This window comes from Eucalyptus grandis, chromosome 9 (genome assembly GCF_016545825.1).
Source record: "Eucalyptus grandis isolate ANBG69807.140 chromosome 9, ASM1654582v1, whole genome shotgun sequence".
NCBI classification, from domain to species: Eukaryota; Viridiplantae; Streptophyta; class Magnoliopsida; order Myrtales; family Myrtaceae; genus Eucalyptus; species Eucalyptus grandis.
In genome coordinates this window covers 39919410-40058638 of record NC_052620.1, presented here as the reverse complement: position 1 = coordinate 40058638, position 139229 = coordinate 39919410, and the positions used below count along the sequence as shown (strand labels likewise).

Sequence of the window (139229 nt, the reverse complement as noted above, 5' to 3'; positions counted from 1 at the left end):
GTACTGCTAAAGTATTGTTTTATAGGATATAAGTCTTTAAATATGCAGGAAAGCTTTGTCACCATCAAAAAGGGGGAGACTGTTGTAGAAAACTCCTATGATGTTTTGAAGCTGACAAAACTTATCTAAATTTTATTCTGAAGATTGCCAGACTTTTATGTCAAAGTTTATCTTACAATAGAAGTCTGTCCACTCTAACAAATTCTAGACTAAACGCAGGTAAAGAATGAAGACTTAACCAGACTTAGGATTATCTTTCTTTCTTCAAATATTCGGTTCGTACAGGATATATATGGCATTCTGGTTGGAAATATCACCTACAAGATTGGTTATCTTTATTAAAATCAATTTAGATACATCAAATCATTTTGAAAGACAAGTTATTTTGGAAAGAATCTACTTATGGAAATCAAGATCCTAATTGTATGGGCGAACAAGATTGACGAGATTTCATCACAATCTTCAAATGGCTCGAGATCTCCTTGATTGATTTTGTCCAACGAGTTGATTGGAATAATTCATTTGGAAAGTGCCAACGGTCGAGAATGCGTGAAGGAGTATTTAATGAGGCCTCTCCAGTCAATCGACAGAGTGCGTGAAAAAGAAGAATTCCAAAGTCTGAAGCTTCCATTTACTTGTTATTCCTTACACTGTGCCCAAATTTGTACTCCAAAGAGAGAAAGACTTATATTGTGACTTCGTGAGAACAGTAGAGACTCTTCACTGAGAAGTTGAAATTGCAAGATTATAAATTCTCTTTTGATTCATAGTGGAAACCAGCCAGAAGGCTTTCACGTGGGAGAGTGGACGTTGGCTTAATCTAAGCCGAACCACCATAAAATCTATGTTCATTTTCTCTTTCCTTAACTCCTTTACTTTATTCGTATTTCATTTTAATAGTTAAAGTCTAAACTCTTTCAAAGTCTGTTGTTTATCAAACTCGTTTCAAAAGCAAATATTCTTACTGATTTTCGTGAAAATTGTCTTCACACCTATTCACCATCCTCTAGGTGTTCATACTAGCGCTTTCAAGCGTATCATGTTGTGTCACGTTTTGTGCGTCACATGTTGGTGTTGATGCTACTTAAATGATACCTTGTGACTTTGGCAAGTGTTGATTCAATATTCAAGGAAGATAAAAGGGGACAGTATTCATCCTACCAGTCAGCAAAAGCATCAATAATCCCAAGATTTTATGGAAGGGAAAGAAGTTGAAACGGGTGAGAATAGCGCTAACAACCTCATTATGATAAGTGATGGCAGTTTCTCCTCAATGTTTTTCTGGAAAGTTTTTCCCCAATGTTTAGTATGAGGAGTACAAGGAAATTCCATCGAATATATAGCTAGCATGGAGATTTTTTGAGTAAGTCCGAATTGGCAAGCACAAAGTTTAAGATTATAAACCTTGAAGTCCAGGTAAAATTTTCCTTTGTATGAGAAATCTAGGTCTAAGTCCACTAAAGTTAGGATGCATTTCCAAAATATATCGATTTTGATGGCGTTAAATGTAGGGCACTTCTCTACGTCATTAATGCTGATTGAGTAGAAATTGAAATTCGTCAAAGATAGTAAATGTCTCATGAAGCACTCGAAAGTAGAAAAACTAGCAGATTTAAGCGGGTGGCAATAATTAGTAGCCACTCTTCCCACTTGAGAAGGGGAGATGAACAATTAGCACAAGGACGATTTAGTTTCAGACGTGGGCTTTAACTCCCATACTCTATAAAAAGGCAGGGAAAATGTCACGCCCTAATCCTCGAACGAGTGCCCATCCCTCACCTGGTTGATTAATAGCGACATCCCAGGACGCATCGCCGACCCACTTATTTTAATACGCATGCGGAAGCATAAGATAAACCCTAGACAATAAAACAGTGGGATAGAAAAGTATGGCCATATTTTCACATCTGAAAACCATAACCACATTTTTATACAAGGCAAACCATATAGTATATAATACAATACTATTCGCTAAAGGCTAAACTATCACACATCAGTTCTCAGCCTAGGGTTTGCAAACATGATGGGATCTCAATCCTCATCCGGGTCATACTCAGGATCCTCCTCAAGATCATCCTCTTCTTCTAATCCTTCTTCCTCTTCTGCTTCGTCCTCGAGCTCCTCTTCTTCAAAATTCACCTTAGCTTCGTCCTCAGGTTCCTCTTCTGCAGGTTCCACCTCTGGCCATTCTCACTCCTAATCATCCTCATGTCCCTCCTCTTGCTCAACCATCTCCCCTTCTTCGGGCATGCTCCAATTGGATCCTGCTGCTAAGTATATGGGTGACTCAAGATTGCTCCCGAGCTTCGGGTCCTTTGCATCCACTACTGACCCATCCTTATGGTCAGTTGTCCCCTTCTCGAATGCTTCCTCCAGGACGAACATGGGCACCTCGATTTCTAGCATGGGACCCACTCTTTGCCCATCATAGTACTCACGATACCATGATCGATACTTGTGGGGCCTCAAGGCATCTTTTACTACGTCAACCCAGACGGTTGACTGAACCAGGACGTACTTCAATCCTTCAAGGTGGGGATGTTTCAGGAAGTGAGTCTCTATCTCTGTGACTTCCTCTAGAATACCAAATTGCATAAGAGGACAAGGAGGTGGAGGTGCTGCCATCTAGGGACCTAAAATGGTTATACAATAACCATTGAGACCACGTCTCAGTGAGTTCTAACCCCTAAGACTCGATTAGTAAACCAATACGCTAACCAGGCTGCCTAAGCACACACGGGTCAGAGGACTTACCTTGGCCTCAGATTCCACTTGCAAATCAGCACAGTTTAATAAGCACCCAAGTAATCACAGATCGATATCTCGATCAATCAACCTAGTCGATTATATGTCAATCGAACCATTCACCAGTCATTTCCATCCATACTATACAATTCCCAGTATAATAGACCTAGTCACCAAGCCACGTGCACTCTCTAAGGTGACATATTCACCAAGGCAACATACTTTAGTCACCGAGTCACGTGCATTCTCTAAGGTGCCATAATCACCAAGGCGACGTACTAATCACCGAGCCTCGTGCATTCTCTAAGGCGACTTATACGCCAATGTGATGTACTAATTACTCAACCACGTGCATTCTCTAAGGTGATATACCAAATCACCGAGCCACATGCATTCTCTAAGGCGACCTTTTCACTAAGGTAACGTACTAACAACCGAGCCACATGCTTTTCTAAGTGATATATATTCAACAATTTACGTGCATTCTCTAAGGCATCCTATACGCCAAAGCGATGTAATAATTGTTGAGCCATGTCACACAGCATTTCTTCTCATCTTTCATCATACCTGATAAAATATCGTGCGTGGGCACACAGTTGGCCTTAGCCAAAATATAATATTTTTCTTTCCATAACTCCCACATTTTCTGTAGTCCACTAAAATATTTTTGGCATTATCAATTGATGCCCGGTTATATTTTCTTTTTAATTAATAACCAACATTATTTAATTTAGGAATAATTCTCAAATTCACAGATAATTCAATTCAGCACAAAATAAAGCTCAATTAAATAAACAGACTACACCACAATAATCAGCATAAAATTTCGATCATCGACTATCCCCGCCTAATTTCCGAAAAATAAATAACTAAATAATTAATTTTGAAAATTAATAAATAAATACTAAAAATTCAATTTATGCCTATAATGCCTAATTGGACACCAGAACGGATCGGGAAAAATCCCAAGATACATTCAATAAATAGGAGTACGTCTCTACTTGCTAATTACACTAATCAATCGCCTAACATGCATTATTAAGCCACTAATTTAATTACTCTAAATTAATCTAACCACATAATCATGATTAATTAACACTAATTAACCCTTAAGCACCATTAGCAAACTAAGCAAGGATTAGTGAGCTAAACTCACCCGTTTAACAATCCGCTCGAATTGAAACGTCGGGAACGTCGCAGGAGACGTTTAACTCCAAGGTGGGCCTAGGAACCGAGGCCCACAAACACCTCAAAATGGGCTCAGAATGTGGCTGAAAACCCACTTCCTAGCTTGCTGATTTGGTTGCAAAAATAGAAGAAAACACAGCTGAGATGGACGGCAAGGTTCAAGGAAGCTTCGACGGCTGAGGTGGTGCCATATAGTGGTTGGAGATGGCTGAACCACAGCCTGAGATGGCCGAACAGCCTCCTAGAGGCGAGGACGACGACGTGAGGGCAGCTGGACGCTGGGGCTACATGGTGGAGGCAACGCGGTGCACGGTGGTGCGCACGAGGGACAAAGGTGGCATGGCTTCGGCGATAGTGATGGTCTGGCGGCAACGAGCTGCTCTGATTCTTCTCCTCAGTTGCTGTGGGCGAGAATGGAGGGAAGAATGAGGGTTTGGCCAACCAAGGGAGGAGATGAGGTAGAGAGAGAGGTGGAGGGCCCATTTGCGTCACTTTTCCACACCATTGTTCCCTCCTTTGCTTGTCCATAAAGCCAGCATCTCTTGGCTATAATTGAGCCACACATGCACTCCATACAACCTTGAAAATGGTGCATTTGGCTAGAGGGAATGGGGAGCTACGAATTTGGCACATGAGGTTTCAACTGGACACTTTATCTCTTTTGATTTAATCTCATATGGCTTCAATTAATTCAATTGATAATCTATCTTTCATCTCAAATTTGCAACTAAAAATAATCCTCGGCCTTGATTGAACAAAAACGGTCCTAAACCAACTTTTTCCCAAAAAGTCTCAGTTGTTAGAAAAATCTTCTGAGACTGAGTCATGGATCCTAGAATTTATTATGACATGACAGAATCTTCAATTTCTAAAATCGGACCTGAATTGGTGGTTAATTTCCATTCGGCGCATTTTTAGCGTGACGTAGACTACTGGATAGTTTTCAAATATTTTTAGGGTAAACAACCCGTGATCGATTTTCTTCGAGCCATAATGAACCCACTTGACACATTGACGACTCTCGGTTGTCGTGAAAATCTCGAGGATTCAAATACGAACATAGAGTACCAAAATGACAGTAAAAATCAAACTAGTGCCGATCGACGAGAATTTTCCAATTTAGTGGAGTCATCCACGATTGGCCAACATCTCAGTCAAACTGACCTATCTCTGATCTCACATCAATTTTTAACTATACCGCAATGGCCTCTAAAGATGAGCATGGTCAAGAAGCCGATTTTTGGTCGAATTCTCAGATCTATTTGCTTTAAAGTCCTTAATAACTTCCCCATATAGTCTAGTTATCTCAAAAGTGATTAGCTCTGAGAACAGTCCTATAGGCGTGTCAATGAAATGCCCGATTAATTCAGTAGAAAACAGGGTTAGAAATCTAGGATGTCACAGAAAAAGTTTGAAAGTAAGTGTTAGAGTAGGAGCAGAGTAGGACAGACAAAAATGGGTGGTAACATTTCCAAAGCTCGTAATTGGACTCAGCGGATCGAGAGTTAACTACTGACCAATGAGGTAGGGGAACCCATTCATTGGAGAAGAGCACACGGAAATATAATAGAATCCATCCTTGATAATCCAAATAGGACAAAAGAAAAGATAAAAATGCAAATTGAAAAGGAAGTTTGTGCGGACAAAGCCCTATAAAGCACTGCATAGAGCATAGCTATATCCATGAATCTTTTGAGGCAATCGAACAAGGATGACATATATATATATATATATATATAATATGCTCTTCCAAAGTGATCCTTCCATCAGGTTTATTGAACTTGTCAAGAAAAGCATCATATGGAAGATCAAGATAGGATGAACGATGGAAATGTGGGCAAAGATTCATATCTAATTTGGAATGCTTGCCAAAAGGCGATGACCAGTGAGAGTCCACGCATCCAACAAGAAAACAGTCACTGGTAAATTGGTAGGATCGAAAGACAGGCAATAGAACTCCAAGGCTAATTCAATTTTATCTTGTCGCTAAATTAGCCACATTTCAGGTTTCAATCTCAAGTACCATTGGAAGTACCGTTCACTAAACGAAAGAAAATAGCTGAACCGATAGTGAGGAGCAGACCAAACATGGTCATAAATTAAATCATGAGTGATTGGAAGAACCTGTGTACTGCCGAGAAAAACATTCGATAAATCCAGAGGGAGAGGGAAGTGATTTGAAATAATGATTAACTGACTTTCTTCATAGTCATTATCCATGAACGATAACGATGGACCACCATTGCGTTCATAGAGCCATAGAGCTAAAGACCATTGAGACATCCTTGGAATGTTACCGGTGTTAGGACTAGAACTATCATCTAGAGGGAAGTGAATAGGTGAATATATAGCATTTAAAAACAATTGAAACTAATATTGCAACGGGACAACGTTCGGTGACAAAACGTGCAATGTTCAAATATTAGCAGTGTGCAATAATCTGTCTCAAGAAATAAATAAGAGTTTAGGGAATAAAAAAACACACACAACATTTATAATGGTTCGGTTTTGACAAACACATGTTCACTCTCCTACACTGACAGCCTATCAGCTGGATTCTATTAAATGAATCAATCAAAAGTTACAAGAACTAAGTATTCACCACTCAAACACGTGAGAACAGATCTTCTGATCTCACACTCACAACCTTTAAAAGATTACAAAGTTATGCTCATGAAGACTTATGTATTAGGACGAAGCTTTTTTTGAACTTTGGAATTTTGGACTTCGAAAACTCTCTTAGCTCTTTCAGCATCGCAACTTCCTTGAATACCACTCAATGTCCCAGCTCACTATCAACACAAGCTCTGAGGACCATTCATCCAATCAACCTGTTGGATTTGAATGTTGTTGAAAGATTTGATTGCTTCAAGATTGCTGAGAAAGAAGTTTCCCTATGATTTTGCCACATAGATCGGGTTTTCATAAGTTAAGTTCTTTGTTTGGAAAGAATATTTTGTCTCCAATTGAATGTTCCAATGATTACGATACTCCAACTTTGAGATTGTATTCAACATACTTTCCTTCTAGACAATTGATATATATGGCAAGGAATCCATGCCAATCTACTAGCCATTGCACGAGTGTTCAACGTTTGATCAATATCCTTATTCCATTGATTATACTATTAAGGATATGATCTTCATCATGACTTTGAATCTGATAAATAACATCTGATTATACATCCCAGAATTTCCACATGGAAAAACTTATCATTAGAAAAAAAAAAAGTCACTCAAGAAAAATTATGTCAATTTGCAAAATCATCTAGGAGTGTTAAAGTGCTCGGAAACCGCCGCGAGATAGAGGAAGTTGAAAAGGTATGATCTTTTAGATGCAATTTTCCCGTTTTGAAAGTAATGATAGCCTGCAGATATTTGGAAAAATACGAAATGTTTCATTGGGTACAGCATACCACCATTTTATTTTTATGGGTCAAAAGAAGCCGAATGCACTGAAGCAGAGAATTGACAAAGTAACTCCTTAGCTAACAAATTGACATTTCTGCAAGAGACATTCTCTCACTCATCTGAATACCAAACATCCGTTCTAAACTCTGTCAAATTTGATTGAGAAATATTAATGTATCTTGAATTTTTTAGAAACACAAAAGGTAGTTGATAGAATAACTAAAGATAATTTTGTAATCATATTGGTATATCTAGGAATGCCTGTATTAGTAGCCAATGCGGCAGGCATAGTTCTATCTTCCTAGTGTCACGGGTCGATCAATTTCGGTCGATCAAACACCGCGCGGCCTTAGGATCGGTGATCCCAAGTCAGCCTTACACACACACACGCTCGAACACAAGAACCAAATGGGCAAAGAGAGTGTATATTGCTTGTGAACGAACTGCTTACAAGGTGGGAGAGGGATCCCTATTTATACAAGAGTGGGTCACATCTCGGCCGTGGATTGTCCCTCCGATCCAACGGTCCATTTTGAATACGTATAATCATTACAAGCTATACAACAGACTACTCGAAGGCTACTCGACTGGTGCACCGGCAGCCCTTGGGAAGTCCATGGGTCGCGCGTCGGGCCTTGGGCGGTTCATGGGCGTGCGTCGGAAGCAAGATCGTGGTTGCAGGTCGGTCGACACGCAACCAGCTGAACCGTTACGGGCTTCTCGAGTATCGCTCAGGGGTCGCCCACGGGCCGCGCATGGGCCTTCCGCTTGCCCCGCTCATCGGTCGTTCGTGGGCTACTTCCGGGCAGCCCTTTGTACGTGACACGGTCCCTCACGGACGATCTTGGATCATGCTTGTCTCAGGCCGTGTCATTCTCCCCCACCTAATCGGGCGACGCCTCGTCGCGTCCGTGGCATGGAAGGCTTCGATGTGCCCCTTGAATTCCCACAGAGCCTCGGAGGGTTCCCAGCTTGCTTCACTCTCAGGAAGGCCTCTCCACTGGACGAGGTATTCCTTCCTTGGTGCCCGATATTTCTTCCGTATGATCCGATCCGCCATGATACACTCAACATCCCGATCATAGGAGGTCTTCACCCCAAGGGGCGCTCGCTGCGATGTGCCCCGATCCGGATCATCCTCATCCACATGAAACGGTTTTAACATGCTCACATGGAACACGGGGTGGAGCCTGAACTTGGATGGTAAGTCCAGCTTGTACGCCACCTTTCCGATCCGTTGTATCACTCAAAAAGGGCCTTCATAGCGACGGATCAGCCCTTTGTTCACGTTTCATGCCGAAGGACGAGGTGCAACTTGACTAGCACCAAGTCCCCGACCTGAAACTCCACATGCCGTCGCTTTCGTCAGCCCATTTCTTCGTGCGTTTCGCGGCCCTATCCGACACGCCGGGCCAAGTCCACGTGCTCACCCCATTCCTTAGCGAGTTTGTATGCGGCCGAGCTACTTCCTCGATATCCCGAAGCGATTGCGCTTGGCGTGAGTGGCTGCTGCCCGGTCACGATTTCGAATGGGCTTTGACTCGTGGACTCGCTCCGCTGCAAGTTGTAAGAGAATTGGGCCACGTCAATCGCCGTGCCCGGTTCGCTTGCGTATTGTTCACATAGTGCCGAAGGTAGATCTCCAAGCAATCCATTCACTCGCTCGGTTTGTCCGTCGGTGCATGGATGCATGCTGGTGGAAAGATTGAGACTCGTCCCCAAGAACTTGAAGAGTTCGGTCCAAAGCCGTCCGGTGAACCGAGGGTCGGGATCGCTCACGATCGTGCGTGGAACGCCCCAATATTTGACTACGTGCTTGAGGAACAGCTTGGCAGCTTCCTCGGCTGGGCATTCCATTGTGGTTGGCACGAACGTCGCATATTTGGAGAGGCGATCTACCACAACCATGAGAGCCCAACACCCTTCGAACTTGGGCAAATTCACTATGAAGTCCATGGAGACGCTCTCCCATGGACGTTCGGGATGGGCAACGGTTCAAGGAGCCCCGCGGGAGGCCGTTGCTCTATCTTGTCTTGTTGGCAGACAAGGCACGTCCGCACGTATGTCTCCACATCATCCCGCATATGCGGCCAGAAGTATTGATCTTCCACAAGCGCCATGGTGCGGTGGATTCCCGGATGTCCCGCCCATTTGGAGTCGTGGCACTCTTTTAGGACTTCCTTTCGAAGCTTCCCGTGGAGCGGCACATAGAGTCGCCGTCCTTTGGTGTAGAGGAGGTCATCCTCATGCCAAAATATCCTCGTCAAGCCCTCTTTGGCGTATCGCAGAGGACTTGGGCTTTTTGATCATGCTTGACCCTCCTTGATACGATCAACCCACGGGCAGTCGGGCCTACTCACCACGTTGGCCAGTTCGAACTTCCTACTTAAGGCGTCGGCCACGGAATTGGACTTTCCGGGCTTATACTCCAGCACATAATCAAACTCGGCTAGGAAGTCTTACCACCGAGCTTGTTTCGGGCTGAGCTTCTTCTGGGTTTGGAAATAGCTCGTGGCCACATTGTCGGTCCTCACGACGAACCGAGACCCCAAGATATAGTGCCTCCATGTTCGAAGGCAGTGCACCACCGCGGTCATCTCCTTCTCTTAGACCGTGTATCGTCGCTCGGCATCATTCAACTTTCGAGATTCAAAGGCTACCGGATGACCTTCTTGCATCAAGACACCACCGATGGCAAAATCAGAAGCATCGATCTCCACCTCGTATGGCTTGGTGTAGTCGGGCAGCATAAGCACCGGCTCTTTGGTCATGGTCCGCTTCAACCACTCGAACGTCTCTTGACACCGATTCGTCCACTCCCACGGCCTTTCTTTCTTCAGCATATCCGTGAGTGGCACGGTGAGACGCAAATACTCCCGGATGAAGCGCCGGTAGTAGTTCGTGAGACCAAGAAAGGATCTCAACTCAGTCACCTTGGTTGGTGGCTCCCAATCAACAATGGCACGGATCTTGGCCGTGTCCATCCGCACACGTCCGCCCCCAACGATGTGCCCAAGGAACGGAATCTCTTTTTGTGCAAAGGCACATTTCTCACGTTTCACATACAAGTCGTTTTCTCGAAGGGTCCGAAAAACTCGACTCAAATGTTCAACATGCTCCTCTAGCGTCCGGCTATATATCACTATATCATCAAGATAAACTACAACGAACCTATCAAGGAACGGATGCAGTACCTTGTTCATGAGTGTGCAAAACGTAGCCGGCGCATTGGTCAAGCCGAATGGCATGACAAGAAACTCGTATGATCCATAGCGGGTCACACATGCTGTCTTCGGCTCATCCCCCTCAGCGATCCGCACTTGATAATACCCTGATCGAAGGTCGAGTTTGGAGAACCAACGGGCTTCTCCGAGCTGATCAAACAAGTCAGCATTAAGGGGAATCGGGTACTTATTCTTGACGGTCAGCTTGTTCAATGCCCGGTAATCAATACACATACGGAGGGATCCGTCATGCTTCTTTTGGAACAAGACCGGGGCACCGAACGGGCCTTGATGGCCGAACATACCTAAGCATCCAACAGCTCTTTGAGCTGTTTCCTCGCTTCCTCCAACTCGGGCGGAGCCATGCGATAGGGAGCCATGGCCGGTGGTCGAGCATCGGGCACCAGTTCAATCCGATGGTCGACCTCTCTTCGAGGAGGCAGCTTCTTGGGCAGCTCGGGCGGCATCACATCTTGGAAGGCATCGAAGACTCGGGATGCCTCTTCCGGTACCGAGCTTTCCTCCGTGCCCTCCTCCTTCAATGCCGCCAAGAAGGTCACCTCGCCTTTCTTCAGCCCTTTAGCAAGCTGCATGGCCGATAGCATCTTCCTATCGCGTCCCGATTCACGATAGATCGGGACCATGCATTGGCACCGCTTGTCCAGAATGCATATGCAATCCGCGAAGGGCATGACACCCGCATTGATCCAGTCGAGAAATCCCAAACCGAGTATGAAATCGTAGTCATCAAGGGGGATTACCTCGATATCTTCTTTGCTGGTCCAAGGACCTAGGTGAAACTCCACGCCCCGGCCATGCCGCTGGTCAGACTTCTCCGAATTCACCGTCTTGAGCCAACCGGACTCATTTGCCTCGACCGAAAGATGCAGCTTCTTCGCGGCCTCTTTGGATATGAACAGATCGGACGCCCCGGTATCCACGAGTGCGCTCATCGTGGTACCCCCGATCTTCACGTCTACGAACATCATTCCTTTCGGTTCTTTGGCCTTCTTGGAGGCCTTGATCGTTCCAAGGATCCGCAACGATCCCAACCGCGCCTCCTCTCGCGGCTTGTCCTCCTTGGGCATGGGCCGCCAACTTTCCCCTCTTCGGGCAATCCTGAGCCATATGGGGACCGTCACAAAAGAAGCACTTGTATGTGCGTACCTTGTGTTGGTACCTTGCGTTGCTCGACTCGGGTTGATTCCTATGAGGAGTCGACGGTGGTCTGCCAGCATTTGGTTGAGGGAACCGGCCTCGATCTCCCCCACCAGTGACCTTTTCTCTCGGTCGAAAGTCGGGCTTGGTGGTGGTTGCCAGCCTATATTCAACAAGGGACTCGGCCACAGAAGTGGCTGTGGTGAGGTCCGTTGCACTGCACCATTTGAGCTCCTGCTTGACCCAAGGTTTGAGTCCGCCCATGAACTGGTGGAACGCCTCCGTCTCGGTCATGGATGGGATTTGGAGCAAAGAGCTCGAGAACCGCTTCACATATTCACGAACTCCGCCCTTCTGCTCTAGGCGCTTGAGTTCCCCTCGGGCTTCCTCCTCCGCATAAGCGGAATAGTAGGTTCGCCGAAACTCTTCGACGAACCAAGCCCATGTCACGATAGGATCGCCATTCCTACCATCCGACCGACGTCTCCACCATAGCAGCGCATCATCAGATAAATACATGGCTGCGGTGTTTACCCGGATCACGTCGTCGGTTGTCCCCATGGTCTGGAAGTATCGTTCCATGTACCATAGGAAGTTGTCCACGTCCTTTGCCACCCGGGAGCCCTTGAACTCCTTTGGTTTGGGTGCATCAGCACGGACCGCACGGTGATCACCCCGTTCACGCGTCTTCAAGCTCCACAAGCTTGCCCTTCATCTCCGTCATTTCCGCCCGCATGGCCGCCATCGCGGCTTCCCAAGTCTCATCCCGCTGCTGCAGCTCGTGCATGAAGGATTCTTGCACCTCGACACGGAGCTCTCCCATGCCGGCTTGGAGCTCTTGCACTTCGGCCAAGAACTCCTCCCTACCGGCTTCCGCTCCTTCTTGATGCCAGTGCGGTGTCGTCCATGAACGCTCGGACGTACGTGACGGTCTCCTCTATGGCCGTCGGACGGTTTCCGGATCCTCGCACACGAGGCAGCACGGGCCTTTCTCGACCGGTTAGCCCTCCTGGCTGAACGCCCACGATCTTCACGCTCATTGTCTTAAACGATCGGAACATCAGGGCGAGGATTAGCCATTTCGTTTGGAAATGATGGCTCTGATACCACTTGTCACGGGTCGATCAATTTCGATCGATGAAACACCGCACGGCCTTAGGATCGGTGATCCCAAGTCAGCCTTACACACACACACGCTCGAACACAAGAACCGAATGGGCAAAGAGAGTGTATATTGCTTGTGAACGAACTGCTTACAAGGTGGGAGAGGGATCCCTATTTATACAAGAGTGGGTCACATCTCGGCCGTGGATCGTCCCTCCGATCCAACGGTCCATTTTGAATACGTATAATCATTACAAGCTATACAACAGACTACTCGAAGGCTACTCGACTGCTGCACCCGGCAGGCCCTTGGGAAGTCCATGGGTCGCGCGCGTCAGGCCTTGGGCAGTTCATGGGCGTGCGTCAGAAGCAAGATCAGGGTTGCAGGTCGGTCTGACACGCGACCAGCTGAACCGTCACGGGCTTCTCGAGCATCGCTCAGGGGTCGCCCACGGGCTGCGCATGGGCCTTCCGCTCGTTCTGCTCATTGGTCGTTCGTGGGCTGCTTCCGGGCAGCCCTTTGTACGTGACACGGTCCCTCGCGGACGATCTTGGATCATGCTTGTCCGTGGGCCATGTCACTAGCCTGAAATCTCTCTCTCTCTCTCTCTCTCTCTCTCTCTCTCTCTCTCTCTCTCTCTCTCTCTCTCTCTCTCTCTCTCTCCGCACTTGTATTGCTGTCATTTTTCCACTCGTACCTAGGATAAACCCATATCGCTCACAAGTGGTATATTGGACAAATATCTACCGCAATCAGTGGTTCCAGAAATCAAATCCTTGGATGATCAAACTTAAGGTGATTGGGGGTGCCGGTCATACTCCACAAGAAGACTCGGAGGCTTCTCTGAGTACCTACGGCGCATGTAATTTTAGCTTTTCGTTTTTCTAAGTTTAGTTTTGACAGTTGCCATGTTTCTCAGGCCTGAAAAGTCGTGGAAGCTTTGAGGATGTTGTTACTATGAAGATATTCAGTTTCGATTGTCTTCCATGTTAAAGTTTTTGCTCTTCCTAAAGGTAAGATGCTATTGTCCAAGACCTACGCCGGAAATTGTATCCTTGAATCTCTGAGAAATGCTTTTGTCATTACCGAAAGGAACCTTCTCAAATGCCCGTAACACAGACAGATTCTATAACGGGACAAAAACTGCATGGAAATTTGTATTTTTTAGTGGAACCAGTATAGTTCTTAACTTTTACTTGACAAGTGGTCAACATATTCTCTTTTTTTTTTTTTTTGGTCAAACAAAAATTTATTGAATATAAAAGTACTTGAGACACCAAAACCCACAACCCGGGCATCAAAACAAAGAAGATCCTGAAGGGATTGAGAGGGATGGATTACCCAATTAGAAGGTAGGGTTTTTAGTTGATATGCCTTACAGATTTAGTCCGTCACTCTATTGGACTCTCTTCTACAATAGGCTAAGTAGATATGCTTGAACTGGCCCATGATCTCGCGAGCTTCCACAATAAGAGCACGTGCTTCCCAGTTACACTGACCTGAGCTATTAACCATGTGAACTAAAGACTTGCAGTCAGACTCCAGTACGATGGTTTCTTCCTTTTTTGCTTCGAGGAGAGAGAGAGAGCTGTGAGCAAACCTAGGGTCACGACTTGAATCACAGATGACGCTGGTACCGATCTTGCTATTCCGTCCACCAAAGCTCCCGACGCATCTAGAACAACACAAGCGACTGCTCCCATGTTCAATCCATCTATATAAGAACCGTCGAAATTGGACTTTAAAGTTCGCTCCTTTGGAGCCTTCCAGCGTAGAGGTGGGTCTTCTTCTTCTGACGTTGTTTCTTGTTCTTTATGATTCCACTTGCACCACTTACGAAGCATGTTGCGTGCCTCTTCAACTAGAATTTCTGGTTTTGGGCATCTCTTCCGAAAGATGAAGTCGTTTCTCACCCTCCAAATAAACCACAGGACTCTCGCAATAACCTCAAAAGACGGCAGACCCATTGATTTTTCCTCGAATTTCAGCAACCATTCTTCGATTTTCGATAGCCTACTCGTGAAATCATCCTTTGCAATGCAGGATTCACCCAGATCAGCGAAGTCTAAGGGGACAACAAGAAGCCTACTCGTGAAATCATCCTTTGCAATGCAGGATTCACCCAGATCAGCGAAGTCTAAGGGGACAACAAGAACGAGTGCTCAATCATCCCAGGTTCTGAGCTGCAAATGGGACCCGAGGCTTCAGATAGTATGTTTCTTCTGCATAAGTTGACCTTGGTAGGGATAGCATTCTGACATAGACTCCAAATAAAAATTCTGATTGCGGGGTTCATATGCCAATTATGTTCCATAACTGACGGGGTGGCTGATATGATGCTGACGTTTTGCTCTCCAGTGTTCGGCAAAACCGCTTTTCGATCTATATTCTAAGCATCTTAATGTTGAAATGACCTGATTCAGTCCCTATCCACACTAACCTATCTCGAGCATTCTAAGTTTTCAGATGAATCATTAGTATTTCATTAATGATCTACTCATCGAACATTCTATGTAGCGTTTGTCCATCCTAGTTATTCTCCTCCTTAAGAATCAATTTAGCAACTCGAGTAGGTTCACCATAGTTCATAGGTCCACCAATGATACCTCTCTTAAGCCATCTATCTTCTCTTATATTAATATCATCTCTGTTTCCTATTGACCACATCAACATACTTTGCTAGCCCCAAGAGGGTCGGGAATGTGACATCCTGAATTTTCGACCCCGTCTCGATAATATGAAATGGGATTTTCGCCAACACGCCTATGGTCTTTTTTCTCTGAGTTGGCTACTCACAAGTTAACCAATCTATCGGGTGAAGCCGTTAAGGGATATAAACGTAGCAAACTTGAGAATTCAATCAGAAATCGATTGCTCGACCGTGATAATTGGTAAGGGTCAATACGGCACCGTTATAATCAATTAGTGGTCAGATATAAGTCGATTCGATGGAATGGCGTAATTAAATTATGGGTGATTACACATGATTGCAAAATTCACATCGAACGGCACTAACCCAATTTTCTGTCAATTTTATACTCGATAGCCGTAATTGAAACCTTGCAATTTTTACAACAACCGAGAGTCAACTACGAGTCGAAGATGCACAAACGTGAATCGAAAATTGTCAACCACGGGTCAAACATAATAAAATCCATAAAAGCTACTCGATAGGTTAGATTGTACTAAAATCATCTTTGATCGATTTTAATCACAAAATTTAATTTGGTTTCAAGAATTGGATGTTTGAGCATGTCACAATTCATTTTTAGGACATCGTCTCATCTTTCGGAGAAATTCCGTTGAGCCCGGAATTTTACGGAAAAATCAAAATCGACAAAAAGAAATGTGAAAAAAGTCGTATGGGCTGCTGAATTTCTGCATTTGGCCACCAAAAAGGCCTTAAATGGTGAAGAAAGGAGGAAAATTGCAATTGGATGGAGCCTTGACTTTGGGGGCACGACACTCGAGTATTTAGGATATTTCCCCTTGACTTCTTGGCCTCCTCTCTCTCTCAATTTTCCCTTCCCTTTTCATGCGTACACACCCTCCGCCGCCCACCTCCCTTCTCTCCTTCCTCTCTTCTTCTTCTTTTTATTCATTTCTTCGTTGCTGCATCTTCATCTCATCTTCACCGCCGCTACCCCTCTTCCATTATCCACCACCATTTCATTAACCACCAGCCCTTCTCCATTTCCCTTTGTTCTCGCTGCCACCACCACACCCCACCACCTCATGCTTCACCAGCCCACCGAACAGCCCCTCTCGTCCAGCGATCTCACCTCACGGCCACAGCAGCTCACCGCCTCAATTGCAGTCAACTCGATCCAGCCCTCCAAGCCAAACCGACCAGCCACCTCAGCCCTCAGTCCAGAGCAGAAGCAGAACCATTTTTTCCAGCAAGCTGTGAGCTTGCAAGGCTTTTTCAGTCTTTTTCCGGGCCTCCATTGGAGTCACTGTAGTCACGGGATCTCACCGCCGTCACACCACCGTCGCCGTGGACCCGTCGGCTCGCTAATCCGGTGAGTTAACTCCATAATCCTTGATTAGATTGTTAATTGCACTTAGGAGGTTAGATTAGTGCTAATTAGCTCAATTAGATTAGTGTTGAGTTAGATTAGCCTTAATTTAGATTAGTGTTAATCTAGTTTGGTTAGATTAGCACTAATGAGGATGGATTAACCTAAAAATTCGAATCAAGTTTACTGAACCCTTGCCGTTTGCCATTTTCATGGATTAAAATGTGTTGCGATTTTAAAGTTGTTTCCTTCTTGAAAAATGTTCTAGACATCTTCAACTATGACCTATATTTTACTCAAGATTTTACAGATTTAAAAGAATGAGATTTCAACTTCGTTTTATCCAAAACATAATCTCGGATTGTGCTGGAAACAGTGACATTTTGGTGTTCCAAGGATTTTTATTAACTCTTAGGGTTTTATTTTCAAAAGAGTTCCTTAATAAAAAAAATTTCATCACATCTTCTAGTTTAACATAGTCCAATTTTAGATCAAAAGGACAAGTTTTGAATGTCTAACCAAACTGATTTCGGAAAACAGACTTTCTAGACATGCACACAGTTTTTATAACGATTTGGGCAATTTACTGCTCTCAATCTAGAAAGATCTGGGTTAAAGTGCCTCATGAAAAATTTTCTTTTAGGTGTCATTTACAACATATTCAAATTTGCGAATTTTCTGAGCTTGTTTGGTTAGGTTTCTGGATTTAAACCTGGAGATGCGCGAGTGGACCGGTTTCTGCCGGTTAGGACCAATTGAAATTTTGTAGTTGTTCTTGGTGTCGTGCTTGCTGAACAATGTGTATTTGGTGATGTGGTTAACTTGTGGCATGCTGATAATTTACGTGTGAGATCATGAGGTTGAAGTGCTCTTTGTTGGTTGTTTATTGTTATTGCAAAACATGACCTTGTGGACTATTAAATAGAAAATAAATGAGGTTTCGAGTCCAGACACCAAAACTTATTTGCTCAACAAAACAATGAGGTTTTAAACTAGGTACGTGCAAAGTTTGACGGATTAATTTTGAGTACGTGAGCACCTACAAATTTATTTCTAAACGTTTTGAACAAAAAAAAATGGTTACTAAAGTTTAGTTCCAAAAAGGGGTGATTGGAAAAAAAAAATAGAAAATAAATGAAGTGTAGGGTTTGGATGCCAAGTTTTATGTGCTCATTAAAATGAGGAGATTTATACTAGATGCATGCAAAGTTTGGCAGGTTAATTTCAAATACGTGACCCGTACAAATTTATTTTGGAAGGCTTTGAACATTAAAAAAAAAACAAGAGAATGGACGCCGGTTTCGCGGAGGAGGAAGACGACAATGGCGCCGACATCGGGTCCCGTCGTCAATGCGAAATCAAGAGTTCCGATACCCAAACGTGGTGGTGGACGAACTCTGTTGTTGTCCTTGCGAGGCAAGTGGACGAGAGAGAGAATGAGGAAAGCGCGAGCAGAGGGAAGAGGAAGAAGAAATGAAGGAAAGAAGAGCAGTGGGAAGAGAGAGACGAGAGGAGAGAGGGTGTGTCAGAGGGCTTTGCATGGTGGGGTTCGTGGGACACGTGTCGCGTGATGAGTGGACTAGTATGATGACACGGTGGAATAAGAGCTGCAGCCAATATTTTCTCGAGAGTATCGCCCTGACAAGCCTACAAAGTTCTTATTTTCTCTTCTTCTAATTTCCATGTCACTCGACACGTATCACAATTTTAATGGATCATGTTGGTAATTTTTTATAAAACAAATGAAGAGGTGCCTTGTCCCACATCGAAAAGATGTGAGTGCGCACGTGGACGAGATTTGGCACTAACCGACGATCATTAATTTTATTTATTGAAAAAAATTCGGATTTATTTTTATTAAAATTTACTATAGTCTTGTTGAAATAGTACGACTGTTCATGAAAAGTTTCGATTATTTTTTATTTATTTAATTCCGAATTTTTTATGTCTTTTCAACGTAACCTTTGAGACGTACTTGTTCACAAAAGGTTGTCTTTGTTCTTTTACAACCTTTTGAAGGGTTGCCTCTATTCGAAAGCCAAAGATAAGTACGTTTGTTTTGAGATCAAACAAATATCTTCTTCCATTTTTTCGTTTTCTTTCAAGAGAAACTACAGCCATTATTTCTAATTGTTTCCCATGAGAGACCCTGAAGAAATACTATAATTACTATCTAGTATTCTCACTTGAGACTTTGTTGTATCCTGGAGGAAATTTGCCGATGACCATTAGCAACATAGTGGGGCAAATAAAAATCCTTAAAGAAAGTGATATCACGCCTCAAAGTCCGACTTGAGTACTCTAAAGATCCAACTTCATTGTTCTACCCAATTTGAAGCCACATATTTCCAACAACTTTAAGGATTTATCTGCGTAACAATGGAGTCAGAGTCGATCAAAGTCATAAGTCTAGATGTGGTGAAACAAGATCGCACGAGCAAGAGAGGTGAAGTTGCTGGGAAGCCATTTACAATGTAGAGTGCGCTGACCAAGATGTGGGACTTCATTGCCAGGGAAATACGGATCCTTTTTTCGCTGCCTCCTTCGCTCTAATTGTTGCCGCGCTTTTATAGATCCCAATATTATATTATTTGATGGCATCAATATTCTTAGCACTGAATGGGAACACTGCAATGTTTCTTCGGATTGCGTCTCTTAGTTATCTTATAGTGCAGGATATCTTCTTTGATGGGGAAACGGTGGTTCATCAGGGAATGGGTCATTTATCATGCCTGAATTGGAATGTAGCGCTGGTTCATCCACGACAACAATAGCGAGGATGACATAGACGACATAATCGTGTCCCTTGGCAACGTCGATTACAACATTTCAAAGCACGTGTAGCCGTAGATTAAGAGGCAAGAAGCCAAGTTTGCCCATTGAGCGATGCAGGCACCAAAAACAAGCGAGTGGGTTGGGTTCATCGACGTGGACAAGTTCTTTCACTTGCCAACGGGTCTGCTCCTGGATGGCTTCCGTTCTCGTCGGTGTCAGCCATAGTTTCAAAAGAGCTCAAAGCATTCTGCTTCATGGCTGAGAACCTAAAGAGACTGGATTTCGATCGAGACCTTTCTGTTGGCCACGACTCCGATCGTCAATGATAACCGAAGCGTTTGTCATCAATCCAATTGCCAATCTATTAACAAGGTCAGTTCACGGACTCGGCGACTTCCGACAAGGCCCTTCGGTGCCTTGTCCGTTTTAGTCCAATTTCGCCGGTGCCGCTCTAGTCGCTCACCAACAATCATGATGGTTTTGTTTTCGAATTCTCCCTGTTTCCACCTTGTTCAAAGATTCGAGCAGTTTTCGGATCCGCCAGTGAACCAATCTTGGCGATTCCTTGCTCTGCATGAGGGTTTTGTGATGGTTTAAGCGGTTTTCTTTCTCCTCTCCTCGTACCTTTCCCCAAACTGGGAATTACTCGTAATTCCGCTTTTCCATTCTTGAGTTTCAAGTCTTGACATTTTCTGACTGTCCATCGATATTTTCTTTGATGTTACCTTACGCGAGGTCTCTGTGCCGCTCTACGGACTTGGTCGAGCAGGGGCTCGATGTGGTCGGTTCATACAGAGTACAACAATGAGATGGCTATTGGAGAGGATATCCGGCCCTTTAATGCTCCCCTGCACGGAGGATCAGGCGAAGTGGGAGCCTCCGCTTCGCAAAGGTCACCCATCGTGGCCAGAAATTTTGGATCCCAATTTGAAGCGTGGAAATAAGATGCTTCAATTGCGTGTGTGAAAAGTGAGCGAAACTGAATCATATGTGGAGGACAGGGAAATCAGGATATCATCCAAGAACCGAGTGGTTTCAGCCACCACTATTTTTAAGTCTTCCTATGGCTCCATCTACAATGTCACCGAATGATAGTCTGGTGGATGTGTTTTGAACTCCTCTATCTCATTGGATCCGGTACATGGATCTGATCTTCCTGTGGTTGATCAATCTATATCTCTCAGTGCATCTGGATGCAAGGCCCAGGCATTGCATCAGGAGCAAAGTGAGGCTGGTGATCAAGATGACAGTATGGTCGAGGATGGAGAATTTGTTCACGAGAGGACCATCTCGAAGTCACTATGGGCATTTGATAGTGATTCACCGAGTCTTATCTGTGCATCCGATGATGAAGAAATGATACTGGAGAATAGAGCATTGGTCACAAAGAGGTCAAAGAGAGTGGGGAGTTTCTTCCAAAAGGCAAATGTTGGGTCATTCATGGATGTTTTGGAGGATTACTTGAGAATGTACTGAGGTAATGCTTTTTGCTTATCGGCTTATATGCTAAGGTATGCGATATTTTTATCTCCATGTTTAGCACGTAAACTTCTACACTATTTTTCATTGAGGGTTTCATACTCGCTCTTAGTCTTTAGTCATCTTTTGGCGTGTGTGTTCAATTCCATGTGTGGGATAATTATAGAATTGAAGAGATTCGATATGCCCCTATTTAAGACTTCAGTAATAAGAAAATGGTACGCATGTGTATGCTTGAGCTATTGATCGTGGTAGGCGGTTGACCAAGAAAGGTGAGTTCAATCACAATGCATTACGAGATTGACACGAGCGTGTGAATTTTGAACTAGAACTGGAAGGTGTCTATAGAATTTTGGTATCGTGTGATTGAGCTAGACTTTCGGTTTTGATTCGTTTCATGCTTTAGTATTTTTGAGCCATGCATTCAAGCACAAGATTAATTGGAATCGACTTGATTGCTTGATGTCCTGGATTAATATGTGCACGAATGTTTATGTTATTGTGGGCTTATGCAAGCACATAAGCAGTGGCATGAAAATTCGATTCAATCATATTATCTAATGGTTTCAAGCATAAGAATGTTAAATTTATGGTTTTTCCCTTGAGTGCAATTTGATGAAGAAATGAGGTATGGCTCTGATTATACCTTTTAGAAGGATTCAGATTATACGATGTTGTTGATTCCATTCCTAAAATTGCCAGTATCTTCTTTTCGCCTCTCTCAATTCCAGTTTATGCACTTTTGATACCTCGATACTCAATTCACTCGCATTTACTGAATTTTTAGAAAATGTTCTTACATGCATGGGATGATATGTAGTGCTCTATTTATGGAGGCATTCTGGAGATACTGAATGGGTTTTTTGGGTGTCCCTTGTTTGGTTCTAATGTGTTCTATTTGCTGTCCTTGCCCCTCATAGCATAAATGAGCCAAGAGAGTACAATTGCATTGGTTTTCTATTTTGATGTATGTATTTCATTGAGCATGAAATTTGACAATGCATAGTTTTGATTGGATGCCTCATGAAATATTCTTGTGGTGGGGGTATCCGAAGGGGACTTGAAGTCATTGAGACTAAAAAGTATCTAGCTTTCATTGTCAAAATGAAATATTTAGGAGAAGCGGATACTATCTTAAGTATTAAAATTAAAAAAATAGTGGGGGTTATTCTTTGAACTAAAGTGATTACGCGGAGAAGATGTTGCATAGATTTAAACATCTTGTTTTCAAATATATGAGTACTCCATTTGATTCCTGGTGGAGAGTTTTTAATGTGAGTGCTATGGGTTTTTAATGTATGCGATACATTATACTATACCTGATATTATTGTTTGTATATGCAAATTGAGTAAATACTAGTAATCCAATATAGAACATTAGAGGGTTTTCTTATTGTTCTATAATAACCCGACTATATTAGAAGGATATGCTGATGCTACTTGGATTACAAGTATGAGAGATAAACAATCCGCTACTGGATGAAGTTTCACATTAGGGGAATGTGTTGTTTCTTGGACAAGCAAGAAATAAATGTGCATAATTCACTCAACTATGAAACTTGAATCGTTGCTTTAGCAGAATTTGAGAAAGAGGCTAAATGGACTATGAATTTGTTGTTAAAAATCAAATTATGACCTAGTCCTATGCCTCCTATTTCTATCTATTGTGATAGTCAGGCTACTTTAGCAAGAGCCTATAGTAGCACCTATAACTGTAAGTCTAGACATATTAGTCTAAGACATGAATATGTGAGACAATTGATTAAAGATGGCACCATAATAATTGTCTATGTAAGGTTAAGTAATAATCTTGCCGATCCTTTGACGAAGTCTTTACCGAGAGACATGGTAATAATGACCTCACAAGAAATGAGGCTGAAACCCTTTAATTAAAATCACCAATAATGATAACCCGACCTTTTTTCTAGAACATCACTAGTTACAAGGTTTAATGGGTAAGAACAAATTATTGAATGTGATTGTTTGATACTGACGTAGCCCTGATATGAGAAGTCAATATCGTCTGTTACGTTTTATAGGTTGAATTGAATTCTTAATGAAGTATGATACAAATTTGTAATGTGTTGATAATAACAGAAACACATGATAGATACTTCACCTATATGAGCTTAGAAGTGGTGCCGCTTCTTACGAAAGTTAGGGTTGCTTTCTAGAGAGCTCATGAAACAGGATCAAGCACAAGGCCATAATAGTGCGGAGTAATATAGAACTTCTCGCTGAAACAAGAGGTTAATGTATGTGCGGTATGTCCGGTTCTATCATATAAAAGTACAAGTTTGAAGCCGAGCTACTTGTCACTTTGATAGAGCTTTGAGATACTTACACTAAGTAAAAGTTTAACTCGAAAGAGACCTTTATGTATGTATATTAATCTCACGAAAACTTTGGCTGTATATTTCTAACGTTTTATTTTATTTTTTGTTTTTGTTTTATAAACAAAAGTAGGGGATTGTTGGTAATTTGTTTATAAAACAAATGAAGAGGTGCCTTGTCCCACATTGAAAAGATGTGAGTGCGCACGTGGACGAGATTTGGCACTAACCAACGATCATTAATTTTATTTATTGAAAAAAAAAAATTCGGATTTATTTTTATTTAAATTTACTATAGAGTCTTGTTGAAACAGACATTTGCTCATGAAAAGTTTCGATTATTTTTATTTATTTAATTCCAAATTTTTTATGTCTTTTCAACGTAACCTTTGAGACGTACGAAAGGTTGTCTTTGTTCTTTTGCAACCTTTTGAAGGGTTGCCTCTATTCGAAAGACAAAGATAAGTACGTTTATTTTGTGATCAAACAAATATCTTCTTCCATTTTTTCGTTTTCTTTCAAGAGAAACTACAGCCATTATTTCTAATTGTTTCCCATGAGAGTGTTGGAGAAATCTTCTTGAAGTGTTTTGAAGTTGACAAAACATTTCCATCGTCTAGTCTGAAGGCTTGCAGACTCTGCTATTTAAAGTCTGAAGACTCCTGGACAGCCAGACTCAAGACTTAAAGTCAATCCTCATTGACAGTTTCTAATCCGTTGAAGAAAGGCTATCCAGAACTGGTTGTTTCATTAAGGATGTGACCTTATCGACTGGAGAAGATCTCTTGGCTGGATATGACATAACCGAATCCTTTATTTGATCATAATTGATTTGAAGATTAAGGATCCGATGATTGGCAAAGTATACTTGGAAGGTTCTACTTATGGAAACCGAGATCCTGATTGTATGGGCGAACAGGATTGATGGGCTATCGACATATTCCTTTAATAGCTCAAATAATCTTCCTAATTGATTCCGTCCAACGAGTAGATTGGAGGAATTCCTTTGGTAAGTGCCAACGGGTATGATGGCATGAAGGAGTATATAAGGAAGACGTTCCAGCTTGTTCGAGTGTGTGCACGATAGAAGAATTCCAAAGTCCGAAGCTCTTTGTTCTTAGTCAATTCATTTGTTGAGCAAAATCGTGTAAACAAAAGAGAGTCTATATTCGTGAGAAACCTTGAGGAAGTGTGGTAGAACATCTATACTGTAGAATCAAGAAAAAGCTGTGCCGTAACTTCTCTTTTGTTCATAGTGAAATCCAGCCGGTGGGCTGTCAGTATGGAAGAGTGGACGTAGGCTTGGAATAAGCCGAACCACTATAAATCTTGTGTTCAATTTTCTCTTCCCTAACCTTTACTTTACTTTGATCGTATTTTTCTTTCTATCGATTGCCTAGAATTGCTTTCATATCTCGAGAATTTGTTTGTGCACCTATTCACCCCCCTCTAGGTGATTATACTACCTATCTCAATTGGTATCAGAGCCTGTGTACTCACTTTGGTTGAAGTGTTTTACTTCAGAGTTAAAGATCCATGGCTAGTATGTTGGCTCCAGGACTGGTAGAAGGGCAAAGCAATACCAGACCACCTTACTTTGATGGAAAGGATTACAACATATGGAAAAACAAGATGAAAGCATTCCTAAGATCAAAGGATCCTCTAGAATGGGACGTTGTAGAAAAAGGAATCATTCCTAAAGCTGCACCTGTCTCAGAAAGAGGAAAAGATGTTGTTGAGTCTAACGAAATGACTCAGGAAGAGAAAATCAAGAGACAAGCTCTTGATGCAAAAGCAATTTATTCTTTATATTGTGCTTTATCCCCTACTAAATATAACAGAATATCTTCTTGTGTTACAGCTAAAGAAGTCTAGGATAGATTACATATTACCTATGAAGGAACCGATCGAGTGAAAGAGACTAGAATCAACATTCTCCTCGGTCAATATGAAGCCTTCAAAATGAAACCGTAAGAATCTATAACTGATATGTTGGCCGCTTTACGAAATCGTGAATGGTCTTGAAAATCAAGGTCAACCAATTTCGATCCCATGAAAGTAAACAAGCTACGCGTGGACTCTCCAAGGATTGGAATCACATAAAGACCTCAATCGAGAGACCCAAAGAATCATGCCACTATCTGTTGATGAGTTGGTTGGGACTCTTCGCCTTATGAAGTGGAACGAATCAATGAAGACGAAGACCCTAAATGTAAGAAATCCATTGCATTAAAATCTAATGATGATTTCGATGTTACGATTCTGAAGACGATATGGATGATGAGGAACTTGCTCTCATGATAAGAAGATTCAGAAAGCGAACGAGGAAAAGGAAGAAGATTCAATCCAAAGAAACAATTTTCAAAAGCAATGGACTAAGTCTCGTTGAAGATGATGAATCAAACAAAGATGTAGTCTGCTTTGAATGTAAGAAAAATAGACACATTAGACCCAACTGTCCTCTTCTGAGGAAGAAGAAAGGAAAAACTGAAAAGTACCGAAAAGCTCTTAAAGTTGAAACCTTGAGTGATACAGAGTGTGAAGAAAGTGATGATGATTATGCCAATATATGTCTGATGGCACAATCGGACTCGCATTCAAATTCCGAGACAGATTCAGACTCAGAAAGCGAATTTGAGGTAAGTAACTTCAAAATCCCTATTAAGGTTTCAAAGTACATTGATGAATTGTGTTTCAGTCTTAAGAGTTCTCTTAAAAGAATTTCCGAACTCAAGAAAGAAAATTCTGCTCTAAAACAACAAGAAAATATTTTGAAAGAAAAAGTGAAAAGTTTAGACAAGAATGTTTCTTCTCTTAAAGAAAGTGAAGATAATTTTTTAAAAGAAAATGCATTCTTGAAAAGAGATATCTCAAATATTTCCAAAAGATATTCTATAGGATCCGAGAAACTGGAAAAAATCATCTATGTTCAAAGACCTTATTTTAATAAATCTGGTTTGGGAATGACTTCTGAAACCATTCCTTTAATTGATTTTCCTAAGGTGAAGGAAAGAATCAAACAAAGACACACAAGAGATGCTTACAAAAATCATTTTAAAAGAATCTTTGTAAAACCAAAGAGGTCGCAATGCTTTCGGATGCTCAAAGTGCAACAAAGTGCATATCATTTTGAAAAAGAATGTCCTATGATTTGGAAACCTGTTAAAAGGTATGGGCAAAAACCGCATTTCATACTAACACCAATGGACCCAAGAAAATATGGGCACCAAAGAAGGTTTGAGTTTCTTTTTTAAATGCAGGTCACTATCAAGAAAAAGGTAAAATGGTATCTGGATAGTGGATGCTCAAGATACATGACAGGAGACTCAAATTACTTCATAAAGCTTGTTCGAGTAAATGGTAGAAAAGTCTCTTTTGGAGGAAACAGCAAAGGAAAAATTGTGGGATTTGGAGCTGTAAAGATTGGAAATCTCATAATCAGCAATGTTTCCTTAGTGGAAGGGCTTAACTACAATTTGCTCAGTATTAGTCAGCTATGTGATACTGGTTTCAAAATCAACTTTCAAGAGGGAATATGTTCAAGAATTAGTAAAGATTCTACTCAGTCATTCATGGGACGAAGACATGGAAATATCTACCTCTTGGATGTGAAACCAGATGAATCACAATGTCTAATCTCAATCCAAGACGAAGCAAACTTATGGCATGAAAGCTTGGGCACGTCAATATAAAGCAAATAGCCAAAATCTCAGCGAAGAAGCTTGTTCGTGGTCTACCCAATTTATCATACCGAAAGTCTGATCTATGTACACCATGTATACTGGGAAAACATGTAAGAAATTCCTTTAAACCAATAAATCAAGTTTCCACTAACCGTGTACCTGCAGCTTCGCATATGGATCTTTTGGACCAACCAAAACGCAAAGCATTGGAGGTAAGAAATACTGCCTGGTAATTGTGGATGATTACTCACAATTTACTTGGGTATATTTCTTGGCAAGTAAGTCTGAAACTTTCTCTTACTTTGAAAAGTTTGCAAAAAAAGTTCAAAATGAAAAAGGGTATGTTATCTCGAGTATAAGAACAGATCATGGAGGTGAGTTTGAAAATCATGATTTTACAAAATTCTGTGATGAATCTGGTCTTCAACATGTATTCTCCTCTCCATATACTCCAGAGCAAAATGGAGTTGTGGAAAGAAAGAATAGATCACTTCAAGAAATGGCTAGAACTCTTTTAATTGAAAGTAACATCTCTTCACGTTTTTGGGCTGAAGCTGTTTCTACAGCATGTTACATTATAAATAGAGTTTTTCTAAGGCCTATTCGGGAAAAAAGCCCCTTATGAACTATTCAAAGAAAAGAAGCCTATTGTTTTATATTTTCATGTATTTGGATGCAAATGTTTTATACTGAAAAATGCAAATGATCAAGTTGGTAAGTTTGAAGAAAAGTCAGATGAAGGCATCTTCCTTGGATATTCAACCACAAGCAAAGCATACAAAGTCTACAACAAGAAGACTCAAACAGTGGAAGAATCAATGAATGTTAAATTCCAAGACTCTATGCAAAATGAATCCATTCAGACTTATCTTGAAGAATCTGAATCTGCTCCAGACTCTACAAAGTCTAAAATAGCTCAGACTTTGAAGGATCGGCAACAAGTGATCGTTGAAGATTCAAGTGAAGGAAGTGACCATCAATCGACAAATTAACCAGCAACTGGAAACATAAGTCCAGTCATCCCAAAGATCTTATTATTGGCGACATCAATGAAGGAATTTGCACAAGATCCAAAAGGCACGAAGAGTCTAGTGTTGTGGCTCTTGTTTCTGAAATAGAACCCAAAAGCATAGAAGAAGCTTTATCTGATGAAAGCTGGATTGAAGCTATGCAAGAAGAGCTCAGGCAATTCAGCATTAATGATGTCTGGGAATTGACTCCTAAACCAAAAGGTAAGTCTATTATTGGAGCTAAATGGGTTTTCAGGAACAAGATGAACGAGAAAGGAAAAGTCATAAGAAACAAGCCAAGACTCGTGGCCAAGGGATACACACAAGAAGAAGGGATAGACTATGACGAGACTTACGCACCTAAAGTAGCAAGGTTAGAAGCAATTCGATTATTACTTGTTTTTGCTTGTTATAAGAATTTCATGTTATTCCAAATGGATGTCAAAAGTGCCTTCCTAAATGGATTCATCCAAGAGGAAGTCTATGTGGAACAACCACCTGAGTTTGAAGACCCAAGGAAACCAGACTCAGTATTCAGACTCAAAAAGGCTTTATATGGCTTAAAACAAGCACCTCGAGCTTGGTATGACAGACTAAGTAAGTTCTTAATTGAAAATGGATTTGTTAAAGGTAAAGTAGACACTACTCTTTTCATTAAAAGAGAAAACAAGAGTTTTCTACTTGTTCAAATATATGTCGATGATATTATTTTTGGATCCTCTAATGAAAGTCTGTGCAAGAAATTCTCTAAGACTATGCAAGATGAATTTGAAATGAGCATGATGGGTGAGTTAACCTTCTTTCTTGGACTTCAAGTGAAACAGCTGAAGGAAGGAACTTTTATTCATCAAGAAAAATATGCAAATGATATTGTGAAGAAATTTGGACTAGACAATTGCAAAAAGGCCGATGTACCAATGTCAAGTTCCTTGAAGATAGATAAAGATGAAGGAGGAAAGAAAGTCAACCAAAAGTTATACAGAGTATCATCGATTCACTTCTTTATCTTTTCGCTTCTAGACCGACATTTTGTTTAGTGTTTGCATTTGTGCCAGATTTCAAGCAGACCCTAAAGAATCACATTTAAATGCTGCAAAGCGTATTATCAAATATATTGCATCAACTTCAAGCTTCGGTCTCTAGTATCCTAAAAAGGGAGACTTTACTCTTCTCGGGTACTCAAACGCAAACTTAGCCGAATGCAGTTGATAGAAAGAGCACCTCGGTTTGTCAACTACTTGGAGGCAAGACGGTGTCTTGGTTTTCAAGAAAGCAAAGTACAGTAGCTCTATAAACAACAGAATCAGAATATGTAGCTCTCGGAAGTTGTTGTTCACAAATTATGTGGATAAAACAACAGCTAAGAGACTTTGGAATTGAAGATTCATGCACGGAGATTAAATGTGACAACACCAGCGCAATCAATCTCACCAAAAATCCAATTCTTCACTCAAGAGCAAAGCATATAGAGATTTGACATCACTTCATTAGAGATCATGTTCAGAATGGAGAAATTGTGATTCAGTTTGTTGACTCAAAGAACCAATCGGCGGATATATTTACAAAGCCTTCGGAGAAAAATCAATTTGAAATTATCCGTTCCAGACTCAACATTTTGAGGTTTGAAGAAGTTAAAGTCTAGAGACTCTCAGACTCAGAAAAATAAGACTTTGACTGCAAGACTTTAACTGTAAGTTATTCTCTCTCTCTAATCTCATCTTGAAAAGGTACGTTCATCAACCGTGTTGATTATTGTTATCTCAACCGATATCTTTAATTGACAAGATTATTGCATCGTTTCCTTTAGAAAAAGAAGTTATTTTGATGTGACCATTTTTCGAAAAAGGCAGTTATTTTTAAAAGGCATCTTTTCACTTTCCATTACGACGTTTGGTATCCTCTCATTTCGACTGTCTTATATACAATCAGTTTCTCCTTGCTTAACTCCAAAACCCTAAAAAGCACCAATCTTCCATTCCTATTTTCTTCTCTTATTTAATCTTCGAAAAAGTTGTCATCTTTCTTGGGAAAGTCAAGCAAGGAATCTTTCAAAGACTAAGAAAGATGTCGTCTTCAAGAAAGTCTTCGAGGATCGCAAGCAGGGGACCACGGCGAATGAGTGAGGGGCCTACGCACTTCGATCTCACCGAAGAAGAAGTGTCTCCAAATCAGCAGCAGAGCCCACAACATTCTCAGCAGCGTCATTCTCCTCCATCTAGTCCTCAAGATGTTGATCATCATCAAAATGAAGAAATCATTGAAGATGCAGATCCTGTAAGAGTTCAAAGGCCCTCTCTTATTTATAAGATGTATCGTGCTTTAAAAGGGACTGGTACTCCATTGAACTATGTGGATGATTTTCTTAAGGACAAAGGATATGGAAATGAATATATCTTTTTGCGAAAAATGGAAAGTTTGGGAATTGCTCGTAAAGGGGTGGCAAAAGAAACCCTTGCGAATATCCCAAGTGACCCTCATGATTGGGGATTTAATTCGGTAGATGGAAATGATGATGACAAATTATACAGCCAATTTCAACCAAGAATGGGAGTTGCGGCGGAAATTCGAGGAAAAATGGGAGAGTTGTTTAGATCGAAGGAACAAAAGGATCTATATTCAAAATTGCTGAAGCGTGGGGTGATAAACCCTAGGAGTGTGGATTTCGACTTTCTGGATGCTGTGAATGTGAACTTGAGGGAAAAATTCAGTCATCTTCAACTTGAAAAATTCTGCTCTGACACCACAGAAGCCTACCCTCAACTAACTGCATATTTCTATTCAAATCTTAGTTTCTTGGATGCGAATAGATTCTCCTTCAGTGTCAAAGATCAAGACTTTGTAGTGGATATGGATATGCTGGCAGATGTGTTAGGAGTTGAGAGAGGAAGATATCAACGGATCAAAGTTGCTATTGCTCGTACTACACTGGAACTTGTTAAGAACAGGAGAACAGAGGAAAAGATTTCCTATTCAAGGATGAGTGCATTCAACATCTTGCTGCACAAAATTGTAATCAATTGTCTCAGACCGAAATCAACCTCCAAGACTGATGTCTCAAGTTCAGAAGCAAAGCTAATGTATGCAATCATCACTGGGAAAAGGTTTTCACTTCCTCACACTATTATGTTCCACATGTATAGAGCTGTGATGAAGGATAGAGGACAACTTCCTTATCCAATTCTTGTGACGAAGTTATTCAGACATCTGAACATTCAGCCTCCGCAAATTCTTTGTGCTCGATCGTGCAATCATATGGTGGTAGGACTGAAAATGGTGACCAAGATGCGTCTGAAGGAACTAAGCAAGGCATTGGAGAAATTTAAGGAGAAGACTCCAATCAAATCTCATCAATTCTCTTCTGCAGGAAAAAGAAAAGGGAAGGAGCCCATGGATGCTCCATCCAAGAGAAGAAGAGCTCTCCTCGTTGAGGATGAAAATGATTAGGAAAACATCACTATTTCTACTTTGAAGAATCTCAGTCGATCTGTTCCAGAGAAAGAGTCAGAACAGCTGACAGAAGAAATAGCAAAGAAATAAGCAGAGGAAAAAGAAACGGAGGAAAGAGAAGAAGAAGAAGAAGAAAGAGATGCTGAGCAAGAGAGAGTTGAAGAAGAAGAGAAAAGAGATCAAGAAGAAGGAGAACATGAGGAGCACTCTCCACTCCGAAGGCATGAACACAGGGGGAGACCAAGAGAAAAGAGGAATGTCCTCAAATCCCGCAACCGAGTGAGGGAGGATCGATCCCCAGCAGATCCAAAGGATATTTATGCCACTCAGTTTCCTGAGGAAGGTCATGATGTTTCTTCGCCAAATCTACGTGATTATGCCGATCTACCATCGTCGCATTTACTCCATCGATCGTGCTAATGCCCGGTATACGACCGACAATTCAGCCAGACTTTCGCAGAGTGATGGATATTCTCTTGGAGATGCAAGGTCAGATATATGCATTGGGATGTGAAGTTCAGAACTTGCAGAATGCAGGACAAGTCTCTTCGGGTTCATTAAATGATCAAATACAAGCCCTTTCTCTTCAGATTCAAGCTAATGCTAAGGGTGAGGATGTTGCTCAGCTGAAGGAAGATTTTAAAAGGCTGGAAGGCATCGTTCAGTCGATGGGAGATTTCCAGCTTGTTCGTGTTCCCAAGAATCCTTGACTTCATTTTCATCTCAATCTTTTTATGCTGACAAAAAGGGGGAGAGTTGCGAGACTTGAAAAACTTTGAACTTAAAATTGTCGAACTTTTGGCTTGTTTGGTTTGTGGTTTGTTTTAACTTGACTTGTGAGTTTGTGTGTCTGGATGTGGACCAAATTTGGGATTTGGATTTGACTGCTTATTAACTATTATTGATATCGGATGGCTTTATTGCATACTAGACTAACCTATTTTCTGTGGTTGCAGATTCTAGTGTTATTAGTTATTTAGCCATTTATCTCTATAATATATGCATATGTGGTTGAGAAATGTTTTGCGGGTCAAAGTTTTCCAAATCAGGAAAGTTTTGTCACCATCAAAAGGGAGAGATTGTTGGAGAAATCTTCTTGAAGTGTTTTGAAGTTGACAAAACGTTTCCATCAGTCTAGTCTGAAAGCTTGCATACTCTGCTATTTAAAGTCTGAAGACCTCCGGACAGCCAGACTCAAGACTTAAAGTCAATCCTCATTGACAGTTTCTAATCCGTTGAAGAAAGGCTATCCATAACTGGTTGTTTCATTAAAGATGTGACCTTATCGACTGGAGAAGATCTCTTGGCTGGATATGACATTACCGAATCCTTTATTTGTCATAATTGATTTGAAGATTAAGGATCCGATGATTGGCAAAGTATACTTTGAAGGTTCTACTTATGGAAACCGAGATCCTGATTGTATGGGCGAACAGGATTGATGGGCTATCGACATATTCCTTTAATAGCTCGAATAATCTTCCTAATTGATTCCGTCCAACGAGTAGATTGGAGGAATTCCTTTGGTAAGTGCCAACGGGTATGATGGCATGAAGGAGTATATAAGGAAGACGTTCCAGTTGTTCGAGTGTGTGCACGATAGAAGAATTCCAAAGTCTGAAGCTCTTTGTTCTTAGTCAATTCATTTGTTGAGCAAAATCGTATAAACAAAAAAGAGTCTATATTCGTGAGAAACCTTGAGGAAGTGTGGTAGAACATCTACACTGTAGAATCAAGGAAAAGCTATGCTGTAACTTCTCTTTTGTTCATAGTGAAATCCAGCCGGTGGGCTGTCAGTGCGGAAGAGTGGACGTAGACTTGGAATAAGCCGAACCACTATAAATCTTGTGTTCAATTTTCTCTTCCCTAACCTTTACTTTACTTTGATCGTATTTTTCTTTCTATCGATTGCCTAGAATTGCTTCTGTATCTCGAGAATTTGTTTGTGCACCTATTCACTCCCCTCTGGGTGATTATACTAGCTATCTCGGAGAGACCCTGAAGAAATACTAGAATTGCTATCTAGTATTTTCACTTGAGACTTTGTTGTATCTTGGAGGAAATTTGCCGGTGACCATTAGCAACGTAGTGGGGCAAATAAATCCTTAAAGAAAATGATATCACGCCTCAAAGTCCGACTTGAGTACTCTAAAAGATCCAACTTCATTGTTCTACCCAATTTGAAGCCACATATTTCCAACAGATCACACGTGCAGATGACGTGGTGGTTAGCAACCACTGAATATTTTCTCCTCTCTCTCCCTTCTTTTTTCTTTTTTCTTTTCCTGCTTTTTCCGTCTGGAAGTCGTTTGTGTAGACAGGTTGCTTTTCAAGATGTTCTTAGCTTCTTGTGGCACGGCTCCTTTTCAACAAAGACTGAGGCACTTCTTTTGGCATCTTATATCTCGAACCCAAGAAAAACATGTTTCTCTTTGCTATTCTTGCGGGTCGGTCTGGATTATCCCGAGGAGCGTCTAGTTGTGATATCGGGTTGGATGAACAGAAATGGAAATGCTCCACAGACTATCATTTAGAACCTGAAAATACATACCAAGGAGACCACTTACGGGCCCTTCAGATCGGAGGATGCTCTTGGAAGGTTAACGGAATTACGTATCCCACCGGTACCAGGTGGTGGCAAGATCGTAGGCCTTTTCACGAGGGTGGGATCATATCTTAATTCTATCGGAATGCATTTGGAACTATTTTAGTTACCCAAAAACCGTCTTTAAATTAGAGACAGCGATGCATATAAATACAACATGAGTAATCTTTTTTCGTACACAATTCACATCCATGATAATCTACTTGGTTATAGTCCGTCAACTCTTCAAACTAATAACTTATTGTCTAAAGAAATGTCGTCTTAATACTTAAATTTGTCGATCGGTTAATCCACGAGTTGCGTGCCAAGGAAGATGGAATAGCCTAGGCCCACTCCTGCACTATCCATTTATAATCTATAAATTAAATTATTAGGTAATAAATTTGTAGAGAAATATAATTAGTATTATCGTTTTAGTAGCTCCTCATCAGAAATATAAATTTAATATACATTTCTATTCACAGATCTATGGCTAATTTATAGATCGTTTAAGCAAAGACAATCAACTAATTGAGAATTTATAACCAAGTTATGATTATTGTCATTATTCCATCATCATTGTTATCATTGATAACCCATTGAGAAAAAATATCAAGCAACAATTAGATTTTGTGAATTGTAGTTATTATGTATTTACAAAGATAAAGATTTTGCAAACCGTGCTAGGCATATATACGATTCATATTCGTACTCTGTTCTATTCTAATGAAATAATTGTTCTATTCCGATCTTATTCAATTTCGCAAGCTGAAGTTTTCGTTTCCTGTGGTCGTGCAAAAGAATGCTTGGACCAAATTTGGACCAAAATGTGTAATTTCCTTTTGGCATCTTTCTAATAATTTTTTGTGAAATTAGGTGATATGCTGTCATTGACTATCTGGATGCTCTTCGCTTTTCTCCAAAGATAAAAGGGAAAGAAAGAGATGACGAGGAAAAGTATTCCAAGAAATCAAAACTTAGTATTTACATGCGGCCATGTAAGATCGCGTGGAATCTTCCTTCTACCAATCAAGGACTGAAGCTTCAGATCCATGTCTGCGATTTTTCAGACGTGTCTCTGTCGCGCAGATTTCGAGAGAGATTCGGTTCATGGTCGTGGTCTGGTTTTGACGATTCAAAACCTTATCTTTGAATCGTCCTCGACCGAGCAAGTTTTCTTCGGTTCTTCGAACAGACGGATCTCACTAGCCGGCTGGTCCGGAAATTCAATGAAAGAATCAGAGCACCTACCGATGGCGAAGCTTTGATTTTTTCGTCCCTTCTCGTTCACCGCTTGCACCTTCTCTCTCTCATTTATAGGCTTCGCCTGCGAGGAAAATTTTTAATGGTTTCGATCATACTCCTTGCCTCTTCTTGGTATTGCTCTTGCACAAGAGGAGCATTGAATCAATTCTAAGACCATGTTGACTTCCCCTTCTCCTCCACCTCCTCCACCTTCTCCTCCTCGCCGTCCTCCTCAATGGAAATACGATGTGTTCGTGAGTTTCCGAGGCAAGGATCTGAGGAGAAACTTCATATCGCACCTCTTCTCCGCTTTGAAGCAGGCCTCGATCAAGTACTTCAGGTGAAATCTATTCAGACCACCTAGTTTCTCTCTCTTCCCCCCTTGACCTCCGCGCCTCCCCTGCCGTCACCAGCACGGCCTCCAGACCGCCTCCAGACCAGAGATTTGGAGGCATAGCCGAGTCTAGATCTAGAGCATGTCGCGTCCGATTCAAATCTGGAGACACCAGCCATGGACGATGCGGAGGGCTCGAGGATAAAGGTTGCGGCCGCTTGAGCGGAGGCTTGTGCTAGGGCGGTAATGTATGGCCAGGGTTGTCACGGTGGAGGAAGAGAGAGAAATTAAGTTATTAATTATATTTAATTTATTTAATTCCACGTCAGCGTTTAAGTGTGGAGCTGTTGCTGGATATGAGCACAAAATTGCTCGCCATGTCAGCTGATACGAAATGAGAACAACCTGTTGAATATTTTCTCAATGCTTCAGTGACAACGCGAGAGAAGATATTGGAGAAGAAATCAGATCCAAGCTTTTCAAAGCGATTTGGCATGCGAGGATTGCCCTAATCGTGTTCTCCAGGAACTACACCGACTCGAAGTGGTGCATGAACGAGCTGGTCGAGATTCTGGACTGCAGGAAGAGTCTGGAAATCATGGCCACTTGGTTGTTCCCATCTTCCATGAGGTAAAAGCCGGAGACATTTCGAACTTGCGAGCGGAAGTGAATTCGCTCAAGGTTTTGAGAGATTGTGTGGAAACGAGCGAGATGATGGTCAGATACAGAAATGGAGGGACGCCCTGACAGAGACTAAGCATTTGACAGGATTCGACTTGAGGAACGATGCCGGAGAGTACGTATCTCTTCCTCACGTATATTGCATTATCATTTTGTGACTCGGATCATCTTGATTTAGAGTTATGCGTATTTGATGTTGAATGAAAAATTCAAACTCTTTCAAGTTTTTGCCATTTTTTGGTCCACGATAGGCTCATACAAACCATTTCTCCTCCTGAAAATATTGGAAAGTCACGGCCAGTGACGGCCGCTCTGCTAGCCGTTACAGTGCATACTCGCGACGGTCCCTGTTCCCAAAGCTAATGGTCGCAAGACTGTTGAGGAAGTCTATAGGGGCGGTGCTAGAATGGTTTTAGGACGTAACCAGCTCTCCTCATCGCCTCTACATATTGCTTTTTCTTCTTTGTTTTCTGCAATTGTAGTAAAATATATGTTAGATTCGTCATCTATGTGAACCTCATTTATCAAATTGCAGAACTTTGACAAAGTCACAATCTTTTGACAATTCACATTATATTACAATTAAATGATATTTTACCCATCCAATAATAAGGATTTTCTTATGCATTCGGTTCAAGATCCAATGGTCGTAGGTTCGATTTTTGCCTCGAGAATTTAGATCTAAGTGGGGGCCATTGTTGGGGGTGCTATGCTAATTTTCCTCTAAATAATCAGGCAATTACGGTCGTGCTCCTAAGTTATAAAAAATTAAGAGTAGACATTTCATATTTTTCTCATAAAGAAAAAAGAACGGACCTCTAAAACAATGCATTAAAAAAAAAAAAAAAGCATAAGTGCCTCCCCAGAGGCACCATTGAACATCCACCGCACAGGACTCCCAATGTGAAATAATTGGTGATAAGCGCATGCTACATCAGCAGAAAAACTTAACAACAAGCACTGATCTAAGCTAAGTTGGATGTTTTTCTAATCATATGAATGTGAAATATCTCAAACGTATTGTCTCTCGGTGCACATATTTACGTTTATTTCTCTTATACTCTTAACTACACTCAACATCAGGAATGAAAGGAGACTCGTGGACATAATAGTAGAGTACCTTGTCGAGAAAATCCGCGAGACACGGCAACTCCACTTTGCGAGAAACGCAATTGGAGTGGACTTGTTGGTAGGCGAGGTGATTTCGTTAATTAGAATGGACCAAGAGGAGGACGTGCGCGTCATAGGTATATGTGGAGTAGGAGGATAGGCAAGACGATGGCGGCAGCAAGTCATCTGTGAGCGCATTTGTCGCAATTTCGAATGCTTTGTCTTTCTTGATAAAATCGGCGAAGCAGACCGAGTTGATATATTAGGTCTACAAAAGAAGCTGCTCCATAATCTCATGAAGGTGGAAGGATTGAGGACCTACGGCGACATTCAGACCAATATCAACGAGATAAATAGTAACATGTGCTTTAAAAGGATACTTCTTGTTCTTGACAATGTTACTAGTAAAGAACAGATTGACTACTTCTGGGCAGGAGACCGAGAACTGCTGTGTCCTGGGAGCAGAATTTTGATCACAGCCCGAGACCAAAACTTGCTAAAAGATCTCAATGTAGACGACAAGTATATCGTCAAAGGATTGGACCCGAATGAAGCGCTCCGGCTCTTTTGTCGCCATGCCTGGAAGAGAGAAGAACCTCAAGAAGGCTATGAGGAGTTGTCCCGAAATCTAGCTCATTATGCAGGAGGTCATCCATTGTCTCTTAAATGGTTGGGCTCATTCCTAAACGGCATGCCGAAACAACAATGGCCTCACATAATGGAGAAGTTGGTTAGAAGCCCTTATCTTGATTCGCTCATTCATTCCTTCGGGTCAGTTGGGCCATATGGCGGTCAAGGCGGTGATGCTTTTGATGATGGGACACACAATGGGGTGAGGCAAATTAGGCTGTATGGACAATCAATTATCGAATCCATCACCATCGACTATGATCACGATGGGTGTTTCGTGAGATCCTCCCAGCATGGTGGACATGCCCATGACGATGAAACGGTCAGTTTTCTGCCACTCTAGCAGACTGATTATGTATTTTACTACTCAACGCTTATAAGAACGAAAACAGAATCAATTACGCGTTGAATATCATTATTGTGCGTCTATAGTAAAATCTACTTCAAAAATTATCAGAACGAAGAATTTAAGTTTGTCAGGAGAGGATGGCTAACATGTAAACATCTACGGAAGTGTTAGTGTGTTACTACTTCACGTAACTTTCCCAAGTATGAAGTTATAAATTCTATCATTCCTTTTTCTTCTTTTCTTCTTTTCTTCTTTTATGTATTTACTTCGTCTCCTTTTGATTTGTTTATGAGACTTTATTATCTTGACTTTCATTTGCGGCAAAATGGGCATGCGGCAGCTTTGCTGAAGGATGAAAGCTAAAAAAAATTTCCTTCGTTCCTTTTAAATTAGGGATATGTACTTAAACCGAATTCAGCTAAGTAATTTATCTTTCCCGGTAAAGTAATTTATATTCATACAAAAAGCTCAAAGTCAATATATACTAGGTGTTAGATGGATGCGTTGCTGGTAACACCCATGAAACCTTTTGCACCTCTTGCAGCTGGTGATATTGGACCATCCAAGTGAACACCTGATTTCTGTATCAGGCCATATCGATGATGATGGAGGTCATGATGTTGTTCGGTCTCTCAAGATCCACAGCAACAAGAAGACGTACGGACCATTTGGTTCAGAAAGAGGACGGCCTTTTGATCTCTCACATTCTGATAGACAGATCATCGGGTTTCATGGAAAATGTAGCAGCCATCTCCACTCAATCGGAGCCCATTTCGGGCCAATTTCTCATGTGTATCCATATGATGTCGTGGGACCATTTGGTGGTGATAGTGGAATGCACATTTGGGACGACGGAAAACACACAGATGTGAGGCAAATCGTCGTAGGCTTCGATTCGGCAATTAAGTCTATCTCTATCTTATATGATGAACACGGACGTCCAGTTGGTCCGTTCACACATGGCACAAGTGGAGGAGGCAAAACATATACGGTGAGCTTTGATATTAACATCATCAACAGTATATGTGATTTTGTTGATATCCTCGTTACTTTATTTTTTTTTTTCTGGTAACTCTATCTCGTCATTGTGAAAGTAGATACCTGTTTTAGAATTCTTTAATTTTTAACCTTTTTCTGTCTCAGATTAAGTTCGACCATCCAATTGAGTACTTGACATCCATCTCGGGCTATACTGAAGAAGTTTCCGGACTCACCATTCTTTAGTCACTGACAATCCATACTAGCAGAAGGGATCATGGACCGATCGGAACAGCCAATAAAGGGAGGCATTTTTCATTTCCATACACCGGTGGCAAAATTGTTGGGTTTCATGGGAGTTGCGATGGCCCTCATCTCGAGTCCATCGGAGCTTTTTATGAGCCGATTCCTCATACATATCCTGTTAAAGTTTTCGGGCCTTATGGAGGCCAAGGCCAAAAATCCTGGAATTTCGTTGATATAAACGGGATTGTTGTTCATTGCGCAGACTTCATCGAGTCCATTGCTTTTAAGGTCGACGACGCCACCAGCTCCGAACCGGAAACTATTTATGGTGAAAATGGCGGGCGTAGGACTTACAAGGTTGTATTTAGACTCTTCCCTTTTCTCTTTTTCCGTTCCTACTTGATTGATGTAAGTGTATTCATCGAGCTTATCATAACATTAGTTTGATTACGGCATAATGAACCTTGAGATTCTTAACATTTGCTTCGTAATTTGCACATGAAAAGTTCAAACCAAAGTACCTGAGGACCAACGTGATTGAGATGATTAGAGATATATATATAAGTCCTAAGCTTATTGCAATTGTGACAATTCATTCTTAAACTTTTTTTTTTTTTACCAATTGTAAGGCCGGTTGTAATTGGCCAAATAGACTAAATGGCTACAATAGAACTGAATTGGCCAAAAAAAAAAAGTTTATGAATAAATTGTCACAATTGTAATAAGTTTATGACTTTTTTTAATAATTTCCTTGGATTTGTTAGAAAACCAAATGGAAAAAAATTAATCACTTCACTTTTTTAAAATTAGGCAAAGATAGACCAAGCCATAAACAAAAAGTAATATAACTTTTGATTTACAAAATGAAGTTTACTACCAAATTTATTAGAAACATAATTCACATCAATCATAGCATATATAACTTATTGCATAGATTAGAATTGTATTCCAAAAGAATCTACTAATTTATTTTGCTCAGCGACCGATGCAACATATAGTCACTCATGTCGAAATATGGCTTTGTGGCCTATTTGCAGGTTAAACTGAGAAATGAAGAGTACATAACTTCTTTAGCCGGATATCTCAAAAATGCAAAGGATAGTGGCACTCTAATCAACTCACTCACATTTCGAACCACCGGAAGAATATTGGGACCCATTGGTAGAGAGGAAGGCGAGTACTTCTCCTTACCACTGGAAGCTGGGAAAGTTATTAGCTTTTTCGGGACAAGTGGTGATTTTCTTGAATCTATCGAAGCACACGTAGAGCTGTACTCCAACAAGCTCTATCCCTTCAAGTCTGTGGGGTTATTTGGGAGTTCAGATGCATCTTTTTGGGATGATGGCAATAAGCATACCAATGTAAGGAAAATCGTTGTTGAATTTCAAGTAGATACAGGGCCATGGATCCGATCAATCACGTTTCAGTATGAAGAGGAGAGTAAAGAATTGTGGCAATCGGGGACGCATGGTGGCTTTGATATAAACTACTTCCACATAGTACGGAATGTCGAGATCCATACGGTATGTTCCCATACATACATATGCTTTATAAAATCCATAAGAAACTTTTATAGCCTCTGTAAGTGGGAGACTCTTTCAAGACTTAAATCATGAATATGATGGTTACGTCTATTATCGCAGATCAAAATAGATGATCCAGATGAGTATTTGACTTCAATATGCGGGTGTTTTTCTGATGAAGGCATTAGGTCACTCACGTTTCAAACTAACAAAAAACAATTGGACCTATTGGTGATGAAAATGGGGCAACACACTTCTCATCTCCAACAACAGGTGGCAAAATTGTCGGATTTTACGGGTGGAGTGGAGAACATCTTAAAGCAATTGGAGAATATATTGAACCGATCTCTCATCTCTACCCAATTAGATCGATCAGGCCATTTGGAGGCCTAGGTGGATGTGCTTGGGACGATGGGAAATTCACCGGTGTAAGGGAAATTGAGGTAATGTACGACAATATTCTCCGTTACGTTATGTTTGTGTACGACAAGAGCGGTGAACAAATTTACTCAATTATGCACGGTGGCTACACTAGAGAAGACAAGGCCAAGGTCACCAGGGTTAGTATTTCTTTTTCCGCTCTTTGATTGGTTGTTGTTTACTTACTCGTAGCTGATCCTTCGAGACAATGTTTCTAGTGTGTGGTCACAATTTAAACTTTACAATTGGGTCTTATTCCTCCACTCATCCAATTTTAAGAGATACTTTCGAGATTGTACAGGTTAGATTGGATTATCCGCAGGAGTACTTGACATCGATCTCTGGATACAAGCAAGAGGATGGTCACAACGACATCGAAAACGCTATTGTTCAATCACTTACATTTCATAGCAATACAAGAACACACGGTCCCTTTGGCGAGGAGAAGGGGAAGTACTTTTGGTATCCACAGACCCGAAGCAAAATCATCGGCTTTTATGGAAGATGCGGGGAGACTCTCAATTCCATAGGAGTGTATGCGGAGCCCATATAACACATGTATCCTTTCAAAACCATTGGACCCTTTGGAGGCTCTGGTGGCACTCCATGGGACGACGGAGTACATACTGATGTGAGGGAGATTAATATTCATTTCGCCGGCCACGGAGCCTGCGGCATAGGGATTGTGTACGATAACAAGGGTTCCTTAGTCCAATGCTCTCATCATGGCAGAAAAACCTCATCCACCGGGCAGGTTAGTCCATACCTTAATCTTTCTGCCTCTCTCTTGTCTTTAGAGTCTGTTGCGTGTCTGGATGTTGTTCAGGTTTACACGTTGCTCTTCACAGTTGTTCTGGGCTTCATGTATCACTGTATCTTTTCATAAAAGAATAAGGGCACTTCTTTTGGCATCCTATATCTCGAACCTTCGTTATGCTTTCACAAGTAAAATCATGTTTCGCCCTGCTGCTCTTGCAGATCAAGCTGGATTATCCTAAGGAGCGTCTGGTTTCAATATCGGGCTCGATTAACAGAAATGGAAACAGTACTAACACTATCATCTATAACCTGAGAATACGTACCACGGAGACCACTTACAAGCCATTTGGGAGGAAAGAAGGGTCAAAGGATGGAAATTTTGCATCCCACCAAAACCAGGCAAAGGTAGGATCGTTGGCTTTTTCGGAAGGGTGGGATCGCATCTTAATTCTATTGGAGCGCGTCTGGAACCATATTAGATTAAACCTACTGCCTCCCCAAGATTTTTCTTCCTTTTTTTTTTCTCTGGCTTGTGATTGTACGAATATTTTTATTTGTTTATTATTTCCTTTAACATGAGTTGGTCGTGGCAAATTTCACATAATCGGATGATTAACTGTGAAGATGCTCCAAGGAGCAGCTGAGGTAATATTTGGATGGGGGAAACTAGTCATCAAGAAAGGAAAATGAAGAAAATAACCATATAGATAGTCATCTAAGGATTATTATGAAATTACAGACAGAGATACCCATGAATACATAAATAGACCTTCTCAATCACAACATGACCCAAGGTTGAGGCCGGCACTCCCTCTTCAAGTTGGCTCTTAAATTGGGAGTGAAATTGTTAAAAGGATTAATTTTAAATATAAATACACAATTCAAGTCCATTATAATTTATTTGGATATAGGTCGTTAATTTTTTCCAAATTAATAAGAACCTAATGTCCAACAATAAGTCATCTTGACATTTAATTTTGCCAATTGGTTAATCCAAGAGTGACGAGCATGAGAAGATGGACCGGCCTAGGACAATCATGTAAAATAGGAGTTCCTCGATTCCTGTACTAAAATAGAATAAGGATTTCTGTCTGTTATATTAAACATTTAACTAATCATGTAAAATGGGGTTCCTCGATAATAATAACTATGGAGTTTAAAAATCACTTTTAGCTTATTAGCTTACATAATATAATTTGTTATGATAATTTAATTATTATTAATGCAATTAATTAGAATACAAAATTGTGTTCTAACAATTATTAGACATAATAATATTATAATTTTTTGTAAATTGTATTAATTTTTCATTTATGGTTTATGAATAATGTGATAATAGATGAACGTAGACTCTGATTATATCTCATGAAGTGTATGATGTGTTTTTTCTTTATCATTCCTAGCTTATTCTCTATGCAACTCTGGTCAACCAAAAAAGAAGATAAGTCTTGGAATGGTTATTCCACTAGACCATTAACGGTTAACCCATGCCTTGCCAGGTAATTTGGTTTACGCATAATTTCACCATTTTAATATTCATAGATACATAATATGCAAATTCAATAAACAAAAACGAACATCTTTTCACATTTAAAGATTCATATACACAAAATCAAGAAAACTTAAGAGTAAAAATTACGGTGATATTATAGTGATTAAAACATATTGAACACATGATAGTGTGCTTTTAATGAAAGGATAGTCGTAAAACCATAATTGTGGAGGAATATAAGAATCTTATGAAGAAGAAGTATAAAAATCATTCAATTATATTTTCAGTACAAAAAAAGAAAATGCATTTTATGCTTTATTGCCAATCACCTTCTTGTAAAAACAAAATAACTCATCAACCTCTTTGTCTAATAAATTATCGATTAATCAAACAAAGCAAATGCGAATCTCCAACTGATAAACACAATATGAAAATAAAGTTTAAAAGAAGAAAACCACAACTTGGAACTCCTTTACTAGAAGCTCGTTGTAGATGTAAGTGCGATTGTCATCAGACTTTTGTTGACCAAATTTATTTTCCTAATACTCAATCAAATAATGAAAATGATGAAAATGAAAATATCTCACTAACCAACAGAAACAAAAATAAATAAATAAATAAAATTCAAAGACCTCAAAGTTGGGTAACTAAAAGAGAGAAAGAATACAACCAAATAAATATCTCATATGCTTTATTATCCATAGCTCCTGCGTGTATTTATGTATAAGATTAGTTTCTACAGAACAATCAATGAAATCTAGGGTTTTGCATAATTTTTAGAATATTTGAAATCTGGATCAAATGTGAAAAGAGTGGAGAGATCTAAATATGAAACAAAGGGAGTATGTACATACTGAAAAGAAAAATCAAAAAAGAAATCCCTTAAATATTTGACACGTGTTTCTTTAGGAAATCTTGTACTTAGTTGACCGCATTATTGTTAGATTGAGGAAAATAATACAAAACTTCGAAGGAAATACTTAGAAGGAAGTGGCCCGGGAAATGTTGAAATTTCCAATAATAACTAATTTGCAACATTGAAGCTCATTTAAACCATTTGTTCTCTAACAAAATTCATGCAACCAAAAAGCACGTGTTCTAAACTGAAGTAAAAGGAGTGCAAAATGTAAGGAAGCGCCGCTTGTAAAAAGAATAATGAATCTCTTATAAATCACAGTTTTTTTGTTAACCTTTAGAGTAACCCCTAGAAAAGATGTGGTTACTATATATTTACTTAGATAAAGATTTTGCAAACCACGCTAGGCAGATAATCGATTCCTATTTGTGCTCTATTCTATTCTCTTGAAATTAGTGTTCTAATCCTATCTTATTCAATTTCGCAAGCTAAAAGGTTTTGATTTCTATGGTTGTGCAAAGGAATGCTTGGATCAACTCTAAACCGAATGTGTAATTTTCTTTTGGCACCTTGAGAAAATGAATTTTGAATCTCAAGCCCATGTAAAAGAATCTACTCTTCTTTTTCTTTTATTTCCCAAAATCTCCTCGAAGGGATAATAATGTAAATGATTACTGAACTTTAATTTAATATGTAATGTCCTTCTTAAACTTATAAGTTGTTCAACGTGATATATGAATTTTAATTCAATATACAACATGATTCTCAAAATTTTAATTTATTCAATATAACATCTAAATTTTGATACATGTTTAATTAAATCACTAAACTATGTAAATATGTTTCATGCTGTCCTTCCATCAAATTAAGTTTAGGGACAACATTGACTTTTTCGTATAATTCAAGGACTAAAGTGAATAAATACCAAAAATAGGAAGACAACATTAAATAAACTAAAAGTTCAAAGACTACATTACATATTAAGTTAAAATTCAGAGATTATATTAAATAAATTAATTGTTCAAAGGTGATATTGTATATTAAACTAAAATTCATGGGTCGACTATGTTATTTTCTCAATGAAAAGAAAAAAGGTTTAAAAGAGAGGAAAAAGAGAAAAAGACGAAGGATAGATTCGGGTTCGACCCAGAAATCGAAGCTCCCAGTGAGTGATCGCATGCGGCGACGCTCGTAATGGCTTCGTCGGAGATCGAAGTCACCGAGTCCCCGGAGCGGCGACCGCCCAAGACCCTCCCAGCGAAGCGGCGGCGGCGGCGGCCGTCGTCGTCGATGTTGTTCTCCGCCTCCGCGTACGGCGATTTGGAGCAATTGAGGAGGTTCGTGGAGCAAGGAGGCGCCTCCCTCTCGACCCCCGACGCTAACGGGTACTACGCTCTCCAGTGGGCCGCCCTCAACAACTTCGCCGACGTCGTTCAGTACATCATCGAGGTATTGCGCCTTTCCATCGCTCCTTCTTCTTCCTTCGCACTGCGTGAATGATTTTGCGCCCCCAATCGTGCATTTCTAGCCACATAGTCCTGAATTGGGGTGTATAAAGTTGCTGCTTGGAGCATTTGCTTCCTGGTTGTCTACTTGTTTCTGTATTGACGTGCTAATTATTGCTGTTCTTTATGTATGTCGGTGTTGGATGATGAATTGATTGAAGAATGGGGGTCGTGTGAATGCGACGGACAACTTGAAGCAGACTGCACTGCATTGGGCCGCCGTTCGTGGATCCGTTGCGGTTGCGGATGTGCTTTTGCAAAATAGAGCTTGGGTAGAGGCAGCTGATACAAATGGGTATCGGGTACTTGTTCATCCACCACATTTTTCTTTTGATATAATTGTTGTTCTCATCTTTTTTACTTACCGTAGTTAGAGTAATCATAGCATTGGCATGAAGTAAAGAACGAATTTGATAATTATTAGGTTTCGGCTTGAGTTAAGAAAGGATTTTGAGCTTTTCATGGGCGACTTTTTATGCTGTACTGATGAGCAGTGATGTGTGATGCCACTGGCTATAGTGGTCGTTTCAATTTTTATGGAACTTTTTTTCTGCCAAAGATCATGGAATTTTATTTTCTGAAGTTGTGATTTATTCTGTTTAACTATATGTTCTCCATGTCATTCATTGAGAAGTGTTTTTCCTTTTCTTACTTCCTCAGTGTGTTAATTTTTTTTCTTTAATGACCATTCTTCATTTGCTAGCCTCTCCGCTGCAGGCAGTTCATGTTGCTGCCCAATATGGCCAGACGGCCTTCTTAAATCACATCGTTGCAGGGTATCATGCTGATAATGATGCACCAGATAATGATGGAAGAAGTCCTCTTCATTGGTATGTTAAAACTGCGCTGGATGTTAAGTCACATGAAAGTAGGTTTTTTGTTCCAGAGAACAATTTTTAATGAGAAATAGGTTTTTTTTTTTTGTTTCTATTTCTGAGAATAATTTTGAGTATAAGAACGCGTTTGGTCACTGCAAAAATTTCTATTCTCACTTTAGAATTGCGTTTGGTAAAATTGTATAATTTTATTATTTCTTTTAATTTTTTAATATTTTTATTATATTTCTTCTTTTTTGTTTCTTTTTTTCTCCTTCTTTCTCCTTCGTGGCCGGTCGCCCGCCATGGCGGCAACCAAAGTGACCGGCTGGACGAGGTCCGGCGAGCTCGCCAAAGCCTCGCCGGAGGTCGCCAGCACTCGTCTAGCCGATCGCCGACGCTAGCCATGGCCAAGGCCGGAAGCGCCAAAAGAAAAAAAAAGAAGAAGAAAAGAGAGGAGAGAGAAAAATTGTTTCTAAAAATTGTTCTCGGGATAAGAAACTACTTTTTTTTTTTTTTTTTACTTCTTGTTTCTATTTCAAATTTATTCCCGGAAACAAAAAAAAAAATGGATTTTTTTGTTTCCGGGAATAAAAGTTTTACCAAACATATTTCTATTCTTTTTCGTTCCCCGGACAAAGAAACTTAAATTTTTATTCCAGGAAACAAAAACACTTTTTAACAATCGGGCCTAAGTGGACAAAGTTGGACATACTTTTTCTTGACCTAAAAACTCCATTTTTATCAATGATGGACTTATCCAATATGGGATAAATCCCTTTGATGGAAAGGATCATAGTTTTTGCTCATCATTTCAAATGCTATTTCTACAGAATTTTCATGACATCGAAGGAGTAAATTATTTGCTTACTCTGCAATGCATGGTTGATGCAGTTGAGCATTGTCAAATGTGATGTCTTATGTACATTCATCAAAATATAATATAGTAGTTTCTCTCTACTCTCTCTACAATCTGTTTTGCTTGTGAATTTCTTAAACATGGTTTTATGGTCTATTATGATTTGAATGGTTAGGAGGTGTGAAGTTCTCTGTTGACGGTAATTTGTCTTTGGAATTCATCTTGATTGTTTTTCTTTTTCTTTCTTATATTATTAACATCTTGTAGAAATCATGGTGGAAGATTGACAAAGCTGTATGAGGTGAGCATAGTTTGATAAGATGCCTTGGTACCTCAGCTAATTTAATTGCAAGTTGCTTTAGCAGAGAAGACCTTTGCATGATTTTGAAATCTCTGCATTGAATTCAGAGTCTAAATATGTTTGATAAGACATTGATGCAAATCTGGAGGAAGCGTGAGTAACTCATCATTCGTTTTTTTTCAACTGAAGCTTGTTTATAGAAGTCACAAGCTGAACTCTTGCTAAACAAACGGTACTGCTTGCTTGTCTGAATGTGTGATCTATGATGGGAATAGATGGTTCAAGTTCCTTGTTATAATGAGGGATGATTGGGAAGGATTTAATTTAAATTGCTGAGAAAGATAGCTCCCATTTCATTTCATATTGCTTTAGCCTGCAGCTTTCTTATCTGATCATTTCTGATAGTAATTAATTTTTATGCCCTGCTCAATGTTTTGTTATATCTCTATCTGTAATAGAATTCGGGAATTCAACATCTCCTGATTTAACTATCCTGTAATCAACTGGAAATTTTCTTGTAATGGCAACAAAACATCATTATCATTATTATAGTTGCCACCGCCGCTGCCGTCATCATTATTATCATCATCTCAAAGTTAACTAGAAACTTTCTTTAAATGATAAAAGCATTATAATCCTTCTATTTGTCCCCCATCGTATATGAATGGTCAGTGATGCTGGTTCTTTTGCAACGATCAGGACTACATACAAAGGATATGCTAGCACAAGCAGATTGCTTCTTTTTAGAGATGCATCCCGGGGGAGACAAGATAAAGGTGTAGTGAGTTTACTCATGGCAATCACTTCCAGATGTCAGGAGAACTTCTATATTTTACTTATTTACTCTTAAAATGGTTTCTTCTGGGGACTTTTAGTTGTTCTAGCAGCGTCTGGTTCAGAAAATTCTGCATTTTGGATTGTCTTTTCTCATGATGCATCTGGTTATAAACATGAAGTTTGCAGATGAGCCTGAACTGACCATGCTGTTGGTAGTTGTGGTAGATGGTTTGTGATGCATGATGAATTGCCTAGGCAATGGTATCTTAGGCTAATTGAGTAATTTGTTAATAATAATTAGATGAAAATATATTAGCGCAAACTTCAGGAGTCCCCATGCATACTACTAATTGGATAGATAAGTTTCTCTCCATTGTGAATGGTGAAGGCAAAACAATAGGCTGTGGTGCAGCAGCTTGGAGGAATTTAATAAGGTTTAGCTGCTGGTCTTCACAAAATTTGACTGTGTGGACCAACTTGACCTTGTTTAACAGCTGGTCTTTGCAAATTGTGGGGTGGGGCAATAGATGTTTCTTTGGTTTTCTTTTCCATTTTATGGTTGCATGCAATGTAGATGAACTTGTTTAGATTTCTTAGTTGCTATCTTACTTCTGTTTTATTGGTCCTCATGATGAGATGGTTTATCGGTTGCTTAAATCCATGTATAAAACTCATGAGCACTTCTATTGGATAACCTCTTAGAAGATGTTGTGATTTTGGGATGCTGCATTAGGTTTTGCATTTTATTCAATCGCAAGATGTTTCTAGGATAATGTAGAATATGACATGTAATTTTGTGAAGGATCATTGGATTATGTATATGTAAACATATGTATTGCACTTGTTTCTTTTTTAATGAATTAATGTTTCATCAACTGATAAATATGTTAAGAGACTAAAACACACTTGGTAATGATTGGCTCACTTACACAAGTAATCACCTTAAGTGCTATGTTGAGATGAGACAATATAAACTATAGATGTTGGAAGAGAAACTTTAGTTCATAATATCATTTAAAGTCGCATCGATTAGATTCAAGATGAGGTCTGCGATTTGTATGTAATAAGACCGAACATGATAGTCCACAATCATGTATACCTAATGAAAGCTAAATGCAAGTACACTAAATTGGGTGCTGTAAAAAGTGAATTGATATAGTATTCAACCTAAATATATGTACTTGAGAATCACGTGATCATGTTTGGTTAAAATCCGTATAGAGGATATGTGTAATAAATGATATATGTTCTTATAGAAAAAGATATCTACTATAACATGTAATTTATACTATATGTGTTTTATTTGACCGAAAGGGAGGTGAGTGAAATTATTCCTATTTACTCATCATATGAGTCCTTGAGGTAATTTATGAATTAATTACCTCATTTTGTACCTCATACTACTTCTGACTATGTTATCAAAGTAACATATCAATATTGCTACTTTAGTATGTTATCGGCAATCATGAATACATATGGTTTTATGAGATATGTCTAGGAATCTGAAATGGGGAGACATAAGTGTGAAGGAAGACTATTGTTGATTTACATTTACCTGTTTATTGGTCGATTAATTATATCGCCTTATAATTGTGAATACATGATGTTTTGAGACTGGTCAAGTATAGTTTTTTAGGGATATGTGACTAATGTAGTAAAATATGTATGGAGGCACTTTGAGACATTATTTATTTATTTATTTATTATGTTATCTCTAAGAGGGGGAAAAGTGCCAAAAAAGTCCTAAACCTTTTGGTTTTGTGCCGATTTAGTCTTAAACCTTTTTTAGTGCCGATTTAGTCCTAAACATTTTTACATTGTGCCAATTTAATCCTTTCCGGCCAATTTTGGCCGGATTTTGTGATTGGACGCGCACGGGCCGACGTGGCGATCGGGCGCTAACGTGTACAACTTTTAATAGTATTTTAATATATTTTGATTTTTTTTTCTTTGATTTTTTCTTTTTCTTTTTCTTTTTCTTTTTCTGCTCATCTTCTTCCTCCAACCGATTCTTAGGAGCTCGCCGACCGGCTAAAGGCGACGGCCGGCGAGGTCTCAACCTCACTAGCCACCTTGCTAGATCCGGCACGAGGAGGAGCTGGCGGGGCTCACCCTGTCACCGTGGGCGAGGCTCGACCCTCGCCGATCCGTGAGGGCGAGCCTCGCCACCCAGCCTCGAGGGCGGCCTCGCGCCGGGCGGCGAGGCTCGCCCTCACCGATCCGGCGCGAGGAGGAGCCGCGGGGCTCACCCTTGCCGACCGTGGGCGAGGCTCGACCATCGCCGGATCCGACAAGGGCGAGCCTCGTCGCCCGGTGTCTCGAGGGCGGCCTCGTGCCAGCGGGCGAGGCTCGCCCTCAATGGATCCGGCAAGGGTCGAGCCTCCCCACGGCCGACGAGGCTTGACCTCGCCGGACCGGCGCAAGGAAGAGGCGCGGGGCTCGCCCTCGCCGGCCGTGGGCGAGGCTCGACCCTCACCAAATCCGGCGAGGGCGAGCCTCGCCGCCAGGCCTCAAGGGTGGCCTCTCCCACCCGGCCGCGAGGCCGCCCTCGTGGCCACTGGCGAGGTGGTCGACGAGGTCGACCTCGACCTCGCCGGCCGTCATCTCGGCCAATCGCCAAGCTCCGACGATCGGCTGGAGGAAGAAGATGAGCAAAAAAGAAAAAGAATAAAAATAAAATAATAAAAATATTTAAAAAATTAAAAATATATTTTAAAAAATATTATCTAAAAGTTGTACACGTTAGCGCCGATCAGGCCACGTCAGTCGGCCAGTGTCCAATCAGCAAAATTCGATCAAAATTGGCCGGAAATGACTGAATTGGCACAACGTAAAAAGGTTTAGGACTAAATTAGCACAAAGCCAAAAGGTTTAGGACTTTTTTGGCACTTTTCCCCTCTAAGAGGTGTATAATTTGAGCTCTAAAATGCAGATGTACTCACTAGTGGCACAGCCTGTGTACCAGTATAAATTATTTCTAAAATAGATTGATGTTGAATGTTTTATATGCATTATCAAGTCCATTATGTTCGAACCAGAGATGCGCCCAAGATGAGGTGTGCTCAAAAGGCACCGGTTCGCCCATGATGTGGTGTGTTTTAGAGGCATCCTTTGAAGAGGCGTGGGCAATTGTCTTTTAAGGGAAGTTAAAATAACTTCATAATGATGCAATCAATATACAAGAAAATACTAAGACAGAGAAACGTACATTCTCCTCTCCATTAGAAAAGCACATGAAAAAGGTTTCTATCATCACTTTGAGAAAACTATTGGTATTAACGCTGTGAAACAAAAATATCTTTCTTGTGATTATGTTCAAGCCATTGTGAAGTTATAGATTTGTCAATTATTCGTTGATGATGCAATGTATTTTCCAGGGTAATTCTCTTGTTATGTATCAAAAGGTTAGTCAATTCTTTCCTGATTTTATCCAGCACTTTTTATACCTGGTTTTATGTTTAGAGTAGCCTATGCTAAGAATTGCACGCGGAAGGATGTGAATGAGAGTGCAGATATGGTGTAGTTATTTTCTATCCACATCGCTGTAGATCTTTATTTCCGAATGCATGGGGAACTAGAGCCGCCCATTCGGTCTCACGTGATCCCTAAATAAAAAGTTCACATAAAAGGATCCAAAGCCAAACAAAATTTTCCAAGTTGACTTGCTTGCGTTATTTTCTCTCTCGGGTTGGAATAATGTAGTAATTTTTTTCGTATTCAGATTCCGCAACTCTTAATTGCCTCTATTTTATCAAATGAACTCCCATTTTCTGTTAAACGTAGGTATGGTTTGAATAGAACATTTACGACGATTTGAGCATCACGATGGTATCCCAGGACCATGAGCTTCCTTATTGTAGTGCATAGAGAATCGCGGCTCACTCGCACTCTGAGGAAGAAAAGAATTTATAGTAGCCGATGAACTATTAAAAGGCCTCCAAATGCGTCCCGAACGCAGATGTCCTTTGAACATCATTTTACAGCTATAGTTTTGGTGCTGTCGATGTTCGTTCAAATATTTTACATTTGATTCTGCATTTTACGAAGTTGAAAGGACAATCTTCCGAAATATATAGGGATTTGGCTCAATCCATTCGGCCCATATTTTCTTTCCCAAAAGTCAGTGGGAACCGATAAAATTTGGCAAATAAATCCAAGTTGCAGACTTCAAGTCTTCTTTAAACCAATTATGTAAGAGTTCGTTCATTTCGCAAAAAATAATTTTAAAAAAAAAATATTTTTGGATTTTTCAGATTTTTCAGCCTTCGTTTAATGGAAAATGAATTGCCTGGGAAAAACTTTTTCCATGATGGGGAAAAAGCCTTCTAAAATAGAGGACTCTAGTCCCCTTGACATTTAATTTTGCCGATTGGTTAAATTAAGAGTGACGAGCAAAAGAAGATGGACTGGCCTAGGACATCATGTAAGATGGGAGCTCCTCGATTCCTGTACTACAATCGAATAAAATTTCTGTCTATTATATTAAATATTTAACCAATCCGATTATAATCTATAAATTAATTTGTAAGATGAAAAATTTCCAGAAAAATTAATAAATATTATCCTTTTAGCAGCTTCTCATCAAATATATAATCTTTTTTATTCGCAGCTATAAGTCTAATTTATAGATAGTGGGCTTGAAGCAAAAAAAAAGTAATAAATGCGAATCTATAACTAAATTATGATTATCTAAGTTGTTATTACATCATTATTGCTATCATTGAATATCCATTAAGAAAAAAAAAACCTAGGTTATTATTTATTATCAACTAATAAGTTTAAAAATAACATGCAATAATTAGATTATATGAACGATAATAATAGTTATCTTAAGGAACTCATAAAATTTATGAAATTTATTTCTTTCAGTTTATTGGCTCACAAAATATAATTCTACATGGTAATTTAGTTATTATTAATACAATTAATTATAATGCAATAGTGTACTAACATGCTTAATTGTCTATAGCTAAAAGAGAGAAAAAAATGCAACGAACTAAGTATCTAATATGCTAGGAAAAGTATCAAAATAGTCATAAACTTTTTGCATTAGTACCAATTTAGTCCTAAATCTTTTAATTTGACCATTTTAATTATAAATCTTTTTACATTGGTACCAATTGAGTCAATCCAACTAATTTAAACCGGAAATTACTAACGTGGCCGTCGGCGGTCTTATGTGGTGCCACATGGACAAATTTTATAATTTTTTAAATTATTTTTTTCTTTTCTCCTTACCCCTTGGCCGACGAGGTCATCGGCCGGCCGACCATCGCTGGCCACAAGCTGGTCGAGGTGAGGGGCCCCGCGCCCTCGCCGGCCACAGGCGAGGGTGTCGACCCCCACCCAAATCCAAGCGAGGGCCGAAACCCTCACCAGTTGGGCCGGTGAGTGCCTCGCACCCTCGTCGGCCACAAGCGAGGCGCGGCGGCCCTCGTACATGGCGGGTGAGGGTGCGGTGGCCCTCGCCCGGATCCGGGTGAGGGTGCGGCCCTCCGCGGTTTCAAGCCTCGTAGCTATCGGCGAAGGAAGCGGTGGTGGTCGGGGCTCGTGTCGGCGAGTCTCACAAACATGTCTCGTGCAAAATGCAACCGCTCACGAAAGGAAGCATGTGTGCATGCATGCTAGCGAGAGAGAGAGAGAGAGAGAGAGAGAGAGAGAGAACCGTTGAGCTTGATTGAGAGAAGAAGGGAGAGACGCTACGTAGCTGGAGGAGACGAGATGCCCGCCGTCGCGCCCTCACTAGCTAACGGGCGAGGGTTTCGACCCTCGCTGGATCGGGCGAGGGCCAACGCCCTCGCTTGTGGGCGAGGGTGCGGCGGCCCTCACCAATGGTCGGCGAGGGCGCGGGGCCCCTCGCCCCGACCAGCCTGTGGTCAGTGACCTCATCGGCCAATGGTAAGGAGAAAAGGAAAATAAATAAATAAATAAATAATAAATAATTTTAAAAATCTGAAAATATATATATATAAAAATTATAAAATTTGTCCACATTGCGCCACATAAGACCACTAGTAGCCACGTCAGCATTTTCCGGCTTAAAATAGCTGGGTGGATTGAATTGGTATCAATGTGAAAATGTTTAGGATTAAATTAGTCCAATTAAGAAGTTTAAGACTGAATTGGTATTAATACAAAAGGTTTATGATTATTTTGGTACTTTTCCCTAATATGCTTAATTGTCTATAGCTCATGCATGTATGTGTTTATAAGATTAGTTCCTACAGAATAATCTATAAAATCTATGGTTTGCCTAATTTTCAGAACATTTGAAATCCAGATCAAATGCGAAAAGAGTGGAAAGATCCAACTATGAAACATAGGGCGTCTATATATACTGAAAAAAAAAATCAAAGAGTAGAAAAAGGAAATTGTCAAATATTTGACCTGTGTTAGTTTAGGGAAATCTTTTATGTAATTAACGGCATTACTGTTATATTGAGGAAAATAGTACAAAACTTCGAAGGAAATACTTAGAAAGAAAAGGTACAGGAAATGATGAAATTTCTAATAGTAACTAATTTGCAACATTGAAGCTCATTAAATCTATTTGGTCTTTAACAAAACTCACGGAATCGAAAAGCACATGTTCTAAACTGAAGTAAAAGGAGTGCGAAATGTAAGAAAAGCACCCCTTGTAAAAGAATAATCAATCTCTTATAAATCACAGTTTTGCATGTTAATCTTCATAGTAACTCCTAGAAAAGACGTAGTTATTATATATTCACGAAGATAAAGATTTTGTACACCACGTTAGGCAGATATCTGATTTCTATTTATGCTCTATTCTATTCTCATGAAATAAGTTTTATATTCCTATCTTATTCATTTTCGCAAGCTAAAAGGTTTTGATTTCTATGGTCATGCAAAGGAATGCCTCAATCAAATTTGAATCAAATACGTAATTTTCTTTTGGTACCTTTACAAAATGAATTCGGAATCCCAAGCCCATGAAAATTAATCTGCTGTTCTTTTTCTTTTTTTTTCCTAAAATCTCCTCGAAAGGGATAATAATACAAATAATTCATGAACTTTAATTCAATGTGTAAATGGTTCTTGAAATTTTCATTTATTTAATGTGGTCTCTAATTTTTAGCTCTATGAAATATGATTCTCAAACTTTTAATTTGTTGAATGTAATCTCTTATTTTTTATACAATAGTTGAACTATATGAATATGTTTCATGTTATCCTTAATTAATTCAAATTCATGGACAACATTAATTATTTTTATATAATTTAAGGATTAAATTGAATACATATCAAAGGTTACTATGCACATTGAGCTAAAATTTAGAAATTATATCAAAAAAAAATAATTATTTAAGGATGATATTATATATTGAGCCAAAATTTAGGGATTGGTTATGTCATTTTTCAATAAAAAAATGGGTTTAAAAAGAAAAAAAAAAAAGAAAAAAAAAAAAGATGAAGCATAGATTCGGGTTCGACGCAGAAATCGAAGCTCCCAGTGAGCAAGGCGGGTATAAACCCCCCCAAACTAAACCATCGATTCCTTCAATTCCCCCATTCGATCTTTTCACGCAGTGATCGCATGCCGCGACGCTCGTAATGGCTTCGTCGGAGATCGAAGTCACCGAGTCCCCCGGAGCGGTGACCGCCCAAGACCCTCCCGGCGAAGCGGCGGCGGCCGTCGTCGACGTGTTCTCCGCCTCCGCGTACGGCGATTTGGAGCAACTGAGGAGGTTCGTGGAGCAAGGAGGCGCCTCCCTCTCGACCCCGACGCTAATGGGTACTACGCTCTCCAGTGGGCCGCCCTCAACAACTTCGCCGACGTCGTCCAGTACATCATCGAGGTATTGCGCCTTTCGTCGCTCGCTTCTTCTTCCTTCCGCCCGCCGTGAATGATTTTGCGCGCCCAGTCGCGCGTTCCTCGCAACGCGGTCCTGAATTTGGGGGTGTGTGTAAAGTTGCTGCTTGAAGCATTTGCTTCCTGCTTGTTTCTGTGTGAACGTACTAATTATTGTTGTTCTTCGTGAATGTCGGTGTTGGGTGATGAATTGATTGAAGAATGGAGGTAATGTGAATGCGACGGACAACTTGAAGCAGACCGCACTGCATTGGGCTGCCGTTCGGGGATCCGTTGCGGTTGCGGATGTGCTTTTGCAAAATGGAGCTTGGGTAGAGGCAGCTGATATAAATGGGTATCGGGTATTTGTTCATTCTCCACATCTTTCTTTTAAGATAATTGTTGTTCTTATTTTATTTACTTACCGTTGTTAGAGGAATTATAGCGTTGGCATGAAGTAAAAGAACGAATTTGATAATTATTAGGTTTCGTCTTGAGTTAAGAAAGGATTTTGAGCTTTTCATGGGTAACTTTTTATGCTGTGCTGATAAAGAGGAAGGTGTGATGCCACTGGCTGTAGTGGTCATTTCAATTTTTATGGAACCATTTTCTGCCAAAGATCATGGAATTTTATTTTCTGTAGTCGTGATTTATTCTGTTTAACTATATGTTTCTCCATGTTGTTCATTGAGAAGGGTCATTCCTTTTCTTACTTCTTCTGGTGTTAATTTTTTCTTTAATGACCATTCTTCATTTGCTAGCCTCTCCACTGCAGGCAGTTCATGTTGCTGCCCAGTATGGCCAGACAGCCTTCTTAAATCACATTGTTGGAAGGTATCATGCTGATAATGACGCACCAGATAATGATGGAAGAAGTCCTCTTCATTGGTATGTTAAAATCATGCTGGATGTTAAGTTGCATGAATGTCATGAAACTGCTTTCTGGAAAATAAGTGGACAAAGTTGGACACACTTGTTTCTTGACCTAAAAGCTTCATTTTTATCAATGAACGGCTTATCCAATATGGGGGAAAATTCCTTTAATGGAAAGAATCATTGTTGTGCTCATCATCTGAAATGCTATTTCTACAGAGTTTCATGACATCAAAGGAGTAAATTATTTGCTTACTCTGCAATGCATGGTTGATGTAGTTGAGCATTGTCAAATGTGATGTCTTATGTACATTCATAGAAATATAATATGGTAGTTTCTCTTTTCTCTCTCTACAATCTCTTTTGCTTGTGAATTTCTTAAACCTGGTTTTATGGCCTATTACGATTTGAATGGTTAGGAGGTGCGAAGTTCTCTGTTGATAGCAATTTGTCTCTGGAATTCATCTTGATCGTTTTTCTTTTTCTTTCTTATATGATTAACATCCTGATGTTGTAGAAATCATGATGGAAGATTGAGAAAGCTGTGTGAGGTGCACATAGTTCGATAAGATGCTCTTATATAAATGAAAAGAATGAATAGTTCGATTAGATGCTTTGGTGCCTGGCCTAATTTAATTGCAAGTTGCTTCAGCAGAGAAGACCTTCACATGATTTCAAAATCTCTGCATTGAATTCAGAGTCAAAACATGTTTGATAAGACACTGATGCAAATCTGGAGGAAGCGTGAATAACTCATCATTAGTTTTTCAACTGAACCTTGTTTATTTGGAGGCCACAAGCTGAACTATTGCTGAACAAACATTACCTGCTTGCTTGTCTGAATGAATGATCTATGATGGCTATAGATGGTTCAAGTTCAAGTTCCTTGTTGTAATGAGGGATGGTTGGGAAGGATTTACTTTAAAATGTCATGAAAGATAGTTCCCATTTCATTTCATGTTATTTTACCCTGCAGTTCTTTCTGATAGGAATTTTTATGCCCTGCTCTATGTTTTGTTATGTCTCCATCTGTGATTGAATTCGGGAATTCAACACCTTCTGATTTAACTATACTGTAATCAACTGGAAATTTTCTTGTAATGGCAACAAAACATCATCATTGTCACTGCCGCTGACGTCGTCATCATCATCGTCGTCGTCACCATCATCATTATTATCATCTTGAAGTTAACTAGAAACTTTCTTTTAATGATAACAGCATATTCATCCTTCTTTTTGTCCCACGTTGTACTTTATGAATTGTCAATGATGCTTGTTCTCTTGCTTTGATCAGGGCTGCATATAAAGGATATGCTGACACAATCAGATTACTTCTTTTTAGAGAAGCATCCCAGGGGAGACAAGATAAAGAAGGTGTAGTGAGTATACGCATGGCATTCACTTCCAGATGTCAGGAGAACTAAACATTTACTTTCTTGTGGGCACTTTTAGTTGTTCTAGCAGCGACTGGTCCAGAAAATGCTGCATTTTGGATTGTGTTTTCTCATGACGTTCCAAATATGAAGTTTGCGGATGAGCCTGAATGGACCATACTGTTGGTAGTTGTAATAGATGGTTCGTGATGCATGATGAATTGCCTAGGCAATGGTTTTTTAGTCTAATTGAGTCATTTATTAATATTAATGAGATGAAAATATATTAGCACAAACCTTGGGAATCCTCATATTGCTAACTAAATAGATTAGTTTCTCTCTGTTGTGAATGGTGAAGGCAAAACAATAGGCTGTGGTGCAGCAGCTTGGAGGGACTTAATAAAGGTTTAGCGCCTGGTCTTTACAAAATTTGACTGTGTGGACCAACTTGACCTTGTTTAACAGCTGGTTTTTACAAATTGTGGGGTGGGGCAATACATGTTTCTTTGGTTTTCTTTTCCATTTTATGGTCTATTGCATGCAATGTACATGAACTTTTTTAGATTTATTAGTTGCTATCTTACTTCTGTTTTATTGGTCCTCATGATGAGATGGTTTATCAGTTGCTCAGATCCATGTATTAAACAATCAGCACTTCTGTTGGATAACCTTTCTTGTGATTTTGGCATGCTGTATTGGGCTTTGAATTTTATTCGATTAAAGCAAGTTTTTAATGCTAAAAATGGGAGCAGTCACTTTTTCTAACGTGGTACTTTTTTTGTATCTATGTTTATAGGTTGTACCCCATTGCACTGGGCTGCATTAAGAGGAAATGTTGAGGCATGCACAGTGCTTGTCCATGCAGGCACAAAGCAGGAGTTAAAGGTTAAAGATAATGCAGGAGTTACTCCAGCCCAACTTGCTTCAAATAAAGGTCACTGGGCTGTCGCTAATTTCCTTGTATGTATCTTCCTCACCTCTTTGAGGCTAACTTTGAAGGAACTAACATATAGCCACTGTTGCTGGCTTTACGTATGCAATATTAAATTATTTGATTTTGTCTCTTTGATTACTGTTGATCTAGAATCCACGCTATGGTAGTCCCTCAGACTTGCTCAGTGGAATAGTATATTTCTCCAGAAAAACGTGTTCTTTTGTTTACCAACGCTCACAACATGTTTTTTTCATTCATCTAGTCTAATGCGGAGCGAGCAATGAGCAATCATTGGACTGACAAAATTCGAAGTGGGAAGTTTGGTGATAGTGGTTATGCTCCCATTTTGTTGTGCATTATCATTGGTTGTACCATACTCTTCATCAACTCAGTTCTTGCCGGTAAAAAGCTAATATAATAATTTACTTTTTGGAGATAATTATGCCCTTGTTTGCTTGTTATAAATCAATTCTTGTTCATGTTACCAGCACCCGATCTCCCAAAGGTGACTGCAGCTGTTGGCCTTTGGGCATGGACAGCTATCTCACTGGCAGTTGGTTCACTGATAATGTTCTTCAGGTGTTGGAGGTAAATCCTTTTCAATGCCACACTTGATTTGAAGTTTGAACTGTCTTTTCTTTTGTAAATCTTTTGTTCACATGTTTAAAGTGAACTTTGGTAGGAATTGGCACCTGTGTCTTGTTAATCTTCATTTGCTGGAGAGTTCAGCACACCTCCACATCAGATTATTAAGTGTTTTATTTTTTAGCTTCCTTGACTCCTTGTTTTTTCCTCTCTCTTTAATAAGTGTATAATTTCTATGAAAGAGAGAGCACCTATATGAGAAGAAAACTTTTCTTTTGTGTGAAAGGTGTAGACGCTCTGTGGCATTTGTTTGTATTCTGAATGAGAACTTAATTTTAGATTCTGGTTTCCCGTTGAAGTATCTTTTGACTATAGACTGCAGTTCATGGGGTCAATCTTCTTTGGTAAGATGAAATTGGACATTATTCTGCATTACACAACTTACTCACTTTTGATTCGATGATTGAAAGTGCAAAACTCAAAAGAACAGCGTAGAGTTTACATTATTGTGGATAGGCTGTGCGCAAAATGCCTGCAGTGAAATATTTAGAGTTTCATGATTGCCTTTGGAATGTTTATGTGGGTATCAGATTATAATTGCTTATTGCCTGTGGATGCAGCAAAGACCCAGGCTATATAAAGACACCAAGGGAGCTGGGCAATCATCAGGATGATGAGGTACAGAATGTATCTACAAATGATTACTGATGTAATTTATATTATTTATTCTGGGCTTTGCCAAAGCAACTGTATATATGACGGTAATTTTCGGACAAAATGGTTGCATGGGTTGAAATGACAGCTAGGAATGAAAAAGGCATTTAAGCTCATCTCAACTTTCTCAAATGATTCTAACTAGGATATCCTCATGTAACACAATAATGAGAGCAGTTGGTGACTCTGTAAAGCGCTTTTCTTAATAATGAAACCAGGTATCCTGGTTGAGATCATGAGGAAAGTATGTGGTCCTGACATGTGAAAGGTCCAAAGATTATGTTGCAGGACTTCTTTTCGGCCAACATATTATGTAGTTTAGATTGTTTCTATAGAAAAACTACCTTTGTCAGTGTTTTTACAGTAATTTTTCATTTTACAGGATCCTTTGCTGAGCATTGATGTTAACAATTCCTCTCAATGGACCGGAAAATGGTCTCAGCTTTGCCCAACTTGCAAGGTTTGCTTGATATGCCTTTGGGTTTTCTCCTTGTTATCCTCATGAGTACGGATTTGTTCATGTGCATTCGACTTATTGTCATGGTTTTCCGTGCAGATTGTTCGACCTGTCCGCTCAAAACATTGTCCTTCATGTAAGCACTGTGTTGAACAGTTTGATCATCATTGCCCTTGGATATCTAACTGTGTTGGGAAGGTAAGAAGTTGCTTTCTTGCTGGTTAGACTGAGAAAAGAAGCATAGAAATTTTTACCATCAGTATGTTCATGGCTTCCTCTCATCATGTTGACATGACGAAGTAAAACAATAGATCTGAAAATGCTGTTTTATTATGAGACCCTTCTGTATTTTCATGGGATCTTTGTCCATGGTTGGTTCATTGAAGCCTGGGCTTTTACTTGTCAATGTTGAGTATCGTCTGAGTTCTGCTACTTGGTTTCTTCTTCTTTCTCCAAGAAAGTACCATGTTTTAGCTCTCTCGCATAATGTTTCTGCACCTCATGAAAAATTGTTTGTTATTCTTTAAAGATATCTCTTGTTACTCTTCGTTTCACAACTAAAATTCACTTGCCTATTGCAGAAGAACAAATGGGACTTCTTTGTTTTGATTTGTATGGCCACAATGACATCATTTCTTGGTGCTGCCGTTGCAGTTCAAAGTATGTTCCACCCTTTGTCTCCCAATTTTTTTAAATTTTTTTTTTTTTTTTTATGTTGCCATCCAGATTTATTGTTGACTCAATGAAAGTAAACTTTTGTCAGGGATATGGACTGCCACAGCCGCATTTCCAACGGGCAAGTCATGGATTCATTATGTCATGGTTCAACATCCTGGAATTGCTGTATTTTTGCTTCTCGATGGCATTGTGTTGATTGCTGTTACAACTTTGACAACTGCACAGGCATCTCAGGTACTTGTCTAGATTCAGGCGGTTTGTAACCTATTTCTCATCCATAATAGTTGATTGAACAGTGTCATAATATGGTTTAACTGGAACAGAGTTTATTTCTTTGACATAGTGTCATTTTGATTTAGGTTGATCTTTGTCCATCTAACACATGGTTGATCTATGTGCATTACTTCTTAAGTTGGTTGGTAGAAGATAACAGGATGCTGGACTCTTTCTGAACTAGTTGCACTCTAAAACAGAATCCAACGTAATTTGTTGATGCAGATGACATATGAAATCCTTATCACAATAATTAGCCTATATTTATGCATATGATATTATTTAAATGTATGTGTGTTTTGCATCAATCCTTTTTGCATTATTCTTAAAGATTGTTCTCATGATATCTGTTCATCATGCGTACTCATACGTACCCTTTTCTTTTCTTTACTCACTCGAGCAACTTCCTCTGTGCTGCATTTTGTCTGTTACTTTCTCAAGAACATAAGGAGCAATTTTCCAACTTCCATCTTTGATGCAGATAGCCCGGAATATCACCACCAATGAGCTAGCCAATGCCATCCGGTACGGGTACCTTCGTGGTCCAGATGGGCGTTTCCATAATCCCTATAACCATGGGTGCCGGAAGAACTGTGCTGATTTTCTTATCCATGGATATACTGATGACAATGAGATTGCATGGCCTTCATTACCACAAGTTCATAGTTAGCACCATTCGGGGAGGACTTTGTGCGTGATTAGTACAGAGTTCCCTGGGTCTCCTAATTATCTATATCAGCTGACACCCAGATGTCACAACAGTTCTTTACGATTCAGTTTGCGTGTACCTCTTTGAATAGTTGTGGGAAGTTCACTCCATGGTCCATAGCTCATATCCATGTACCGGAGAGGGTGTCCCTTCACTAACACCACAAACGGATATAGTTGATCCTCCGGTTGCTGTACATGTATACATGAATTTGATTGATTAGGGTTGGCAAAGAAGTCACTGGAGTTTTCAGATTGTGCAACTGAATTTTACAATTTCTAGCAGTGTATCTTCTTCAATCCGCGGAAGATTATAGCTACACGTTCTGTTTTGTCTCTCTTGTTTTAGGAGAAGAACTGGGAGCGAGGACAGAAGTGTAGGGTGTGTTTATTAATAGTTCTGTTTCAGAGAATAATTTATTTTCAAAAATAATTTTTTTATTTTATTTCTAGGATAATTTTAAATAAATGATATTGATAATTATATCAAATTTCTATTTTTTGAAATAAAAAAAAAAGAATAAGAATACATTTAATATGATCCATAAATTTTTTTTTAGCCATAAAATTTTTATAAAATTTTAATACTTTTTATTTTCTCTTCTTTATCCTCTTCTAGCCAGCAGCGACGGCAAGCAGGGGAGTCTCCATCGACCGATTAGAAGAAAAAAAAATAAATAAATAAAAGACTTATTTTTAGAAATTATTATCGGGATCAAGAAGTTATTTTGTTTTATTTATTATTTTTATTCTGTTTCTTAGCCATTAAGAAAATAAAAGAAAAAAAAATAAAGAAACAGAGACATTATCATGTAAGCCCTTAGTTTTTCCCCGGTCTGAAAGACTGGAACAAGAAAATCCTTTTTCTGATTGTCTATGGCCAGTGGTGTTCTCCTGATCTTTCTCACAGGTAGGTCAGTTTGTCCTTCAGACCGCAACCTACTAAAAGGGTCTTAAGAAGCAGCAAAAATGAAAATCAGGTCTCATGTACAATATACGACCCTGTCGAATTCTACCCAATATCGGGATTTCACGATATTCGATCGATCATAATTCTGATGCATCTCATCCTTCTATGATAAACATTAGAGGTAGAAACGAGACGGATTTGGGACGGCTGATCTCGTTCCGTCTTCGTCACCTTATCTTTTTGTAATTGCCCACATCTGTCACGGATTTTAACATGAGATTTCAAACTCCAGTTCATCGAATCGGGGTCATCCGCCACACGTAATGACATTGGTGATTATATTTGAAAATATGTTCACTCGATCCGTCCTCGAAATACCCTTCGCCACTTGTGCCGAATTAATTCAACTACCCAGCCTTTGATTGTTCGTCGTACTCGTAGGTGCGTACGTGCCAAACCACGCTCACCGAAAAACTTGATCAAACGAGGGGACCATAGCGTCTACTTTGAGTCCGTGACAAGGACTCCCCCACAATAATTGGTGTTTGAGCATGAAGCTACGACGAGATCTGCCGTAGTTTAATGTAGTGAAATATACTCGAGGATCTTTGACGATGAATACGATAAAGCATATTGTCCGGATCTCAAGAAAGCAAGGTTGACCACAATGCTACACAAGCTGGCAAAGCGTGGATCAGATCGAGATAAAAAGAACAGGAAGCTCTTCAAGCTTCAGTAATTGTCCGTTTCTTGACCCTCCCCGATGGCCTTTCCCCCCAGTTTCTAAGCCCTGGTCATCAATGTGAAGAAATAAAGATGGGATTTTTTCTGAATGCGGGACCGGCAATTGCCAACCCAAGAATTTCTTGATTGGTGGTACGGCCGTGGCGGACATCAGGTTCTAGAAATACCCACGAGCTGTCTGGGGACACGTCTCCTTTTCATTGGACGGAGGGTGGTAAAAAAAGTCAACAGGAAACTTTTTGTGATTATGGGGTGTGCCCCTGTTCACACGGGCACAAACTGTTTGATGATTGGCCTGTATGAGGACGCTCCAATTATGTTGGGGGTGGCTGGCTCACTAGGGAGCTTCCCTCGTTTCTTATTGGCTTTTGAACGCATGTGTGAGGTGGCCCTGGGGGGTGGATCTCGGAGGGTCCACGCTATTATGCCGCCTGTTTGTGAAAATTTTTAAAGCTTGAACGCGATTTCAACGGCCGGTTGGTAGATAAAATCTCCCTAAAATTTTGCTGGGGCTGGTGATGGTTGTGCTTTAAAAAGTCTCGCTAGGCAACAAAAGTGACTTGTCCATGAAAGTAACATTGTCAGCAATAGCGACCCACTAGTATATAATATGGGTTTTTCTTGATTAAATTATGACAAGCATCGGTGTCAAATGCAGGAGGCGTTTTCCCATCCGGAACTCAACCTTATGTGAAGGAATTGCGTTGTGTAAGAGCTATAAGATTGAACAAGCACAAGGTCTTCTTCTGTAGAGGGGGAGAGCAAAAGGGGAAACTTCGTTCACCATCTAAGGGTGAGGAATTCTATTCATATTCTTAAGAGTTCTGCAACTTAAGCTGATTTCTTATTTGTTTAGCCAATAAAGTTGATTACTCTTCTACTTTCTGATCTTTGCAATCACAATCGCATAAGTTCAAAAGCTTGTCCATATTTATATGATTTGGCATGCTTTTTGGGAGATGCATAAGTTTTGAATGTAGCAACTTCTTTAATACATATGTCCTCAAGATTGAGTGACATGTTTGTTTAATTGATCGTAGGATTCTCTGACTTGCTCTTTCAATCTGAAAGAAGCCTCTTCAATGGAAGTAACTACCATGAGAGGACTCCCAGATATGGTAAGTTTTCTGTTGATTGTCTCTTGTCCAACTATTTTTCATCATGAGGGTCCCTTCCAAGGTATTGATAAAATCTGACTGAGTTTTCAACCAGGAGAAGTTCAACTTAGGTTAGATTTGAGATTAGACGAGATATCAATGTGCAACTCCTGGAATTGTGATGACTGCAATACAAGTAACATGTATCAAATAAAATAAATTCCACGTTGATTGCACAGGGAGTGGAGGATTCTGGCTTCATCAATCCGTGGCAAATGCATTCATTTGATGAGCTTCACACACTTCCGCTAGCAGCTGCACTGGGTGAACATATGCAAGGCTTTTTCCCTCAACCGAACATCAATTTCAAAGCTTCCGCAGATGCTTCTAACTCCGTGATCAACAGACCAGTAAAACAGCTCAAAACAAATAGCTGGGATTCATGCAGAGTTGATCCTGTGTCAATTCCTCAATCTTTCTCTCCCTCCAATGTTCTTTCTTTCGTCTCTTCCAATTTCACAAATCAAAGTAGTGTTGTGAAACCTAAAGAGGAGGCAATCGGTTCTAAGAGCGTCGGCAATGTCTCTTCTGATATGCCTTTTCCTCAGGGTTCATTTGGGAACCAAAATTATGTACTTAAGGCTTGTCACGGAGGTAAAAGGGTAAGTACAAACAATAGTCTATCTCAGACGCAAGATCACATCATAGCAGAGAGAAAACGGCGAGAAAAGCTCAGTCAACGGTTTATCGCCTTATCTGCCCTTGTCCCTGGACTAAAGAAGGTGGGAAATTTTCTTTCTTGGAATGTTTTTTCCTAGACATGATCCAATATTATCATATGGAAAGTTTCTTCAGTGGAAGTTTCGGAGCAATACACATTAAAATTAATAGAGCAGTTGGACAGCTGGGGTTTTGGTTGCTATATGTTTTGCTTGTCCTCCCTCTTCAATTATATCATCTCTTGTTTACCCTGCTTTGGCCTTTCATTAACAGATGGACAAAGCTTCTGTTCTTGGTGATGCAATTAAGTACTTGAAGCAACTCCAAGAAAGAATCAAGATACTTGAGGAGCAGACTCGAAAGAGAAGCATGGAGTCAGTAGTCTTTGTGAAAAAATCTCAGGTATTTGAAGATGGCATGAATTCTTCTACAGACGAGAATTTCTCTAGTGGTCCCTGTGATGAGCTGCTACCAGAAGTTGAAGCAAGAATTTGCGACAATGATGTCCTCTTAAAAGTTCACTGTGAGAAAAGTAAGGGAGTTCTGGAAAAGATAATTGGTGAAGTTGAGAAACTCCATTTGACCATCATTAACAGCAGTTTAATGACTTTTGGGACATCAGCTGTTGATATAACCATTCTTGCTCAGGTAACTTCTCTCCTTCCCTTTGCTTTCGGTCTTAGATTTAATATTTGGGAAAAATATTCTGCAGTTTTCTTAAGTGCATCAAATTAATCAGATATTCCTTCTTTAGTGAATAAATTAAGCAAGTCACAAATGTAGTTACAGCTCATAAGTTTGTGAGTTTAATTGTACTGCAAAGTAATCCTTCATCTCCTTTAACTATTGCAGATGAATCATGAGTTCTGCATGCCTGTGAAGGATCTCGTGAAAAATCTGCGCACAGCTTTCAAGTCATTCATGTGACGGAAAGAAGAAAGAACTCCACGAGAGAATAACTCCTTGCTTCTGTTCATATACAGAATAACTGCCATTTCTGTTCACTTCCTGTGTTCAGGAGCTTCGAGAACAAGGAAGAGTCCATTCAAACAATCTCAATATCATCTATATTAATCTGTTTACAAGGCCTGTGATGCTCTGTGCTCCAAGATCATTTACCATCAACGGTTTTTTTTTTTTTTTTTTTTTTTTTTTTGCTGTGAGGCTCATTTTGCAGGAGGGCTCTTCATCTGATTTTTGCGTGGTCAATCTGTTGATCATGTTCATGGCCATCCTGTTCAAGATTGTTCTTCTCATGACTCTTCAAGGTCTCTCCTTTTAATCTGAAGAGACCTGTTTTTTAGGAGCGTGGAGCTTGTGGCCTTTGTTTCCGTACTTGGTTCTGTCAGTGTTTTAGAGGCATCTAAAAAAGTCGATGAGCCTCTTTTCCTTGTAGTAGTTTATCTCAAGGTAGTAAAAATAAAATCAGTTGCCTTGTTATATTTACATGCTATTGTCCGGTCTTCTGAATATGAAAGCCTTGCCAACAGTTGTCCAGTCGGCTCTACTGCCATGCAATGCATCTTCCTGAAATTCACTTATTTACGGGGTAAATTGATGGCAAAATCAGCAATCTTTGAAGCTTTTGCAGTATATAATTCCTACAATTTGGTACAAGGAGAAACTCTGGCTTTATCATATTGGAGAGACCGCAAAAGCTTTGGTTTCATATGGAATCGACTGGGATGTCTAATCGCTTTCAATTAGACCGCTAAGAGGATTTACTGTGTAACTTTCTGCAGTTACTTATGACAATAATGCTGTGCTAACTCTGTGTTCAAACTAAGTTCAGTATGGAGGTTGATGTCAATTAGGTGAGGTGTAGGATTATAGCCAGTGCTGCCCTTAATTAGTTTAGTGAATTGGTAGATGAACATTGACTTAGAGAGAAATTGACAGCTCCAATACAATAGAGTCTGATCCCAGAAATGTGGGAGCGCAGCTCTGCAGAAGCCAATCAAACCATAAGCTGACCTAAAAACTTAGTGCAACCATCTGTCATCAGAGCTGTCCCCACCAAAGATTGTGGATCTTGATTTGGATTGTGAACCTCTCTCCTCATTGATTAATTTAAAGCTGATTTCTTAATGGACTGGACAACTCCTTGGACTATTGACATCACTAATCAGACTTAGCATAAACGTCAAAAACTTACAGATCATTCCGCTTCATTAGAGCACCATTTAAGGCTTGAAGATCGTCTCAGATTCTTGCGTTACTAACGTGGCATTACAAGATTGGCCACTGCGGAATAAAGTCTTCACTGAGTTGGCTTGATTTCCACTCCATGCCACAGAGTTTAAGAGTCATAGGTTCCAGCTTATAATTGCTCACCCATCGTTGACAAAAATATCAAGGATCCCACTGATTCTTCTCCAATTGCTTGAATGATTTTCTTGCTGCGGAGGTGTCGTTTCTTGACTGAAGAAACTGAACTCGCGGTCTGCAGTGAAACGTTGAGTACTATCATCAGGCATATGAAGAAAAAATTATCCCAAAAATTGCAGATCTATAGTGTTTTAACCAATTTAGTCCTAAAAATTGTTCAAACAATTCTAAACTTATTAGACTTTTATCAATTTAATTTTGTTTTTCAATTTTACCAATTGAGTTAAAATCATTGACATGGATATGGGTAGTGCTATATAAAATAGGCGTTAATGTTGACAATTCTTTATAATTTGTTCAAAAAAAAAAATGAATTTTTATGATTTTTATTCCTTCTTTTTCTTCTTTTTACCAAGCAAGGCGAGGGTTGCCTACTAACCCAAGTGGTCACAAGTGAGGCCACAAAGCCCTCGCCAGTTGTAGACTAGGGTCTTGACTATGCCCAAATTCAACATGGGCTGCAACCCTCACTAGATCTAGGCAAGAGTTACGATTCTTATTAGGTTTGAAAAGGGAAAATTAAAAAATTATCACATCAACGCCGATCATAGGAGTGATTTTCGGCTAAAATTAATAGATGGATTCAATTGACAAAATGTACAAAAATTTAGAACTCAATTGATAAAATCAAAATATTTAAAGCTAAATTACAAAAATACATTAATTTCGGACTTTCTAGACATTTCCGTGCATACGAAATAACAGTTTGGTGAGCCCAAGTATCAATCATTTCCCTCTTGGGTTATTAAGAAAATAAATAAACGCTAGAGATGGGGGTTTCCCTTAAATGAACTTTATTAACATATTTATATAAATTTTAATGAAATGAGCTTCAACAACGGTGTCGTGGTGTAGTTGGTTATCACGTCAGTCTAACACGCTGAAGGTCTCCGGTTCGAACCCGGGCGACGCCACTCTTCTTTTCCCATCATTCTTTTCCCTTTTTCATCTCCGTCCTACAAACGACGTCGTTCCCCCTACGCCGCGTGATTTACGCAGAATAGTGGGCCCCCGGTCCGGCCCATTCATCGGGCGAGATTCCCGGGCCCATCGGAGACCCCAAAGCCACAAAAATGCCCCCGAAACCCACGTCGCCGACGCCACGCCCATACCCAGTCAACCGACCAATCGCGCGCGCCCGTCGGATCACTTCCCCTCCCCTCATTGGTCCACGTCACCGCCCTCCACGTAATCCCCCGCCGCGTGTCCAGAACCGTCGTCGTCGTCCTTCCTAGAAATGTCGGGAACCTTGTCCCCCGTAGGCAGTTAGAGAAAAAACCATCGCAGCTGCTTCCTACAAATCCGATTCCCAATCCGATTCCGATATCAACCGGCGAAAAGGCGAAGGCAAAAACCCTCGCTCTCTCTCTCTCTCTCTCTCTGTCGGCTCGATCCCGTCGCCTTGCTTGCGCTCTTGCCGCTCCGATGGCTTTCAGAGCGGTTCAGCTGAGCCCCCTGTTCCTGGCGCTCGCGGCGATCCTGCCGCTCTCGACGGCCCTGATCACGGCGCCTGGCGTCCACTCCGCCTACCCCAAGGCCATATCCGTGAGTGCTCCTAGCTTTGCCCGATTCTCTCGTTCCGGTTCTCTTGGGAGATTTTTTTTTTTTTTTTTTTTTCGTGAATTGATGCTTATGGATGGATAGATCGATCTTGGTTTTATCTGGGTCGAGCTCGATTTATTAATTGCGGAATTGATTTGGGAGCTTAGGTTGAGGGCTGTGTGGAATGATTTCGATTCTCTTGCTTTGGTTTTCTTGGGCGGATTCTTAGGCGGGGTCCGGATGATGATGCGACGTTGCTCTTTTTTTTTTTGGGAGATTTCTTTGATTTCGCCGAAATTGACGTTTTCTTGATTGATGTATTGATCTTGGTTTTAGCACGGTCGAGGTCGAGTTAGTTATTCTCGCGGCTTGATTTATTAATTGCAGAATTGGTTTGAAGGTTGGGGGTTGTACGGAACGGTTTCTGATTGTTGAGGGACTCGTGGGAATTTTGGGTCTTTGTTGGAATAGGGTGGGATTTCGTAATTGAATTGGAATTTGTTGACGTGATGTGTGTGTGGCCCTTGTAGGATTTGAAGGAAGCGATTGTCAAAGGGCTGGGTTTCCAGGCGGATGATTTCAAGGTGTCCGGATTTGATGTCGGGGACGCGCTCGTGGGTCACGCCGTGGCCTATGAGTTTGATGTGGAGATTGACGACAAGGTGCTTCCGTTGAAGCTATTGGAGGACGTGAACCGGTGGGAGTACGTGGATCTGCCCATATTCCGGGCCGAGGATGCGGTCCGAGCGGGTGGTGGGAATGCGTTGATTGAGAAGAGGAAGTTGGATCGCGCCCTGCCTGTGCTGGCTCCATTTCAGCTGGCTGGGCCAATGGAACTGTGGATTCAGGATGCAAAAGACATGCGGATCTCATTGCCAGTAAGTGATCATTTGTTAATATGCCCTTATCAATCATGCTTTGCAATGCATCATCTTTTCAAAGTTTTGTTAAGATTAATTCAGGGAATAGACATGAATGATGGATGTAGAAATTGATTTGTTGTTGATTCAGCAATTGATGGTGCGATGTTAGAGTTATTTATGACGGTACTAATGCATAGTTCTTTCACAACGTTGTATATTTAGAGGGAATTGTGTGCAACGTGTGGAACTGAAAAAATGAATTTGTTGAACTGTTGAGAAATTTCTTGGTGGAGAAGTGCTTGATCATGCAATAAAATGCCCTTTCTTTCAAAGATGTATCCACAAATTGAACTCTTGCTTTGAAAAGTGATCATTTAGTCCCTTCAAGTTTCTCTTCTTTATTTTTTTTGACATTATGCATTGCAGCAAAGCACTGTTTGTCTGTTATTTTTTAGAATGGAGCTAAGACGGATGATTGTCATTGTATATGAAGACTGAAAGTCAATTTGTTACCAATTATCATTGTTGTCCCGTTGATCTATGCAGCATGATGTGGATGCCGGCATCCTGAAGAAAGTAATCTTGGCAGAGGGTGCTGTGGTCACTGTCAAGGGTGCCAGATCAGTGAGCCTTCGTCGACCTGTAGAGCTGCCACTTCCTTTAAATAGGACCGGTGATGGGTTTGCCTCTGGTCTTCTTGCTCTTGCTGAACGGCTCCATCAAGCATCCCATGATCAAGGTGAACCACTCCTTTCCCTCCGCATAGTTGGCCCGACCTCACTTGCCTCACCATCTCCATCCTCCACCTCTTCGAGCAACCGGCTCAAGCTCAAGCGCCTTGCACCTGGCCTTGTGGAACTGTCCTTGCCATCAAAAAGCAAAGCTATTGAACGCGTCGAACCATCAGAAGATGCTATGACCCTGCTAACCCCAAAACATTTCGCCACCTTGTGGCCGGTTGCCTCAGTCAATGGTTCTAACTCTAATCTTCGAGGCTTCGAGGCACTGCTCTCTTCTGTTCTGGGTCCCAAGGCTGACAAGGAAGGTTCCTTCAGGCTACTGAAGGCGGACGTATCTGCTCAGACATTTCTGAAGATCGGGTTCGGAGTAGAGAGGAAATTGAAGGCAGACGACAGCGAACTGGAAGGTTTCCCCGCATGGAGGTCGAAGCCCGAATCGGTGAGCATGCACTTTGAGGTGCTGGCCAAAATCGACGGCGAGAAGATCGTACCTGAGAGGGTGATGCAGGTCAATCCTCTCATGGTGGAGGACACGGTAGCTCCGAGCATGCTCTCGAACAACATGACCATGTCGAAGATGCCCATCGTCCATCCTCCTTCCAACCCCTTCACATTATAAACCAGTCAGGCCTGAGACCTTCACATTATAAATTAGTCAGGCCTTAGATATTTTTTTACATCGAGGTGCTTGAAGAAGAAGATCAACTGTAAAGTTTTCCCCCCCTTTTTCCCCACTTTGGGCGGGCTCCAGATATGACGGTTAAAGAACTTCAGACACTGTATAAAACATGGATCAATGAAGCTTTAACTATTCACATAAATCTTCCTGTCTATCATTTGCTTAAATTTCACGTTGTCATTAGCATCCTTTAGATGCTGTTCCATTTTTCTTTTTGCGTCATTTCCGCACGCCCGCATGAATGATTAACTTGTTTTACCTTGAATAACCGGAAGGAAACATACCCAAGCGTTTCACGTCAATTCCTTATTTTCTCAATTAAGCAAAGGCAAATCTACATTCAGAATCTGGAAGATCGGAAACCCAAATTTTCTTGATATAGTAGTAAGAAAAACTTTAGTGTAATCTTGAAATTGAAGTTTAAATGGTAATTAGGGATGGCTCCCTGTTTCAAAATGTGCATAGATATAGTATATATCTAGAATCGGATACGACAAAAAGAGGATAAAATTGAATAAAAAAATTCGAACCCACCACGTACCCAATAATGGATTTCCATCCAACCGAAAAAATAAGTAAGCGCGTGTTTTGATAACACTTCTATTTTTATGAACAATTTCGATTAGAAATGATTTTTTTTTATTTTATTCCTATGAACAATTTCTAAATATTTTAAATCATTTGATAACTATACAAAATTTCAATTCCCAAAATAGAATTGCGTTTGACACCGTCCTCAAAATATCTACTTCAAATCATTTTCTTTTAATTTTTAAATAATTTTATTTTTTTTTCCTTTTTTTTATCCTTTCTCCTCTTCTTTTTCTTCAAGGTTGCCAGTCGCTCGCCTTGGGATGACTAGCAACTAGCCAAACAAGGACCGATGACCTCACCGAAGCGTCACTAGTCTTAGGCGAGGCCGTGCCTCATCGGTGGAGCCTCGTTGGTGGTCAAGCAGGCCTTGCCCAATATGGCAATATGTAGTCGGCAACCAGCAGTGGCGGCAACAGTTGAAGAAGAAGAAAGAGAGAACAAGAACAAGAAAAAAAAAAAAAAGAGAGAAAATAGGTTAGTTGATTCTAAAATTGTTCCCAAAACAAAAAATCAAAATTTTTTATTTCTCAATTATATTCAAAATCTATTTCTAAGAATAAAAATATACAAATTTATTTTGAAAATAAAAATTTTACCAAATAAATTTCTATTCCAAATTTATTCTTAAAAATAAAAGAATATAAATTATTACTATTGGCAAGTTGCCAAACAGACCCTTTGTTGTTTTTTTGTTTGGTCGAATTTGTAATGTTTTTTTTAAGGAGGCGCATTTTGGCGGTAGCGAACTGATTGACAAGCGAGACAGGCCGCTGATCGGACATGCGCACTTGATAAAGTTGGGACGCAACCTACGAGAACAAAAATAGCAATAAAAATCGCAACTTTAAAAAAAAAAACCATGAACTCGTCGGGGCTTCTATTTCGCATTCCGAATCTCTCCCTCTCCAATCGACTCCCCTGCCTTCGACTCCTCTCTCTCCACTCCTCTGCCATTCCCAATCGCACTCGCAATCTCGTCCTCTCAGGTCTCTCTCTCTCTCTCTGTGTGGAATGTATGTGAGCTGGCTGGGGTGATTTGACATTGATTTCTGTCGATGCTTTACGCCACGAACGTTGCTGACAAGCGAAGCGATACCCACCTTTGTTCTCGGATCCCAATGGCGTGGATCGCCTCGGTTTCGTTGACCCTTTGTGTCGATAAATAAAGGGTCTTAGCGGTGGCGCCAGTGGAGAGTGTGCCTTCGTCCAATTTCAGTCGATCGGTTTCTCCTCTATCCTTCATTTTGCGCACTGTTTTGAATTTGTCCAGGAAGGAGGAGCTTCGGCCTGCGCGTTCGGAGTTCGAGTCTCGCCGCCGAGACCATGTCGAGCGGACCCACTGAATCGCCAAAGGAAGCGACGGAGGTGAACCGGGAGCTTTATTCTCCTATAGAGCCGTATAGCTCGGGGTTCTTGAAGGTTTCCGATATTCACGGCCTCTATTGGGAGCAATCCGGAAACCCCAGTGGATATGTGAGTATCCATTATCTGCTGCCGATGACGGATTATGCAATTGTCCATTTCGTTCGTTTTCATGGATCTAATGGATGGTGGTGTGATGATATATCGGCATGAATTATATGCCAAATTAGTTTAGTTCACTTGTGCTGCGAATGCAAAAAACGACAGCAGTCTAGTTGTGCTCATGCTTTGTCTTGGTGATGATTTCAAAACAATAGAAAAGGCAAAAGCTGGTGGTGATGTATGACTGTTGATATGTAAGTTGCTTTTTGGAAGAGGATGACTATTTTGCGTTCTCTCTCTCTCTCTCTCTCTCTCACGCAAATTGACAATTTCTGCCTGATTTATATTGGTATCATGATTTTTATTTTTTTTTTTTTTTTTAGTTTGATGATCTTGGTTAAAGTTTACATTTTTAGCACTAGATCAATGAGGGGTTCCTACCTATATTTGCTTGCCTTATTCCTTTTCTTTTACCTTTCTGAAATATCTTGCAGCCAGTTGTTTTTCTCCATGGAGGTCCGGGAGGGGGCACGGCCCCCAGCAACCGTAGGTTCTTTGACCCTGAATTTTATCGGATAATCCTTTTTGACCAGGTAACCTCTTTAGTTGATTGCGTAAATATATGTTGGATCTGCCATTTTCGCTGAGAAATATCTCCTTTCCCCAGAGAGGTGCAGGAAAAAGTACACCCCATGCTTGCTTGGAAGAAAACACCACATGGGATCTTATTGCAGACATCGAAAAGCTAAGGGAACATTTAGAAATTCCAGAATGGCAGGTAAAATTTCATTTTTAATCACTGTCTTTAATACGCCTGCAGTTTGGTGATGTGGACACGGGATCAGGATTTCCCCAATCATGAAATCTAATATGAATGGACCCTCAGATATAGAGACTGAAGACATTATTGGTGCATCGATTTACCTGAAAGTTTTTTAAACGACTTGGAATATAGTGCCGTTACCTTACTTGCATACTAATTCTTTTCAAAGCACTTGGCAGAAAGCATAATTTTCTCATCTTTTATATGCCACAAAATCAACAAGATTTACACCCTTTAAGATATAAACTATCAATTTGAAAGTGCACCAGTAATTTTTTCGTTCATGAGTCTAAAGTCTTTCATCTTTTGAAAAATATAGGATACTAGCTGCATTAATACTAGCATATTTAAGCTTAATTTGTTTGTCCGTGCTAATAGGTATTTGGTGGGTCATGGGGAAGTACTCTTGCCCTTGCGTACAGCCAATCGCACCCTGAGAAGGTTTTTCTTTTGCATTGTATTTATTCTGTCAAGATTACACTCCCAGGCAATTTCTTGTTATTGCCCTGATCTTTGTGTCACTTGAAGGTTACCGGATTGGTACTTAGGGGGATCTTTCTGTTGCGGAAGAAAGAGATTGATTGGTTTTACGAAGGTGGTGCATCTGCCATATACCCAGACGGTACGTTGGGGGAACTTTTTCATGTGGCTATCAATGACTTTACTTATGTGTCCTGCAGAAGTGAACTTTGGCTTAAAATTAGTAGTTACCTTGAACTTCTACTGGGCAAATGGTAATTGTTTAAGCAGTAAACTGTGAATGCAGTCTGCCATTATATGATCATGGCACATTTGTCTTCACTGGAATTTCAGTGAGACAACAGTCTCATTAAGTTAGCAGGGTGTTGTCATTCTCCTCAAATTTCAGATTAGGAGAATTTGCTAGATATGTGTAGGATGATCCTGGTCTGAGCATTTGCAGTTCAAGAACAATATGTAAATATATATGAATGAGAGAGGATTAAACCGAAGAATATCATATTGTCTTAGTTCCTCTTTCTGATATTATTAACCTTCAAGAGGCTATTCAGTGATGCTGCATATGAACTTAGTTCATGCATTCCTATTGTTTGTTTGACATAAAATACAACCCTTATTTTCTATGCAGCCTGGGAACCATTTAGAGATCTTATTCCAGCGGACGAGAGGCAGTGTTTCCTCAGTGCCTATAGTAAGCGATTGAATTCTGATGATTTGGAAACACAGGTAAGAGTGTTTTACAGGATAATCATATATCCTCCTCCCTTTTTTCCCACATGTATGCATCTATAGGGTGCTATAGGGTGCTGGGTGTTTTATCATTGAACACAAATTAGGTAGACTTACCTATGCATCTCATACTTAGTAACGTTTCCCTAAACTCTGTACCAAAAGTAGATTAGAAACAGTTCTGATGCCAGAATTTTTCTATTCTATTCCGTGACTGTAGCAGTAGCCATAAACTTACTGCATATCTACTGCTTGAACCCATCTTCTCATTTCATGCTGTGAAAATTAGGAATTTGTTTCATACTTGATTAATCGTTTTTGAGAAATATGTAAGCCAATAAAGTGGAAGAAGAAAGTCATGGATTACAAGAGGATGTCAGTAATTCGTACTGAAAGACAGAAAAAATCACTAAGCAGATAGCAGTTTCTTGCCCAAGATGGAATAACTGCATGGCTTTGCTACCATCTGCTTTCTACAGCATTCCTCTAATTTTCTGGACACTTCCACGAATCATGACAGAAATGGCTAATGAAATGAGTGCCATCCCTATTGTACCACAGAAAATTGACTGTACTAGCTCATTTTAAACTAGGACTTGCCAGTTTACACGTTTGATATTCTCACTTCTCCCTTATCTACTTAGTATGCAGCAGCGAGAGCATGGACAAAATGGGAAATGATGACTGCACATCTACTTCCAAATGAGGAGAATATAAAGAAAGGGGATGATGATTATTTTTCACTGGTAAGTGCTTTAGAGATTAAATTCACGTTTTCTACCATGACTTGCTTAGATTGTGTCTCTAATGTCCAAGGCTGCTTTTTTTTACCATAATATCTGAAGCTGCTTATATGCTGCATTATTGCATATTGATTGTCTTGATCAGCTTTTCTAATAAATAAATTCCCATTTGCACTGGATATTGTGAGTGCTTAATAATCTGTAGTTTCTTTTGCTGGCTTAGTATTTTAATGATATTTGGATGCTGTACAATGTTTATAATTGGATATAGTCACATGGAATATACTACAGCTTTTCATGACATGGTTCTTGTAGATTAATCTATGGCCATGGAACTCTTTGTAATGCCATGCTTCTATGGAATAGTCACACAGTAATTTTTTGGATGGGGAAATCTTGAATATAAGTATGAAATACTTTGACCAGCTTCACTGGTGCTCATGACTTGTAATGGTTTTGCTCCAGGCATTTGCAAGGATTGAGAACCATTATTTTATGAATAAGGGGTTCTTTCCTTCTGATTCATTCCTGCTGGATAATGTTGATAAGATAAGGCATATCAACACAGTAATTGTGCAGGTAATTAGATTACTTCATTCTCATGCTGGTTACTTCTTGAAATATGAGTAATACATGGACAAAAGTACTGATTGATTGTGAACATTAATACTCTAGCGTTACCCTTTGTGTCCTTCAACACTGAAGCACAATACCTGCCATTTACACAGAACTGTTAGTGTCTTACCCCAACAATACTTGCAGGGAAGATATGATGTTTGCTGCCCTATGATGTCTGCTTGGGATCTTCATAAAGCATGGCCAGAGGCAGATTTTAGGGTAAGCAGGAATTTTTAAGCTAATTAGGTGGACAAAATTAACCTTCATTACCATTTTCAATTGGATTGAGTAGTCACATCTGTCATCTTACCCATTGTCATTCCTCTTTTATTTTAAATCCTTTTTGCTTCTTCATTTACAAGACTTGTCAAGATGTCCATTTTTCTTATAGTTATAGACAGTGCACTCCATTGCTAGAGTGCCATTATGTGGTATCAGCCCTTCAGCACAATCTACCATTACTTATTTTTATCAGCAGACTGATATTGACAAGCGTTTGGTGTATGATTTTCTGGGGACCATACTTCGACATGTCCATTTTTTTAACATAAGAGTTATGCTCTCAATGTGAAGAGAATTGACTCTGGCTTCTCTTGGTTGTTTTTGAGTTTTTGTATTGATTCTTGCATTTAGAAGAAACAATACCTGTTTCTGTTCGACTTTGTTGAGGTATGCAATTTGATTTAGGTAGTGGAGAGTTAGAGACTTTGTGCATTTAGTGTTGTGGCACAGGTTGAAGGGATAGGTACATGGTGGACTGTCTGTTGATTAATTGAGTCGTTTTCTCGTTTTCAACTTGGTTGCATAGGGTTTATTCTTGTCATATGATCAGGCAAAGCTATAATAATGATGTGGCAATGATGTGGCAGATTACTAGTTGTATGAGCTTACCAATTCTTTTGGAAAACATTGGTTTAAGAAACCAGACCTCATTGATGGCCCGGCATGAGCAGATTGTGTCTGGTACGGGCCCTAAAAACTGTAGCTCAGGCCCGACCGTGATCAAATCTTATTTAATTTTCTATGCAAAAACTAATAGGCTGGGCAAGCTGGTCCAAAGAAGGAAAACAACTTGCCGAGGCCCACCCAGTTTCACTTTGGGCCTAGGATGGCTTGGATGGCCGCTGGGCCCATGATTAAGGTTTTAAAGTCGTGGAGTTCAAATACACAAACAAATTTCTCACAGGATACTATGGCAGTTACTTCAGAATGAGTCATGTTGATGTATCTGTTAGGTTCTGTGGATGGCCACTTCAGATAAGAATTCTTGCTTATGATCTTGTGATTTTGATTCTGAACATCATAGAGATTTATGAAGTAAAATCTTCATCCATTATCCTGTTTATTCAATTGCTGCACTATCAACAGGTGATTCCAAATGCGGGACATTCTGCTAATGAACCTGGCATAGCTGCTGAGCTTGTGGCTGCAAATGAGAAGCTCAAGAATATTGTGAAGAACCAAGGATAGTGAATTTGGTGTAAGATGCACTCGACAGGGTATATGCAATTTTCTCACCTACCTCACTGAAACAATCTTGATGTTGATGCATCCAGAAATGGATGGTGGTTGCAAATAAATTGAAAATGGTTTGGTGCAATGGCTTGCAGACTTTGAACATGCTTCCTTGTCTTTGACAATATATGCTCTCATATGTGCCAAATGCCCACCAAAGCCTGATTTATTTTGTACATGTAATTTAAAATTGTTTGTTGACTTGGAATGTCAAGGATATGCTCAATTTGCTAGAAAATAAGCAGTGGAGAAACTTGAACGTGATGGTTACAAAGTTATTTGCAAAGAGGTCTGTGGAGTGTTTGCTGCACAAATAGTATGTTAATGTCTTTTTTCATTGTCATGTGGAAGTAACTTAAGCCATTCGAGCTACAAAACTATGCCTGGAAATAGCATTTTGAACTCGTGGCAAAATAAGCAAGCTTCCATTAATGTTATTGAGGATTTTCAGGATGTTTATCCTGTCACAACTGACAATGGGTGTACACAATTGATACCTAGCTCCTAAAAGAGACAAGTACAGATTACAGGAAAGTTGCCATATGGTGTTGGTTGGCCAAGAATTTGCGTATATATTCATCAAGTTGTGCAGAAGAGATTATAGAGTGGATCAGCAGAGTTCCGCTACAACCACAAGACGCTTGTTTAGGTTTTTAGTGAATTTTTGAACAAAAGGTTAACACTGAGTATCGAAAGGCTTATTCAGGAAATTTGTATTTATACACCGTAACCCTCGCTGAGTACCAACAGATATTTCACTCTAAGATCGAGCGATAATATGCACATTTGCTTATGTTAAAGGAGGAAAGGGTTCATGGCAAAAAGAAAAAGAAAATAAAGTACAGAAAGGTTGGTGCTTCTTCACCACAATGGTAGTGGTCGTTTTTTGTTTTTTGCATCCAGGTTATTGATAGTTCAGACAAAAGGCTACCTTACTAGGCTAACGTTGTCTAAGCAATAAAAGGGGCCGGTATTCGTTATGCGTTAGCCATACCAGCAGACATTTCCCGCTAAGATTGAGCAATAATGTGCACATTGCTGAGATTAAAGAAGTAGCAAAGGGTTGATGCTACTCTGCAACAACGATCATGATTTTGCTGCTTGTTATACGCGATTCTTTAGCAATCCATAAGTAGCTGAATGCCTTGAGACAAACCAAATTTGACGAGGAAAGTAAACTCTCCAATCTACGTGCAATTAGAAAGCCAAATAAAATGGGCGATAGTTGCCCATCGTGTCAAAACTCTATGCATTTTCTTTTTTAATTGAATAAATATGATCATTGGCTGAAGTAAGCATGTAAAGAGCTCATAAATTTCTATCTAATTATTAAAAAAATTATTAAAAAAATGAAGCCTAATAATAATTAAAAAGGGATTACTATTATTAAAACATACTAATTATATGGACTTAAAAAAAAATCATTCTTTACCTAAGTTTTTTTTTTTTTTTTTTGCCTACATAGAGATGATCAAGCAAAGACCAAAAGAGCTAATAATCATGATGCTACCCTTGCGGGAAAAAGAGAGAGAGAGAGAGAGAGATATGCAACTGAACATTTTCATTGTATTATTGATAAATAATGAAGGGATCACGGCCAAAAAACAGAAGAAACTAGTTTAGTGATAAATTTGAGAGAGATTATCATTTGAATATTATGTTACATTTTACAAACAATTCCGAAAAGGAGCCACCAAATTTATCTGACAGCGCAGATCAACGAAACAATTGAACAGCAGTACTATCACACTCAACTAACCAAAGAAATTGAACGGGCATACTCTCATGTCAGTTTCTTGATGCAGCTTTTCGGAACATGGATATCATGGAAGTTCGGTTCTTTTGGAATGGTTGGGAGCCTTCTGCCACATGACGATGACCTCGAAGAGCCAGAAGCAGTAGGTTTGGTTGCTGAAGCACTGCGTTGTCGGATCTTTGCTGCTTCTTTTGAATCGCAGTCCATCGCAGATGTCTCCTTTATGACACTCAGTTGACATGTTCCTTCCTTTTTCCTCGATGGCGCGCTATAAGTTCAGGAAAGATAAAAACAGCAGTGAGCTTCTTGTTACCTGTATATTCCTTGACCCTCAACTTTGAAACCCTAAAATGAATTTTCATTTTGTTCCTAATTTCTGCAAAAGCATTGTTAAGATGTACTATGAGTCTAGGATAATGTAAAACCTCTCTTTGAACTTTCCTGTCTTTGAACTATGAGTCTATGATAATGCAAATCCTCTCTGTGAACCCCCCCATGATATCCCCTAATACATTTTTGGACAATAGGAAATGAGTGATCTGTGTGTCAAGTTCAGTTTTCCAATTAGAACCATCACTCACCTTCCAGGCCCTTCATGTCTTTTAACTGAGAGTATTCTGGGCTTTCTGACGCTTTCCCTGGACCGCAAGACTGTAGGGGTAAGGTTCTTTTGCTTTTTCGAAATAGTGTTTCTATCGGGAGTAGATGCAGCCATTTTCTGTCCGACTTCTCTGTGAAAAGTGCTGGACTCAGGAGCTTTGATCTTCTGCTTCATGCCAGTAAAAGAATCTCAGCCACATCAGTGTTGTTAAAGCAATCTCGGAAAGTAGTAATAAATACTATGCGATCAAGAAATGCTTAAGTGCCGATGACCTGGCATTTCTCTGGTCTAATGTCAACTAATTCATGACAACGAATGCTTTTCAGAGGATTGTCAATTTTTCTAATAGCAGAGTCAAAGAAAACCGAAGTCTTACTTTCTTTATACTCTGATTTTTCTTGGATGGAAACCCTGGCGCAGTTGCATCCTCTTTCAATGGCGTAGAAAGCTTTTTCTCATGGTTCGCTTCCTTGAGAACTCCCCGTTCCTGCAATGGCTCACATTTGTCAGCCAACATCAATGAAAATTCAACTTATCAAGTTATTTGCAGTCCACATACATCTGTTCTTAGCCTGAAAGGCTTAGGATTGGTGGGTCTTGGTTTTACATACTTCCCACCCTGGGCACTTCTTTTGTCTGCAATAGAGCTCTTCTTTATCTTCATCAATGTTTGAGTGACCTGAAGATTTCCAGTGGCAAAAAAATTCAGATGCTGACACATAGTCGAACACGGAATAGTGGATGTTGCAATTGGCAAATGAATCAACAGTATGAACCTTCTCATGTTTCTTGTGATTATCAAGCTTCCCCAGAATTTTCCTGTTGCTGTCGCCATTCTGTTCTCTGCAACAAAATGTGAAGCAATTTAAAAATGAGGACAAACAAATACTTACGGTTGAAGAATTGGTTATCAATCAAGAAAATGAGCAAACCATAGAACATGGCGTAGCAAATGCTTAACAAATATTGGGTGCAGAGCAGTTCATACATGTTACGATCAGGGGCCGTAGAATTTTCTTTGTCGTCATTATCCAGGACATGATCCCCAATTTCTTCATCATTGGCAGGAACATCATTCTGGTCACTGGTATTGCCAGAGTTTTCTTGGATTTTCTCCTCCTCTAAGCTTGATGCACCCTCTTCCTGAGAAATTGATCCATTCCTGTCCTCATCTAGAACAGCTTCAACCGTAGGAACTACATCTGCTCCTGAACCCAGCCCTTTATCAGCCTTTTCAACTCCCACTATACTCGATGAATCCTCACTCAGACTTTCCCTGATTGTTTCTCTGACGTGCTTACATTCGTAAAAGATTCTTCATGTACATTCAGTGCAGTATTCTGAGAGGTTTCTTGTTCAGGACATGCTTCCAAAGATCCACGTTTGGACTTGTCGTCGACTTCCATGTCGCTGGAGTCACCTGAAGTTCCTTCAGTTGTGGCTAAATCAGAGCAGTTTTTCGAGTCTTCAGCTCTGTCCTTTTTCTTCAGGCATCTGGGAGCTTTATCTGCACCCTTGCACTTTTGAGTCCGCAACGAATCGAAAACCCGACTCTTGACCTCCCTGGCACGCACTTTTTTCTTGGAGCCAGCAATAGGCGCCGGCGTATCATACCCCAATATATTCATCTTTTGGCCTGCGATCTCCAGCTTCTTCATCTCGGCACAAATCTTTTCATGGTAGTTACCAACTCTGATGAGATTTTAATCTTCGCGGCCTTTTTGGGCGAAGGAAATGCCAAAGCTTTTGCTACCACTCTCTTGTTCTGCCCGGCATTAGGCTTCGCCTTTGGGTTCCTAACACTCCGAAACAGTTCTGGATTGGAGACTCTCTTGGTGTTTCTAGGGGTTGTTAATGCCTTAGCCACATTGGATGGCTGCTTTGCCTTAGCGTTAGGGGTCGGAGCCACCACCGGACGAGAAGTTTTGACCCTCTCTTTACCGCAATTGACTGGCTTTCCGGAAATCGAAGATAAAATAGCCAACCTTGGTAATCTGGATCTCGATGGTTTCGCAGGAGCCGACAGTGGACATTTCTCTGTAGTACTGAGGATCGAAAGCGCAATAAAATAGCAACAAAAAAAGAGAAAATGAGGCACATCATAAGCTGAACCTTATTTAGATGGAAATTCGAGTCCAAGATTATGCAATGGGTACATACTTAATCGGCTTTCTAGTTAAGGCTTTGCGGAGTCTTACGTTGGGACTTCTGGCTGCCATTACCTGCAATAGATCAGCAGCATTACGGCGACTTCATCGACTTAAATGCCTTCTCCTACTTACGATAAAAAAAGAGTAAAGATGGAAAGAGGCTTTAGTAACTGACCCTAAGGACGAAATTCTTGTAGATTGCTTCAGCGTCCAGTTCTTCTTCATGTTTCTGATCACATCCTGCAAACCCAATAAACCCAAAGAACTAGGAAAATCAAAACTTGTGCATCTCGAGCTCTAGAATTCAAAAATGAGATCTCAAGCAGTCAATGCACTTCTAGATCAGACAAAATTTGGAAAGTATGGGCCAGTAGACCGGACCAAACTCAAGTGAACAAAAAAAAAAAATGCAAACTTGACGAAACAAGAGTGACAATTCATGAGCAATAGAATCCGAAATTTACCAAATTTCTCCAGATCGAAACGACAACAGCAAGAAAAACAAAAGCATTGGCATACCGACGCGCAGGCAGAACCAGTAGCGGTCGGTGTCGGGAGGGTAGCGGTCGGGCGCGGTGAAGTCCACGAACTTGGGCGCCTCTATGTCCTCGTAGAATTCGTCTCCTCCTCCGCGGTTGCTCGCCTCCATGCTCGATTTCGTCATCGACCCGATCCACAGAGAGAGAGAGAGAGAGAGAGAGAGAGAGAGAGGAGAGTCGTTATGGCGAGTGATTGAACGGCAGCGGCGAACGGGCGAGAGAGAGCTTTTGGCACTTTTTTTAAATGTCTGCTGCGGCGTCTTCTCTCTCACTGATCCTGCAAACTAGCCGTTGGAGAAAGGGAGGTTCGATTCGGACATGGTTGGTCTCGTGAAACGGCACTCGCCGCCAGGGGCATTTCCGACATCTCACACCTCGCGTTCCTCACCTCCTCCTGTCCTGTCTTCGTGGCGGGCCTGTCGGTTCGGACATCCGAAAGCCCATGATGGGATTTTGGACATCTCTCGAACGAAACCCAACACGCCACGTGTCGGTCCAGGAAAGCTCGGAAGATTTTACAAATCCAAAAAGCTGGGCTTGACGGAGACTCTGGATAGAAACGTGAAATACCCTTCTATCCATACATCGTGAAAACCCTTCATTCTACTATTCTTGGTGAAATGGAATTATTTCAAAATATTAAAAAAATTCAGAATTTCGAAATAATCCCCCATGACCGCATAAACCGAACTGATGAATTGTTGAGTTCGAGGTAAGACATATACAAACCGACGATACGAAAATCAAGTGCTTTGGACTGGAAAAAGAAGGAAGATACGAGAAAGGATGGTTTGATTTGGTCCTTTACTTAGTCCCAAAGGACTTGCGACATCAAAAGGATCAACTCCGATGATGCCCTCGAATTGTCGCGCACCCCTTTCGTCGAAGGAGAGGGTTGCCCAGGAGCTTCTCCCAAAAAAGCAGCAATCATGCGTTCGATGAATGGCCACGATGGAATAGCGGTCTCTATTGTCTCCTCCTGATGTGACCGACGGGAATAGGCTCTTTCTAAACTCCCTCGTTGAAGTCTTGTTTTCCATGCGTGACCAAAATTGATAAATATTGATAACGATGACAGCAATTTTAAAGTAGTAATTATAATAATAATTTGCATCCTTTTCGCTCTGTACATGGGCCAGAGCACTATACGTTCGTTGAAAAAAAATTCTTGCATCTAGCCTATAGAAATCTCTTATTTATATGGGCCATTTCCCAGCCTATTAAGTACCACGTATGGTATATAAGACTTAACAATCTTGATTTGTGTATTTTACATATGTTGTATATCCATTATATGGTGAGCATGCACATACCACATCATCAGCCAGCATGGTATATATTTTTACAAATTGATATACAATCAATGTTATCAGACGCACACCGCCTTCATGGTTGGATCCACTACTTCGACCGGTAGTACTACTTTTAAGACCCAAGATTAGTCAAGGAACATAATGCGCAAGACTCGATAATATTCCAATGTCCATACACTCGTCTCGCTCTATATATCGAATTATGGCGCTAACCAACATGGGGTCCTCAACCTCCATTGTTCAAAATTGGATGACTTCCTAAGTCAACAGCAGTGTGTCCATGCCCACCAGGGGAGAGAGAGCTGGCATTTTCCCTTAGTGTGCACACCTTGAAATATCGATACAGAACTTTTTATGGGTCAGAATATGCAGGCCGCGGGGGGCGGCTAGAGCTACCAAACTCCCCAATATTCAATGGCTTTTGTCATTGACTTCTCTTATGCGGATCTCGATTCCAATGTGAAAGCTTCAATTTTCTGCATTCTGGTCTCTTCTCTCCTCCTCCTCATCTCTCTCGTGTCGAGTGTTTCATCGCTGTGGCCACTGGTCTGGCCACATGACACGTTACTTCCTCTTGACCAAACAAGGGTTTTCTTGGGCTTTTAATGAAAGATGGACCGTCCGGATATCTTTTATTGTTAGCAGTAAATAATATATAAAGATCGATGTGCAGGTTTCCTCTTTCGATTGGGGGATATAGCGTGTGCTTTGCATCGCGGGATCCATGGGGAAAGGCGCATACACATTGCCCGGTCAAGGAGAGCTTTTCATGTCAAGCTTGTCTTTCCTTGTGGCTTCTGTTATGTTGCCAAGGCTACAATATAGAAACCTTAGATTGGACCGTGTTTTAGACTCTTGTAAATCAACTCGAGGAGAAGAATCTTAGCTTTTGATTTGCACGTCCATATCAAAGTACAGGTGATCTTGTCTAGACCAAGATGGAGAATGATTCTCCTATCCTCTTACTTATCTCAATCCTTCAATCGCTTAGGTTAGGATTGATCGCCCTTGTAAGAAAAACTTAGATACCGCAAGGGACAGAGAACTCTATCTCCTCAGTCATTTCTTATATAAGAGATGAGGACCTATTTTGATGGCACATACATACAACTTCATGCATGTTGATAATCACTGCAGGTGGACCTAAGCTACTGTTTTGTACTTGTCCTGCTCCCGAACCGTTCGTCCCAATCAAATGGCAAACGTCTCCACGTCGATGATTTTGACGCGTTTAACATTGCCAATTCTACTGGGACATCGATCGCCTCCTAGCCTAGGCTTTTAAATCAATCTTGATCTAGGCACGTGGTCGTTAGCACCTCGCTTCGATCTGTCCTTTCATGGAGAGGCATTTTCAAGAGAGCGACAGCTCGGAGAACAATGCACGTAGAGTTAACAGACTGCGGGAATTGCTCGTTAAGAACAAACCGTGCGACCTCAAACATCTTTTCTTTGTTTTCCTCCTACGTCATCATCGGGCCAGTGCAAGTTTACTGCTCCGCAATACGTCGTGACTAATCTAATCATTAAACCTATACGCTAACGCTCATTGAAGCCATAAGTGCACACGGCAAGTTACTAGGAGATCTTATATCGAACAAATTATCCAAAAAAATTCTAAATTTATAATACGGCAATTAATTCAATTCAAAATCTTTTAATTATGTCAATCTATTCCAATCAATTTTGGTAAAAAAATTATTGACGTGAACATTGGATACTACATGATATAAACAACAATAATGTAGAAAATTTTTCCAATGTTTCTGAATTTTTTTTTCCTTTTTCTTTTGCTTTTCATTAAATAAGGGTCGTAATACTTGCCCAAACAAGCCATCACCAAACTTAGCAGCTAAGGTGACCTTTGCCCAAGAGAGGACGACAGATACAGAAGGGTGGCCCCCACTAGCCACAAGCTAAAAAATAATAATAATATAATAGTAAAAAAATTAAAAATATAAATTGTCCACGTCGACTTTGGTAGTACCACATAAGTTGATCAATTTACATTAGCGATTTTCAATTAAAATTAAATAGAAAGACTATATTAGTTATTGTCAAAATATTTAAAATTAAAATGATCAAAAGAGAGTATTTATGATTGAACTAATATCTATTTAATAAATTTAAAAAAAGAAAGTTAAGATGTGCATAGTCCCATTTCCACCTAACTGAAACAACACAATTATGCAAGCCTTTTCTGCCTCTGACCTAAAAATAGCGACTCATTTATGGCGCCTTCCTCTGCTAATTATGCGATCAGGGAAACGAGGTCTAATCTCGCCAACCTAGCACGCCACGCACTTGGCTGGGAGTGTACCCCTGCTAATAAATTGACAGCCCATGATGGAACGTAATGTCTAATTCAATCTACAAAAATCGAAAAAAAAAAGGAAAAAAGTTATATAAATGAAATTTCGCAAATCTCAAAATTTGGTGGGAGGAGAGTCAAGTCAAGATGGATCTTTATTATCCTGGTGTGCTCCTCTTGCTCGAATAAGTCAACATGGTACTGCGCTCCCGGTTCTTGAATAAATCATGCAGAAAGCTTGACCGTTCCTCGTGCGGTGGGCAGTTGGAAAAATTCGAGTTATAAATGGGTCTGTCTATATCACAGACCAATTTTTCTTTCATTTTTAGATTTACTTAATATAAATTCATTTTTTACTTTTAGTGCGTTGATTACACTAGGACACTCGGAAACACAGTCCATTTATAAATAATTCTTGTTAAGATCGCTAAATACAGTAAGAACCATTGCAAAATGCATTTTGAAAATCCAAAAAGAACGTATTTCAAAATAGTGATGCTATGCAAGATCAAATGTTCGTACTTTTTTAAAGCATTATGAATGACCCTTGACAAGTGTGCTGAGACATGGCATTTTCTGTTATTTTACATTTACATCTATTTAGTTATTTATTTATGAAAGTTATTACCTGTCGCCCATATTTTTTGTTTAATCTAATTGAGAACAATCATTTCGACAAAAAAGAAAAAAAGAAAAAGAACAATCATGATAACCCATGCATGTGGGAAAGTACACCAACTCCGATGAAGGAAAATGGAGATTAGGCGCGCATAGTGCACATCCATGCACAAGTATTTACGTTGATGAGGATAATAGAGATATTTAAGAAAAGGAAAAAAAAAATAATGTTTGTTATATACACACGCATAAATTTGATAATGTCGATGATGATATAACATGAAAATGAATCTAATGTTCACTATGATTAGCACACATAAGAGATTTCGAAGTATTTCTTCCAAATTATAAACCTATCCAAAATCGATAAATACCAGAGATGTTACCTTAATCAAGATGTCCTATTTTTTTCTAGATATCAACGGTGTGTAATTTCGATGCGTTTCTTATAATTATAGTTTGGCTTAGGCATACGACAGTGTTTGAGAATTGTAACCATCGGCTGATTTAACAATTAATTTAAATGGGTGTTAATTTTCTTTTGCTTATGTTAGTTTGGCTGGTCTAATCTGGCTTTCTTTGATTGAACCGAATACTATTAGTAATTTGGTCCGACATGCGACGCAGTTTTGATAGAACCGGTCCACGGGTAGTTCCAAACGCATGCACATAAGTCTCGTCATGAACATAATTTTCAGAAAACATATAGAACACTATCTTGAAAACATAATCAGAAAATCAAATATCACATTGAGGTATCCGACAAACAAAAATCCTATGTCGGATCAGCATTATTGTAAGAATCTGAGGCATAAATAGAAACATATGTCCTTTCATTCACCACTTTCAATTCGAAAAGGCTCTACAACCTTCCTCTGCTTTCGTTTTCTTCTTCGTCCGGTTCTAGGGCAACCCAAAGCTTTCGCTCTTGTATCTTCTTCACCGGGGCGTACGTGTGTTAACGTATACACAGCGACAGACTCATTTTAGGAGTAAATCCTCTGTACAAGTCGACAGATGTTTCGATGTCGGAATTTGATATCTTTCTCTTTTAACTTTCGAACTTTTCGTGACGGTGCAAAATTTTCGAGCTCAAGAACACGATGTTCACATGCTTCGGGAGCTAATGAAGACGTGTATTTATCTCTGTACTAAATAGAGACGATCAGTGTACATGTATAAATAAAAATTCGTGTACATTCACCGGCTTACGAGAGAATCCCGCGCTTGACTTACGGAGAGAAAGACATGGAAATCGATGGCGCCGGCAGTAAGTAGCTGCTATATAATGTTCTTTTTTGTCTGATATATAATAAGATTCCGTCAGCAGAATTTGGCTAAGATAATTTACTCTAATCACCATCTTCTGAAAGGGTACATGCGAGGCTCTTGCACATTCAAGATGATGATCTCTTCAGGTGGAGATGGGGAACGCCCTCGGTTTTGATTTCCATTATAATTATCGATTCCAGCCTTTAGGATCAACACTAGCATATGAGGGAAAGTGGGTATGAGACTGGGGCCAGTTTTGACTTAAAAGTGGTCCAGTCGATAAATATCGCGTCACCTTTTTTTAATGGGTTAGATGAAAGTCACAATTAGTATTGGGGTTGCATCCACCTACATGTTGGTTCCTCTGTGTATATCCAATTAAATGAAATTGGAAAGGGAACCGCAGTATATTCGGATTATTATCCGCCCTTTTTTGCATTGGACTTTGACTTCATCAAATTGTCAATCCTTGTAAGGATGATGTATGTATGCATGTGCTTGGGTATGTGTTTGCGTATGTTGTACTGTTATAGGGATTGTAGAATTTTTGGCTCAATAATTCTCACAGTATGCGCAGACCTTTTCTCCCACATGAATAAATAAACATACTCCCACAAGCTAGTGAACACGACGCCAAACGTTGCTCAGAATTGGAGACTGCCGTAATTTGAATATCGAATTTGACGTATCCAACTATTGCTTTACCATTTCACCAATAACTAAGGTTGCGTGTCGTACAAATTGAGTGCTTTTAGTATCCCGACTAATTCGTCCATATTAGCGAGATAGCTCCCCGTTCGATGCGCCTATTTCCATTGTCGAAGATAACCCTAAAATACAAACCCTAATTTCAAGAAAGAGAAGAGGGGCAGATACGCGCTGCACCATGGTGTGTGTGAGTGCATGTTTGAATGTCGTAGTCCGAGAGTCGAAAAGCTGACTATATGGATCGGAAATGGCCGCCCGCCATGGTTGATATTCGAGAGCGCTCGCTCGTCCACTTTCCCACGGTGCTGGCACAACGCGACGGCTCCCTCCTCGCGTCAAACAAACCATTAACAAAAGCTAACGACAGCAACGCGGCCGGACGATCGACATGCCATAAACGAGTAAAAACTATTGAAAAAGGAAGACCCCGCAAAAAGTCGCACCATCAAATGTCCAAAAAATCGTGAATTTTAAATACATGACTTGACCAGCCCTCTCGCTCTCTCTCTCTCTCTCACACATGATGCCTATATAGAGTTCACAAGGCTTTCAAATTGCTTTTAATTACGTTGTTATGCCACGATTTGAGTTGATTCCGTGAAATCGCCTTGCTTTCGGGTCAAGAGGCATTAAAGAAATGAATTCTCGCATTCCGTATTTTAGTGGGATTGGTAATAACCCCTTGAAGGCACCTTTAACTTGGTTGACTAAGGGAAAATTTCACTGTCGTATTCCTCACCAAACCCCTCTTTTTGACCAACCCGGCCCTCGCTTTTGAGCGTTGCTCTTGTACTGTTATTACCTTTTGACTTGGTTTAAACGATCCGATTTAACGGTCTTCTGTTCCCCTTACTCTATATCTTCTTGCAAAATCATATGTTTTGAATGAAAATTTAAGGAAAAATTGACAAATTAAACATGACATCTGAAAACCCAAAAATAGATGGAAAAAAAAGAGAAGAAAATTAGCATTGGGAAGCGTGAAATTGACTGATAACAAGCATGGTGGTTCCATTTAGTTGTCACACCCAACCATCACTCGCCGGCCAATAATGGTGCAGCGAACTCCATGTTGGGAAGCCTTTATTGCCAACCTTATGTAGTAGCGTTTTTGCTTTCCCTTTCTTCTTCATGAAAATAAATTCGACACGGCACGACCACCGTCCCTAGGTACGGGATGGAGGCGTCAGATCGGTTTTTGATTATTTGTCGAATCAAATCCCGACCTCTATTAATTAACAAGAGATTTTAAACTCGTCTCGAATAATCAATCAATATTAATCAGGGATTGGTTGATTCCTCGCTTTTATGTGTTTGGTAAGAACATCGTTGAGTTATTGATGGGTTCCAAATAGTCGTACTCTCATAAAGACGGGTTTTGAAATTCCATTTCTAAAATTCGGTTGAGCGTGAGATGGACTCAAACATAATCGGATCTTATCAAGACGGGCTAACTCATTCAAAAATTGTCCTAATCATAATCAAAATCGAATCTTTTCGTCATTTTTATTTTTTATTTTTTGGCACTTTTCGCATATGGTTCCAGCTCTTCCCGAACCAAAAAAATTTGGCCATGCTGGTATTACTTTGTGATTGTGGATGGAAAAAGATGTTTTGTAGATTAATTCAGCAAAGCACTCAGGCGCTGAGAATCCATCGCCCAATAATTTGTCTTCACTATATTTTTTTTATTCTTGCCTACGAATGAGCAGGGAAATTGGGGTCATACAAAATTCCATTTCTACGTTCAAACAAATACAGCTGCTTGAGCTCTCATTTAAAAAAAAAACAAATTAAAAATAAATAAATAAATTACTGTGCCGCAGCAATTTGTGCTGGCGAAAAATACGCTAACGCCAATTAAAACAAAAAAAAAATGAAAAAATGGAAAATACGGTGGAAGTGGCAGGTTGGCGACGGCAGGCGCGTCCACGTTTACAGTGACGAAAAACGAGAAAGAGGGAGAGCCAGAAAGCCTCGACGGCTATAAAAAGCGCCAACTTCGCTTGAATGCTTCACCACACGCAAACATAGTCTGAGCTTGCACATTTCGGAAATCCCGTAAAGCAGCACAGCTTGCACCGCAAGAGCCGAGCTCCATCGGCGGACGTTTCTCGATCTCTCTGCTGTCGCGTGGCGGAGGTTGGTGGAGCTGTTAAGCCGGATCGGTCTCTGATGGACGGTCAGTACTTGGTCAGTGGCGTCTTGGCTCTGTTCCTGGGGATCTTCCTGCTGTACAAGGGGCTCGGGAAGCAGAAGAGGAGGCTGTCCAAGAAGGGTCGCGGCGATGACTATGTGAAGAGCTCTGTGGATGGAGGTTTCGTGCCCGGCGGCGTCGATGGGAGCACCGACATCGTCATTGTCGGAGCAGGCGTCGCCGGTGCGGCTCTCGCTTACGCGCTCGGGAAGGTAGTTAACGCCATCCTCCTCTCTCTCTCTCTCTCTGCCCCACCGAAGTGAAGAGCAGCCATGTCTCGTGGAATTGCGTTGTGTCTCATCGGATATTGCCGTCGGTTGCGAAGGATTGAGAACTGTTTTCGTTTTTCGTGCGAGAGCCTGTTGATTGCGCTCTGGATTATGTTTGAAACTGCGGCGTTCGTCGCGTCTCAAGTGCCTGAGTGACCCTGAAGCTTGTTTTTCGAGTTCCCAACTTTTCATTCCTTTTCTGTCCGGTTCAGCTACCTAACGGAGCACAGCAAAACCAGTCTTGACTTTCCGTCTGGAGTTAGCCTTTTAGAATGGTCAGCGAGTTTGGGAGAGGATTGCTTGCCGTTTTCCTTTCATGGTCTTTCAGTTAATGATATTGTGACGTCTGAATGATAATAGCAGGAACGAACTTTAGCGAGAAAGGCTTTATATTCGGCAGTTTTAATGGCGTGAAAGCATTCTCATTCGGCATTTGGAATGATCTGAAGCAATTTTTTGTGTCTACGCAGGATGGACGTCGCGTGCGTGTAATTGAGAGGGACCTGACGGAGCAAGATAGAATTGTCGGCGAGCTTCTTCAACCAGGAGGTTACCTGAAATTGATGGAATTGGACCTTGCAGGTGAGCTGGGTCTCGCAATCAGAGTGTTATGCCTTCTAAAATCGTTTTTTCACGATTCAAAACATGGCTCTTGGTCTGTTTTAAGTATGCTAAATATTCGTCATCGTGCATCTGGTGCGGACTTTTATTGAATATAATTCATTTGGTGTGAGCAGATTGCGTGCAAACAATTGATGCCCAAAGAGTTGTCGGATATGCTCTTTTCAAGGATGGGAAACACACGCAGTTGTCTTATCCATTGGAGAATTTTCATTCGGATGTCGCCGGCAGAGGTTTTCACAACGGCCGTTTCGTTCAAAGCATGAGGGAAAAGGCCGCAACTCTTCCAAAGTACTTTCCTTCTCCGATCTGCTATTCGCAGCCGCCTTGTGTTTTCTGTTCGCTTCTCTGCTCTGATGTTCATCTAGCTAAAGATGGCGTGATACTTCTAAGGCCAATAGTTTATCCACTCGGAAGTCTTTGAGATAATCTTAGTTGGCGACCTCATTTTTGAACATCAACTTGATTGTGTGCTTCGATTATCCCATCATATTACGCTTGTGTCGATTAAGAGACTTCATTCTAAGGTCATCATCTTACCTTCCTTTTTTACCCCTCATCTGTCTCAGCGTAAGTCTAGAACAAGGGACAGTAACATCTCTAATTGAGGAAAAGGGAACTGTCAAGGGAGTGCAATACAAGACCAAGGCCGGGGAAGAGTTGAAAGCATATGCTCCCCTCACCATCGTATGTGACGGTTGCTTTTCAAACCTACGCCGTAACCTCTGCTTTCCGAAGGTGAATATGAAGGGTCAATCGAGCAGATTGATCTGTACTCTGAAGTTGTCGCCAACATTTTGTGCATTCCTCAAATCTTGGTCGATCGTACTCGAGTCTAAATTAATATGTTCCCTATGTCCACAGGTTGATGTCCCCTCTCATTTCGTGGGGTTGGTCGTGGAGAATTGTGATCTTCCATTCCCAAATCACGGCCATGTCATACTGGCAGACCCTTCGCCTATCTTATTTTATCCGATCAGCAGCACTGAGATCCGTTGTCTGGTCGATGTCCCTGGCCAGAAATTGCCCTCTTTAGCCAGCGGTGAAATGGCCACATATTTGAAGACAAAGGTTGCTCCCCAGGTATATGTCGAAACTGCTCAGCAATAGTGTTTTCCATAGTCGCATATTGACTAGTTAGGCACCAGAAGTTATCTCAGCTGCTCCTCCGTTTCTGTTAATCTTGCTCTCTAGTCTAGATAATCTGGGGCTCATCGCAGAATTTCGTGTTTCAGGTTCCCCCTCAATTGTACAAAGCCTTCATCGCAGCAATTGACAAGGGAAACATCAAGTCGATGCCAAATAGAAGCATGCCTGCCAATCCTCAACCCACCCCTGGAGCTCTTCTGATGGGAGACGCGTTCAACATGCGCCATCCATTGACAGGAGGAGGAATGACCGTGGCTCTTTCTGATATCGTTTTGCTAAGGAACCTCCTTCGCCCACTTCAGGATCTGAATGATGCATCTGCTCTATGCAAATATCTCGAGTCGTTCTATACACTGAGGAAGGTGAGAAATGTCTATCCACTTGATCCTAAAGTACAGAAGTGTAGAAATTAGTAGCGTCGCTTCTCAAACTGCATGCTAACCGGACCTCTCCTTTTCTTCACAGCCTGTGGCGTCGACCATCAACACCCTGGCTGGTGCTCTGTACAAGGTCTTCTGTGCATCTCCAGACCCGGCAAGAAAGGAAATGCGCCAGGCATGCTTCGACTATCTGAGCCTTGGCGGTCTCTGCTCAACTGGGCCAGTCTCTCTGCTCTCGGGTCTAAACCCCCGTCCAATGCACTTGGTCTGCCATTTCTTTGCAGTAGCAGTATATGGTGTCGGGCGGCTATGTCTTCCATTCCCTTCGCCGAAACGCATGTGGCTCGGGGCCAGACTGGTTAAGGTGAGCATCTACTTTCGACTTTAGGATCATATTCTCAAACCCTTGAAGTGGCTTCGCTTTAGATTGAAAGGCAACGGTTTCTAATCAGCACTTCCTATTTCAGGGTGCATCAGGTATCATCTTTCCCATAATAAGGGATGAAGGAGTAAGGCAGATGTTCTTCCCTGCGACTGTGCCGGCTTACCACAGAGCTCCTCCTGTTCACTGAGAGAATGCAGCAAAGCTCGATAAGCGCATGAATATGCGGTCAAGTTCGTTTCTTCTAGTCACATTCCTCTCTCGTAGTAGATGGAGAGGCCTGCCAGTTATACTGCACTCGGAAGAGAAATGTGCATTGGAACTATAGATTTCGTTACGATAAGTAGATTCATTCAGAACCAGATTTTCTCAGGAACCTTGTAACTTTCCTTTGTTCTCTAGTTGATCCAATCAAATGTTAATAAATACTACTTCGCTCTTTTCTGTTCGTCGCCTATTACTTTGGAATCACCATTTCACTCCACCTTATAGAAGAACGGAAATAAATGGTTGATAAGAATCTTCTCCTTATAGATATTTCATAATGGCGAAAGAGCAACAAATGGAGTTTGTCCTAGTAGCTGTATACATTAATTTCGCTCAACCCCCAAACCGGTGCTTCAATATCACAACCACCAAAATTGGATGTGGTCCTTTCGTGTGAAATCAATCAACACCAGACCCAACTCCGCACCTGTTTATTCAGAGAAATGCGACGCAAAAGAGCAAAACCGTACACCGATTGATTTGTTCTTTCGCGTCACATTTCTTGGAATATCTGCAGACAAAATATACGCACCGTCGCCACCATCCGTTGGTGACGTGCGAAATTCTATTTGCAAAAGTCCTCGTCATCTTCCAGCTGACCAGAAGAGTAGAAGGTGAGATTATATTCTTGACATGTGAAATGGTTGCTGCTAGAAAGTGAAGGCTTTGTTCCTTTAGAGCCTTATTTAATGAGAAATCTCACTTCAGCTAAATCACATCGTCCAGGAACTTCTGAGCTGTCCGGCTGCGCAAAATGCCAAACCGAAGATCCGATTTCTTGTACCATCTATTTTGTCATTTGAGGAGATTGCTTGCAAGTTTAACCTAACTTTGCTTTTTTAAAATATTTGAACCGCCCTTTGCTTGCTTCACAACTCAACACCATCGAATTGCCAATATTCTCTTCACACATAAGATATTCATTATCTATATTCTCCTCTTAAGATACTCATATTCCTAACACATTTGTCAATATTGAATGAGCTGTCCAGCCAAATATCGAGATCGGGTTCTGATTTGTTGTCTAATCAATTCCAAACCTCCACAGGGTCTTTAATAAACAAAAGATCTCATACCCGTTCTGAAAAAAGCAACCAATATCAATTAGGGTTTGCTCGATTCAGGATTTTATTTGGTAGAACCTAAGAACATCTAATCCTCTCTTTCGTGTGTTTGGTAAGTTGTCGTCTATATTATTATTGGTGGGTTAGAAGTGGGTTTCGCATATTATTTCACCTTCCCGATCCTAACAAACCTCATGAATTATTAACAAATGGATTGTCTTTCGTTGGCACTTTCAGTCGATGGATTTCTTTCCAAACAAAAAGTTTTGCACAAGCTGGTGGTGCAACTTGGTTATGTAGATGTAAACAATGTTTGTAGCTCTCAATTCGGCAAGGGGTAAGACCCCAGAAATCTTGGGACGGCAATTAGCATTCAAAATCCCAGTTTTGCGTTTAAACAAATCCAGCTATTTGGGCTCCCAAAATGTAAACCGCAGCAATTGTATTAAGAAACACAATCAACAACGTCATCTAACAAGTAGAAGAATTGAACCCTTGATCTCCTACTTTAATAGTACATAAAATCTTATGGAATCATGTGAAGAGAAACATGGTCTATAAATCAAATAAACAAATGATATGAGATATTTCAATACTGCAAACCAGATTAGCAATGGCATATAGAATTTAATGAATGGGATGGCACATACAAGAAAAAAACTGGGCAGAACCTGACCTTGATACTGCTTTTTAATATTTGAATATTTTAATACCCCTCATACATAGACTAGGAGACAAATAAGAGACAAATAAGGGGTTGGAAAGAATACTATATAAAATTGTGTGGATCCACTGCCAATTATTTAAAAAATTTAACTTGGGAAATGAATAGGTGATTAAATATTTAAATATTAAGAATGAGTCGATGATGGCTCGTTGGTTTCACAGGAGTGACGAAGCGGCATCGGCCACTCATTTAAAGCAAGAAACTTGGTCGCTTCTTTGATCGGTTTCCACTTTCAAGGATTGTAGCAATAATTAAGAGAAAAAAATCACATACTTTTATATTATTATTTTTTTGCAATAGCTCACAAACTTAATTAAGAAAAAAGATCTAGTAAAGCTTCTGTTCACTCGTCGAATTTATTAATTGTAATGTCTTACCTGGCTTAAAATTAATAGAAGTCTACATACTAAAAATCGCAAACTTAATTAACTTTGAACTCTTCGACACTGATCCTAGATGTTGCTCAAGGCTATTTGTTTTAGTAATAACAACGCCTAATCTACATAGCTTAAAGCATCGATAAATTTAGTTTAAGCCATAGCAGTTTAACTTTAACTCAGAAATCCAAATCATCATCTCATGACTAGCGAAAATGAAATATATTTCAAATTTTAGGGTATATCAAATTTGTTTTATTGGATTTTCTGCCCCACCATTTGTTTTTATTTATTTATTTATTACAATTCCACTTTTTCACCGTGCTAGCCAACTTTTAATTCAAAATAACTTAACTAGATAAGTTCATATTGTGTCTAAGCTCTAACAAATGCTAGAAAGGAGACTAATTTCAGTGTACAAATTTTTCACTTGTTTGTTAATTTTTTCAAATCTCATTAAATTAGATAAAAATACACGTGGATTACTTAATCGACTATAATTGTAATTTTCTTTCTCGAGAAAAGAAGTATCGTCCAATATCTAAGAAACTTTTTCTATCAAGTTTTTTTCAAATTTGCTCCGTGTCTATCGATCATAGAGAATAACAGGGCCATTACCTTAGCATAAAATAAGAAAGTTACGATGGAAAATAGCAACGGTAGGGCCCAAAATGAAAAGGCCGGATGGAGAACTCTGGCCCATAAGTTCGGGCCCGGTGTGTCAATTATGCCCCATTTTCGTCGGACCATCCAATCTAAAAGTCCGAACCGAAACCGGAACAGATTTGTGATGGTTTGGTTCGAATTCGGATAATAAACCGGAAACAACCCGAACCCGAATTTGTCAAACGGGTCTATTATGCAAGATCCCTCCTTTCTGCGCCGTTCGCTCGCTGCAGAGACTTCCTCCTCTATGCGCCGCTCCATCGTGCGGCGGCGGCGGCGGCGGCGGCGGAGGGAGTTTGGGAGGCGATCGACGGCATTGATCCGCCACCGAGCCCTCTCTGAGCGAGCCCCAGAGCTCGACGCGCAAGCACGGTACGCAAAAAAGGGCATCGGATCATCAGCGCGAGCCTGTCGGTCCGTTTTGGGCGATAAAAATCTCGTCTTGTATACCGCCCCTCGTGAAATCATTGGTCCTCTTTGTCTAGAAAGGTGATTCTGGTGCGATGTTTGTGTAGTTTGATAACCAAGATACGATCTTGGTCATGAAGGAAGATACGGCGTTGAGAGGAATTCTCTCTTATGCTTGGAGACAAAGTTTTTTCTGGATAATCCGATAACCCGATCCGATGACCTTGCTTGATTCGGATCAGGATTCGGGTCGGGTCGCACAAAGACATATGCCTTTGATATCCGGATCGGCGACACCCATAAACTGCGGCCTTCTTGCGAAGCAACGAACGACGTCCGCATTCGTCGCATAAAGGCTCCACTTTGGTCGCCCCCCTTCGTTCTTCGACGGATGATCTTCAAGCTCTCGCACGGCGGTATATATTCCCCGGGATTACTGTTGAGAATTTGCAATTAGGGTTTTCTGCGCAAGGGGAAAATTCTCGATCCTCCGATTTATCGGCTTGGCGATTAACCCCTTGATCGATTGATCGAAATTCGGTAAGTTTCGATTAATTTCTCCCTGTTGGATTAGATTCCTTCACCGTTCAATCATGGGTAATCGCAAGCACTGTAAGATAGGTCGAAATTTCGTAGCTTTCTTCGCTTTCATTCGTGTCGGTAAGTTCGATGCTTTCTTAGTCTATCTGGAAATTGTTTTGCGTTTTGTGTTTCTGCGGAGATGATCAGGGTTCGTCGAATTCGAAAAGTGATTCTTTTGGAAGCTGGGAAGTTTGTGGATGAGAAAAAAATCTCAACTTTTGATGTGCAGTCTGATTATGTCATGTCGAAAGTGCTGAATTTTCTAAACGGAAAAGGGTGAACCTGACTTGAGAAACTTGAGCGAGATATTCGTCAGTTAGGGGAAGTGAGGACAATGAAGCAATTTTGTGACGCCCGAGATTGCATCCTGAAAAGACTACGTCGTTTTGTGATGGAAATTTTGCTTAGGAAGATTAACTCTTTAATTGTATGAGAATGAGATACACCATAAGTGTTGCTCATATGCTTATTCTACTGTTTCTTTAGGATCCAATGGATTTGGAAACGGAAAACAGAATTGCTGCAATCCTTATGAAAGAAGCGGCGGAGTTACGTAGACAAGCTGAGAAAGAAGGCGCACTTGCCTATCTTTGCAAGCCCTCTGTTAGGGCACGGCCCAATTCGAGGTTTCTCACCGCAACTGTTCTTGGGGTGCAACAAGGTTAGGCCTATCTGTTGTATTTAGACTTGCACATTTTTTCAAGGCATGTGATTGCATCATAAAGAAACTTCAAAGTGGACACTTCTGGAGCACGTGTATTGTTTTTATCACTGTGGTCGGTGGACCAAGAACGACACTCTTGAAGAATTTTTCATTTGTTTGATTGAGGCGCTCTATACTTGCATGTCATTGCATAGTCGCATGCTCTTGGCCATCTATGTTATTCAATATTAGGGTCTCTTGTCTTCTGTAAGAATGTTGCATCTCTCACTATATCCAGCAAGTGATCTGTGGAACTTTGTCAGGCATGGCTGATGATGCCATCTTGATGTGATTTCTTGTGTGGTTCCATTCCTACTTTTTGACTTAAATCTGATTGCTGCTTTGCCCTGATGCATCACATCATCTTTGCTTATGAATTTTCTGTTGTCTCTCATTTGTAACAGTTAGATTCAATTTAGAATTCTTTAAAGTCTGCTTCAGTATATAACTTTTTGCTAGCCGTCTCCATGTTCAGCCAATAAAGCTGTGGAAGTAGACGAAATGTGGCGTCTGCGTCAGAAGGAGCTGGAGCTTGATAATCGGATCAAAGGAAGATCAAGAGATGAGAGCAGCAGTAGGAGGCACCATAAGGATGCCAGTTCTTCAAGGAGCAGCAGCAGCGATAGGCATGATATAGATGATCACAGTGTTGAACCTTCATGTTCTCAAAGTAGAAGTGCACATGAAAGTCGCCATAAAAGAGGGGATGAAGGTTTGGGGGATGAAGAGATTGAAGAGTTTCTACTCTCAAGGTCGCAGCTTCTTCTTCTTTTTTTCTCTCTCTCCCCCCTCTCTGAGAATACACGCGCATCTTGATTTGGTTGTGAAGTGTATGATTGTTTGGTTTGGAGAGTAGAAGAAGCAGGCATTGATTTCTAAATTAAATACAATTGTGGATGCAGAGTCAAGCGCGGCAGAGGTGCCATAGGGTCAAGGATGGATGAAACAGGTCCCTACCTTCCATCATGCCCAGGTTCCGAGGAGTTGCCTCCAAGTCCTGAGCGTAGGGAAGCACGTGTTAAGTATGGGCCAGAAAAACCATATTCACTTAAGGCTTCTGGATCACCCGAAAAGGACGGTCATAAAGACAGGCATAAGAAGGCAAAGAAGGTCCACTCTCACTCAAGCAGAAAACACTCCAGTAAGCACAGATCTGAAGGGAAGTCTAGGAAAAAGAAGAAAGAGAAGAAAAAACATAGAAAGTAGTTTGGAGCTGTAGTAGTTCATGTGATTACTTATTTGGCACTAGCAAATTCATGGGATTTCAGGTACTATTTTTGGTATGGGATGTGGATTAAATCACAGTAATGAGAGTATCTATCGGAACACATTGCAACAGTGTGCACCAAGATGGTGTGAAGGGTGCTTGTTTGCTGTCCTTCAAGTTCTTTTCAGATGTTATCTTTTGATCAGATTTCAACCTCGAAATCTTGTTGAGCTGGGTGACGTATTCTGCACTAGTTGGCTAGCTTTTATGAGTCGTCCAAAAGTGTTAAATCTTCACTAAGAGTGCTGAAAGAGAAGACCTTTCATTTGCTGCTCTCTGCTTCACTCATAATCAAAAGAGATTTGTTCCTTTTCCGAGCATTTGTTGAGTAAGACATAAGATACTATGTTCATTACTCCTATAGTCCTCGAGCGTCACTTTCATCGATAGGGTAAAGGGAGTGAGTCAAGCCATCAGGAGATTTTTGCTGAAATCCACTTCCCCCTCCTGGTTGATCTCTTTCGAGCTTTCATTATTGGTTCCTTTCCTTTCCAAATTCGCCGATTCCAACGGTTCCGATCCGACTGTGGCTCCGACAGAGTATTTGGAGAGCGCCCAACTTGGTCATGGAGGCTGGGGTCGGTCCAGAGATGTTGTGGTTGAAGCAAAGAGCGGCAATCGAAGCCGACCAAGTGACATAACTCGGGATCTGCTCGGAGCTCAATTCCATCTCAAATTGAGCCGGAACTGTTTGGTGGAGTTGGCGAGACTCGGGGTATCATCCTTGGTGAGCCGCTGCCTTTGAAGCTCTGGCTGGAGTTACAGTTCGAGTCCTCCTCCTTCAGTAAACTGACTCGATTGAGCCGGGCTACAGATCGAAGGTGGTGCAGGCTTGAATGGTGGCGCAGAGAAAAGAAACACTCAAAACCAAAGGAAAAAATTAGTGAAGATATATCGGACGGAAATGCCTGTCATGGTGTGAAAAGTGGCATATGAGATCTACATGCTTGTTTGCTGGCTAGCAAAACTTTGGTCGGCTGGCAAACTCAAAACTCTTATTTAAAACTGAATTACCATTTAGGACCTGTATTTATAAGAAAGTCTACTCTAGATTATCTTTTGAGAAAAATACATCACTTCAATCCTTTATTTTCTTATCTAGGCCACGGAAGTTCCTGGCCATCTTTTTCCTGCTTCGGGTAAATCATGTTTCGATGTTTCCTCATTTCATCTCCCAAAAAGGAGATGACATATCGTGGAGAAGCCAGTCCAAAATTGCTTTGCACTTCCCTTTCGTTGAAAGGTCTCCAAGGAATCGACTTGCTTGGCAAAAAGATCCCGACAACTCCGTTTTTATTGTCAGTAATTTATTACAAGAAGATTTTTAATTTTTTCAATACAAAATATCATTCCCAAAATTTAGCCCCACATGCAATATCCTCTCTAAATTATTTAACGACGTGTTCATTTTGATTTTCAACCTGATAAGTTTTGGATGAGATATTCATTTCATATTAAGATATAATGATTCACGCCATCAAATAACATAATTAATCATTTTTCATATTGAATACATTAAACAAATTAACAATAATTTTTATATTTAATTCGAGTTGACTATCTTACATGCAAAATCTACATGTAACTTTTTTTTCCACCGTTCAAATGTATCAAATTGGTAGCTAAATCAATAAATTCCATTAATTTGAATTAATGAAAAGACTAAATCTAGAGATTAAATTGACCATGTATTGATACAACATTGAACAAGTCAATAATTCAGAGAAAACATCGCACATTAAATTAAAGCTTAGAAATGGCAATATATATGGGGCCAGATACCATTTCTATCATTTTTCCCGTTTGCAATAATTCATAAAGCAAGAATTACCATGGAAAGCAGTAGCAGAATAAGATATGGAGAGTTCAAAATCTGGAAAAGAAGCTTAGAGAGGAGATGCCCAACATAGTTGAACTACTCCCGATGCGAGAAAACTAACACGCAAACGATGCAAAATGTCGACAAAACAGGAACAGCTTATAAGGCAAAACCATGCTTTCCAATGCTTTCTTTTCCTTGCTTTACAACTTCAACAAAAGCAAAACCATAAAGTGCAAGATATACCAATTGTCTTGCACACTTCCCTGCGGTTGATTTACAAACACGACGAAATAATGTTCCAAGTCCACAATCCTCTATTCCTTTGAAATGATAAGACTCAAAAATTCGTAGCTTTTCTTAGTCCTTTTGGTAGAGAGCTAAAACAGTACAAGTAATACCACATACATTGAAATGATATGAAAAAGAAGTACTAAACACTGCTAGATGCTTGGCATATTGCCATGCATGGGATCCGATGTCATGAATGTTCATCATGGTGATCTGTCTCATCAAAGATCTCCTCCTGAAGAATGGCACAAAGGAATATGTCAGAAACAAGGTGATTCATAGGGTACATTGTTTAGAATGCAAGCAACGATGAAGAATATACGAGACCTGTAGCAGTTCTTCTATGACATCTTCCATGGTTATTATGCCCACAGCTTCTTCTTCTTCCGCAAGCTTCGGAAGAGGACTTCCATCTAGTTGCAGGATATCTGCATACATGTAATTTGTCCACTTCTTGCTCCTTGAACTTCCCTTAACTGAGTTATTTGAGTTGGGGAAGCTCTTCCATTTTTGCAGAGATCTCTTGTTTTTCAATTTCTTCTCTTGTGGAGTCTTTTCACCATCAATGTCCACCTTGACATCGTTCTCAGTACCTATTTGAAGAGACATTGCAAATTCAAGTTAAGTTGACAGAAGACTAACAATGGGAACATTCTCAAGTGGGCGCTGTAAATTGGAACTTACTATCGATAGGGCTCTTGTCAGTGGACTGCTCCGTCGACTCATTATGCTGTCTCACAACAACAGCCATGTGGCTGTGACCTTTCTGAAACTCATTTAATATGTCGTATAGAGGCATCTTTTCTGGAACCCTTTGGTCATAGCATAAAAAGACAAGCTATCATTAATATGACAGCCATACTCATGAACCTCTCTGCTAGCAAATTGCAAACAATCAATCCATAGAAACGAACCTTGGAATTTTCCGAATGGTAACATTTTTTACTGGTACTTCATCTTCTGGGTGAATGGTCAGCAAATTCTTCACCTAAACGACAGGCATATTACATCTCTTTAAAAGTTGCGCGTTATATAAAATAAAAACACCACAACATTGTTCGATTGCAATATAATCCTCTGGAGTCAAGGTATTTAAAGTCTATTAAAATGCTGAATAATACTTGTCACATCATCAAGCATCTCTCAAATACAACAAAGTCGCAAATCAATTTACAATTGCATCAAATCTGAAAAGCAGGAGACAAATAAATCATTATCATTTAAGTTATTCATATATAAAGAAAGAAACACGAAACTAAAAGTTTCCTGTAGATACCAGAATCAATCCAATTATATTGGTAGGCTTCTCATAGAAAACCGGCACTCTGCTGTGCCCTTTCTCCAAAACCAAGTTCATCAAATCCCTGCATCATGACAAGTAAGTCCCAAGATCCAAAGCCACAGAAAGAGTCCAAATAAAAAAATAAAAACAGGAGAATCCGATGCATTGAGAACAGCAGCGCAACTGATCGAGCTTGGCATTGATGTCAATTGCAAATGTCTCATTTATAGGAGTCATGGCATCACGAGCTGACTTATCCGAAAGTTCAAGTGCTCCAGCAATAATAGTTGTTTCATCATGCGTCAATTCTCCCCCCTTTCCAGCCTGTATGTGGAAGGTGAGGCATAGCATAGGTTACAAGCACCATCATCCAACAAATAAACAAGCTTGATTTGCTCACATCCAAATAAGAAAGTAACTCAAGAAGGAAACACCATAAGATATATACCTCATTTCCATGCAAGTCGACAAGGGTTTTAAGCTCAGCTCTGCGGAAGAGAGCAACATGTCCATGACCTAGTAGATAGTCTAATAACTGGAAGCAAAGAAGAAACAAAAAGGATGCTGAGCAAGTAAGCCAAGTGGATAATAGAAAGCAACTTTCTTAAACCCTACAAGCACCACCTTGCTGATTGGATACGCAATGGGAAAGCAGATCCAAACAAGAACACGCACAGCCGGAGCCACAGCCGCACCAATTGCCAAACCATATCGAGAACAAACAGATTGCGGAATTATCTGTTTCACAAAGCAAATGGAAATGACCAGTAGTCCTACCAACAAACAAAAATCAACTTAAAAGTTAAAACTCTTAACGCCAACAAAAATCCGACATGCAGACTTTGTGCATGCATTATAAGTTATAGAGGGTAAGACGTCATCTAAAGCAGCAGACTACCCCCCAAAGTTGCACAACGAAAGTATTTCTCGTGACAGAAGAATTTGACAAGATATTTACCCCAAAAACTGAATCTAACCCCATTGTCCACCAAACAATCTTTCCCTAACATGAAGAATGGATGTTACTCTAGCCACATGAGAAGTGATTACCAACCTCTCCAAACAGAAGGATCAATGTCACTGAGATCAGGATAGCGCCATAGGCTGAAACTAAACTGTCAAGAAAAATGGGAAGGGCCTGAAGATAAAGAAGAAAACGCACATGAGACGGAAGCATCCGCAGAATCATAGTGTTTATATATGTATATACAAATTGCTGGAATTTACCTCCATTGCAGCAGCATTGCATATCAGTAATGTGCAAAGCAGAAGATGTTGATTTTTTACAACTGGCAGTATCTTGGCTATAAGAAAAGCATGAGTGGAATTAGATAAATGTATAAGAAATCAACAAAGTTGTAACCCAACTAGTCATAATAGAACGGTAATAGACGAGGAGGAATTAACTGAAAAGTAATCACAATATAGTTAGTTGAGAAGAGTCTAACCAACTACTGATCGTCATAAACTGGATAGCAAGTATGCCAATAGTGCCACTTCCAAAAACCGAAGCTGGCCCGCCCAAACTTGTTATCATCAATGCATTTCATTCTTTTCAAAGTCTTACCATCTACAAATGGTTTACATGATTCTTAAAATCCCAACCATTTTCCTTTGTACTTTCTGGTAAGTGCTTTTTACCATTCTCAATCAACCGCACTGGATGCAAGCATGTGGACCTCACATATCTTGATCATCAGCCCTTCCATATCAGATTTGTCCATTGCTATATTTAGTTTCCTCTTATTGTCAGTGATCGCAACAGAGCACGACCCAAGTAGGTGACCCAAATTAGCTCTCAATTAGCTGGTAATCGGAAATTACTATTTTCATCTTTTAGCCATCCACTTGTGCCAAGGCCCACCATACATCGCAACGTTTGCGTGGGTAGCAGCCAACTGTAAGTTCATATCTATCAATAACTTAACTTAAGTGCTCTGCAGAAGCAGTAATCTCATTTTTATGTGTCAAGATATCATATCCAGAAGCATAAACAAACTTGTAGTGCAAAAGCTCTCGTGCCACTACATGCTCCTTTTCACCACTGTGAATTCTCACGAATACTAGAGGAAAGAGCCTACAATCCTTCAGCTTGGAGAGTTGAACTCTAGTACAAAATTCCTTTCCTTTGTTTCTGAATAAAATTCTCAGGGGGTTATATCGACCCATCACCATGGCCGAGAAAAAGGACCAAATCCTCCCTTAATGAGTTCCTTACATTACAGAATACTCGGTAGATGCATCAAGGGAACAAATAACTGATTTTCGAGCCGCCTTCTACTACAAAGCAAGATCCAAGCTTGAATGGGAGCAAAAGCATCAGCAGCGCCCGGCATAACTGCAAGCCCACACTGCCAAACGATACCAGCACCACCATCCGGTCGCATAATTCACCAAACTACACTCATCCGCCTTAACCGAGTGATGTTACATGTTTCAACGTTACGCTCTGCTTTGAACTGGGGGAAAGAGCAATAGAAGTCCCCCGTCCCTACGCAGAGTTTTTACATGCTTTTCTCCGATATTACGACACACAAAAAAAAAGACATTTTGCTACAGATCTTGTTATCAAGGCGATTCGACATAGATAGTTGAAAAATGAAAACTTCGACTGGGCATGTACGGGTGAAGCACTGTTTTGGCGCGGGCCGCTAAAGTTTCGCAACCAATAAATGCACGAGAAGACCGAATTTCACGATTGGAATTCTATAAAAACTCGCTACGTAGTACATTCTAAATAAAGCCCCCGAGTCACGGCCTTCGATTATACAGTAGTCCTCTCAAGAGGGTGTCCACGAGCGATCTCAAAAGGCGGACTTGGCGAGAACCGCCAGTCCGATCGAGATCACGAACGTGGAACGAGAGAAGAAAAAAGAAAAAGAAAAAAGAGAAAAACCCTACTCAACGAATCAATCAAACGCACCTGCGTGCTTGCGATCCTGAGGGGTGCCGGACTTGGCGAGGACCTCGAGGTCGACGAGGCTCATGGACATGAGCCCCAGCGTGAGGCCGGACATCACCCCGGCGAACATCACCAGCAGCGCCACGATCAGTATGCGGATGAAGAAGGCGCTCTCGCAGCACCTGTAATGCTCCGCCATTCAAACGCTCGCTCTCTCGCGCTCTCTCTCGCTCTCTCGCTCTCTCGCGCTCTCTCTCGCTCTCTCGCTCTCTCGCTCTCTCCTCTCCGATCTCCGGCTTCCCACCGACGCTGCTCGCCTGCGTTAGAGAAGGCAGGAGAAGAAGAAGAAGAAGCAGCGAAGCTGCTGGACCGTATCCATGGCCCCGGGAAACACGCGCTCACCCCCAGATCACTCAGTGTGCACGAGACAGCAACGCTCCCTTCCTTCCTTCCTTCTTGCTGCAGTGATCTGGCGAGAGGGAGAAGGAGATAAGAGCAACGAGATATGGAGAGAGACAGAGGGGAAACAAGGAGCTGCAGCTGGGACGGGGCCCGATCCCGGGCGGTGGACGTCATCCCCTCCCCGCAACCTACGGTCCTCCAGAACCGAATCCCTTTTTCGTCTTTTTTTTTTTTTTTTGTCCCCCCTTAAAATAAAAATATAATTAAGAATAGAAAAGGTAGGGGGCTCCCACCGACTCCCCTTCGCTTTCACGGCACCTGTGACTGTTGATTTGATTATTTTGTAATCACCCGCACCTCGATTCATGTAAAAACGACATTATCTTCGCTTCAGAATCCTAGGTTACTTTTGGCGCCGTTGATGCATGATCTACTAATGATAAAACAATAAAATGAGTGCGCCCGAAATCATCAAACTTGTCGAGCAAGCTTAATTGGGGTTTTTATCATTTTTAGGAGAGTAATGAAGTCGTAAAACTTGTCGAATTTGTATGACTTAGACGTGTCAACGGTCCATCTATGATTTTAGCTCTCAAATTCGTAAGGTTTTGGCTCTCCAAGCATTGTGGCTGATTTTGAAATTTGTCGATTAGTTTTAACCTTCGAATGAGATCATCCGGGACTTATTAGTCGAGCATAGTGTAGTTTGTCCTTTCAGTGGCCATTAGTTTCAACCCTAAAATGAGATCATCCGTGAATCATGGTTTGATTTGTCCCTTAAAAGTGAAAATAACGATAATAAAATAAGAAAGGCAAAAAGCAAAAGCATCCCCATTTGCCCCTCTGTCGCATCGCATCCCCCCAAAAATCTCCGGCTTTAGAAAAAAGAAAATCGTCGTATTTGTTGCGGACAAAATAACCAAAGTCATCGCCATCTTTAGGCCATCAACTTCAAATCTCTCTTCGCTTTCCATTGCCAAAGTTTCACTTGATTTCGTATCCACCGTGGGTGACGTCATGCTGATCTAAGATGCGAATAATGGTTGTCGATCCATGCTTGTGCTTTTTATAGTGATATTGTTATTAATATTACGTAAAAAAATTTCTAATTTTCACAATACCACTAGAGTCATTCTATGATATGGTTCCTCAGTAATATTTCGTGAATAGAAACACAGTTGAATGATATCAAGAGAACTTTGAATAACTTTGATAATGTTAAGTACCACATGACGATTGCTTTATAAATAGGAATTTGTGTATTTGCCAATGGCTATAAAAGAATATTTTAGCTTTTATCCGTCTTAATTGCATTAATATTTATGTTGTCGACACATAATCATGCATGGCAATCGTGATGTGATGATTATTCGCATGCTGATGATTTCATGTTAGGAAGACCTTTGCCATGGCTTATAGGCTAGAAAGCGAATGAGCAAAGCAAAAGATATGTTCTAACATAGGTATTTATAATAAGAAAATCGAGAGCACATAGGTTCTATGATTTTGGACTTGGGTAGGTCCATAAAAGCTTCAAGAAGAAAATAGGCGGGAGATCCGTTTTGAGAATTAGGAGGCCTCACCGTGGGGAAGGTAGACTCCACGTCGGGTTATACTTCCATGCTTTGGCTATCGTTTGATAGGCAAGTATAGTAATCACCCGTGTTTACTGGTTAGGATAAGTGAGGGTTGGTGGTATCGCTTATGTGGGCTAACGTGGCACGTGTAGACTGTGCCGTGAAATAGGGGAACAGCCATCGTCGGGCGGTGGAAAATGACCGAAACGAACCGGCGAAATAGGGATGAGGAGAGAGAAGAAGATGAGAATGAGAATGAGAGGTCCAGTGGACAAAATAATAATAAATAGTACTGTTGAAAAAATGGCACTCCAGACCAGCGTAGTGGTTGGGATAAGGTTGAAATGTTGAGGCATAAAGGTCAATAAAAGGACAAGATCCCCGGTCGTGTGCCTGATTTGATTTGCGGTGGTCTCGAATGTACGGTGGGTCCTTTCCTCATTTTGCTTACGTCACCTCCTGGTCCATTTTTAGTGTTCACATCGCTTCCCCTCCGTTGATTAAATATTTTTCAATTGTCGAACTGGAATTCATTCAAAAATCGATCAACCTTCACCGTTAAGTAAAACTAATATTATATGTATAGAAATATTATTTTGCTTGATGATGGGGTTGTATGCTGTTTTTAGAAATAATTATAAAATAATTTTAAATCTCTTATAATTTTATCAATTCGGTTCAATATTTTATCTTTTTTGCCAATTCAATGAAAGATGTCTATAATTGTACTAATTCAATTTTATCCGATCAACGCTGATATGATAATTTTTAAATTATCTTTTAATTTTAATTAATTAATTTTCTTTTCTTTTTTTCTTCCTTTTTTCTTCTTCTAGCCAATTGTTAGGCCTCAATGATCGACAAAGATGAGGGTCGACAACACCCAACTAATGGCAAAGCTCGCCCTCGCTGACCACTAGCGAGGGCGAGGTTGAGCCTTGCCAAATCTTGCTCGATGAAGGCTGCCATGGCCTCAGTAGCCTTGAGCGAGGCCGCCTTCACCAACAGCAAGGCCATGGCGAGGCCAAGCGAGGGTGTGACTCTCGCTGAAGCCTCATTGGCCACTACGGGGAAAAGAAGCTAAATGAGGAAGAAGAGAAAAAAGAAAAAGGAAAAGGAAAAGTATAAAAAAAAATTAAATAAAATTATTAAAAAATTATCATGTCAGCGTTGGCCGGACGGTTAGCATCGGCCGGCGTTCACATCAATGTTGGCGGCCAAAATATGACTAGAGGAATTGAATTAACATGATTACAAAGGTTTATAACTTTTTTGATAATTCTACCGCTCTTTTTATGTACCTACGATTTTCGTCCACCTACGAGCTCAAGTCTTTGAGTTAGACTTTTTAAAATAAAATAAAATAAAACCCACGCCGAAGCCTTTACTTCAAGGATAAGTAAACTTAGAATTACAAATCTCACCACGCCTGTTTATTTGGTTAAGGTTTAGTGTTTGCTTAGCATTTTGGCGGTCGTGGTGTAGAAGCCGCATTCAGTAATCCAAACGATGTGCAAACTTGGCCTCGATGTTGGCGCAATGGATTATAATATTGGAGACTTCTCACTCCAGAATCAGAGTTCGCCCTTCTTTATTGCACTTTTTAATCTCATTCCAGATCTATTCTGGAAGTTTGTGCGTGAATTAAATTTCTGCGGCTGATCTTGGATGAACGTAAAGATCAATTTGGCAAGTCATCCGATCAAACACCATTGAAGAAGATTTTTGTAAGATGACTCCGCAATCTATTTGAGATTAGGTAGTTTTGCTCTTCCGAATTAAATTTAGGACAAATTTTGAGAGTTTTACTCTCTCGAACTAAATCTAAATATAGATCTGGGAGTTCCTTACATGTATTTAATCTATATTCTTTCAATATTTTGATGTTAGAGTCTTTGCACGGCAATGGTGATGAGGACATTGAGCCTAGATACGCACCGCAACCTGTTGCAAATGGAGTAAGAGATCTTGGCATGTACTCATTACTGAATCCAATGATCAGCCTCTGATCATTTAGATTGTTCTTGAGGGATAGAAGAGTACTTCTGGTTCTAGCTGCAAATTATGCTTTGTTATTTGCTATCTGACTTTTGTTTTGTTTTGTAGTTATTTTGGATTTACTAGGTTTGAAAACCTTCTACATATCTCTCGAATATAATTTTAATATATGAATGGCATATTTCTTTTAGAGAAAATAGAAAAGGTAAACAACAATTCAATTGACCTCCACCGCCCAAACCACGGTATCCTCAAGCCTCCCCATTTGAATTCCTGTCTAGGTTTCACGCAACTTCTGACAAACTGTATCTGCTCGTGTTTTATACTCGACCTTGCATCATGAGATTTAAGTAGTAGTATTAAGAAGCCATGCCGATGTAACATGCAGACCCGAACAGGCTAATTTCGACTCATTGAGGCGTAATCCATCCGTAGATGGCACGGCAGCACTCTTTCTTACGCTAGGGAAGTGAGAAATGGGACAACAGACGAAGCTGCCAGTTGAGCTCCTTCCACCTTGGTGAGTTAACACTACTGATCGATGCGACAACCACAGCGTGGTCCCCATTTAGAAAGCTTCGTCGGCATCCTACAAATCATCAATCGTGACTAGATGTTCCTTGACCTGTTGAGTTTTTGGAAGTTAGGAAAGACAATTCTCCATATCGGCCCGAATATCCTACCATGTGGTATCATGAATTCAACAGATTTGGCTTGACTAATAATCACGGAGGGGTCAAAATCTTATCGAGACAGGGTAAGTAAGACATCGCGACATGGACGATGATGTTATTTCAAGGATTTCTCTCTCGAGTCGTTTGTGCTCCTATTCAAATGATTGACATTGCTTATAGTCCAAGCATAAACCCCAATCTACCCCACTAGACGGTAACTTTGAGAGCTTCATCATACCGACGGGAATTATAAAGGGGAAAAAGGGATGGCTTTCCCGGTTTGCGTAAAATGCAAAACATTTTGATTGCAAAACCCAATCGGTAAAAAAGCATAGCGTGCACATAATCACCCGGTAAACCGAGCGTGCAAGCAAGTTCAATTATGCTTTTCCTTGTGATACCAGGAAGGCTTGAAGATGCCATGGGTTGGGTAGGCTTGAAGATGCCATGAGTTGGGATGTTCTCGCCCATGGTCGACTAGGCAAGGCTTGACCCTTCCCAGATCCTGTGAGGGCGGCCTTACGCTAGGCTAGTGAGGATCAAGCCTTGCCCAGTCCCTAGCTGGTCACTAAGCCAATGACTAGATAGGGAAAAAAGGAAGGGAAGGGAAAAATATGTAAAGAGAGAGAAGATAAACAAACAAAAATATACAAATTTAAAAAAACAATTATATTATGAAAAGTTATCGTCAATCGCATTAAGTAGGACGGTTGGTGCCCATATTAGCGTCAGTCGATCAAATTTGACCAAATGGATTAAATTGATATAAATGCAAAATGTTTAAGATTCCATTGATAATATATATATATGATTAAATTAGCACAAATGCAATAAGTTTGGGACTTTTTTGGTAATTTTTTCATAAAATTAAGCAAGTAGCATCCCTCGTCCTTGAAGCTCTTGTAATACAAAATCCATAGATCCATATTGGCCTCTCTTAACCTTACATTATCTCTCCCTTTTTTTCTTTCTATCGCAAACTAACATGCTCGTTCTATGGAAAAGCAAGCACCCTTGCTGCGGAATCAACTAAAGCAGGATAAGTTATCTATAATAAGTGAAAAATTCAAAAGCAGAACGAATAGAATAAAATATAAAATATACCATGCTTTTGAAAAGGCTATGACTCTGCACAAGCGTAATGGATTCCCAACGAAAGGAATAAAGTTAACATAAAATATAAAAAGAAAATGACTCGTATTTAACAAGTACTAACTTTTTGTGATGCCAAAGTCACAATATTTAATTATGTCGAAACATAGTCACGTATTTCTCTTCAAAAATAAAATTTAATTACTTTTCTGGCAAATTACTTCGGAATGCATATTCTTTGTGCATAATTAAATACAAGAAAAATTCTTTTATGGGTTCCTCGGTTTATAAAAAGGTTTTGTTAATAAGTGTGTCATAAGAAATTGTTACCGTACCGGGAGCCTATTCGGGCTCCTTCCCTTCATTTCCTTGTACCTTCCGGGGAATGCTTTCGCATGGACCACCGGGCCGGCATCGCGGGGATCCGGGCTCCCTGCCTGCCCTCACGAGGAGGGTGGTACGGTCAGGGACGGTGAGGCCTATCTTTTTTTAGGGGAACCTCTCCCTCTATCCCGTCTATTCCAGGATGCCATGGAGGTTTAAGGTGGACCCGAACCACCTGTGTGAAGGTTTTTAGAAGATCCTACAACTTCTAGCCATTTTAGGTCTTGCTAAGGACTAAGAGCAACCAATTAAGGAGCCTTTCGATATCGACACACTGTTTGTTAATAGGTGTAATTAAAATAATACGAATAACCATTTCACCTTATGTGTGATTAGCAAGAACCTGGGGTCAATTGTTAATACGTCCCTTTATAAGAAATTCGAGCTACTTCGATTTTGCTTATCTCAGCGATCATAAGAAAGAACTTCAGTATATATATCTAGTTCTAGTGCTTCATTTCTCTTAGTTGTTGGACCAGCGTAATGCAACTAGGGATGTCAAAAAAGCCCAGTCTGACCCAATCCATTGACACCCCTACATAAAACAACCCCAAATATCATGAAATTTAAGAAGACGTGATGCCAATGCCTAAAGCATCCACAGGTCAAAGAGGTCAACAGCAACAACAGGGTAAAACAAATTTGGAAGTTCTGTCTCCAACATAAAACTGACAAACAACCAGCTCAATTGACCTCCACCATCCAACCCATGGTGTCTTCAAGTCTACCCATTTGAATCCCGGTTAAGGTTTCACGCAGCTTCTGACAAACTGTATCCGCTTGGGTTTTGTACTCCGCCCTGCATCATGAGATTAAGTGCAAGTGTCAAGGAGCCTTGCCAATGAACAGCTGCAGATGCGCATGCGCTATTTCGATTTGCTGAGGCACCATCCGTCCCCGAATCGCGTCGCACTAGCCTCTTTCTTATGCTAGAGCGAAGTGGGAAATCAGGGAAAAAAGGATGTGTCGATGGATGAAGAGTTGCCAGCTGAGTACCTTCTACCCTGATGAGTTACACTGCCAATGGATGTGACAACTACGGCAGTTCCTGTACAGAAAGCTTCATCCGCATCCAGCAGTTCATCAAGCGCAACAGGACGTTCCTCGACCTGTCGAGTTTTCGGAAGAAAGGAAACATAATATCCGCATATTAGCCCAACTATTCCCTCGTATAGCACCATGAATTTGACAGACAATTTAGTTTAACTAATAATCATGATGGACTCAAAATCTTATCGAGGCGCAGCGAAGCAAGACATCGCAACATGGATGATTTCGTTTCAGGGAGTTCTCTCGACTTGTTTGTGCCCCTATTCAAATGATTGATTTGCAATAATATTGCTTATCATCCACATATAACCCCAATCTTCTCCCCTAGACTTGAGAGCTTCATCATACCAACAGGAATCATCCAAAGGGAAAAAAAAAAGGACAGCTTTCCCGGTTAGCGTTAAATGCAGAACGTTTTGACTGCATAATCCAATCAATGGATAACACAGCGAAAACATAGTCACCTGGTAACCAAGCGTTTGAGCAATTTCAATTATGCTTTTCCTTGTGACACCAGGAAGGATCGTTCCATGTGTTGGCGGAGTTATTATACTATTTCCCTGCAATAACAAGCTACTATAAGTATACTGATCCACTTGTATCGATTATCTCATTGTCAAAAGCATTGATTCCCATATATAAATTTGCAGATGTTTGTTTTTCTCCAAAATTCTTCCATGTATGACAAAACAACAGCAAAAAGCGCAGTTCATTGTCAGTGCCACAGCAGCATCGTCTTCCTTAAAATCATACAAATCTAGGAACAGCACCTCTCCAGTTTTTCAAGTAAAACATACTAGCCAACAACAGATAAGATTCTGTTCAACTGAACATTCAATTCCTTCCAAACCTTATGAATCTTGTAGGACAAAAGAACCATACAAATAGAACTGGAATAGACCGCTTGAAACTAACCTTCACTGAAAAAATGTTACATGCAGAAGCCTCATCAATGTACTTTCCAGTTGCGGCATCCAGGAATAGAACCTCACAAAAACCTTGCGCCTTTGCTCTAGTCAGTGCGTTCAAAACCTACAAGAGTAAGCAAGTGAATTGGTAATTGGAACCACGTGTAATAATCAGAAATATAAGATCGGTATTTGGACTACATAAATGTTAAATGCCTCTAGTTAAGACACTGGTCAGAGAAATACCAACCATTAGACTTTAACATGCATGAACACATGAAAGCGTTTCCTAACAAATTGACAGTTTTGGTACTTACCGGTGAATAGTTGGCCACAGTCTTAATACCTCCCGTTCCACCATGAGAAGCTCGATGATGCTTCTCCTCAACCACCAGGTTCAGGGACTTCAGGCCCTAGTGTGATGGAAAAGTCAAACTTTGTCAGTACTATGAGTCACGTCATCGCACATCAAGCAAAACCCAGCTGCGAGTTGGCTACCACATTAGATAATCATTTCACAAGTAATCACATACTACGCGTATTAGCTCCAATGTCTAGGATTGCAGTCATGCAAATGAACCAAGGTATCCAGTTTCGAGTTAACGAACTGAAAATCAAAGAGTCTTATGAAGGTCGTTCAAGTGAATAACATTTTCATTGTTTTTTTCCTTTTTAATCTAACTGAGACCAAATGGTGGTTTAGTGAGGGCAATCTTATACCTTATGATAGCTTCCAACTGGCGAAGCATAGACTAAGAATGTGTATTCCGGCGCTGGCCCTAATCCCAGACTGCCGCCACTTCCCATGAGCAAAGGCCTTACATACAGAGATCCCTTCCCGAAAGGAGGCACCTGTTTGAATGTTCAACCAGATAACTCAAAGCAACGCCACACCAACTGAAAAAAGTCGCAATCCGAAGGCATTGCACACACTGAAAGAAAACTCAATATAAGACCAAGGCATGCTAGTGCTTCAAAAGAACTAAAATTACCCAGCGTTCATTGGCCAGGACAGTTTGCTTCACTGCATCGACAAACTGCTCAGTAGAAGGTGAAGGCATGCACAATCTCTCTGCACCTGACTTCATCCGCAAAGCATTCTGGTCAGGTCGGAATAGCAGAATCCGGCCATCTTCCTTCCTGTATGCCTTCAAGCCTTCAAACAGTCCCTACGCACGACAGACTGTTATTGTTTTCGAAAGCAGTACAATTTCTTACTAAAGTATGCTTAATAAGTGCTCCGAGAAGATTCATTCATAGGATGGCCCTTTTGACAAGTAAAATTAGACAATTTATTGATGCTGCTCACCTGTCCATAATTGAGAATACCGGAACAAGGGCTAAGCTCGATATTACCATAAGGAATTAGACTTCCCTGAGGAAAGTTCTCGCCAATAGCGCATTTCATCACATACATATAGTCAGTTGGAATCAAAGAAAATCCCATTTCTTCCCAGTTGACATCAGGAGACTTCCCATCATTATTGCTGTAAGACCAACAAGAGAAATTAGGCAAAAGCACATGTGACAATGTAGAAAAGCCTATTCAAGTAAATGCTGTGGAAGAGCCAGAGCTAGAAAGGGTGTTCGCTGAAACAGAAGGAACTTTAAGGATTGCAGTGACTAGAGATCACTGCAAAACGCTAGTCGATCAGAGGCAAGGTGACAGGCAGTTTGCATGGATCACCTGTTGCCATCGGCTTCAGGAGTTGATTTCAGCGACGGAGCCATTTGCGGCAAGAAGAAGAGATGGTTTCAGACTGCAAAACAGAGCAAAAAAGAGTGAACGCGCCTGTTATGAGAGAAAGCCGACGAAGAAAGTAGCCTCCTATAACCCGGGAAACGACAGAGAATCTCGTCCACTCTCAAAATATCTTCTCACATCAGGTGTGTGGCTTCTTGTCTCTTAGCCTTTTCGCTACAGAAAAAATGGCAATCATGCATGCAGGTAGTTTGAATGATGCAAAAAAAACGTCATGTTAGCAGTCACTTAAGAAAATGAAAAACTGATGTGACAGTCAGTGCGATTTGCGGGTCAATGAAGTTTCAAAAGATTCCCTGCACCTTGTCGTTTTACACGAGAACCTCTTAAGACTTGGCTTTCTACTGTGGTTGGAATTGTCATTTGGGCCTGAATTCTTAACCAGTTGAAGAAGCCAATCACCACAATCAAAGGAAAATATAAAATAAAAATCGGAGTTAAGTTTCCCACAAACTCGATTGATTCCAGGACAATGGCCAAAAAGGAATACAAAAACCCAAAAAAAAGAAAGGGAATCAGTACTCATCTCATGCGAACAATCTCTTGGAGAGGCCAAGAGCACTCGAGGGACAACATACATCACCACTATAACTGAGGTGATACGATCGATCTTCGTCGTTCAGAACCAGCATATGCATGTAGACCTCTCCATCCAACGAGGGATGGCGGACGAGGCCGGAGGAGGCCGGACTCTCGAGTTTGCACGGGAAAAGTCGTTATCCGGGTTCTGAACACGCGACCACGACACATATTCCACGTGTCCGCGCGGGAAGACTGCATACAAAACCCGACGCAGGGTGTTGGGACAACGTCGTTCCTCGTCGGTCGACGGATGTCCAGTACAGACAGATACGAGGGAAGAACTCGGAAAACTGGAGTCACGGGACGGTTTTCCCCGGGCAGGGGAAATTGGGAGAGGAGGATGAGATGATGCAACACGGGAAAACGAAACTTACGTTGTGATTCGAGGACGATCGTGGACATCCGCTGCGGAACGTGCGTTCGTCGCGTTCGGTGGAAAGAAGCGAATGCGAAGAGATACGACGGGAGGAGTGATGGTTTTGTAGGGGTGGCGCTCGTTCGGGGAAAGAGCAAGAAGACCTTGATCGCGAAATGTCCTGAAACGGTACAAGTTCTTTGGCTGCGCTTGGGAATCGGTTACCCAACACCCCTCGACTCTAGGCCCGAGGCCCTGGGCTACTACAAATATCCTTTGACAAACTTTTTAGACTTCTAGGGAGATGCCTTTGATATTCCCAAACACCTTTGTTTATTTTTATCTATAATAAAACTGAATAAAATATGAATATATATATATATATATATATATATTATTTTTTTTTTTGGTGACCCCAGAACTACCGTACAACCTGCAGCCTGCGTCGTAAGTTCGGGGCGGCACCACAGGGACCCACCTCTCACGACGTCGTAGGTAGGGCAAGCAATGCGCACGCTGAGACTCGAATCTCCCCCCTTCCGCAATTAGAGGGGGAAAGTCCCAAGCCAGCGCGCCCACAAGCGGGGTGGGTAATATGAATTATATCTTTATTCAATTGCAATAATAAAGTTGAATATATTTATGTCTCTCCACAAAATAATTTTATCTAGCATATATCCCTTTATGAGTGCGTTTGGTTGGACTTTGGGAAAGTCTTTAGAAAAATGCAAAAGATTTTAAGTTAAAAGGGGTTTTCCAAAATGTAAACTGTGTTTGGTAAATTATAGTTTGAAAGCCTATTATAAAATACCTTTGAGTAAAATAGTGTTTGGAAAAATTACTTTTACAAAGGATTTTGGTGACTAATAAAAAAAAAGAAAAAAAATTATAAAATAAAATAAAAGTGCTCGCCAGCGAGGCAGGCAGCCCTCGGAGACGACCGATGAGGGCCACCTAGGGTCAGGCGACCTCCGGTGAGGGTCGCCTGGGGTTGGGCGACCCCCGATGGCCCTTCATGGAGGTTACCCGACTAAGATTTGGGTCTGTCGGAGGTTGTAGGACCTTGCGGTGACCCAAATCTAGTCGCCGAAGGTCACGCAACCTCGCGGTGACCAGCACGACCCAGATCCAGTCGCCGGAGGTCACGCAACCTCGCGACGACCAGATCTAGTCATCGGAGGTCGCATGGCAACCAGATCTGGGTCACGCTAGTCAGCGCAAGGTCACGTGACCTTCGATGACCTAGATCTGGGTCGCACCTGAGGTCACACGATGCAACTCGCGGGCGGTCGCCGAGACTCACGAGCGGTGGCCGGGACTCGTGAGCAGTCGCCGCGACTTGCCGGGGTCGCGCGATTGGCCGGTGACGATCGCCACGACCTCACCGACCTCAGCCGTGACCTCGCCGACCTCTTGAGCTTGTCTCTGATCAACCATGCCGCTGGAGAAGAAGATGAATAGTGGACATGAGGCATTCTGAGAATGCTGAAAGCTCAAGACAATCTAGGACCTGTCTTGGGTTTTCAATCTTGCAAATGCCAATTTTTCCTTAATGCTCATTGGAAAGCATTTCCCAAACACTTCATTTTGGATCAAAGGCCTTTAACCCCCAAAACCCCTTGGAAAGCAGTTCCCAAATGGAGCATATATCTGACTTTATTTTGTTTTGAACGGGCATCAAACGTATCATATCATAAATTTTATCCTAATTGCCAAATGTAACTGCAAATACAATTTTTTCAATCAACTTTATCCTTGTTGAACTTTCAAAATTTTGGAAATGTCCCTACTTCACGTGACGAATCATCAATGAAGGGCCGTTGGTGAGGCCAAATCTAGCTACCAACCATCCTCGCCGAGGCTTGGGATATATTAATGACAAATAATTCATATGCATCGACAGAATCTTTTGATTGTCAATTTCTTGCATTGACACGACAAGCGTGCACATCATTCTAGTTGAAGTATAACCAAATCAGCATCACAGAATGTAATTTCGTCAATGGCCATATCTACCGAGCAACGGCACTGGCACTGGCACCGGCAATTATTAATGTGGACACAAGATGGGCTCGTCGAGAAACATGGGCCCCCTCTTCAAAGTGTGCAACGGAGCCAACAACAAATAGGTCTAATTCTTTTAGTCCTGCAAAGCCCATGAGAACAATAGAGCATTTTAATCTTGTTAATTATGACCAAAAAAAACGAAAAAGAAAAATATCCAAGGATCATTCTATATGGAGAATCCAACATGCAAAATTTTAGTCCCTGAAATTTTCTTTCATGCAAAATACAAACTATGATAAAATAAAATAAAAAATTCCAATTCTTTTAATGACCAAATGCATGAGACCTTTTTCTATGAACATTTCATGTGAAATTCTAATTGTGGCCTAAATTCCTCTTTTTTTCCTATCAATTTGTGGCGTAAAATAGATCCTAATTGTCATCCTTTAATAACGAGAGATAATTGTGGAATTATAAGGGAGTAACTCACGCCCTGCAATATTTGGTTGCCTTCTTAAGTTAGGTTGATTCTAACAAGGGTTATAACCATATGAACGGAAACTCAGTCAATGCTACGAAAATTGATCACAGCCATAGCCTTAACTGTAACCGGTCATTGTCAGAACTTAAAGATATGATCTAAGTGCCATTTGATGAGTAACTGAGAATAAGGGAGAGGGATATAGAAAGGATGCAGTAATGAAAAAGGAAGTCATTGCTAGTAGTAAAGACTTGTCACAATCCATTGATTCAATCTACCACTAGTCAGTTAAGTATGCACCGACTGCTTTATCGCGGAGCTATTAGGGTGTGGCTCGCTAATCAACTCTAATACCATAGACTGAACCTACCTACATAATATTCTAACCATTGCTTGGGCCAATGAGCCTTGTATTTCTTGGAACTTATTTAGAAGTTCTTGGTACAGCCCTTTCGAAAGCTTTCTTTCTTTCCCTTTCCAAAAGTCTAGTGCACAATCTAAGTCCGTGAACCGTCTAAAAAAAGAAAAAATCTGAGTCCGTGAGGAGTCGTGATCGTGGCAACGTCTGAGATTTTGGACGGCTTATGCACGTGGCTGATGAATAATTCCTTTCACTTCCCAATTTTGAATTCTATCTTTTTCTTTTTCTTTTTAGCGTATGCTCCGGAAGTTGCAATTTTGTACGTTGTGAATAATACGTGCATAGCATGGCAATTTTTCTTCCCATGATAACGATGGGTGTCACATGACTCCACTATTGCACCGAGATTATGACATTTGCTCGGTTGTGTATGTTTCTTTATGGCCCTTTCCAAAGTTCCAAGCTTTAAATTTTTCTAATTTTACATTACGAAATTACCAAGCATAAGTAAATTTATGTGACACGATACCGGCAAGGACGTCCGGCACAAATTGACCGTCACCGGGCCGAACCGCCTGGGGCAAGCGATGTCTCTTCTTACCAAATCAAGTAGGGATCCATGATTTCCTTCTTTATTTCATGATGCGGATCGTAGTTTCGATTATTTGTTGTTGATTTACGGAAAGAGTAAGATCGAGGGGATGGATGGAGCCCGTCAAGGCGTGCCCGTGAACCTTAATTTCGCTGTTTCAATGCTAAACTTCATGAATAAATTAAAAATTTGTAACGCCGTCACTTTCAATAAATACTTAAATGTCTTTTGATTCCTCCGTTATTACTCCAATAAATGCTCCTTACAACCATACAAAGTTATCATTCATACATTGCATTGCACCAAGATCCGTCTATGGTCGCCTCGCTTGATGCTCCAAACATGAAATTGCTCGTACCTTCTTCTCTGGCCATATTCGTATACATCATCGGCCTAATCTGCGCCCTCGCTGGCATCTCGGTGGCGCAAAACTCTCATCAAGACTTCGTCGACGAGCACAATGCCGCCCGTGCTGAAGTCGGGGTCAGCCCGATCACTTGGAACCGTACGGTTGCGGCTTACGCTCGGAAGTACGCCGAGGAGCGGAGAGGCGACTGCAACCTCGAGCACTCTGGAGGGCCCTACGGCGAGAACCTGGCCAAGGGCTATGGCGTCCTGAGCGGCAGGGACTCGGTGAAGATGTGGGTGGGAGAGGAGGACGACTACGACTACAGCTCGAACTCGTGCGTGGTAGGCGAGTGCCGGCACTACACTCAAGTCGTGTGGCGCGACTCGGTTCATCTAGGATGCGCTCGAGTGAAGTGCGATGACGGGTGGTGGTTCGTGATATGCAGCTATGATCCTCCCGGCAATTATGAAGGCGAGCGGCCATATTGAGCAGTCTATATTAAGTCCTGAATAAAACTCGTATGATTCATATGATTCTACAAAACCGCACCAACTGAAATTACTCGCTGTTTGAAACATACATATCATAAGCTTGTTGTCACTAGACGACTGCTTCCTCCCAAGAACTTGCATTTCTCTCGTTATCATAAAGAAAGTCACACAACAAAGTACAAATCATCATAACTCAGTAATCTTGGTACGCTTTTTCGGTTTCTTTTTCGACGGTTTGTTTCCAATCCCTCCATACGAATCCTCTTCACCAGACTCGGACCTCGCGTGCTTCGTTGGAACTCCCGCTTGATCATCATCACTGTTCTCATTGTCATTTTGGTCATCGTCGTCGTCGTCTGTAGTATCTTCTGAATCTGTTTCGCCAGTGCTAGAAACTAATGGATTCAGAGGATAACAACTCGCAGCTGCGGATTCTGCAGCTGCTACTGCTTCAGGGGTGTGGAGATCAGCGATCCCCAACATTAAGTCCTGTTTCACAAGTGTCAACCGATGGTTCCATCATTCAAAACTATACCAGGGTAGACCAAATAGCAGCAAATATTTACCATTTCTATAATTTCTGATTCATTCCCGTCGAGAACTTCAATGTCATAGCTTTGAGGATTGTCCTACATAAACCAAGAGTTGCCCATGATAGGTCATAACAAGTCGTATCAATGCAAGAAAGACAATGTCACAGGAGCAGCAAGATGATTTTCCAAACCTTTGCATTGACTTGCAATTTGTTATTAGCTTCGGATATAACCCCCAGAAAATCCTTCACTTTTCCAAGAACTGCAGCAAAGCCAAACAGGCAAGGGAATTGACTCTTTTTGGAAACAAAAGAATAATTTTTTGAGACTATGGTAAGTGGTGGTACACACCACAAAACTGTATCTAATCAGCTCATTGTTTCATAGTTTTCAGGAAATTAATTCGTCTAAACAGCCATTTTCATGAATTATGAGGTGAACATAAAACACCTTATACGTGAACCGAAAAAAAAAACATAAAACACCTTATAGTTGTCAAAAGACGTTATTCCGATCGAAAAGAATGAATGATGAATTCGCAACCTTGGCTTGTAGGAGCTGAACTTGTTAATGGCTTGCCGCTGAGATGCTGTCGCCTTCTTTGAGAGTGTGAATCCTTCTTTTTACAGATAGCCAGTGTGGACTCTGCATGTTAAAGCACATAATATAAAATCACATTATGGCGACCACGCGCACAAATCGGGCAAACAGAGCCATTCTTACAACCCAAACATCAAAACTAGAGGTAAAATCAATACCCATAGATGAGGTAGAGGAACCCTTTTTCTCTAGTTTCAGAAGTTCTTTGCTCGTGGTCTCCATCTCTATTGCTAAGCCAAAATACTATAGCAATAGCAAAGTTGAAGGATTGAAGCTGTCACTGAATGAAGAACAGAACTAAATCATAATCAGATGAAGAACATAGCATTTGATATTCTTATAAGATCATCATAAACAATTTGCAGCAAGAATTAAACATGTTCTGTCCTAGCTGTATATCGATGTCAAATCATGTTGAACTGAGGACAGACTAACAAACCACCCAGATAAAACTCATTCCAACCAATAACAATCCCAGCTGCAAATTCAATCCATCCAGCAACTCTTCCATTATCCGTACTTGGCTTACTATATTGAATTGGGGTTCTTAGGCAGACCACTGTGAGGTTCAAAGGAGCAGCAATTTTCCAGCTTCGTTCCCTCCTCACTATGAAAGAAGAGGTGCAAGCAAAGAGAGCTCACTGCTTGCTCAACAATGGATACCATGATGCCATTAGTGACACAAAGCCCTCAAAATTCCTGTCTTCTCATCCACTCCTTTTTCCCCCCAAGCATATAATCCTCAATCCTCCCTTCAACCCCTCAAGACTCAATTTTTTCATGTGAAAAACCCAAACCCTTTTCCCTTTTATTGAAAAAGCAGCAATCTGGCAATCAAGATGGACACCATTCCAAGACTCGTGAACAAATTACCAAACCGAAATTCCGAAGAAAGCACTAAACGATGCTAAATACCCAAACTTGATCAAAGTTATCGGAACCCTTTGCGCTAGAAAACTAGAGAGAGGACTAGAATTAGAATTCAAAATACGAACTAGAAGAAGAAGCAGCGAAAGGCAGAGATGCTACCTGCGTTGTGCTGAGCAGTCGGTGCTTCCTGCGTCGGAGAGGAGGCGGAAGAAGAACAAAGAACGGTGGAGTCGACCACAGAAAAGAAAATTCCGTTTTGGGCCCGGCCCAGTGTATCGCTTTGGCCCAATATTAGGACAATGATAAAAGAAAATATCTTAACACTGAGGCTCCGTTCGTTTTGCGGTAAATGTGATGTTTTAGAAAATATTTTCCAAAAAGTCATTTTTCAGGAAAATATAATTATTTTCCGATGTTCAGATGAAACTTAAAAATGAAGTAAAATACATTTTTCACTGTTCGGTAAGGAAAATATTTTCCTCCATATACTATTTTTCATTTATTTTACTTTTTAAAATAGATTTTTCATATTTTTAAAAATCAATGTTTAATTATTTTTAATTTTTAAAATCTATTATTAATTTTTCTTTTTTCTTTTTCTTTTCTTTTTTCTTTGTTTTCCATCTCCTTCTTTCTTGGCCGATCGTTGGCCACGGCAATCCGCGACCGGCCATTGGCGAGCCTCATGCTCGTCGTCAAGCTTGAGATTGACGAGCTCGCTAGTCGACGAGCACGAGGCTTGTTGTTCACTAGATTGGCGAGAGCAAGTGTCGAGCTCGAGGCTCGCGGATCGACAAACGCGAGCTTGAGATCAACGAGCTCGAGGTTTGCCGATCGACGAGCACGAGTTAGAGATTGACGAGCTCGAGGTTCGCCTAGCAATGGCCGACGACTAGTCAAGAAAGAAGAAGATGGGAAACAAAGAAAATAAAAAGAAAAGAAAATTGAAATAAAAAATAATTCTAATTAAAAAAGAAAAGGAAAATTAAAAAATAATTCGAATAAAAAAAGAAAAGAAGAAGAAGAAGAAATGGGAGGAGAAAGTGAGGATTTATAGAGGTATAAGATAAGAGAGATCAGGTGAGGAAAATGTTTTCTATTTTTCAAAATGGAAAACAGTTTCCTCTAATTTAGAAGACTCTTTTCCTTTCATGGAAAATGTTTTTTCTAAGGAATTCATTTATTATTAAACGAATCTTTAGAAAATTCGGAAAAACGTTTTTCCGGAAATTATTTTGCGAAACGAACGGAGCCAAATTTCATTCCTTTGTTTCTGGAAATAAATAAAAGAAATAAGACAATGGCTATATTCTATTCTGTCCTAACTGGAAAGAATTTCCTCAACAGTATCTCTAATTAATAGGTTACAAGTCACAAATGTAGCCTAGACTTGTGCTCTCCCCCTCTATCTCTTGTCTCTCTCACGTCACCGAGTCATCGCCCTATGGTTGCAACAAAGCTTGACATAGCACACCAAGCTCCACCTTGTCGCTATCGACGAGTGTCACTCTTGACGAGCTACTCATCAATAGCGACAAGATTTGAAAGGCCCTTCCAGGATTCGGCCATCGACAAAGGATCTTGTATGATTTCCATTAAAATATTTTATATTAAATCGCGCATTCATCTAATAATTCAAACATTTACCATGCTTGACAATGGTTTTGCAAAATCTCATAATCTCGACAAGGCCTCGCCAAGATCTGTTGCCAAGATCCGGGGTGGGGTGAAAAAAAACTGGAGTGAAGGAAACAGGATCCCAAGGGACTTTGTTGGTCAAGGGAGAGAGTTGGAGCCGCGAGCTTGTGTGGCCACGAACGTGGAGGTAGGTGCTGACCGGTGTGGTGGTGGCGCCAATGCAACGATGGATGCAGGTGAGCAAATTCGGCTGCCTAGCCATAGGTAAATGAGTGGGGGAGAGAGAGAGAGAGAGAGAGAGAGAGAGAGAGACTAGTTGGGTTTTAGGTGGAGAAATATAAGTCGATTTAACAATTAGAGAGCATGACGCAAATAGACAATGGGAAGGTTGTTGATAACAGATGATCCGCAAACCCAATATGGGTGATGACCGTAACTTATGACCCTATAAATTATTATGAAAAGAAATTTCGCCCCAACAAAAAATGGAGGAAAAAATATATTGTTGCAATTGTTGCTTCACGTGAAAAGTAACCGCCCGCAATTTAGGCAATGAAAGGGTTGCATCCAGACACATCTTTTTCATTGTACATCGGACCTGTCGGTACAAGGACATCAACATCGACTTTAGTCTAGCTGTAGATTCATCATCACTGCATTGTAATATAATTGCTCCACAGCTTCCTTATATTTGTCGCATTAGATATGCAGAATTCTTAGACTCCTTCAAGAGAAAAGAGAAAAATGACTTGGGTGATATTCCAACATATTTGCAACTTTGGCAATGCCATGACAGAATTAACTAAGCAGAGGATCACTTCAAAACACAAAACAAAACTCTAGGGACCATACGGTATTCTCAATGCGACACGACCTCTTCTTTCCTTTGGCAATCTATGTTCATTTTCTCTTTCTGATGGCCTACTTTTCATGGACTCATAAGCTAAGAGAGTGGGAAGTGGGGAAAAAGTGTCTTCTTCTTTTTGTTATATTAAGGAAAAAGTGTGTCATGTGTCGTTGTTTGAGTTTCCATCAGCCCTTAACAATGCAACACTCATATTATTTGTAGCTATTGAACTCGCAAAGTGGCGAAAAGAGAGTTCCATTTCGTTTTTAATGTTTTATAACGGCGCAAATGAGTGAAAAGTAACCCACGCTCGTGACATAAAATAAGGAGGAATGATCTTTTTAAAAAAATTTGGGGCCAAAACTTTTGTAGTTTTTTTTTTTCTTTTTTTTAACTTGTGTAGTTTATTAGAGTAGTAAAAAAATGGAGGAGCTAGATTTCAGGAGAGGGCTTAGGATTCCTGGTTCTTGCCTTGTCCTATCTGCCGCTGCCATCAATCATCATGTGATTCAACAGTCCTGAAATTTCCAGCAGAGCTAAGCATTGGATTCTAGGACATCATCATCCATCCCTATGAACAACAACTACTTACTGCCAAGGCACAGGGACAACATAAAATAAACCCAACGCAACAGTACGTCAAAAATCCAACCAATGAAACATCAAAAGCCAATTCAAATTCCAGTAGTGATCACAGCTCACGAGATGTACATCAAAAGAAAACAGCAACAAAAAAACAAAAGTTAATGATCGCCCCTACTCACCCTCCTCCTATGTACACTTCCTAATCCTCCAACGACCCAAAAACAAAACTTAATCAAAAGAATCATGGTGAGGAAAATTAAAGAACAGAAAATCAAATGCCCGCGTCACGGATCATCCGCTCCCACGACAATCGTCGCATCATGAGAGGTCCACGTGAGACTTGATTGTAAAAAACGACACGGCCGTGACCCCGGGGCGCTCCATCCATCCCGAGTCGAGATTTCGACCTGAGTAGATTCGACGGGTTATTGCATCAGATGGCGCACTCCTGACTCTGCTGCCTCAGCTCTGTCCTCAGCTTCCGGGAGAACAATTTGCAAGCATCCATGCTCAGGTCGATGGCCGCCGCCAAGGCCACGAAGGCCGCCGCGTCCTCAGTGCACGTCACGTGCTGAACCCCCACCTCCACCTGCGGCTTGCTCGCCTTGTTCACCCCTTGCATGGTCGAGGACATCACGAACCCACCGGGCACCGAATTTGGCCACAGCCCCAATCCTACAAAGTCCGAACCCGATCCCGACCCGGACCACGACCCGCCCCCTAAATCCATGCTGCTGCTCGGGCTGCTCATCGGGGACACGCTGTTGGTCAAGTCTATGGTGAATTTGCCCCCGTTTTTAATGCTAATGGAGGAGTTGGCCACAGTGCCCGTGGTCGCGGTGGTGGTGTTGGGAAGGAGCTCGAATCGGTGCGAGAGCATGTCGGAGCTGCCGTGCTCCAGCCAGGCCTCGAGGCGGCCCCACGGCCTCCAAGTCCCGTGCTCCGGGCGGATGATGAGCCACGCGCCCGGGTTGGACCGGCTGACCCGGTCAGACCCGGGGGATGGCACGAAGGGCGTCACCATCGACGCGGCTGCCACGGGAGAGCCGGAGAGGTCGTGGATGGTGACGGACCATCCCTTTCTCTCTTTCGAATGCGAGTCCTTGTCGCTGCCGACCAGAGACGGTATCCAGCTCCGCGATGTGCTTGTTTCGGACAAGGACGATCTGTTCCATGGCAGGAGGACAACTTGGTTAGAATCAAAACCAGATTGGAGAAGCACCAATAATCGCAAAAATCAAAACTTTTTGTGATCGAATGATTCACTTTTCGTTTTCACTACAACCCTTTTTCTCATTCCCGGAAACAACCAATCGGGTCCTATCTACTTGACATTTCCATTTTTAGAACCAAAACATGCCGTGACAGAGACCGGAAAAGCTTCGATCTTTTTCACGAAATCCACTTTTACCATTCAACCCAGCAAGATTAAAGTGAAAAAGCACCAGTTCAAATCGAAAGCAAGACCAATTACCTGGATCGCAAGCTCCGGTCACCGACGTTGTTCCGGAAACTGAAGTTGCAAGTGAAGACCGGCTGCTTCACGCTCCCCTGGACCTGGAACACCTGGGGGCTGCACTCGGGCTCCTTCTCGAACTCGAACACGAACCTCGGATCGGGCTCCGCCCTCACGCTCACGTACAGCTTCTCCCCGCTCTTCCTGCCGATGTCGACCCACCCACTGTGGACCGACGCCGCCCGCGCCTCGGCCCGCCTCAAATCCAGCGGCACGGACACCTTCCCGATCAGCTTCGAGCCGCCGACCAGCCCGCAGGCGCCCCCGAAGCGGCCCCGGTGGACCTCGATCCTCAGGGTGGGGTTCTGGAGGGCGAGCTTCTCGAGGAGGGGCTTGGGGAGGCTGAAGCAGGCGGCGAGGGGCTGGGAGGAGGGGTGGGGTTCGGGGAGCGGTCGGGGGCGAGGTCAGAGGCAGGGAGGCGTGCTGGGGAGGGAGGTTGGCGAGCTTGACCTTGCAGAAGAAGGAGGAGGAAGAAGGGTGGACGGTGGTGGAGGAGGAGGAGGAGGAGGGGGCGGCGGAGGAGGGGGAGGAGGAGGAGGGCTGAGGGAGCTTGAGGGAGAGGTTGCCGACGAGGATGCGGAGGAAGGGGCAAGGATCCATGCTTGGATCGCTGAGCTCTTTCCTTGGAGTGGAAGCAAAGCAGAGAACGCCCCCAGTTTGAGTTTATGTGGAGTCGTGGAGTCGTGGAGTCGTGGGGTTGCAGCTTTGAGAGAGACAGAGAGAGGGAATAAGAAGGGGGAATGATGATGAATTTGGAAAGAGGGGGAGAGATTTGGGTGATGGAGGAGGAGGAGGAGGAGGAGGGCAGGGTGGGGGGGAATGAACAGGCTGGAATCTAGCTGGGGCATTTTAGATGTGAGCACTGATACAGCAAGGTCAACCCCACTGCGTCTCCCCTGGACCCCCCCCTCTCTCTCTCTCTCTCTCTTTCTCTCTCTATCTTGCTTCTTTCTTTTCCTTGTTTTCTTCCCCTCGTGCTCCAGCCAATTCTCTCAAATTTTGGGGAGTGGATAAATATAAATTATGTCGGCTAGTTTGCACTTGGGATTGGCAACAGCTTACTCATTGTTGAAATTTTATCTGGAATCTCCTCTCCCTATGACCAAGCTGTCAATGAACAAAATCATACTGAAATGAATGCAATTGCACAATTAGTATTTTTCAGGTGTTTAGCTGTCCAATAACGTGAAGTTTTGATTTTTCATCCCTCTTTTGGGATTCATCATTTGCCAATAGTTTTAAGCGGATGTCTATAATCTTATTTTTTTTCCTTTAATGATATAATTGGACCGTAAAAGGGAGGAAATACTTCACAACGAATATGAGTTATCTCCAAAGACAGCTGTGTTCTAGCGTACTAATCCTATCTCTTGATATATATATAAAGAAGTCTACTTAACTTCTTATGTAGCTTGATTTCATTCTAAGATGAACCGGGCATAATTTTGAATGTAAAATTCATGGAAATTGGTTTGTCAATCTAGATGCATTTGACTAGTCAACATGTCATAAAAGGAATTTCATCAAAATTGAAATTAATTAAAACAGCTAGACTATATAATTCATGGGTTTTCTTGGTCATTTCATATAATGATAAAGGGACAATGGCGAGGAAGGTCCCTATATAAATATATATATATATATATATATATATATATAATTTTATTTTTCAATTTGTGCGATATCGATCATGACATTTTCCTTATACAATTAGGTCCTTCAGCTATATATTTGTATGTTCAAATTAAACTTTATATTAAAATAGTAAAGGAAACAGTGATGCAGTCGTTAAGTGCTACGTTGGCACTTTATACGGTCATTAAAACAATTAAAACTTAATAGAAAAAACCATCGAAAAGAAGAAATCGAAAGAGAGAATAGAAAACAAAAAATTATTCTAACAAGCTGCTACAACTATTGTATTTTTTTTCTTTTGCCATCAACACCCTAGATAAGCCAATAAATGCAGAGGAATCTATAAATGCCATTAAAATCTACAATGGTCTTTGATGTCGAATAAGTCGCAATCACTTTCAATTCGAATGAGTAAAGAAAACTGAGTCTTATTATGACAAGACCCAATGCCAATGGCCACGTTAGCACTCTCGATGAAATATTTTAAGAAAAGAATTGTCAAGAAAGACATGATTGAATAAATAAAAATTTAAGTACGACATTACATAAATTGATGATGAAGTCCAAGGACCCTCCTCAGTGATTATCTCAGCGATAAAACGATACGAGACAACACGTGTGAAACAAAGTATGGCGGTTGCTTTCTGATGGGGATCAGCGAGGCGTTGGCTGGCGAGCATTAGGAGTTCTCGTGGCTGAACTTGAAGTCTAAAAGCTCGAGACGTCGTTTTCATTTCCTGCCCTTTCGATTTTTCAATGGTGGTCGGGTCATCCCTTCTCTGTTTGGACAGGGGATTACCTGTCACATCCCAATAACCAAAATTATAAACCGAAACATGATTTACATGACTGTTCAGGTATCGTGTTAGGCGAGTCCTGTGTAAAAGTTGGGCATATTCCTCTCGTTCTTTTTCCTCATAAAATGAATAGAAGTCCAGGTAGGACAAAGTGTTGAGTGGGTCCAAAAAAAAAATAGAGAGGGGACAATTTATAAAGGGAGCGACTTCATTTCTATCTTCGTAAAAAAATCAAACAAATATAAAAAAAAATTTACATATTAAAAGAGGATGTTATTTTTAAGAAAATTCTAAATAAGAGTTTGAAATACTCTTATTAAAAAAAAAAAGATCTGAAATTGATATTATTTCAAATAAAAAGCAAAATCTCTTATTTTCTCAAATAAGAGCGTAATGTAAACCTGCTTCAAATAAGAGTCTAAAGTTTTTTTTTTGTCTTATAATTTTTCTTCTTCTTCTTTTTTTTTGTTGAAGTTTTAGTCTTTTTTTATGAAAAAAAGGAAATAAATATAAAACAATTTAAATGACAAAAATGCCATTGACCAGCAATCCTTTCTTTGAAAGTGACCTAACAATTTGAAGTCCTTAATTTAGAAAATAAATGTATTTTATACCCTTATTTGGAATTTTTCATTATTTTTTTCTTGCATAGATTTAGGGCAAAAACAAAAAGAACATCACATCACTTTTTGAGTAATTAAAATATGGTTTTTATCTTATCGGGCCTCACCCATTGTGTACCTAGTAAACTGCAGAGATTGAGCAAATAGGATGTTATGAGGTAACCACTCTAATTGCATTTGATCCATGGACTCAAATTCAAATAGGTGTCTTTTGATTTTGATTTTTGAGACCAACAGATAATTTATTCCCATTTCTCCATAAATAATTTAATCTATTTCAATCTACTTTGAGCAATAAAAGGTCTTCTCCTGCGTTTTTTTTATTTAAAAGGAAGTTTTCACTATTTAAAAATATTTTTGCTTAGACTTACGCACTAGACTATCGGCTGGATCAAAATCATCGATCACCTGATCTTATGTGATGGGCCCTCTCAACGAGCCCCACGTGATCAACGTCCAGAGATCCGAGCCCATGCCAAAAAATAAGAAAGAAAGTGTTCGTGGAGATGACGTGGCAAGCTCAGAGACGGCAGGGGGTTGATCATGCGGATGCGGAGGGGAGAGCTCACGGGCGCCCGAGCTGGGAACGGGGGGCAGGGGATCCTGGAGCCCGGAGCTCCAGACAAGGGTGCGTGCATGGGCATGCGTGCGGCTGAAGATCTGAGCTGTTGCCCGGCGCGCGCACGTACGTTCGGATTGCAGGCGCCAGCACACCCCCTCTCCCTCTCTCTAAATAATCATAATAAATATAAATATAAATATAAATAATCAATTAACAAAAAAAATAAAATAATAAATTTCCCGACTCTTTTGTCTTTTACTGCACCCCACGCGTACGGAAGCGGCTCCTTCAGTCGGTGGGATACAACGATTCGCCAGCAACTCCCCCTGGTTTTTCTCTTTCTTGTTTATTTTTTATTGTACAGCTTTATTTCGTTTTTCGAAAATTCCTTCTATTTGTTTCGACGGCTGGGATGGAGCCGGGCCAGCGCGCACCGGCCCCGGCCCCGGCCCCACATCAAAGTGCGGGCCCCGGCCGTTTCTTTTCTTAACGAACCATCCTCTCATCATCTTTCAAATCTCTCCCGTTGATTGGGTGGCGTGGGCCCCCGTCAATCAATCTGCCACCTCAGCCCCCCGTGGGGACAGGCATTTTTTGTCTTAGCTGTTTTCCTTTGGATTCTTCCTCTACCGGCTCGTTCCTCCATCGGATCCCATTTATATTGTACCTTGCACATTATCCAAATCCCCCCCCTTCCTCTTCTTTAATTTTATATATATATATATATATATATATATATATATATATATAAAATTTAATAACTATGTTCTCAATCCTTTGTTTTATAATCATCGATCCAATCGTATTTTGGACCCTCCATCCTCTTTAGGCATTATACCAATTAATCGACAAAAGAGAATCCAATGAGTACGATATGACTTTCAATTTAAATTGAAAATGCTTTGATATAGAAAGCTATCATCTACTCGAACGAGATTGCATTTATGTTGCAATTTGTCATTTATTGATGTTTCAATTTGTTGTCTAACGAGTAACTCAAATTCGCGAAGGTTAATCACTGGGATTCGCCCCAGTGGCCATCCTTCCAACATGGAAAGAGGAGGTGAGGGGTTCAAATCCTCACTTTCTCAGGGGGATAGGGTTAGGGATACATAAGTCTCAAGAGTGAGTTTCGACTCCTACGCCCTACAAGAGGCCGGACAAAAGTCCGAGAGTGAGTGTAGAGTAGAATAGAGTAGGACTGACAAAAAAAAAATCGTGAAGGTTGCTCATTATAGCAACATAATTTTTCAAAAATAAAAGGCCAAAGTTTTAAAAGTTCGGGGACAATAGAAGCGTTACTTAAACAAAAAGAGAATGATGGTGGAGTCGAGGCATCCCAATTCCACAATTTTAACTTTTTATTAATTGCCCTTTCCTTTCCAAAAGTTTGCATTTTTATTTTTTATTTTTATCAAGGCGTCCCTCTAGGCCCCGAAGTTGCACTTTGCCATTATGTGACGACCCCAATTCAAGTGCTTAATCATCACTAGAATATTGGAATTTTAGTGATTAAAGTAATGCTTAGTTTAACCTTGTCAAGGCGGCAGATTGCAATGTATTAGGACACTGTGAAGAAAGAGTCGCTTTGGAATGAGGATTCCAGCTCATTCTTCTTTGGTTGGACACTTATTTTAGGATGTTTGATTTTTCTTTTTAATTGACAGAATATTAAACAAGACTTTTTCAAATAATACGGGGTGAGAACGGCGGGGGTTTGGCAATCAAGTCAACGTATAGGGAAGTTATCAAAAAAATCATAAACTTATTACACTTATACTAATTCAATTCCAAACTTTTTAATTGTGCCAATCGAATCATAAACTTCTTATCAATTTGCTAATTTAATCATTCCAGCCAATTTCAATAGAAAAAATATAAACGTGGATGCCGATCGTGTTCTAAGAGGCACGACTAATGTTAATGTAAATAATTTTTACAATCTTTTAAAAAGATTTAGATTTTTAAAATATTTTTTTCTTTCTTCCTCCTCCGATTGTCGAGCCATGATGATGGTGGCAACTGGTCTCAAGTGAGGCCAACCTCATTGTCTTCAAGCTAGGCTTGTCCTCGCCGAGATCTAGTTAGGTAAAGCCTTGCTAGGCTTGACCTCGTCAAGATTGTGCAAGGTCGACCCTCAAAGGCTCTCTCTTATGGCTAGTCGTTGAGGCTCAGTGATTGCCAAAGAAAGAATGAAAAAGGAAAAAGAAAGAAAATGAAATTTAAAAAATTGTCCAAGTCAACTCAATTATATCACTCAAAATGGCCAGCATCCATATTAACCATTTTCGGCCAAAAAGATTAATTAACAGTCAAAAGATCTCTAAGACTCAACTGTCACAGTTGAAGGATTTAAGACTGAATTGACTCAAATACAATAGATTTAATACAATTGAAAACAATAACTATGTTCTCCATCTTTTGCTTCTAATCATCAATCTAGTGGTATCTTGGTCCTCAATCCTCTTACGTGCATTACAACTAATCGAAATTAAAGAATTCAATGTACATTATATGTCTTTCATTTCAAAGCGAGGATGGCCCGATGAAGATAGATATCGTCTAATTACATTTACATTGCAATTGTTATTATAAAATTTTCAATTTATTATCTAACGATTAACCGAAACTTGCGGACATTATATTTTCAATCATTAAATATCGCAACATAGGTTTTCAGGAACTAAAACCAAAACTTTAAGAGTTTGGGGACATCAATCAAGGACATTATTTTAATCAAAAGAGAATGAAGGTGGAGTTGAGGCATTCAATTCCACAATTTTATTCTTTGTTAATTGCATTTTCAATTCCCAAAGTATACTTTTCTTTTTATCAAAGGCGTCTCGCTAGGCCCGGAAGTTGCACTTTGCCATTATATCGACGCCTAATCCAGATGCTTAATCAACGTTAGGTTAACCATCTCGAAGCGGCCGATTGCAATGTATTCGGACATCCTGAAAAAAGAGTCGCCTTTGAACGAGGATTCCAGCTCATTCCCTTTGCGTGGACGCTTATTTTAGGATGTTCGATTTTTCTTTTTATTTGACAAAATGTTAGACAGGACTTTTTCAAATAAAACGGGGAGGGAACGGCTGGGGTTTGGCAAGCGAGTCAAAGTATATGCATGGACTTGACTCGGCAGGGCATTTTTGATTAATTAAGGTTATATAACAGATTTTGCTTTGAATTTAGACAATAATTGATAAAAAAGATGAATATTTGCAACTCGGAATTCGAATTGCTTGCCAAAAGCTATAGGCCCGACGAGGAGGGTTTCTTTCGAGGGGGGGTCCATGTCTTCTTTCTATTTGACATTTTGAACGACGATGGGAGGGTAAATAAATAGCTTGTAAACCATATTCTAATTTCCAATTATTTTGTGGTGAATCAGATTGTCTATATCTGGACTATATAACCCCGTGTGAGAGCAACACGATCATATACAACTAAAGATTATTCAATTACTTCTACATCTATTATATATGTGCCAATTCAGTTATAAAACTTAATTAAATTTAACACTATATACATTACCTCTGTTTTGGATTTTTTGAAGAATTAATGGGAAAAACATTAAAAAAAGCTATAACCATATAACGTTTATGTCAATTCAATTCTAAACTTTTTAATAATTTATCGATATAGTTCATCAAGTCAATTTTAGCTGGAAATCACCGATGTTGGCTATTCTACATGACACGATAAAGTGCTAACGTGACCAATTTTTATTTTTAATTTTTTTTCAGAATTTTTGATAACTTCTTTCTTTCCTTTCTTTTTTTTTCCCCAGCTATAGACTACGACCCTCTCCTGGATTTGGACAAGGGTCCAACACCTTCGTCAGCTGGCCAACAAAGAGGCCATGAGGCCCTCATTGGCCCAAGTTGGAAAACAAATCAAAGAATAAAAAAAGAATAAAAAATTATTTAAAAAAATATGAAAAAATTGAAAATTTTATTTGCATGAGCACGTATTATGTTACATAAGATGGTTGTTATCCATACCGGCAATATTTGGCTAAAATTGGTCGGATTGGTTATATTGGTCAACTTACAACTCGGTTAATAAACTGAAAACTTTAGGCTTGAATTGGCATATCAAAATTGTCCACTTAAACTTATTGTACTTTTACCAGTTCAATTATAATCTTTTTAATTTTATCAATTGAATACTAAATATTTTCACGCTTTACCAATTGAATCAATTCAGCTAATTTTGATTGGAAATCACCCATGTGAACATTGGTCGTTCTATCGACATGGCTAATATTGATGTGGATAATTTTTAATGTTATTTAAATATATTTCAAAAAATTTAATGAAATTATTCCTTTTTTCCTTCTTTCCCTTTTCCCTCCTTTTCTTTCTTCTTTCTTTTTTCCTTTTTCCTAGCCTAGGCCTAAGCATCCCTCTCTTGAGATTGGCGAAGGTAGCGTTTGCCTGAGGCCAGCAACCTCCATTGGCCATCAACAAAGCCTAGCAGTGATCGGCGGAGTGAGAAAAAGAAAAAGATAAGATAAAAAATAAAAGGAAATAACTAATAAATAAAAAATAAAATATTTAAATATTATGAAAAATTGTTCATATCAATATTGACCATACTATGTAAGATGATTGATATTCACGTTAGTAATTTTCAGTCAAAATTGACTGAATAAACTCAATTAGTAAACTATAAAAAGGTTTAATATTCAATTGACAAAATTAGAAAGTTTAGACTAAATTATTAAAATTACAATAAATTTAAGACTTTATGCACAAATTTCTCCAATTGGCACAAGTCCAATCAATTTAAAATCTTTTCAGTACTTTTCCCGTTAATTAATACCCCATGATGTGAGTGGAGTGCCTCCGCACCAGCACATTCCCGATGACAACCGCTGAGCAATTGTATTGCATCTCGAACTCTTGTCGCCAACTTTCTCAAGATTCCTTGAGCATTAACACGAGCAGAGCCATGGAAATTCAAGCGAATCGAGCTAGGCAAGAGTTGCTCCGCCTTTACTCAATGAGTATCTAGATGAGTCAGCTAATTCCTAAGTCCGCTCGAGATCAAGCCACTCAAGTGGCTTGTTCAGGCAAACCTAGAGCCCACTAGCACTTAGATGGATGAGAATTTTCCAAAAGATCCTAAATTTATTGTAATGTGGCTAATTTAATTTTGTGTTAATTTAGTCCTAAACCTTTTGATGATTTACCAATTTAGTAATAAATATTTTGATAATTTACAAATTTAGTTCTAAA

The 139229-nt window shown here is 40.6% G+C and overlaps 16 protein-coding genes and 2 non-coding genes across 20 annotated transcripts; 13 read left to right on the top strand and 5 right to left on the bottom strand.

The window, feature by feature from the left end:
* The first annotated feature begins 35581 nt into the window (after window positions 1–35581).
* On the top strand, window positions 35582–36373 carry LOC120288542 (toll/interleukin-1 receptor-like protein). The gene is made up of 2 exons (XM_039302598.1): window positions 35582–35745; window positions 36172–36373. The coding sequence occupies exons 1-2, from the start codon at window positions 35582–35584 to the stop codon at window positions 36371–36373; spliced, it is 366 nt and encodes a 121-aa protein (XP_039158532.1).
* A 1452-nt stretch (window positions 36374–37825) lies between these two features.
* LOC120288541 (PYK10-binding protein 1-like) lies at window positions 37826–39733 on the top strand. Its single transcript, XM_039302597.1, has 3 exons — window positions 37826–38482; window positions 39054–39500; window positions 39653–39733. Exons 1-3 carry the CDS (start codon window positions 37826–37828, stop codon window positions 39731–39733), a joined length of 1185 nt encoding a protein of 394 aa, XP_039158531.1.
* Window positions 39734–41661: 1928 nt separating this feature from the next.
* LOC120288027 (jacalin-related lectin 3-like) lies at window positions 41662–42244 on the top strand. The gene is made up of 2 exons (XM_039301275.1): window positions 41662–41816; window positions 41978–42244. Exons 1-2 carry the CDS (start codon window positions 41703–41705, stop codon window positions 42227–42229), a joined length of 366 nt encoding a protein of 121 aa, XP_039157209.1. The 5' UTR covers window positions 41662–41702; the 3' UTR covers window positions 42230–42244.
* Window positions 42233–43125, top strand: LOC120288540 (jacalin-related lectin 19-like). Its single transcript, XM_039302596.1, has 3 exons — window positions 42233–42430; window positions 42655–42840; window positions 43060–43125. The coding sequence occupies exons 1-3, from the start codon at window positions 42233–42235 to the stop codon at window positions 43123–43125; spliced, it is 450 nt and encodes a 149-aa protein (XP_039158530.1).
* A 2922-nt stretch (window positions 43126–46047) lies between these two features.
* On the top strand, window positions 46048–49114 carry LOC120288297 (probable protein S-acyltransferase 23). The gene is made up of 4 exons (XM_039302138.1): window positions 46048–46232; window positions 46450–46590; window positions 47006–47118; window positions 48963–49114. The coding sequence occupies exons 1-4, from the start codon at window positions 46074–46076 to the stop codon at window positions 49111–49113; spliced, it is 564 nt and encodes a 187-aa protein (XP_039158072.1). The 5' UTR covers window positions 46048–46073; the 3' UTR covers window position 49114.
* Window positions 49115–56545: 7431 nt separating this feature from the next.
* Window positions 56546–63721, top strand: LOC104419818 (probable protein S-acyltransferase 23; the record flags this gene model as incomplete). Its single annotated transcript, XM_010031598.3, has 13 exons — window positions 56546–56857; window positions 57072–57212; window positions 57626–57738; window positions 59018–59097; window positions 59893–60056; window positions 60293–60431; window positions 60519–60618; window positions 61236–61293; window positions 61712–61789; window positions 61886–61984; window positions 62368–62446; window positions 62550–62698; window positions 63219–63721. Coding segments are annotated over 13 exons (1701 nt in total), but the record flags the coding sequence as incomplete, so codon positions are not given.
* Window positions 63722–65731: 2010 nt separating this feature from the next.
* On the top strand, window positions 65732–68362 carry LOC104420810 (transcription factor bHLH18). Its single transcript, XM_018862885.2, has 5 exons — window positions 65732–65892; window positions 66140–66217; window positions 66436–66978; window positions 67190–67564; window positions 67769–68362. Exons 2-5 carry the CDS (start codon window positions 66182–66184, stop codon window positions 67841–67843), a joined length of 1029 nt encoding a protein of 342 aa, XP_018718430.2. The 5' UTR covers window positions 65732–65892; window positions 66140–66181; the 3' UTR covers window positions 67844–68362.
* Window positions 68363–70144: 1782 nt separating this feature from the next.
* On the top strand, window positions 70145–70218 carry TRNAV-AAC. The gene has a single exon. It is a non-coding gene; the product is annotated as a tRNA-Val (tRNA).
* Window positions 70219–70541: 323 nt separating this feature from the next.
* On the top strand, window positions 70542–73270 carry LOC104419817. Its single transcript, XM_039302079.1, has 3 exons — window positions 70542–70849; window positions 71377–71724; window positions 72256–73270. The coding sequence occupies exons 1-3, from the start codon at window positions 70730–70732 to the stop codon at window positions 73066–73068; spliced, it is 1281 nt and encodes a 426-aa protein (XP_039158013.1). The 5' UTR covers window positions 70542–70729; the 3' UTR covers window positions 73069–73270.
* A 1275-nt stretch (window positions 73271–74545) lies between these two features.
* LOC104419816 (proline iminopeptidase) lies at window positions 74546–80413 on the top strand. Its single transcript, XM_010031596.3, has 11 exons — window positions 74546–74708; window positions 74993–75195; window positions 75681–75779; window positions 75854–75964; window positions 76388–76450; window positions 76538–76631; window positions 77118–77215; window positions 77863–77964; window positions 78427–78540; window positions 78724–78798; window positions 79948–80413. Exons 1-11 carry the CDS (start codon window positions 74582–74584, stop codon window positions 80047–80049), a joined length of 1188 nt encoding a protein of 395 aa, XP_010029898.2. The 5' UTR covers window positions 74546–74581; the 3' UTR covers window positions 80050–80413.
* A 1464-nt stretch (window positions 80414–81877) lies between these two features.
* LOC104419814 lies at window positions 81878–85333 on the bottom strand. Its single transcript, XM_010031595.3, is given in 11 exon segments — window positions 81878–82118; window positions 82432–82616; window positions 82828–82938; window positions 83011–83130; window positions 83228–83294; window positions 83440–83715; window positions 83718–84129; window positions 84132–84496; window positions 84612–84673; window positions 84777–84841; window positions 85121–85333. Coding segments are annotated over 11 exon segments (2034 nt in total). The 5' UTR covers window positions 85251–85333.
* Window positions 85334–93368: 8035 nt separating this feature from the next.
* LOC104419813 (squalene monooxygenase SE1) lies at window positions 93369–96808 on the top strand. The gene is made up of 8 exons (XM_010031594.3): window positions 93369–93771; window positions 94299–94410; window positions 94566–94740; window positions 95019–95187; window positions 95314–95532; window positions 95685–95960; window positions 96064–96342; window positions 96446–96808. Exons 1-8 carry the CDS (start codon window positions 93538–93540, stop codon window positions 96548–96550), a joined length of 1569 nt encoding a protein of 522 aa, XP_010029896.1. The 5' UTR covers window positions 93369–93537; the 3' UTR covers window positions 96551–96808.
* Window positions 96809–99733: 2925 nt separating this feature from the next.
* On the top strand, window positions 99734–102735 carry LOC104419812 (NKAP family protein UM04995). The gene is made up of 4 exons (XM_010031593.3): window positions 99734–100409; window positions 100938–101112; window positions 101630–101906; window positions 102057–102735. The coding sequence occupies exons 2-4, from the start codon at window positions 100944–100946 to the stop codon at window positions 102358–102360; spliced, it is 750 nt and encodes a 249-aa protein (XP_010029895.2). The 5' UTR covers window positions 99734–100409; window positions 100938–100943; the 3' UTR covers window positions 102361–102735.
* A 1661-nt stretch (window positions 102736–104396) lies between these two features.
* LOC104419811 (DUF21 domain-containing protein At2g14520) lies at window positions 104397–109249 on the bottom strand. Of its 2 annotated transcripts, XM_018862892.2 has the most exons (12): window positions 108737–108870; window positions 107262–108164; window positions 107041–107117; window positions 106868–106951; window positions 106438–106551; window positions 106262–106348; window positions 105998–106137; window positions 105808–105895; window positions 105446–105519; window positions 105216–105343; window positions 104859–105124; window positions 104397–104766 (listed from the first exon to the last, which is right to left on the bottom strand). In XM_018862892.2, exons 3-12 carry the CDS (start codon window positions 107044–107046, stop codon window positions 104722–104724), a joined length of 1032 nt encoding a protein of 343 aa, XP_018718437.1. In that variant the 5' UTR covers window positions 107047–107117; window positions 107262–108164; window positions 108737–108870; the 3' UTR covers window positions 104397–104721. The 2 variants fall into 2 exon arrangements, with proteins under 2 accessions (XP_018718437.1, XP_010029893.1); XM_010031591.3 differs by lacking the exon at window positions 107262–108164 and having other exon boundaries at window positions 108737–109249.
* A 6089-nt stretch (window positions 109250–115338) lies between these two features.
* LOC104419810 (branched-chain-amino-acid aminotransferase 6) lies at window positions 115339–119659 on the bottom strand. The gene is made up of 10 exons (XM_010031590.3): window positions 119519–119659; window positions 118488–118560; window positions 118110–118287; window positions 117793–117969; window positions 117521–117652; window positions 117118–117213; window positions 116808–116924; window positions 116357–116452; window positions 115839–115951; window positions 115339–115641 (listed from the first exon to the last, which is right to left on the bottom strand). The coding sequence occupies exons 2-10, from the start codon at window positions 118529–118531 to the stop codon at window positions 115527–115529; spliced, it is 1068 nt and encodes a 355-aa protein (XP_010029892.1). The 5' UTR covers window positions 118532–118560; window positions 119519–119659; the 3' UTR covers window positions 115339–115526.
* A 3540-nt stretch (window positions 119660–123199) lies between these two features.
* Window positions 123200–123793, top strand: LOC104419808 (pathogenesis-related protein PR-1 type). The gene has a single exon (XM_010031585.3). It carries the CDS (start codon window positions 123256–123258, stop codon window positions 123775–123777), a length of 522 nt encoding a protein of 173 aa, XP_010029887.3. The 5' UTR covers window positions 123200–123255; the 3' UTR covers window positions 123778–123793.
* Window positions 123788–126038, bottom strand: LOC104419809 (chitin biosynthesis protein CHS5). 2 transcript variants are annotated; one of them, XM_010031586.3, is made up of 6 exons: window positions 125943–126038; window positions 125072–125193; window positions 124857–124958; window positions 124505–124575; window positions 124347–124409; window positions 123788–124269 (listed from the first exon to the last, which is right to left on the bottom strand). In XM_010031586.3, the coding sequence occupies exons 2-6, from the start codon at window positions 125133–125135 to the stop codon at window positions 123967–123969; spliced, it is 603 nt and encodes a 200-aa protein (XP_010029888.2). In that variant the 5' UTR covers window positions 125136–125193; window positions 125943–126038; the 3' UTR covers window positions 123788–123966. The 2 variants fall into 2 exon arrangements, with proteins under 2 accessions (XP_010029888.2, XP_018717731.2); XM_018862186.2 differs by having other exon boundaries at window positions 125072–125210; window positions 125943–125969.
* A 2869-nt stretch (window positions 126039–128907) lies between these two features.
* On the bottom strand, window positions 128908–131180 carry LOC104420809. The gene is made up of 2 exons (XR_005546275.1): window positions 130328–131180; window positions 128908–130019 (listed from the first exon to the last, which is right to left on the bottom strand). It is a non-coding gene; the product is annotated as an uncharacterized LOC104420809 (transcript).
* Between the last annotated feature and the right edge of the window lie 8049 nt (window positions 131181–139229).

Excerpts from the sequence above, each read along its gene's own strand:
- LOC104419817 (XM_039302079.1), top strand. The coding sequence starts at position 70,730 with ATGGCTTTCAGAGCGGTTCAGCTGAGCCCCCTGTTCCTGGCGCTCGCG. Across the intron at positions 70,850-71,376 it reads CCTACCCCAAGGCCATATCC|GATTTGAAGGAAGCGATTGT; the intron begins GTGAGTGCTCCT and ends TGGCCCTTGTAG. Across the intron at positions 71,725-72,255 it reads ACATGCGGATCTCATTGCCA|CATGATGTGGATGCCGGCAT; the intron begins GTAAGTGATCAT and ends TGATCTATGCAG.
- LOC120288542 (XM_039302598.1), top strand. The coding sequence starts at position 35,582 with ATGTTGACTTCCCCTTCTCCTCCACCTCCTCCACCTTCTCCTCCTCGC. Across the intron at positions 35,746-36,171 it reads GCCTCGATCAAGTACTTCAG|TGACAACGCGAGAGAAGATA; the intron begins GTGAAATCTATT and ends TCAATGCTTCAG.
- LOC120288027 (XM_039301275.1), top strand. The coding sequence starts at position 41,703 with ATGTACGACAATATTCTCCGTTACGTTATGTTTGTGTACGACAAGAGC. Across the intron at positions 41,817-41,977 it reads ACAAGGCCAAGGTCACCAGG|GTTAGATTGGATTATCCGCA; the intron begins GTTAGTATTTCT and ends GAGATTGTACAG.
- LOC120288297 (XM_039302138.1), top strand. The coding sequence starts at position 46,074 with ATGTTGTTCTCCGCCTCCGCGTACGGCGATTTGGAGCAATTGAGGAGG. Across the intron at positions 46,591-47,005 it reads CTGATACAAATGGGTATCGG|GCAGTTCATGTTGCTGCCCA; the intron begins GTACTTGTTCAT and ends TCTCCGCTGCAG. Across the intron at positions 47,119-48,962 it reads GGAAGAAGTCCTCTTCATTG|GACTACATACAAAGGATATG; the intron begins GTATGTTAAAAC and ends TGCAACGATCAG.
- LOC120288541 (XM_039302597.1), top strand. The coding sequence starts at position 37,826 with ATGAAGGTGGAAGGATTGAGGACCTACGGCGACATTCAGACCAATATC. Across the intron at positions 38,483-39,053 it reads ATGCCCATGACGATGAAACG|CTGGTGATATTGGACCATCC; the intron begins GTCAGTTTTCTG and ends CACCTCTTGCAG. Across the intron at positions 39,501-39,652 it reads GAGGAGGCAAAACATATACG|ATTAAGTTCGACCATCCAAT; the intron begins GTGAGCTTTGAT and ends TTTCTGTCTCAG.
- LOC120288540 (XM_039302596.1), top strand. The coding sequence starts at position 42,233 with ATGTATCCTTTCAAAACCATTGGACCCTTTGGAGGCTCTGGTGGCACT. Across the intron at positions 42,431-42,654 it reads AAACCTCATCCACCGGGCAG|ATCAAGCTGGATTATCCTAA; the intron begins GTTAGTCCATAC and ends CTGCTCTTGCAG. Across the intron at positions 42,841-43,059 it reads CCCACCAAAACCAGGCAAAG|ATGCTCCAAGGAGCAGCTGA; the intron begins GTAGGATCGTTG and ends TTAACTGTGAAG.
- LOC104419809 (XM_010031586.3), bottom strand. The coding sequence starts at position 125,135 with ATGGAGACCACGAGCAAAGAACTTCTGAAACTAGAGAAAAAGGGTTCC. Across the intron at positions 124,410-124,504 it reads AATTGCAAGTCAATGCAAAG|GACAATCCTCAAAGCTATGA; the intron begins GTTTGGAAAATC and ends TGGTTTATGTAG. Across the intron at positions 124,270-124,346 it reads AATCAGAAATTATAGAAATG|GACTTAATGTTGGGGATCGC; the intron begins GTAAATATTTGC and ends CTTGTGAAACAG.
- LOC104419810 (XM_010031590.3), bottom strand. The coding sequence starts at position 118,531 with ATGGCTCCGTCGCTGAAATCAACTCCTGAAGCCGATGGCAACAG. Across the intron at positions 117,653-117,792 it reads TCCTGGCCAATGAACGCTGG|GTGCCTCCTTTCGGGAAGGG; the intron begins GTAATTTTAGTT and ends ACATTCAAACAG. Across the intron at positions 117,214-117,520 it reads CAGTTGGAAGCTATCATAAG|GGCCTGAAGTCCCTGAACCT; the intron begins GTATAAGATTGC and ends CCATCACACTAG.
- LOC104419808 (XM_010031585.3), top strand. The coding sequence starts at position 123,256 with ATGGTCGCCTCGCTTGATGCTCCAAACATGAAATTGCTCGTACCTTCT.
- LOC104419816 (XM_010031596.3), top strand. The coding sequence starts at position 74,582 with ATGAACTCGTCGGGGCTTCTATTTCGCATTCCGAATCTCTCCCTCTCC. Across the intron at positions 76,632-77,117 it reads ATCTGCCATATACCCAGACG|CCTGGGAACCATTTAGAGAT; the intron begins GTACGTTGGGGG and ends TTTTCTATGCAG. Across the intron at positions 77,216-77,862 it reads CTGATGATTTGGAAACACAG|TATGCAGCAGCGAGAGCATG; the intron begins GTAAGAGTGTTT and ends TTATCTACTTAG.
- LOC104420810 (XM_018862885.2), top strand. The coding sequence starts at position 66,182 with ATGGAAGTAACTACCATGAGAGGACTCCCAGATATG. Across the intron at positions 66,218-66,435 it reads TGAGAGGACTCCCAGATATG|GGAGTGGAGGATTCTGGCTT; the intron begins GTAAGTTTTCTG and ends TTGATTGCACAG. Across the intron at positions 66,979-67,189 it reads TTGTCCCTGGACTAAAGAAG|ATGGACAAAGCTTCTGTTCT; the intron begins GTGGGAAATTTT and ends TTTCATTAACAG.
- LOC104419813 (XM_010031594.3), top strand. The coding sequence starts at position 93,538 with ATGGACGGTCAGTACTTGGTCAGTGGCGTCTTGGCTCTGTTCCTGGGG. Across the intron at positions 94,741-95,018 it reads AAGGCCGCAACTCTTCCAAA|CGTAAGTCTAGAACAAGGGA; the intron begins GTACTTTCCTTC and ends CATCTGTCTCAG. Across the intron at positions 95,533-95,684 it reads AGACAAAGGTTGCTCCCCAG|GTTCCCCCTCAATTGTACAA; the intron begins GTATATGTCGAA and ends TTCGTGTTTCAG.
- LOC104419811 (XM_010031591.3), bottom strand. The coding sequence starts at position 108,914 with ATGGCGGAGCATTACAGGTGCTGCGAGAGCGCCTTCTTCATCCGCATA. Across the intron at positions 105,896-105,997 it reads ATCAATGCCAAGCTCGATCA|GGATTTGATGAACTTGGTTT; the intron begins GTTGCGCTGCTG and ends GTCATGATGCAG. Across the intron at positions 105,344-105,445 it reads ACCATTCGGAAAATTCCAAG|GGTTCCAGAAAAGATGCCTC; the intron begins GTTCGTTTCTAT and ends CTATGACCAAAG.
- LOC104419812 (XM_010031593.3), top strand. The coding sequence starts at position 100,944 with ATGGATTTGGAAACGGAAAACAGAATTGCTGCAATCCTTATGAAAGAA. Across the intron at positions 101,113-101,629 it reads TGTTCTTGGGGTGCAACAAG|CCAATAAAGCTGTGGAAGTA; the intron begins GTTAGGCCTATC and ends CTCCATGTTCAG. Across the intron at positions 101,907-102,056 it reads GAAGAGTTTCTACTCTCAAG|AGTCAAGCGCGGCAGAGGTG; the intron begins GTCGCAGCTTCT and ends TTGTGGATGCAG.